Genomic DNA, 144,179 nt, shown 5'->3' with positions numbered 1-144,179 from the left:
GAAGCATCTCAAGGATGATCAATGGAAACAGGATGCACCTGAGCTCAATTTCGAGTTTCATAGCAAAGGGTCTGAATACTTACACTATGAAAATAAGGTAATTTGTAGGAGAACTCCATTTCATTTCCCTGCCTCTGTGTCAATTCCAAGGGTCTGTCACGCCCTGACCTGAGAGAGGGTTTGTTTCTCTATGTGGTTAGGTCAGGGTGTGGGGTGGGCATTCTATGTGTTGTATTTCTTTGTGTTGGGCCGAGTATGGTTCCTAACCAGAGGCAGCTGTCTATCGTTGTCTTTGATTAGGAACCATACTTAGGCAGCCTGTTTTTCCTTTGGGTTTTGTGGGTAGTTGTTTTCTGTTTTGTTCCTTGTAACCTGACGGAACTGTTGACGGTCGTTTTTGTTGTTTTTGATTTAGTGTTTTCATTAAAGTAAAATATGAGCACTTTACACGCCGCGCCTTGGTCCCCTTTGTACGACCCTCATTACAGGGTCTAACAATGATAGTGTGTTAGATACACTTATTTAGGAAAAGTCAAGGACGGTAGGGGACATAACTTTGAAAATGGCAGAGTAATTAAAAAAGTAAATTTGTTTTGAGACTATACGACCCTCTCAGTTCTCCTAGTGTTAAATTATTACTATTGTGGCTGCCTTGCCTAGCCTAGCCTAGCCTAGCCTAGCCTAGCCTAGCCTAGCCTAGCCTAGCCTACTTTACTCTCTCCTGGTCGCTAAGCCAGTGATCTGAGAGGTTGCCAAGCCTATTGTGATTATTACTGTCATATCAGAAGATAAAAATACTTATATTAGCTAAGATGCAGAACTTATTTTGAAGTTAGCATGCCAATAGAACAAACTCAACAACAACTTAACAAAGTTGGCTTGCACTAGTTGGTGAGATAGCAGTGTGTGTGTGTGTGTGTGTGTGTGTGTGTGTGTGTGTGTGTGTGTGTGTGTGTGTGTGTGTGCGCGCACGTGCGTGTGTGTGTGTGCGCGCACGTGCGTGTGTGTGTGTGCGCGCACGTGCGTGTGTGTGTGTGCGTGCGTGCGTGCGTGCGTGGGGAGAACAATCATTCATGATGACTTTTTCTTGGCTACTACTAGCAAGGTAAGCTTGTGTGCGAGTGTAATATGAATACTGGTAGTATGAAAGTGAGTAATACTGTAAATTATTAATAATTACAAGTTGGTTGTGTGATGTCCCTTGTAGAGAAAGATTGCAGAGAGAGGTGGCGAGGTCTGAGGTTCAAATATCAGAGAGAAAAGACAGCAGAAAAAGACAAGAAGAGAAGTGGGGAAGCAGTCTCAAATAGCGTTTCATGGGCATCTTTAGTTCTTTTATAACCATTCGTCAGGGTGCGTGCGCGACTTCGAATTTCCCAGCCACAGCTGAAAGAGAGAGCCAGGGAGAGTCAGGGAGCCAGGGAGAGAGACCAACATGAGGTAGATTAGGAAAACAGAGAAGGAGCGAGAGAGGAGGTAGAAGGACCAAGTGACAAAGGAGAAGAAGAGGTAGATGAGTGAGGGGTCGATGAAGATGAGGTAAAGAGGACACAGGAGCAGGATGGATATGATATGGAGAGAGGAATGGAGACAGATGGCAGGACCAGGCTCAAGCTAACCAATTGGTCTCAGCAAGAGCACGAACTGGAGCCCCACCCGGAGCCCCACCTAGAATCTCACCTGTAGTCCCACCTGTAGTCCCGGTAGGAGGGGTGACCCACAGTTTTACCATTCTATGACTGAATAACTTTATAAGGATATGTCTGCACTCCTACTCTGAGACACTTTGTGTGTGTGTGTGTGTGTGTGTGTGTCTGTCTGTCTGTCTGTCTGTCTGTCTGTCTGTCTGTCTGTCTGTCTGTCTGTCTGTCTGTCTGTCTGTCTGTCTGTCTGTCTGTCTGTCTGTGTGTGTGTGTGTGTGTGTGTGTGTGTGTGTGTCTTTGTGCGTCTCTGTGTGTGTGAGTTCTGAATGTTCCCTCAGGAGAAAAGGACAGTATGGCATCTGAGCTGATCATCATGTAGTTACTTCAGCCAATACATGAAGTTAAAATAAGCCATTTTATTGGTATGGGTATACTTCACCAGCATCCTTTCCTGCTCACTGAAAGGCAAACGTAGGCTATACTCTTTAGTTGTGAACACGACTATTGCTGCAACAATTGGCATACTTCTCTGAATCATCATGTAGTTACCACAGCTGAAAGAGAAAGATGTAGAGGACCTTAATTTGATCACCCTGTTGTTGCAGGAAATGCAAACTTGTAGTGAGTGACGATTTTAGCATGTAGATCTTGGTGTGGCAAAACATATATATATATGGTTTAGATGCATGCCAGCAAAGTCACTACACAACACAACAAAACACTAAACAATACATTAATTGCACTATGACGGTGACAAACAGTGCCCACAAACTGTTAGGAACTACAAAAAGCTGTCCCAACAGCAGAGCTTTCTTTTCAGCACCATGGAGTGAATCCTTACCACTGCTGCACCTGGCTTACCACTGTTCCCAGTTCTCTTGAACTCACTGAAGTCTGAGATTTCACAGTTCCGACTTTCCAGTGGTTTTGAACAAGGCAGAAGTAATGCTGGATTGACAGCATGGACAATGTATTCAAACTTTTCTGGCCCATGGTGTTGAATGTTTATGCTTTTAAGCTTGGAATAGAGAACCTTATATCCAGACTTGGACCACACACCCACTCCACTGAATAACAGGCTAGTGACTGCTTTGCAATGCTTGTTGTTAGCCACTGATTCCTTCCAAACCACTCATTGTTGAATTTGCTATTTCCATCTTGTTGTGTAATGTTTATGTCAATTGGCCGATGAGCACTGATGCATTTTATCTATAATTTCTCTTCATATTTCAAGGATTGAAAAGGATTTGCCAGTACATTGTCGGCGTGATTCATGGTGATGACTGCTTGTCAAACTTGCGAGCTAAGATTTTGAAAGTATGATGTTGACATGATCAGTCCAATCAAAGCTACGGTAGATATAACATGATTTGACATAAATTCATCTGTGGCCAATGACCTTGAGCCTTCATGGATGGGCACTTCTAATGTAACTCTATGGCAGCACCCAAGGGGCTTGAATTTTCTAGCTCTCCCCGGTAGATTTTGCAGTGATGTACTGTCCCCATGAGTGACAGAACAATCCCGGCGCAACTAGAGAACATTACCAACCCCTACACTCTGTAATTTCCGCTGGCTGCCCCACCACCACAGAAAGAACTGAGCTAGGCTGAAACACCTGCATTTTGGAGCTGCCTTACTCAAGAAAGCAAAACAGAGACCATGTTTGTATGCGGCTTTATTAACTCAATTATTATTATTTTTTACATTGTTTGCAAACTGATATGTGACACGTATTAATGCCAAAATAACAGGCAAAACAGGCAACACATTTAAAAAATAAAAATAATAATAATCTTTGCCCCACCTGCCAAGAATGACGGGTCGCCACTGCTTGTAGTGTATTCAAGGTTTAAAATGGCATCTAAAGTTTGCAATTTCTACTTTAAAATGTCAGACTTGATTTGCCCTAACTTAAAATGTCAATTAATTATATTCCACACAATAATTCACATTTTCAGTTGCTGCAGTATTATTTTTCTGCTGTGAGAAAATTATAAAATTATGATTCTACATGTATTTATTTATAGGGGACAATGCACATTAATCAACATCAATATTACAATAGTGCAACATCCATGTAAATGTGCAGGGGTTAGCCAAAAGGGCAGCTCAGGACAATTGCAAGGCAACAATACACATACTCACTGAAACAATACAAAATACAAATACATTACATCCAATAATATATCATTCTAACGACAACAACAACACTGTCATCAACTGTCGTCTTACATATGAGGAACCACAGATAACTCATGTGTACAGGTTTGGATAGATTTTAGCCATGTTTTCAATTCAAATTTAAAAGTACAAAAGTCCATGGACATTACATTCCAGTATATTGTAGCTCTAACAGAGAAGGCCGATTGGCCGATTTTACTGTGTCGAAAAGGGACAACGCAATCCCCTCTAGTTACTGCCGGTGCTATCCTGGGACGGCAGGTAGCCTAGTGGTTAGAGCGTTGGGCCAGTAACCGGAATATTTGTAGATTGAATCCCTGAGCTGACAAGGTATAAACCTGTTGCTCTGCCCCTGAACAAGGCAGTTAACCCACTGTTCCTAGGCTGTCATTGTAAATAAGAATTTGTTCTTAACTGGTTAATTACAAAAATTAATTGGTTAATTACAAATTACAAAAATATCCTGAAGGTGCTTTCCTTGATCATGATATCAGCGTGGAGGGGCAAGACCATGCAGGATCTTAAAGACAAGGCTTGCATCTACATACTGCTTAAAGCTACCCAGACTAAATAAATTATGTTTGTAAATGATATGACAATGGTGGTAACGGTTTGGTTTGTTATCAAAAATCTTAAGTGTTTCTTTGTAGAGTGATTCAATTGGTTTCAGAATAGTAGCTCCTGCTTGTGATCAGCATGTGAGGCAATATCTCAGATGTGAGAAGAACATAGCATGCATATTTAGTTTGGCGGCCTCCAGAGGAAGGAAAGGTCTTATAAAGCTAAAGTTGGATAATCCAAACTTCACCCCCTTCTTCACATGTTTCTTAAATATCAAGTTGGAGTCCAAAATGACACCAAGATACCTGAAGTTAGACACAACTTTCAGATTCTCCCCATTAACTGCTCGTTGAGAAGAATCAATGGATTTCTTAGAGAAGTACATACAAACAGTCTCGTCGATATTTAAATGCAGGCAAGAATTAGTCATCCATTTAGAAACATATACCATAGCTTCAGTTAACTTGTTAACAACCAATTGTCTATTTTTTGAGTGTACATACAGAACTGTATCGTCTACATACATCTGCATGTTAATGTAACAGTATTGCTTCCGTCCCTCTCCTCACCTCGAACCAGGGACCATCTACATACATAAATGAAGCATCGTTACCCATCACTCCACAAAAGCTGCGGCCCTTGCAGAGCAAGAGAAACAACTACTTCAAGTCTCAGAGCAAGTGACGTCACCGATTGAAACGCTATTAGCGTGCAACCCGCTAACTAGCTAGCCATTTCACACCGATTACATTAACTTGTGGGCAAGCAAGTGGGAGATCATTTATATAGATGGTAAACAGAATGGGGTCTAATATTGACCCTTGTGGGACCCCAATGTTATAGTAAAGAGAGTCTGACTGAGTGTTCCCAAACAAAACCTTTGACTTCTGTTTGTCAGATAGGAATACATCCAACTAATGACTTCAGTGGACACATTAAGGGAGGACAGTTTGGAAAGGAGGACCTCATGATTCACAGTGTCAAAGGCCTTTATAAGATCCAAAAAGAATGATTAGATTTAATGCACTCCAGAAAATAGCAATTGTCTGTTTCGGTAGAATGGTTAGTTCTGAATCCAAATGTAATTTGATGTATGGAGTTGCCCTGAATGTGGTGATCAGTCAGATGATCAGCCACCCATCTGTCAGCTACTTTTGACAGCACTGGAAGAATGCCTATAGGTCAGTAATTTTCTGCCAGTGTTGGGGCACCAGATTTTAAAACAGGTATCAGTGCAACAGACTTCCAAGCAACCCATGTGACAACCCGTGTGGCTCAGTTGGTAGAGCATGGTGTTTGCAACGCTAGGGTTGTGGGTTCGATTCCCACGGGGGACCAGTACGGGGAAAAATTTATGAAATGTATGCATTCACTACTGTAAGTTGCTCTGGATAAGAGTGTCTGCTAAATGACTAAACTGTAAAAATGTGATGGATAGATGTACAATAGGGGCAATCAGAGAATATTTGTGTCTCTTCAGGAATACAGTGTCTAGACCAAATACATATTTTGTTCTGGAGCTCCTGAAGAAGCTAATAATACTGTCCACTGCTGATGATGAGATTTCAGGATTTCTGAATATTGGTTTATTATTATCTATGGGAGTGAGAACTGTGGTCTTGGTTGAAAATCTTTGAGCCAGTTCCCTGACAGAGTCAACAAAAAAATTGTTAAAGGTGGTGGATAGGAAATTGGAGTCTTGAATTAGAATCCCATTAACCTTTAATTCAGGATGTTTTTTGGACTTTTCAGCTCCTCTCCCTGTTAGTTTGTTGAGATTTTCCCAAATCACTTTGCCATTTCCTTTTGCTTCATTGATCACTCTAAGAAAGAACTCTGCTTTTGCTTTTTTATATTCCTAACCACCTTATTTCTCAGTGATGCAAATATACGTCTGTCATCATTCTTATCAGACATAGTCAGCATATGTAGGAACTCCTTCAAGACTGTTGGAAAAGCTTTCCAGGTGAAGCTGGTTGAGAGAATGCCAAGAGTGTGCAAAGCTGTCATCAAGGCAAAGGGTGGCTATTTGAAGAATCTCAAATATAAAATCTATTTTGATTTGTTGAACATTATTTGGGTTATTACATGATTGTGTTATTTCATAGTTTTCATATGTGTTATTTCATAGTTTTGATGTCTTCACTATTATTCTACAATGTAGAAAATAGTAAAAATAAAGAAAAACCCTTGAATGAGTAGGTGTTCTAAAACTTTTGACTGGTAGTGTATTTCAATGTTAAAGAAATTAATTTAATCATTAACATTACAATTAAAATGGCTGCTGTAGTTGTTGCTAGTACCAGCAATACAAAAACTGTTGTCAAGGAAAATGAGATCTGGAGCAAGGTTGTGGGTTGAAATGCCCCAAAGGAGACAGTTGATTTTTATCAAAATAGTAAAAATAAAGATACACCTTTGAATGAGTAGGTGTTCTAAAACTTTTGACCGGTAGTGTATACCAACAAAACTAATCAGCATTATACAGTGAGGATACTTACTTACTTAAGAATTGATGGATGGTTGATCCTCAAATAGATATTTGCTGGATTCAGTGTTCTCCAGCTATTGAAGCTTCCCAGCTGGGCTGAATATCCAAACAAAAGGAGATATCAAAACACAACAAAACAAAATATGAATATATCATTCCGGACCTTAGTCCGTCGATAAATCCCAAAAGAATCGAACAAGCATCAGGCCGTCTGACATCTGTACATCATTGATGATCAATGATATGGAACCAGTCTAATATTAATTAATTACTGATTACCCCCCACCCCCCTCCCACACACACTATCTCTCTCTCTCTCTGCTCTCTACCTTCACTCTCCTCTCTCCCTCTCCCCCTCTCTCTCACACACACACACACACACACACACACACACACACACACACACACACACACACACACACACACACACACACACACACACACCGACAGGACCATTCACACAGTTCAGTCACTCAGCCCTATCCTGTTGACATGATGCTCTCAAGGTCCTGCACTACAGCGTCCTACAACACTCGGATAAGAAGCAATAATCTTGGGCCCATGACTGTAAATCTGCATATCTCTCTAACACTGCTGCACCCTACTGTGCTGAGACAATATAGAACAGTTTTACACAATTTGAAATGGAATGTTTAACAGTGATTATATCTCTCTCTCTCAATTAAATCCAAAGGGGCTTTATTAGCAAGGGACACATATGCTAACATTGGCAAAGAAAGTGGAATAAACAGTCACAAATGAACAGTCTGTCTGTCTGTCTGTCTGTTTCTCTTGCTCTCTCTCTCTCTTTCTAATCCTCACAGCTCACTCACAGATGGTATGTAGGTTGGTTGATGGCACCTGCATTTTGAGGGACAACTGGACAGAACATATGAGAATTCTTGAACTTCAGCTGAGACCCTCCTCTTATTCCCCGTCCTTCAAGGAAAGCCCCTTCTTTACACTTCCTGTTTGGCATGATGCTCTCAGGGTGTGTCTCTCCATTTCTCGCATTTCACGTGGTATTACCTGTAGATTACCTCTAGACACTTTCAAATTGTTTGCCTCTGAATGGTTGTTCATACCATCAGGCTATTAACTGTACCTATTACCTGTGTGTTTAAATACTGCATCCCTCTCACAGAATTTGAATGATTCCTCAACTGCCATTAACATTAGGAGAAGTTTTGGTGCTATGGGCACCAATCCAATGCTGCCAGGCTGCCAAGTCAACTTCTTCACACCCCTCATATTAAACTTTGCTCACTCTTGTTCAACTGCCTTTCCAGTATACCACAATCACCTCCTTTGTCTTGCTGACATTGAGGGAGAAGTTGTTGTCTCTGACCTCCTCCTGTCACGGGTGTTGTAGGAGAGAGAGGACCAAGGCGCAGCGGGTTGCATGTTCATCATTATTATTTATTAAATAAATGTGAACACGGAAAAAACAATAAACAAATAGAACGACAGACGACAGTTTCACAGGCTACGACAACTAGCAGTGCGAAATACAACTACCCACAATTAACAACCCCAAACACATACCTATATATAGGACTCTCAATCAGAGGAAAATAGAAACACCTGCCTCCAATTGAGAGTCCACACCCAAACCTAAACATAGAAAAACTAAACTAGACAGAACTACCCACCAAACACGGACCAAGCAGCGGAGGAAGGAGCGACAACAGGTGGAATATCGTGAGTCATGGACTTGGAAGGAGATTCTGGCCGGAGAGGGCCCATGGAGGAAGTCTGGGGAGGACCGGAATCGCTACTGGGGAACACGGCTGGAAAGGAAGCTGGAGAGGCAACCCCAATAATATTTTTTGGGGGGGCACACGGGTAGGTTGGCTGGGCGAGGATTAAGTCCCAAACCAAATCCCCGTGTTTTTTCCAAACAACCATTGACTGGACAGGTCCCGTGCTTTGGGGTGATGGGTGCTGTGACGAGGCCGGGTATTTTCAGGCCGGTATGCGCAGTACCAGCGCCCCGCATGTGCCAGGGGAAAGTGGGCATCCAGCCAGTAGGGGTGATGCCAGTCCTGCGCTCGAGACCGCCAGTGCGCCTCTACGGTCCAGTGTTTCCCGCTACACGCACTAGCCTTGAGGTGCGTGTCTCCAGGCTGGCACGTCCAGTACCAACACCACACATCAGGCTGCCAGTGTGTCAGCCCACTCCAACTCGGCCGGTTCCTGCTCCCCGCATTAGCCCTGAGGTGCGTGTCCCAGGCTGGTACCTCCACTACCAGCCCCACGCATCAGGCTTCCAGTGCGTCAGACCTCGTCCAGAGTGTCCGGCAACAGTGCCTCGTCCAGAGTGTCCGGAACCAAGTGAGACGGCCCACTGTCCGGAACCAGGTGAGACGGCCCACTGTCCGGGAACCAGGTGAAATGGCCCACTGTCCGGAACCAGGTGAGACGGCCCACTGTCCGGAACCAGGGGAGACGGCCCGCAACCCGGAACCGAGTGAGTCTGCCCGCGATCCAGAACCGAGTGAGTCTGCCCGTGACCCGGACCCGAGTGAGTCTGCCCGCGACCCGGAACCGAGTGAGTCTGCCTGTGACCCGGAACCGAGTGAGTCTGCCTGCGACCCGGAACCGAGTGAGTCTGCCTGCGACCCGGAACCGAGTGAGTCTGCCTGCGGTCCGGATCAGAGTGAAGTTTACTATAACTTTGAACTATGTGAGTCTGCCTACAGCTCGGAACCAAATGAGTCTGCCTACAGCTCGGAACCAAATGAGTCTGCCTACGGCCCGGAACCGAGTGAATCTGCCTACGGTCCGGAGTCAAGAAAGCCTGCCTACAGTCTGGAGGACAGTAGGCCAGAACCTGAGCCACCTCCAGTATAGGTGGGTTGGAGAGGGGGGGTGTAGCACAGGTGCCGTCGTTGACGGCAGCCACCCTCCCTTCCCTCCCTTTAGTTAGGGGTTTATTATTATTTTATTTTTTTGTTGAGGTGCATCCGGGGTCTGCACCTTTAGGGGGGGGGGTACTGTCACGTCCTGACCAGTTTAGGTATTATTTGTATTGTAGTTTGGTCAGGACGTGGCAGAGGGTATTTGTTTTGGTTGGTTCGGGGTGGTTGGTTGTGTTTAGGGTGTGTGATTTGTTAGTTCTGGGTGTTCGGTATGTTCTAGGTTGTATTTTCTACGTTCTGTCTAGTTTAGTTTTTCTATGTTTAGGTTTGGGTGTGGACTCTCAATTGGAGGCAGGTGTTTCTATTTTCCTCTGATTGAGAGTCCTATATATAGGTATGTGTTTGGGGTTGTTAATGTTAATTGTGGGTAGTTGTATTTTGCACTGCTAGTTGTCGTAGCCTGTGAAACTGTCGTCTGTCGTTCTCTTTGTTTATTGTTTTTTCCGTGTTCACATTTATTTAATAAATAATAATGATGAACATGCAACCCGCTGCGTCTTGGTCCTCTCTCTCCTACAACACCCGTGACACCTCCATATAGACTGTCTCATCGTGATCAGGCCTACCACCGTTGCGTTGTCTGCAAAATTAATAATAGTGTTGGAGTCGTGCGCAGCCACGCAGTCGTGGGTGAACAGGGAGTACAGGAGAGGCCTAAGCACACACCCCTGAGGGGCCCCTGTCTTGAGGGTCAGTGTGGGGGATGTGTTGGTACTAGGGCTGTTGTGGTGACTGTATTACCACCACACTGGCGGTCACGAGTAATGAAGGCTGTCAAATTCCACGTGACCGTTTAGTCATGTTAATTAGGCTTCTCCAAGCTCTGATGCTGCCGATGGTCATTAGTAACCTACCAAACTTGATAACTGCCTGGTACTCAGCACTCTACTGTCCCTCTAATCACTCTGACATCAATGCAAATGAAATTGAAAATCTAATCAAACACTTCATGAGAGCTCCTGAGCTCATGTTGCGCAACATTTCTATAAGCTATGAAATTGCGTGAGAAAACAGTGTGATGGCCTCTATTAAAAAGAGGAGGATCCCATCAGCTCTACTATATTTATTTCTCAACTTTCCTAATATTAATCAAATATTAAGCACATTGCTTATCTTTACAACAGGAATATAGCCTACCTGGCTGATTGAAAATGAACCCCAGGTAAAGTGTCCTCAGTTCGCTACTTAAGTGCAGAGATTACATTTATTTTTTCTCCTGCCCCTGTTTCGAGACAGGTGCTTGATAATGGTCCATTCTAAATCAAAACAAATTTCACACATATATAATTTAGTATATGTGAAGACAAGATTAAATCAAGAATAGTCTGATGGGTGACAACATTTGTTTATCACTTGTGAATGATATATTACCACTTGTGAATGATGCCCAGTTTAAGGCAAGGAACAATGCCTTTTTTATTTTTACTTTTTCAAATCATAGTCGCACACCTCATGTTGCCTAGCCCATAGGCCTACACTAAAGTGGCCAAATAACTTCTTAAAATTCAGTACATTAATCTGCTATACACGGTGTTTAGAGCCTAACTGGCATACATAAGCATCGTGTGAGTTTCAAGTTTTGGAAAGACAATTTTCACCATAAAAATGCACCTTTTTAATAAAAGCATTACATGCATAATCCATTTGTGGTCAATTTTGATAATGGTGTTTTCCCGCTAGTTGAACATTTGTGCTTATAGCCTACTGCTGTGTCTGTATTGCTGCACTTATAATGTGAAGAAATAGACTAATAATTTATCAACATTTTAAGATAAACGTTCTGATCTGTTGCGTTAGTCTCATTGGGTAAAAAACGTTTTTTTGATGCAAGTGGTAGTAATAATTTGAGATCTATCGCATCCCACAACTGTCCCAGACTATGTTTGGAATATTTATTTCTCAAACAGAATGTAATATGTCAACTTTTGTACTATGGGGGATAGTAGATTGACATAGGCTAGTGCTTTTGCTATTTGTTAGGCCAACTCATCTTGTTGGCTGATGAAAATTAAACATGGACAGTTCTTCCAATATCTTCATTATACACCTCGGAATTGGATAAGCACGCGCGCAGTTGCATCTTCGATGTGTCTGTCTTCCCTTGTAGTCTTAGAGAAAAACCAGATCACCTGATGGAGAGCCGTGTGAGTGAGAAGTGCTTCGGAACAGGCAGCACTCAGGGAGAAGGGCTGCAAAAGGCATGTCTTTTTTTTAGGGTGCGTTATGGCCAAACAAAGGGTATGCCACCAGGAAATTCGAAGCATTATCAAGTGCTTCTCAAATTGTGAATGAGAGACTGATGAAGTGTGTACAGCCTGCGCAAAAAACCCAAACTAAAGCTCATGCCTTTCAAGCAACTCTTTTCAAACCATCATTAGTGTCACATCATGCAGTCTTTCAAGGTATTAAAAATCAAAACATATAGCCCAGCGTTTGTAGAACATCTAAAGTTACATTAATCACTCTAAATTAAGCATATAGGAGTACCTATTTCTTTGTTAACTGCTCAACACAGAATAGCCGCATGTGCGCACTCCATCAAATCGTTTGGAGAAAATATCCTTTCTATTTTATTCAGCTTTGTTCAATTGTATTATTCATACTATAAAATTATATAAAATAATGCCATAGAATTCTAAGCAAATCTTATCTGCTAATTGAACTAGTGTAGCCCACAGCAATATGGCATAGCCAGCTCAGGACCTAACATAAGGACAACTCAGAGTATGCTATTCTGTTCTTCTGAAATAGATTACATTTTCTTCATATCATGTTTCTTTAGACCTGTCTAAAATAAATAATGGATTTGTTGGGAAGGTGTAGGCTATATTACATGGATTTATTAGACTTTTTAAAATGTAGATGTTCCAAAGGACTGCATCAGTGGCTTGTGTGGAAGCCAGGAGATGCTATATGTGTTAATGTTAATTAGCGGTCAATTACACTTAGACCGACAGTTCCTTGCTTGACAATCACCATCTGACAATATTTTGTGACTGCCGCAGACCTAGTTGTTACCGACCCTCACCACCTGGGGGCGGCCCGTCAGGAAGTCCAGGATCCAGTTGCAGAAGGAGGTGTTCAGTCCCAGGGTCCTTAGCTTAGTGATGAGCTTGTAGGGCACTATGGTGTTGAATTCTGAGCTGCAGTCAATGAACAGCATTCTCACATACTGTAGGTGTTCCTCTTGTCCAGGTGGGAAAGGGCAGTGTGGAGTGCAAAAGAGATTGCATCATTGTTGGATCTGTTGGGGCGATATGCGAATTGTAGTGGTTCCAAGATGTATGGGATGAGGGTGTTAATGTGAGCCGTGACCAGCCTTTCAAAATATTTGATGGCTACAGATGTGAGTGCTGAGGGGCAATAGAAATTTGACTTTTTCCACATTTTGTAGTGTTACAGCCTTAATTCAACATCTCACCTATCTACACACAATACCCGATAATGACAAAGCGAAAACATGTTTTTAGACATTATTTTTTACATTTAATGAAAATGAAATACATAAATATCTAATTTATATAAGTATTCACACCCCTGAGTTAATACATGTTAGAATCAACTAATGTAGCGATTACAGCTATGAGTCTTTCTGGGTAACTCTGTAAGAGCTTTGCACACCTGGAGTGTACAATATTTGCACATTATTCCCCCCAAAAAATATTCAATCTCTGTCAAGATGGTTGTTGATCATTGCTAGACAGCCATTTCAAAGTCTTACCATAGATTTTCAAGCCGATTTAAGTCAAAACTGTACCTAGGCCACTCAGGAACATTCAATGTCATTTTGGAAAGCAACTCCAGTGTATATTTGGCCTTGTGTTTTAGTTTATTGTCCTGCTGAAAGGTGAATTTGTCTCCCAGTGTCTGTTGGAAAGCAGACTGAACAAGGTTTTCCTTAAGGGTTTTGCCTGTGCAAAGCTCCATTCCCTTTCTTTTTATCCTAAGGAATGTTACACATGATGGATCATTAGCTTCCCTACATAAAATATATTAACAAGAGTGTCATCAAGGCAATGGGTGGCTACTTTGAATAATCTAAAATCTAAAATATTTTTTGATTTGTTTAACACTTTTTTGGTTACATGATGATTCCATACGTGTTATTTCATAGTTTTGACTACTTCACTGTTATTCTACAATGTAGAACATTTAAAAAATTAAGAAAAACCCTTGAAAGGGTAAGTGTGTTCAAACTTTTGACTGGTACTGTATATATATGGAAAAACTGTGCATATGTTCATTTATTTCCACAATTAACAAATAATATGCGTAATAATGTAGGCATTTCAGTAAGGGGCCAACCATGGCCTAAAAAGAAACACAACTTAAAAAAAAATTAAAAAATAAAGAAAGCCAATAAAATACATTTTTAAAATTATTACCTATAACCAGGATTATTACCTATAACCAGGATTATTACCTATAACCAGGATTATTACCTATAACCAGGATTGGCATTACAAAAATAATATTTTTGGGAAGCAATTATTATTTTGGCAAACAATCATTGTGATTCATCCTGTATTGTCCCTAACATCATTACCTCATAACAACAGATGTAGGATACACACACACACAAACACATTTTATGCAACAATAATTTTCCCCCTCTCTGACTGTCTTAGTGTGAACCCCTCCCCAACAGTTACTGCAGCTAATGTTGCCACTACATTTTTGAAAAGTATTATTATTATTATTTTACTAGGCAAGTCAGTTTAGAACAAGTTGTTATTTACAATGACGGCCTACACCGGCCAAACCCAGACAATGCTGGGCCAATTGTGCACCACCCTAAGGGACTCCCAATCACAGGCAGTTGTGATATAGCTTGGATTTGAACCAGGGTGTCTATAGTGACACCTCAATGCACTAAGATGCAGTGCCTTAGACCGCTGCGCCACTCAGGGTGAATTGTGGTGGGGGCACGCCACCAGAAGTCACCCCAGCTAGGTACAAGGTCATCAAGGTTCTCATTAGCAGCTTTGAGAAATTCTTTGGATATTATGCTCACCCATCTGGGGCTTTGGCTTTGTTTGACCAACCCTGCCAGCCAGGCTCGGACTCTTGAGGTGGCAGTTTTGCTTTAGTGGGTCTCTGACCCATTTATCTTTCTGTCTTGGTTGCGTATTGGATATTTAACAGATAAGGACTTCTGTGTGGGTCGCTCAGGTGGGTTCTAGGGTATAGGTTTGGGGACCATTCCATCATGATATGACAATAAATAAAATATATTTATAATTTATTTTAAAATGTACGGTGCATTCGGAAAGTATTAAGACCCTTGAATTTTCCATATTTTGTTACAGCCTTATTCTAAAATTGATTAAATTGTTTTTTCCCACCTCATAAATCTACACACAATACCCCATAATGACAAAGCAAAAACAGGTTTTTAGATTTTTATGCAAATGTATAACATTTCTTAAATGGAAATATGACATTAATATAAGTATTCAGACCCTTTACTCAGTACTTTGTTGAAGCACCTTCGGCAGTGATTACAGCCTCGAGTCTTCTTGGGTATGATGCTAAAAGCTTGGCACACCTGTATTTGGTGAGTTTCTCCCATTCTTCTCTGCAGATCCTCTCAAGCTCTATCAGGTTGGATGGAGACCGTTGCTGCTCAGCTATTTTCAGGTCTCTCCAGAGATGTTCGATAGAATTCAAGTCCAGGCTCTGGCTTGGCCATTCAAGGACACTCAGGGACTTGTCCCGAAGCCACTCCTGTGTTGTCTTGGCTGTGTGGTTAGAGTCGTTGTCCTGTTGGAAGGTGAACCTTCGCCCCAGTCGTAGGTCCTGAGTGGTCTGGAGAAGGTTTTCATCAAGGATCTCTCTGCACTTTGCTCCGCTCATCTTTGCCTTGATCCTGACTAGTCTCCCAGTCCCTGCTGCTGAAAAACATTCCCACATTATGATGCTGCCACCACCATGCTTCACCGTAGGGATGGTGCCTGGTTTCCTCCAGACGTAACGCTTAGCATTCAAGTCGAAGACTTCAATCTTGGTTTCATCAGACCAGAGAATCTTGTTTCTCATGTCCTATAGGTGCCTTTTGGCAAACTCCAAGCGGGCTGTCATGTGCCTTTTACTCTGTCAGAGTGACCATCAGGTTCTTGGTCACCTCCCTGACCAAGGCCCTTCTCCCCCAATTACTCAGTTTGGCCGGGCGGCCAATTCAAGGAAGAGTCTTGGTGGTTCCAAACTTAATCCATTTAAGAATGATGGAGGCTACTGTGTTCTTGGGGACCTTCAATGCTGCAGAATTGTTTTGGTACCCTTCCCCAGATCTGTGCGTCGACACAATCCTGTCTCGGAGCTCTACGGACAATTCCTTCGGCCCCATGCCTTGGTTTTTGCTCTGACATGCACTGTCAACTGTGGGACCTTATATAGACAGGTGTGTGCCTTTCCAAATCATGTCCAATCAATTGAGTTTACCACAGGTGGACTCCAATCAAGTTGTAGAAACATCTTTAGGATGATCAATGGAAACAGGATGCACCTGAGCTCAATTTCAAGTCTCATAGCAAAGGGTCAGAATACTTATGTAAATACTGTATTTGTGTTTTTTATTTGTAATAAATTTGCAACAATTTCTAAAAACGTATTTTTGCTTTGTTATTCTGGGGCATTGTGTGTAGATATGACGACTCAGAATATGACCCAGATGCAGACACGGGAGGAAGATAGTACAGTTCTCAGATTATTTATTAGAAACACGTGGCAGGTAAAGGGCAGGTCGAGGGCAGGCAGAGGTTCGTAATCAGGTGAGTCAGGCAGGTACAGGACGGCAGCCAGGCTCGGGGTCAGGTCAGGCAGAATGGTCAGAACCTGGAAAAACGAGGAAACAGAACTAGAGAAACTTTTTTATTTATTTAATCCATTTTAGAATAAGGCTTTCAAAATGTGGAAAAAGTCAAGGGGTTTGAATACTTTCCGAAGGCACTGTATATCCCATATCTGCACAAAATTGAAAGCTCTCTCTGTCACAACTCGCAGACTGTAACAGTCTTCGTCGTCTGAAGAGGAGGAATCATCGGACCAAAACACATCGGACCAAAAAACATGCTTTATTTAATAAACTGAACACTAAAAAAATAACAAAGAGAAGAACCGAAACAGTTCCGTAAGGTGCAAAACACTAAACAGAAATGAACTACCCACAAAAACCCTGTGGGAAAAGGCTACCTAAGTATGGTTCCCAATCAGAGACAACGATAGACAGCTGTCCCTGATTGAGAACCATACCCGGCCAAAACAAAGAAATACACAAAACATAGAAAAGGGCACATAGAATGCCCACCCTAGTCACACCCTGGCCTAACCAAAATAGAGAACAAAAACCTCTCTATGGCCAGGGCGTGACACAGACACACATGGGCTCTGGCATTTGCAACCATTTTCCTTTTTCACTCACTTAACTCCACACTTTTCCAAACACAAAACACACATCCCACCTTTCATCACAATACACACGCACATACCCACATACTGTGCATTCTATATGCTCTGTTTTCTGTGTTTTTATTCCTACCATGTTGATTACTACCTCATTTCGGGCTTTTGAGTACTTTTGTGTTTCAGTTCCTTATATTTGAAGATGTATTATTTCAATAATTATCCTTTCTTCTAATGCTGTCTCTTATCTATTCATAAATACCAGAAATAGAAAGTCGATTACTGATTATTTTACAACATTCACTATCTTGAATGGTATAGTGTATTTGTAGTTTATTTCTTTATCAATTGTTGTATTTTATTGTTTTCCTGTTTTTATTACAATCCCTACCATGTCTAGCATTGGGTGTTCCATTAATCAACTCCTCTATGGGAACTTTGTATTATTTTGAATATCCATGGAGTAGTCTTAGTGTCTCGGAACAGTTGGTTATCAAGGTACAGTTCATCAACTACAAGAGCTACAACTACAAGAGCTACAAGTCTATACACCTTAAAGAGTGGGTACAGAACTTTGCGCCGTTCCGCAATTTCCTTCGGGAACCTTTCATTCATGCCTATTTTTGTGCCAGTGAGTCTTTTGCCCAGGCTTTTAACCATTATTTTATCTTTAAAGGATGCAAATTTGGCAATCATTAGGCTCTCGTATCGCTGTCCTCTCTGTCCAAAACAGTGTACACGTTCGAGTTTGATTTTGTTGACAGTATCGCCTGGGATCTGTAGTGCTTTAAGAAGGAATTCTTTCACCTCACTTTCGGGATCTTCACCCTCATTTTCTTTAACCCCTGGTCGGGCTCCAGCGAAAAATCATCCAGCGAAAAATCCTATCGCCATTAGCATAACGAAATTAAAAACATTTTTTTTTTTCAAATATAGGTCTATGTTATATCGTTTTATAGATACACCTCTCCTGAATCGAACCACGTTGTCCAATTTCAAAAAGGCTTTACAGCAAAAGCAAAACATTAGATTATGTTAGAGGAGTATATCGTAAAAGTAGCCACACAGCCATTTTCCGACCAACCACATGCATCACAAATAACCAAAAAACAGCTAAATGCAGCACTAACCTTTGACAATCTTCATCAGATGACACCCCTAGGACATCATGTTACACAATACATGCATTCTTTTGTTCGATAAAGTTCATATTTATATATAAAAACAGCATTTTACATCGGCGCGTAACGTTGACTAACTATTTTCCCTCAAATGCATCCGGTGAAACAGCGCTACAATTTACTAAATTACTATTCGAAAACATTTTTTAAATGTAATATTGTCATTCTAAGATTTATAGATGAATATCTCTTGAAAGCACCTGTAATGCCAGATTTAAAAATAACTTTACTGGGTAATCACACTTTGCGATAAAAGGGGATGCGATACTCAGAAAATAGGCTACTGTTACAGGTCAGCGCCATCTTGGAACAATCGCATATCAAATCTAGTCTTGTATACTATTGTCAATAATCCCTTACCTTTGATTATCTTCATCAGAAAGCACTTCTAGGAATCCCAGGTCCACAACAAATGTATTTTCGTTCGAAAAAGTTAATCCTTTATGTTCCAATAGCTTGTTCTTGTTAGCGCGTTCTGAAGGCTGCACAAAAGTTCCGTCGTGCGCGGGACTCCACTTTCGAAAAAAATGCATTTTTTTTTATTTAGGTTCGTTCAAACATGTCCAACGTTGTATAACATAAATCTTTAGGGCCTTTTTCAACCAGAGCTCCAATAAGATTCAAGGGGGACGATTGCATTGTGTTTCAAAACGTTTCGAAAGGGGAGGGTAGCCAGGGGCGCCGGCGTCATAATGGTGATGGCCCTCTCCGTGTGACCACGTTCCACTGCGTCTCATTCATTCAGTTTTCACAGTAGAAGGCTCAAATCACTTTGTAAAGACTGGGGACATCTAGTGGAAGCAATAGGAAGTGCTCAATGAACCATTGCTCACTGTGTGATTTACAGGCAAACTGATGAAGTTGAGTCCGCAATTCAGAATTCCACTTCCTGTTACGATCGGTCTCGGGGTTTTGACTGCCATATGAGTTCTGTTATACTCACAGACACCATTCAAACAGTTTTAGAAACTTTAGGGTGTTTTCTATCCACAAGTATTAATTATATGCATATCCTAGCTTCTGAGTTTGAGTAGGAGGCCGTTTAAAATGGGCACTCATTTTTTTCAAAAATCGCTGTAGCGCCCCCTATCCTAGGCGAACGACAAGAGGTTAATACCAGTAAGTACCAGATTTTCTCACATAGATCTTGTCTGTTTTCAAAGTAAGGCTTCTCTCAGAGACATGTTCTCCTTTTTCAGTTCTTTAACGTCCGTTTCAATAGTATTGACTCTACCTTTTAGCTTGTTTGTTTCTTTCTCCATTGTCGCAGCTTTTTATGTCACTCATTTCGAGGCTCGCTTTCAACTCCTTTATATCTTTACTGACCAGTTCAAGTATGCCCATTTTTCATTTATTGACTTTAGCAAGTTGGTATCTACACTTAACATTCCTGGTGGTGAAAATATAAATCGTCTGTGTTTGTGATTGGTTCTCCATGCTTACTCTTCGACATGTGTTAGTGTTGATTGTAAAAGTGATATTGGTAGATACATTTCTCTAGCATTATTATTTGTTTTGTGTTGTTATCCGGATTGAAGGTTATTTCCCACAAGAATGTGAAGTGAAGTGCTAATATTTAGTCAAATTTTGAGATGTTGAGTATTACGTTTTTTTCTTGGGGCATTCTTGAGGCATTCTGCGCTTCAGTCTTCAGTCTGCCATTTTTTCAGCCTAGTAGTGGGATTTCTTATAAGTGTCTGGATTAGTGTCCCGCTCCTTGAAAGCAGCAGCTCTAGCCTTTAGATCAGTGCGGATGTTGCCTGTAATCCATGGCTTCTGGTTAGGATATGTACGTACGGTCACTGTGGGTACGACATCGTCAACACACTTGTTAATGAAGGGGGTGATGTGGTATACTCTTCAATGCCATCGGATTCCAGTTTGTGCTAGCAAAACAGCTTCCATATTGAGTGCATCACAGGTACTTCCTGTTTGAGTTTTTGCTCGTAAGCAGGAATCAGGAGGATAGTTATGGTCAGATTTGTCAAATGGAGTGTGAGGAAGAGCTTTGTATGCATTTCTGTGTGGAGTAAAGGTTATCTAGAGTTTTTCCGCCTCTAGCGCAGGTTACAAGCTGGTAGAATTTAACTCAAAAGGATTTCAGTTTCTCCATTCAGTGACTGAGTGACTGAATGGCGTGAATGGTTCTGTCTGTATGTGTGTGTGTGTGAGAGACTAGAGAAACTGTTCTAGAGACATATTGTCTCAGCACAGTAGGGCACAGCAGGGTTAGAGATATGCAGATTTATAGTCATGGGGCCAGGATTAGAGCTGTTACGGTGGCCGTATTACCGCCACATCGGCAGTCACGAGTCATGATGCAATAGGTATGTACAGATGTAGGATCTTAATTTGATAATTTTCTCACAGCAGGAAAATAATCCTACAGCAACAGAACATTTTAATTGTTGTGTGTATTATAATTAATTTACATTTACAAGGGTTGATACATTTTTAGTTAGGGCAAATCAAGTCTGACATTTTAAAGTGGAAATTACAAACTTTAGGAGCCTTTTTAAACGTCAAATACACTACAAGTGTTACATTTCCTCCAACAACAGGGTGCTCAAATTAAGATCATACACCTGTATATGTTCAGAGAAGTAGGTCAATTGTCACAGCAATAGTCGTGTTCACAACTAAGAGTATAGCTTACATTTGCCTTTCAGTGTGCAGGAAATGATGTTGGTGATGTATACACGTACTAAAAAAAGACTTGTTTTAACATGTTTTTTTTGTAAGTTTTTTTTTATTTCACCTTTATTTAACCAGGTAGGCCAGTTGAGAACAAGTTCTCATTTACAACTGTGACCTGGCCAAGATAAAGCAAAGCAGTGTGACACAAAAAACACAGTTACACATGGGATAAACAAACGTACAGTCAATAACACAATAGAAAAATCAATATAAGGGTGATTATGCAACTTCGGGCACTTTAGCCGTGCAAACCTTCAGAAATTAAAACTTATTCAAACACCATTTAACCAGTATTGTACTTGTCTTTCATTTGTATAGAAACTATATCTGATGATGGCTGCGATCGAACTATTCAGGAATTTATATATTTTTGTCATTTTTCCCAGACAGCCATAGACAAATGTCATTTCCATCACGTCATTAAACATCCATTATAGTTGAAAATGAAATATCATACAATTGATTTATAACGAATTTCGTATACATTTGTACATGAACTTGCATTGAAAATTATTTTAAGTGATTTTGAAGTTTTTCCTAGTATTAATAATTCAACACGACGCCTGAATGTATAAACTTGCCTTGGTGACAGCTGAAAACATTTATTTCTCATGAAAAATAAGATATTTCCACCCAACCTTTTTGTGAGATTATGATAACAACCATATGATTTCCATATCTAAACAAATAAATGTATGTAAGTTATACATAATATACTCATTTACCTATGGGTTGTGATGGAAATGACAAGGTGTGGTGGAAATGACAAGGTGTGGTGGAAATGACATCTATGTAAAAAAAAAACGTATGAAAACAATATTTTAATGCAAACATTTTGAACAACAACCATTGTTAAACATTTCATTAATATAAGACAAAGTAAGATTCCAAAACACTGGAACTAGCACTTGAGAACAGTGTGTTACAGATGCTACAAATATACATTCTAGCACATATATAGAGGGAAGAGTTAATTGAGAGCAACACATGTTTTATTTAATGTATGATGTTATGCCCTGCTTTGTATGTACTATAGAGTGAGTTTCCAAGGGAGTCAACGGCTTAGAAAGAGAGCTAAGTTCCTCCCAGACCAAGGCATCCAGCTCCATGTGCCATTTGGTCACTGGATGGGGCTCAGGGACTAGTCCAAGCACATGCTGTGGTCTGTACCATATGTCGTCTCTCATTGGCCCCAAAAAAACGCTTGGGGCCAACGCGACTCATGGTTTTCACAACAGCACTACTCTGCGTGAACATCTTGCACGATACCAGGGTAAACGTCCTGATCATACTCCACCACACACCACTTTCCAATCAATGCTTCACTTAGATCTTCAATGGGCTGGACGGTGCTTTGAGATGAGTTGAATTTTCCATCTTGGTCCACCTTTTCTTTTACTGTCAAATGTACCGTGAACTTCTCCATGTTTCCCTCTTTGTTTTTCTTCTCTCTCTCTTCAGCTTTGTTTTTCCACTCAAACCACCATGTCTGCTCACCAGCATCAAAGTCAGATGTTTTAAGCTCTTTGTCTTGGCAAAGGGAGCACTCTCTATACATGCACTCTTTCTTCAGGTTCTCACAGCACAAAGACTCAAAAACTTTCTCAATGTTGCTGCAGCTGATCACTTTGTGATGCTGTAGTTTGTCTGCCATGAACTGGAGGTTGGCGTGGGTTTTGCAGAGACATGTGTCCCTATCCTGAACCGTTGGCTTGACAACCCAAAAAAGACGTATTTTGCAGAATTCACAGTAGGAAATTTGGATTTCTGAATATTCTCTCTTAAACTTCTGATAAAGGTTCTGAATTGTGCCATTCAAGAAGCACTTCTGCTTTTTCTTCTTGCTCCTTGTTAGTGTGTCCTTTTCCCCTGTTGTTGCTCTACTGTTGTTATCACGTTCATAGAATCTAGAGATTTTCTTCTGTGGCTGTGCTAATTGTTACAATGCTTTTTCCTGGAGACTTCATGGCCTGTTTTCATTTGCCCTCATTGCTTTTGCTGAAAAGCAAAATTCTCTGTTTGCGGCTTTGACCAGGCCATACTTTCTCAGGATGTTGCCTCTGAGCATTTTTGAAGGCACTTGTTTGTCCTTGAAACTGCAAATTGTTTTACAATTTTGTTTTAACTCTGCAATGATGGCATTTTGAAACAATAAAATCCTTCAAGTTCTTTGGAGTTCCCTTCATTTGTTGTTTTGTCTTTGTCTTTGGGGAATCTTGTCCCTCCATTTTGTTCATCAGTCGATCATACCTTTTTTTGTATTTCTCAGCTTTCCATAAAGCATTATCAAGTTCGACATTTGTCATACTAAGATCTCTGTATGCTTTTGAGCGACCTCTTCCAACCTTTTTCCTTCCAGCAAGTATTCGACTTCTCATTCCTGTTGCAGACGATGAGGAAGGGGTATCAGGGTGTGCATCAAGGGCAGGTAAGTTAGGGACAGGTATGTTAGCCTTATGTTCTGGCTGCATCTGGTGACTGAGCTGTTGTGTTGCCTGATAGGTAGGTCTACATTGCAACCGTTCTCTTTAAAGTCTGTCTTCTATTCCGTTGGTTCCATTTCCATTGCCTTCTCTTGTTTTTTTGTTCTCTCTTTGTAAGCTCAGAGATATATTTCTCTTTTTTCTTCCAATATCTCTCCCTGTCTTTTTGCAGATGTTCCTGCTATTGTATAGGATCATTTTTTATTTTGTTTCTAGGTCTGTGACCTCCGTGCTGTTTTATGTGGCATCTTCAAATAATAAAGACAAATACTACTTAGTTTTCAACTTGTGCACACCTTGGAGCATTTTCTAGATTAAATTAATTTAAAACATGATTAAATAAGCCTAAAGTATTTTTTTTTTTTTTTTAAAGTAAAGTAAAAAAACGAATAAGATAATGGGTTGTGTCATTTCCACCACTTTCTGTCATTTCCACCACACTTAAGTTTGTGATGGAAATGACTGTGATGGAAATGACAGTTCTACAGTTTCTGGAGAAAACTGACAGACTGCTTAGCATGCTTTGGTTAGTATTACAGCTAGCATATTGTTTACAGTAAATACAGTAAATATAAAAAAATATATAAAGTTCTACCACAAATTAAAGAAATTATAGCCTGTTTGGAAATGACTGACAATTAAAATATTCTCTACACAAGCAATATTTACCTCGATTTTTCTTCAAGTTCTGGACATCACATCGGGAACAACTGTCCACTGCAGCCATGTACTTCAGTGTCACAATATGTTTCCATGGTAACTAAATTAATATTCTCTTGAAAAAACATTATTAATGAGGAATTGACACCACTCCCAAAGGACAGGTATATTATGTGTAAAAAACAATATAAAGGTCATACTCACAATAAATATTGATATAGATTTTATTTAACTGACTATTTGTCACGTCCTGACCACGGTAAGCTGCTATTTTCTATGGTAGAGTAGGTCAGGGTGTGACAGGGGGGTTTATTCTATGTGTTCTATTTCTATGTTCTTAGGTTCTAGTTTTTGTATTTCTATGTTGGTTTGTATGGGATGATCTCCAATTAGAGGAAGCTGGTCCTTGTTGTCTCTAATTGGAGATCATAGTTAAGTAGGGGTTTTTCTTCCTGGGTTTTGTGGGTGATTATTTTTGAGTAGTGTTTGTTTCTCCTCTGCGTCATGGTTTGTTGTTTATCTGATGTATTGCATAGTTCACAGAGTAAATAAAAATGCGGAACTACACACACGCTGCACCTTGGTCCTCTCCTTTTGACAGCCGTGACACTATTTCTGTAGTACATAAAATTATATAATGTGTAATCATTCATGTTTTCTCATAGAAAAACATAGTAGAAGCTTAAAAGTCTGGGTCAGGGACAAGGGCAAAATAGTGAAATTGAGATATAAAATGCATCTGAAAATTAGCTAAAATACTTGATAGAGAGGTGTTTAAAAAAGTATGGGGTGATTCCAGTATGAACTTAACATGCAAAAATGTGTTTTATTTTTTATAAAATCCCCCAAATTTACCCGAGGACATAGAAGTGCTCGTAGTTGCATAATCACCCAAACAGTGTGTGCAAATGTAGTAAGATTAGGGAGGTAAGGCAATAGATAGGCCATAGTGGCGAAATCATTTCAATTTAGAAATTAAACACTGGAGTGATAGATGTGCAGAAGATGAATGTGCAAGTAGAGATACTGGGGTGCAAAGGAGCAAAAGAACAAATAACAATATGGGGATGAGGTAGTTGGGTGGGCTATTTACAGATGGGCTGTGTACAAGTGCAATGATCAGTAAGCTGCTCTGACAGCTGATGCTTAAAATTAGTGAGAGAGATATAAGACTCCAGCTTCAGTGATTTTTGCAATTTGTTCCAGTCATTGGCAGCAAAGAACTGAAAGGAAAGGCGGCCAAAGGTGCAGTTGGCTTTGGGGATGACCAGTGAAATATATCTGCTGGAGCGCGTGCTGCGGGTGGGTGCTGAGTGAGCTGAGCTGAGTGAGCTGAGATAAGGAGGGGCTTTACCTAGCAACGACTTATAGATGACCTGGAGCCAGTGGGTTTGGCGATGAATATGAAGCGAGGGTCGCAGTGGTGGGTAATATATGGGGCTTTGGTGACAAAACGGATGGCACTGTGATAGACTAAATCCAATTTGCTGAGTAGAGTGTTGGAGGCTATTTTGTAAATGACATCGCCGAAGTCAAGGATTGGTAGGATAGTCCGTTTTAAGAGGGTATGTTTGGCAGCATGAGTGAAGGATGCTTTGTTGCGAAATAGGAAGCCGATTCTAGATTTTATTTTGGATTGGAGATGCTTAATGTGAACCGTCCAGAGTAGTGATGCTAGTCGGGCGGGCGAGTGCAGGCAGCAATCGTTGAAGAGCATGCATTTCGTTTTACTAGCATTTAAGAGCAGTTGGAGGCCACGGAAGGAGTGCTGTATGGCATTAAAGCTCGTTTGGAGGTTTGTTAACACAGTGTCCAAAGAAGGGCCAGATGTATACAGAATGTTGTCTGTAGGACCTGCCTTGTTGATAGTGCTGTTAAGAAGGTACAGCAGCACTTTGTTATGGTCAGTCTTTTCCCCAGACTTATATCTCCCTCACTAACTTCAAGCATCGGCTGTCAGAGCAGCTTACCGATCGCTGCAGCTGTACACAGCCCATCTGTAAATAGCCCATCCAACCAACTACCTACCTCATCCCCATATTTGTTTTGGTTTTTCTGCTCTTTTTCACACCTGTATTCCTACTTGCACATCCTCCTCTGCACATATATCACTCCAGTGTAAATTGCTAAATTGTAATTACTTCACCACTATTGGCCTATTTATTGCCTTACCTCCTTACTTCATTTGCACACACTGTATACAGATTTTTCTATTGTGTTATTGACTGTACGTTTGTTTATCCCATGTGTAACTCTGTGTTGTTTTTGTCGCACTGCTTTGCTTTATCTTGGCCAGGTTGCAGTTGTAAATGAGAACTTGTTCTCAACTGGCCTACCTGGTTAAATAAAGGTGAAATAATTTTTTTAAAAATTAAAAACAGATTTTTTTTTCATTTGTTAAAAATAAAAAACTGAAGTATCACATTTACATTAGTATTCAGACCCTTTACTCAGTACTTTGTTGAAGCACCTTCGGTAGCGATTACAGACTTGAGTCTTCTTGTGTATGACGCTACAAGATTGGCACACCTGTATTTGGGAGAAACAGAAATTATTAGATTTGGTTATGAATATTGAGTTTCTCCCATTCTTCTCTGCAGATCCTCTCAAGTTCTGTCAGGTCTGATGGTGAGCATCGCTGCACAGCTATTTTCAGGTCTCTCCAGAGATGATTGATCAGTTTCAATTCCGGACTCTGGCTGGGCCACTCAATGACATTCAGAGACTTGTCCCGAAGCCACTCCTGCGTTGTCTTGGCTGTGTGCTTAGGGTTGTTGTCCTGTTGGAAGGGGAACCATCGCCCCAGTCTGAGGTCCTGAGTGTTATGGAGCAGGTTTTCATCAATGATCTCTCTGTACTTTGCTCCGTTCATCTTTCCCTCGATCCTGACCAGTCTCCCAGTCCCAGAAAAAACATTCCCACAGCATGATGCTGCCACCACCATGCTTCACTGTAGGGAGGGTGCCTGGTTTCCTCCAGACGTGACGCTTGGCATTCAGGCCAGAGAGATCAATCTTGGTTTCATCAGACCAGAGAGTCTTGTTTGTTATGGTCTGAGAGTCTTTTAGGTGCCTTTTGGCAAACTCCAAGCAGGCTGTCATGTACCTTTTACTGAGGAGTGTCTTCTGTTTGGCCACTCTACTGTAAAGGCATGATTAGTGGAGTGCTGCAGAGATTCTTGTCCTTCTGGAAGGTTATCCCATCTCCACAGAGGAACTTTGAAGCGCTGTCAAAATGACCATTGGGTTCTTGGTCATATCCCTGACCAAGGCCCTTCTCCTCCATTTGCTCAGTTTGACTAGGCAGTCAGCTCTAGGAAGCGGCTTGGTGGTTCCAAACGTCTTCTATTTAAGAATGATGGAGACCACTGTATTCTTGGGGATCTTGAATGCTGCAGACATGTTTTGGTACCCTTCCCCAGATCTGTGCGTCGACACAATCCTGTCTTGGAGCTCTACGGACAATTCCTTCAACCTCATGGCTTGGTTTTTGCTCTGACATGCACTGTCAACTGTGGGACCTTATCTAGACAGGTGTGTGCCTTTCCAAATCATATCCAATCAATTTAATTTAGCACAGGTGGACTCTAATCAAGTTGTAGAAACATTTCAAGGATGATCAATGGAAACAGGATGCACCTGAGCCCAATTCCGAGTCTCATAGCAAAGGGTCTGAATAATTATCTAAATAAGGTAATATCTGTCTTTATTTTTTATAAAATTGCAACAACAACAAAAAATGTTGTTGCTTTGTCATTACGAGGTATTGTGTGTAGATTGATGAGGAAACCATTTATTTAATCCATTTTAGAATAAGGCTGTAACGTAACAAAATGTGGAAAAAGTGAAGGGGTCTGAATACTTTCATAATGCACTGTATGTGTAAGCGATAGCAACGTTAGCTATGCAAAGTACCAGATAGGTAACCATTTACAGTAACTGCTGTTCATTTGTATTCAGTCAATAAGCATCATCAGCTGACAGAAAATCTAGCTAAGTTAGGGACAGAAAAGCAATGGGGAAATCTGACCTTTCTGCAGCAGGTAGCTCTGGCCGGGCAGCTTCATCTTGTATCAGGTTGATGGACTAACTTACTTCCACTAGCTACTACTAGCTAGCATGAATATAGCCAGTAACCAGTTAGGGCTAGCTAGTGCTAGTTAGCCAGCTAGTGCTAGCTAGCTCAGTAGTGCAAGCCAACTTTGTTAAGTTGTTGTTGAGTTTGTTCTATTGGCATGCTAACTTCATATTAAGTTCTGCATCTTAGCTAACATAATTATTTTTATTTTCCTGTCACACTCACACAGTCGAATAATTTCTTTGTGGTGCCAACAAAGGCTGTAAATACACCCTCTAAGCCCATTCATATTCTATGAGTGAGGTGTGCACTTCCGCATATAAAAAAAAAAACGAAAATCCAAAATGTTATAAATGTTATTTGTTTTCCGTTATTCCATGTCCAATTTTGACACAATAAATTAGAAAACAAATCAATTTATGAATTTCTTTTTTCAAATTAAGAAATGAAAAACGTAAACAAGACGTTTTCCATTTCTCCAATCTCCGTTTTGAAATCAAAATAACAAAACGTATAGAGACCAGCCTGCTTTTTGTTTGAGCATTGTTAGTAACATGCTATTGTCACGTGATGGTGTTTTATGGCCAGAATATTCATAGAAATGTTTCCATAGTCACTCTGCATACTGTTTGAAAAGTTCTTGTGTGCCCTGCTTACAGGCCATGACCCTAATCCAGTCTGTTTGAGATGGACCTCGAAGAGTGAGCAAGTTTGCTTTAAGCACCTCTAAAATGCCTGCATTGCCTTCATTGTCAAACAGCGGTTTGCCAATTGTGCCTTGCTTATTAAAACCATCCATGGCTCTGTGGACAATTTCACTTGGAATTGAAAGCAAAAGTACTTGCCATACATCTCACATTTCGAGACCTTACGCATTGTACTGGGTTCCCACCATGGTGTGAATGGAGATTTCACTGGGAATGGTCCAGCAGAGTTGTGGGCACGGTGCTCTTGTGTCTTGACACAATTTTTCTAGCACTTTACATTGCTGCTTCAAAAAGTGTCTCCTTTCGCTCTAAGGAGGCAACATATTCAACATTTTGCTCATGTTCTTTTTCCCAATAAACTTTTTTGGAACGCATCTTGTCAGAGAAGAGTTCCGAAACGGGTATCTTTTTCTTCAATTCCCTGTTTTGGTGTTTGCTAAGCAAATGCACACTAACCTCTAGAATTTGTTTTTCTCCATCTCTTTACGCATGCCAATTGTTTGTCGGTGATCAAGTATTATGAGTTGAGCTGACTAAAATCAAGAAATGGTAATGAGAAGTGAATGCAAAATGCAAGCGTTATTTAATAACTTTGTAAAATGAATGAAATCACACACAAGCCATAAACTTAAGTTACAAAGCATTAACAAGCATTACAAGGGATTATTCTAGGCATACAGATCTTAAGATTAATTTACAAGGCAAAGCATCAACCAGGCCTAATCCGACCTACTCAGGCCATGGGCCTGGTTATCTTAGAAGAGAAGCATTTTCATACAACTTTATTCCATGGGCAGGATACAGGATAAGAGCGATACTTTCAATTCATTTATACCAGATCTGACTTGTTAATTTTCAAAATAAATTGTTGACCAATCCACAGACCAAACTAAAGATAATAAATTAGCTATCCAATCAGATTGAACCAGCCAACATCCTCTAGGAAGAGGATTACATCTATGTGGGATGTCCTGAAGGGTTGAGCCTGGTACAATAGAGATGAGAGAATTCCTGAGAGAACAAAAGAGATCCTTGCATAAAGTGTCATCAGTGTTCACTCTGAACAACTACAAGTAACCACAGAGATCATACATCCATATAGATGGCATCAAAGTTCTCCCCAGACAACAGGTTTTAGATAGATAACAAACATGGATGCAACAGCATCGCTAACACACAAGCATTTCACTACACCCGCAATGACATCTGCTAATCTGTTAATCACGTGTATGTGACCAATACAATTTCATTTGATTTAATTTCAGTAATCAGTCTGCTAGATATTGTAACAGAGAGAGAGTGTATCTCATCACGGCAGGTCAGTAACAAAGAGAAAGAGACAACTAATCTGAGTCCCTTTTAGAACATCTAGGTTGTTTGGATTTAAAATCTGAGTTGTTGACCAATAGCTTTACTTTTAAATTAACTTCCAGTCAGATATCAGACCTACAGGATGTAAAGACAACTGCATCTCCGCTTCAAAGAACTGTGAGACAATGGGGGTTGGAGAGCAGCACAGAGAAGGCTGAATTCCTGAGAAGATAATAACACCTTCAGGATTCAGTTAACAAGAGTCACTTTGGTGGCTGGGCTACCTACCCTACACATGAACATTCACATGTGGATATTAATTTTGACATAAAAATGTTTCACTTGAGATTTCACAGAATACAAACACAAACAGTGCTTTTAACATACAGTGTTTTAAACATACATATTTTACACACTTTGACATACGTGATTACATTGTATGTTTATTATAACAGTAATTACTATTCAACGTCCTCACCTTGGATTTAAACTCACAATCTCTTGCTTCACGGCATTCCGATCTTCCTGCTCCGCCACTAGGTCTGTGTCAATGATTGATTTCACCAGTATTCCTACACTTTAGATTTAAGTAAAGTAAATCTCAGCTTTGTTAAAAATACACAACAAACAAAAAACGATTATATTTATCATAGTGATGCAGGAGCAACATTAAAACAGAATAATATGCCTCACCAACATTAAACAACTTTACAGTCAGATTAAGTGACTAAAATAGCAGTGCAGATGGCACTCTTTTGTGAAGTGCGGACATGTATTATAGGTAATGAATGTGTAGAGAGGAATCCTACAGACTTTGCGTCGCAGCAGAAAGATCAGCGTACCCCAGATGGGGTCATATTGAAAAGTCAGTACAAAGTGATCATGTCAAATGTAATTGTACTGTCATTAATTAAGGAAGTAGATATTTTGCATGTTATCACATTAACTTCACATAAGATCACATGTAAATCTGATTTTCACATGTAAAGGTTTTTCACAGGTGAAAATGCTTTTCCACATGTGAGAGTTCGATTTTCACATGTGAATCTGAAATTCACATGAGGTGAAAACATGTTGTTCTCCTCACATATGAAAAGGCGGTGTTAACATGTGAACCCAAAATGTACTGTAATACAGGTTTCACATGTGAACAACTGACCTCATGTGTCTTTTTTTGACATGTGAAATTTTCAGCTCAACATGTGAAACTGCAAATTTCACGTGTATTTTTTTTGTTCGTGAATAGCATACCACTTACACCCCATATCATTTAATTCACTTACAAACACGTGAAAATCGAACTCTCACATGCGGAATTGCATTTTCGCATGTGAAAAACCTTCATATGTAAAAATCGGATTTGCATGTGATCTTTTTCACAAATACACCACAGGACGCTAGTTTATTGCAGGGCCTTACCCTCAATCCATCTCCTTAATGTTGGGTGCCAAGCAGAGAGGCATTGGGTCCCATTTGGTCTTTGGTATGACTCAACTCTGAATTGTACTCCAAACCTTCCAATGTCAGTGCTGACTAAAAAAACATGTGAAAAACGGTTGTAATGTTGCATACCCGTGTTATATGGGATCATGTTTTCACGTGTGTAGTTTCGTGTTATCACATGTTGCTTTTTGTGATATTACCACATTAACTTCACATAAGATCACAAGGGGGGATAGAAAATAAACGGCACATTGCTGGTTGCTACTCTTTGTTATATCACTTAATCCCATTTATGTATATGAAATATGACTCCATATCATGGGCCGGGGTAGGCCGTCATTGTAAATAAGAATTTGGTCTTATCTGACTTGCCTAGTAAATAAAGGTTAAATAAATAAATAAAATAAATAATTATGTATGATCAATATATCATTTCCTGTCAAACTGTTCCTCTAATGCATATAACACATGTTCACTGTTTCCACCCATCCATCCATCATTCATTCATTCATTCATTAATTTATTCATTTATTAATAAATACAATATATGGACATATGAACAGCCTTCTGTATCTTATGTGCCTTCACCTAAGATTATACTATGTGGTAATTCATGTGGAAAGAATAAATCATACTTAATAAAGAGGTTACCATAACTAAAATGCATAACAAGTTAAAGAGGGATTTCAAAATATGAATTCAGCCTGGTTGGTGGGAACAGTATGGGGAATACATACAGACAACTGCTGGTGCTGCAACCTGGATCTGCCTGCGTTGTTGTTGAATAATGACATCAATTTTCTGAGAGGAAAGGGCTCAGCACCACCAAATACACATCTCTTCATTTATCATACACAAACCTGAATAATGAACAGGAAATGCCACTTTCAATTCCTGTGTAATGTTATTCTCTACAATCCAAAGCTGTCAAACCATCTGTAAGATTTTCAACTACTTAAAGCTACAATATGTAACTTTTTGGGCGACCAGACCAAATTCACAAAGAAATGTTAGTTATAGATATGTCATTCTCATTGAAAGCAAGTGTAAGAAGTAGTAGATCTGTTCTATTTCTATGCTTCACGTGCTAACATTTAATTTTTGCATCTTTTACTTCCGGTTTTGTACACCAGCTTCAAACAGCTGAAAATACAATATTTTTGGTTATGGAAAAGTTATATCACAGCGGTTTAGATGGTACAATGATTCTCTACACTATACTTTTAGCAACCAGGAAATGGAGGAGCGATTTATGCATAGTACATAGTACATAGTCTTTAAAAAGACACCCCTCTTTATTCAGGAAAATCATGTCTGTTAACATCTGCAGTAGGAGGAGTTATCTGGTATCAGATCTTTATTTTTGGGGGCATACAAAATGAAAGGTTTTAAAGTGCCGAAGTGCATGTAGTAGGGTAAAAGAGATATATAGAGTAATATCTGAAGCAATCTATAACATTGTAGTAGTAAGCCTTGTCCAAGCCAGTGGACAAGGGCAGGAGCCTATTTCCTGTGTCTGTAGCATGCGGTAGCTTAATGCACAAATACACCACAGGATGCTAGTTTATTGCAGGGCCTTACCCTCAATCCATCTCCTTAATGTTCGGTGCCAAGCAGAGGCATCAGGTCCTATTTGGTCTTTGGTATGACTCAACCTTGGATTGTACCCCAAACCTTCCAATTTCAGTGCTGACTAAAACATTGTATGTACTAAATATGTCTCATGCCCTGAGTACCATGTTGAGTTGAACCTCATTAACTCCCTCCCTCTTCTCATGTAGTGATCTTTTGTCTTCTTTTATGTGATTAACTTATCAAATGTGACCAGAGGTTTTGGCCAGGAAATTAACAACTATATTTCTCCTAAGCTGTGATGATTTCTTTGGACATCATAAGAGGAGGTAACTAGGCAGAGTGACATATCAATGCAACCTATTTTAACTCTCTTTGATTTCTCCCTCCTACCAGAGAGAGAGAAAAAGAGAGCGAGAGAGAGAGAGAGATAGCCATAATATATATCCATAATATGACATGTGAAATGTCTCTATTCCTTTGGAACTTTTGTGAGTGTAATGTTTACTATTAATTTTTCATTGTTTATATAACTTTTGTTTATTGTCTATTTCACTTGCTTTGGAAATGTAAACATATGTTCTCATGCCAATAAAGCCCTTTAAATTGAATTAAATTGAGAGAGAGAGAGATTAGTCTGAGCACAGCTCTGCACTTGGGTGATTTACATTATTGCTGAAGATAAGGAAGTGGAGCGAGGCAGGCCTGGGAACAGTTTTTCCCCTAAATAAATGGGGAGCCACAAGCTAATGATAACATCTTGCAGGTTTTAAAATAAACAAACTGGTGTAGACTTATATCTTTAAGATCCTTGTTTATCTAAGGAGTCGTTTTTATAAGATTTCATAAGTCTGTAGGAAGATTTGCCTCTTCATAATTGGAATATAACTGTTTCAACAGGAAACAAAACACTACAGACAAGTCTGGAGGATGGAGTCTTACAACGAAAATATTGCTAGAGCTTATCTGTACTATATCAAAACTAAATTCTAATAACACTATTTAGGAACGCACAGATTGTATTAGCTAAAGACATGCTCTGGAAGTTTGGTGACTTCTAAGTATTTTTTTAAACCTCCTGCTTTGGGATGGATGTGTCAATGCGTAGTTCATTCGTGCATAATCTATGAGCAGAATTACTGCTTACCCTCAAGTAGCCATGAAATCCCTAGTTTAAAAGCAACTGTTTTTCTGGAAGCTTTTTTAATTGTTTGTAAATGTTATTTAACCTTAAATTTAACTAGGCAAGTCAGTTAAGAACAAATCCTTACACCAAAAGGCAAAAGGCCTCCTGCGGGGATGGGGGCTGGGATTAAAAATAAAAATAAATTAAATAAAAATATAGGACAAAACACACATCACGACAAGAGAGATACAAAACAACACTACATAAAGAGAGACCTAAGAACAACATAGCATGGCTGCAACACATGACAACACAGCATGGTAGCAACACAACATGACAACAACATGGTAGCAACACAACATAGTAACAGCACAAAACAGGGTACAAACATTGTTGGGCACAGAGAACAGCACAAAGGGCAAGAAGGTAGAGACAACAATACATCACACAAAGCAGCCACAACTGTCAGTAAGTTTATTGAGTTTATTTATTTATTGAGTTTATTTTATTTTTACAGGGACAGTGCACATTAATCAACGTTTCATTAAAAGTGCCGGTTTTATCCAGCCGGCTAATTTTCAACCGCAGTCCCTGGGCAGGTTATTAAAAACAATTACAATACAGACAATCATTGAGCAGTGAGCACACGCAGAGCAACATAGGACAAGCAAGACATAGCATACAGACAGAGCAACATAGAACAAAAAGCAACAAGACAAATTCCATAAAAGCAACAAAGTGTTTCCACACCTCACAAGCTACAGGCAACAGACAACATGGAAAGCGACAATACACAGCTAGGGATTATGTTCACAAATCTGATTGACCTTTAGCCATGTCTTCATGTATTTTGTGAAAGTGTGATAGGTGGTGCAATTATGTGTGTCTGATGGCAGTGTATTCCAGACATGGGAAGCTCTCACAGAGAAAGTGGATTTACAAAAGGTGCTTTTCCTTAAGGGAACTATACAGTCACCTCTCATGGCAGACCTTGTGGATCTGCTGCCATATGTTTGGGTTTTCTGTTTAACAAAAATACTGAGTGGAGGGGGAGCCAGGCCATTTAGGATCTTGAATACAAGACATGCTTCGGTGTATTGCACAACATTTTCCCAACTCAGGAGCTCATGCTTTCTGAGGATGTAACAGTGATGATGGCTATTGGGCTTCCTATCAAGCACTTTGAGAGCCTGTTTGTAGACAGACTGAATGGGTTTTAATGTTGTACAGCAAGCTTGGGCCCAACTAGTCAAGCAGTATGTTAAGTGGGGGAGTATCATAGATTTGAAGTCCAGTTTTGCTACCTCTGTAGTCAAACAATTTCGTATAAATCGTAAATTAGCTAGGTTGAATTTGGTTATTTGAATTACCTTTTTCACCTGCTTTTTAAAAGAGAGGTTGGAATCAAGTATGATGCCAAGGTACTTAAAATCAGATACCACCTGGAGCTTCTCCCCTGACATATAGACATCTGGCTCAGTAGCATCTGTTGCCCTCTTTGTGAAGAACATGCAGACAGTTTTTTTCACATTGAGATGCAAACACGAGTCACTGAGCCACTTTGTAACCTGGATCATTACAGTAGTGAGTTCTTGTGCAGATTGTTGTTTTCTCATTGCATGCACACATATCACTGTATCATCTGCATACATTTGAACTTCAGACCCAGTACAGACAGAAGGCAGATCATTAATGTACAGGCTGAACAGGAGGGGCCCCAGTATTGACCCTTGGGGCACGCCCACATCATAGCTAAGAGTGGGCAACAGCTCATTGCTCACTCTGACACACTGAGTTCTGCCTTCAAGGTATGATTTCATCCATCTCAAGGCATCGGGGAAAAAGTTGAGAGTGTTGAGAGTTAAGAGTGTCCATGATTGAGTCTTTGAATGAAGAGACTGAGATAAAACTGTCCAGTTTGAGTGTTTGTTGCAGCTCGTTCCAGTCTCTAGATGCAGTGAACTGAAAAGACGAGCGACCCAGGGATGTGTGTGCTTTGGGGACCTTTAACAGAATATGACTGGCAGAACGGGTGTTGTATGTGGAGGATGAGGGCTGCAGTAGGTATCTCAGATAGGGGGGGGGCTAAGAGGGTTTAAAAAATAGCAACAACCAGTGGGTCTTGCGACAGGTATACAGAGATGACCAGTTTACAGAAGAGTATAGAGTGCAGTGATGTGTCCTATAAGGAGCATTGGTGGCAAATCTGATGGCCGAATGGTAAAGACATGTAGCCGTTCTGAGAGCACCCTTACTTGCCGATCTATAAATTACGTCTCCATAATCTAGCGTTTTTAGGATGGTCATCTGAATCAGGGTTAGTTTGGCAGCTGGGATGAAAGAGGAATGATTACAATAGAGGAAACCTTTCCCTTTATAGATTTAACTTTAGCCTGCAGGTTTGATATGTGCTGAGAGAAGGACAGTGTACCATCTAGCTATACTCCCAAGTACTTGTATGAGGTGACTACCTCAAGCTCTAAACCCTCTGAGGTAGTAATCACACCTGTGGGGAGATGGGCATTCTTCTTACCAAACCACATGACCTTTGTTTTGGAGGTGTTCAGAATAAGGTTAAGGGCAGAGAAAGCTTGTTGGACACTAAGAAAGCTTTGTTGTAGAGTGTTTAACACAAACTCCAGGGAGGGGCCAATTGAGTATAAGACTGTCTCATCTGCATATAACTGGATGAGAGAGCTTCCTACTGCCTGAGCTATGTTGTTGATGTAAATTGAGAAGAGCGTGGGGCCTAGGATCGAGCCTTGGGGTACACCCTTGGTGACAGGCAGTGGCTGAGACAGCAGATGTTCTGACTTTATACACTACACTCTTTGAGAGAGGTAGTTAGTAAACCAGGCCAATGACCCCTCAGAGACACCAATACTCCTTAGCCTGCCCACAAGAATGAAATGGTCTACCTTATCAAAGGCTTTGGCCAAGTCAATCAAAATAGTAGCATCATTGAGGACTTTTAAGGTTGCAGTGACACATCCATAACCTGAGCGGAAACCAGATTGCATACCAGAGAGAATACTATAGACATCAAGAAAGCCAGTCAGTTGATTATTGACAAGTTTTTCCAACACTTCTGATAAACAGGGCAAAATAGAAATAGGCCTATAACAGTTAGGGTCAGCTTGATCTCACCTTTAAATAACGGACTAAGCGTGGCTGCCTTCCAAGCAATGGGAACCTCCCCAGAGAGGAGAGACAGGTTAATAAGGTCAGAGATAGGCTTGGCGATTATAAGGGAAGCAACCTTAAAGAAGAAAGGGTCTAAACCATCTGAAGCAGATGTTTTTTGTGGGTCAAGTTTAACCTGTTAGGGCTAGGGGGCAGTATTGACACGGCCGGATAAAAAACGTACCCGATTTAATCTGGTTACTACTCCTGCCCAGTAACTAGAATATGCATATAATTATTGGCTTTGGATAGAAAACACCCTTGTATAACATAAATCTTTAGGGCCTTTTTCAATCAGAACTTCAATAATATTCAAGGCGGACGATTGCATTGTCTTACTAAACGTTTCGGAACGAGAGAGTACCCACGGGCATGCGCGTCATAGTAGTAATGGCCCTCCCCCTATGACAAACTTTCCAGGCCTCTCGTTCGGTCCGTTTTTACAGGAGAAGACTCAAACCACTTTGTAAAGACTGTTGACATCTAGTGGAAGCCTTAGGAAGTGCTAAATGAATCCTAACTCACGGTGTGTTTCATAGGCAAAGGCTTGAAAGTGATTCCACAAATCAGATTTCCACTTCCTGTTAGGATTTGTCTCAGGGTTTTGACTGCCATATGAGTTCTCTTATACTCACAGACACCATTCAAACAGTTTTAGAAACGTTAGAGTGTTTTCTATCCAAACCTACTAATTATATGCATATCCTAGCTTTTGAGTTTGAGTAGGAGGCCGTTTAAAATGGGCACGTATTTTTTTCTAAATTCGCAATAGCGCCCCCTGGCCTTAACGTGCGTCAAGAGGTTTTAAGGGACATGGGCAGCTGTGAGGAGGAGGGTTAATTCTCCAGGTCTAACCGTTTTCCAGAACTTCTTGAGGTTAGACCCACAGATAGAGAACTGCTCCTTAAAGTAACTAACTTTGGCCTTCCGGATAGCCTGAGTGCACTTATTTCTCATTTGCCTGAACGACAACCAGTCAGCCTGAGTATGCGTGTGCCAAGCCTTTCTCCAAATGCAATTCTTGAGGTGGAGTAACTCTGCAACATCACGGTCGATCCAGTGGCTGAACCTGTTTTTAATTCTCATTTTCTTTATGGGTGCGTGTTTGTTAACAATATCACTGAAGATATCAAAAAAGAAGGTCCAAGCTTCTTCGACAGAGGGGATCAAGCTGATTCTATACCAATTTACAGAGGCCAGGTCATGAAGGAAGGCTTGCTCATTAAAGTTTTTTAGCCAGCATCTATGACAAATCAGAACAGGACGTTTCACTGAGCAGCCATTTCAAACACAGACTGTAAAACAGTGATCACTAAGGTCATTACAGAAAACACCAGACTGGTTGGTACCTATCAGAATTATTTGTGATGATAACATCGAGGAGAGAACCCTTTTCTGGGTGTTTGGAGTCCTACCTTGTGGGATTGGTCATAATCTGAGAAAGATTTAGGGAGTCCCATTGCTTTAGGACTTGGTCAGGTGGTTTAAGCATGTCCCAGTTTAGATCACCTAGCAGGACAAATTAAGACTTAGTGTAAGGGGCCAGGAGAGAGCATAGGGCAGGTAGGGTACAGGCCAGTGCTAATGGAGGACGATAACACCCAGCAATAGTCAAAGAAAAGCTATTTGAAAGTTTAATGCTTAAAACCAGCAAATCAAATTGTTTGGGGACAGACTTGGTGGAGACAACTGAGCATCCTTGGTAAAGATTGTCACTCCCCCACCTTTGGAAGATCTGTCTTGCCGAAAAGGTTATATCCAGGAAGGTTAACATCAGTATTCAAAACACCCTTTCTTAATACACCAATCCTTCTCCTGGGGACAATGTAGACCAGATGTGGAGGATTACTGCCATTGCTGTGATTCATGCACAGCCAAAAAAGCCCCCCAAGGTCGATTGCAAGCCCCCTTGCAGCAACACGGAGTTGGTGCTCCCATGGACCAGATCGCCGTGGATGTGCTGGGCCCATTCCCGAAAACCACCAATGGTAATTGCTTCATCCTTGTGGCGATTGACTACTTCACAAAGTGGCCAGAGGCCTATGTACTACCAAACCAGGAAGCAGAGACGGTGGCTGACACCTTGGTGGGGGACATATTCAGCCCTCAGTCCTTCATCTGAACCAAGGTCGGAACTTCAAGTCCAAGGTCTTCGCTGAAATGTGTCCGATACTCAGGATTCATAAAATCAGAACCACCCCTATTCACCCACAAAGTGATGGACTGGTAGAGGGATTAATGCGCAACCTGGGTGCACAGCTGGACCTCATTACCGCCTGAGACCAAAAAGACTAGGATGTCCAGCTGTCATTAGTCCTCCTGGCATGTTGTAGCGTGGTGCAAGATTCTACGGGATGCACCCCTGCGCTTCTCATGTTGGGTTAGGAGCTTAGAACCCCTAAAGAACTGGCCTATGGACGAGCCCCTGACCCATTGAACCCCCCAGTCACCAATGTGTCGGAAGGCCTCACCGGCGGTTCCCCGGCAACATCAGAGCCACTTCCGGGGTGAAGTGGTAACCCCGATGGGGGGCACTGGTGCCCCTCTCTCACTCAGAGCTGGGCACCCTTCACCACCTACCCCCATTGCTCCAACCTGGAGGCCACAGCGTTCAAGGAGACCCCTGGTCGGTTCAGAGACTTTATCCTTGGGGACGAGGACTTGAGAGGGGAGCAATGTAATGATCCTCAGGGAGATTTAGGGTGGGCAGACCCTGCCCCAACCTGGCAGCACCAGCCACGTTCATTGTTTATGTGGTTGTCATGGTAACAGAGAGTGGGGGCTACTCATTGGTTTTGTGAGGATATAACTAGTGGGGAGAGCCACATTTTGTCTCTGTCATGTTTATGTCTCGGGGAGATACCTCCTGCTGGACTGTGGATTATGGCTAGCTAGTTCAGGCTAGGTTGGTTGTTTTGTGCAGCTCCCTGTTACCCAGTGCAGTGTAACATTAAAACGCCTGTTGCATTATCTTTATTTCCCTCTCAGTCCGTTTTTTATTTCAGCTATCAAAGTTATAAGATCGTGAAACCAGCAAACGTCACAATATCATAGGCCTGCAGTAGCTAAAGCTTAATAATAACCATACCATACCAAACCTTCACAAACATTTCTAAACTTTATTAGGGTAATATCAAAAGTAAGTCAATCAATTGTATATAAGTAAAATACAAGCATAAGAGCAACTGTAAACCAGGGGAAAAAACGCGCTACCCTCCCCTGTGCCCCCCCCCCCCCAAAAAAAAAAACAACACACAACCCTCCCCATAGCAATTTTGTTTTGAAAGACAACCCTCCCCTATTTTGGATTTTGCTGAGTTACAGTTCATATAAGGACATCAGTCAATTGAAATAAATTCATTAGGCCCTAATATATGGATTTCAAATGACTGGGCAGGGGCGCAGCCATTGGTGGGCCTGGGAGGGCATAGGCCCACCCACTTGGGACAAGGCCGACCCACTGAGGAGCCAGGCCCAACCAATCAGAATGATAAAAGGGCTTTATTACAGACGTAATTACTCCTCCACACCCCCCACACCCCTGACGATTTCGCAGATGAAGAAGCCGGGAGTGGAGGTCCTGGGCTGGCGTGGTTACACTTGGTCTGCGGTTGTGAGGCCGGTTTGACGTACTTCTAAAGCGACGTTGGAGGCGGCTCATGATAGAGAAAGGAACATTAAATTATCTGGCAACAGCTCTGGTGGACATTCCTGCAGTCAGCATGCCAATTGCACGCGTCCTCAAAACTTGAGACATCTGCGGCATTGTGTTATGTTACAAAACTGCATATTTTAGAGTGGCCTTTTATTGTTCCCAGCACAAGGCAGGGTGGCAGGTAGCCTAGTGGTTAGAGTTTTGGACTAGTAACTGGAAGGTTGCAAGATCAAATCTCCGAGCTCACAATGTAAAAATCTGCTGTTCTGCCCCAGAACTGTTCCTAGGCTGGCATTGAAAATAAGAATTTGTTCATAACTTAAAAAAAGGTGCACCTGTGTAATGATCATCTTGTTTAATCAGCTTCTTGATATGCCACACCTGTCAGGTGGATGGATTATCTTGACAAGGGATAAAATGCTCACTACGGGATGTGAACAAATGTGTGCTAAAAATTTGAGAGACCCTTTATTTCAGCTCATGAAGCATGGGACCAGCAATTTACATGTTGTGTTTATATTTTTGTTCAGTGAATATCCAGAATAAAACTGTCTCTGAATATCCTCAGGTGGGTACTTTACTATGATCGCTGAGCCAAGATTTCAGTGTCCAGATGGTCTCTTGCTCTCACTTATGGAAATACGAAGGAGGTGGGCGGATGCGGGAACAAAATTCTGGTTTATAAAGTATTACTTTTGTCTCGAAGAACCAAATAATGTTGACGACGAGACTATATGTCCAAGAGTGAGGAGCGATATTTTGCTGTTTTATGGCGTCGACATTTCTACAGTCTTAATTGATCTAATAACGCTCATTTTTGTTTCTCCCCACATTAAGAATATTTGAGTGGAATCGAAATGAAGCTTGCGATATTATGTATTTGCCTTCTTCAATTTGCAGCTGTCAACTGTAGGCTTGCAGCGCGTGACAAGACACATCTTGTTAAAATTAAAAGGACCGACAATAATTTGTCATCAAATGATCTTACGGCCAAGGAAATGGGTGAGTAGTCTATCCTAGTTTCATTCCCCTTAATTCGTCATCCAAAGGTCGAATAGTTTTTTTTCTCATCAGTTGTACATTTATTGTATTAGCTAAATTATAAATATAGACTGATGATGAGAAAAGCATGTTATCATGCTATGAACTTTCCACAATGTATGGTTCAAGTCATTGCCATACATTGCCACTCTTCTTGTGTACATGCTGTATATATTGTTTTTGTGTGTATGTATTGTCAATTGCACCACCACTGGAAGTCAGGAATCACACTTTGGAGATAATATATAGGAATGGAAAGATAATAATTAATATGCTATTAACCATGCATGTGTGCATTTAGTTGGCTAACATTTTGTTCTTCATATTTGTCTGAACTGGTAAAAAATTATATTTTATCCAAAACATTAGAAATTGTAACCTGAATCAATTACTAAACATTTTTAATTCAGTACACTGTTCAGTAGCCTACCAAATCATCCTGTCAATAATTTACATGCAAGGGATTTTCATTTTGAAAATGAATATTGCTGTTGCTGGAGAGCTACCATACTCTAGGTTTTCACTCCAACCCAAATCTAGCACACCTCTTTCTAATAATTAGCTGGTGGATAAACTGAATCGGGTTAGTTACAACTGGGGTTGGAGGGAAAACCTACAGGAGGAGAGCTCTCCGGGAACAGGTTTGGAGAGCCCTGGACTAGATTTAGATTGCAGTACATTATGTATTTGTAATGTAGACTGTTTTGCACTGGGGTAACAAATGTCATGCTTATTGTAAATGTGACTAATAAAAACCCTTGAACCTTGTATAGCAATACATTCCCCAGAGTCTACACATATCCCTCCTGCTCTGACCAGCTTTGACCTAAGCAGGTTCTTAGGTCACAGCATGTCATGACCATCTTAGTGGCAGGTCGCCTAATCATCCAAAGCCACAATGCACCAGACTTGGCTTCAAATACTATTCGAAATCACATTTAAAAAAAATCAGCTTCTTGACTTTGCCAGGGGTAATAGACCTATAGAATAGTCCCAAATTGTAAAACCAATTTACCACATATGGTAGGCTAAACTCAACATATTTAAATGTTATTTGAACCCAGGTCTGCCACCTCAACACAGAGTTTCCCTCTCAAGCACTTTTTCTCTCTGAGACGCTGCTGCTCACTCACTCCGTTACATTCAGAGATGAGCAAAGATACTATCTTGTTACTATTACAAAATACTTGAAAGACCAATGTATAAAAATAAATACCAAATACTTTTGTAAAGTATTGTATTTAATCAAAATAGTTATTTTAGGTATTTTGTATTTTCAAAATACATTTGCAAGTACACACTTTCACTACAACAACATTCTCAGTAACGGTACAATTCTTTTTTTTACTTGCTATAACTAGGTTTCCATCCAATTGGCGACAGATTTTAATAAAAATATTCTAAAATCTGCATAAAAACAATATGTGCATTTTCCCACCAGAGATGTGTTTCCATCAAATGTACTTGTTGCAGAAAAAGGCTGTGTGATCACGTAGTGCACGCACTATTCACACGGATTTTGTGTTGTAGATATCTGGCAGTGGAGTATGGGCCTGAAGGCACACACTGAGTGTGTTGTGAATTCTATAATGAATGTATTGTAATGTTGTATAATTGCCTTAATTGCTGCCTTGGCAGCAGCTAATGGGGATCCATAATAAATACAAATACGATGTAGAGTTGAAAATGCGATGGAAACTCACTTAACATGTATTTTGTATTTGGTACATGGGAATTTAACCGCAAAAGGTAATTTCATGTTATTGTGTGTGTGTGTGTGTGTGTGTGTGTGTGTGTATGCATGTGTTTGTGTTGCTTCACAGTCCCTGCTGTTCCATAAGGTGTATTTGTATCTGTTTTTTAAATCTGATTCTACTGCTTGCATCAGTTACCTAATGTAGAATAGAGTTCCATGTAGTCATGGCTCTATGTAGTGCTGTGCGCCTCCTCATAGTCTGTTCTGGAATTGGGGACTGTGAAGAGACCTCTGGTGACATGTCTTGTGGGGTATGCATGGGTGTCTGAGCTGTGTGCTAGTCATTTAAACAGACAGCTGGGTGCTTTCAACATGTCAATACCTCTCACAAATACAAGTAGTGATTAAGTCAATCTCTCCTCTACATTGAGCCAGGAGAGATTGACATGCATATTATTAATGTTTGCTCTCTGTGTACATCCAAGGGCCAGCCAATTGCAATTTTCCTAAGTCCCTCTTTGTGGCACCTGACCACATGACTGAACCGTAGTCCAGGTGCGACAAAACTAGAGGGCTGTGAAGAAGGTACCACAGCACTTTGTTATGGTCTGACTTTTCCCCAGACTTATATCTCCCTCACTAACTTCAAGTATCGGCTGTCAGAGCAGCTTACCGATTGCTGCAGTTGTACACAGCCCATCTGTAAATAGCCTATCCAACCAACTACCTACCTCATCCCCATATTTGTTTTCTGCTCTTTTGCACACCTGTATTCCTACTTGCACATCCTCATCTGCACATATATCACTCCAGTGTTAATTGCTAAATTGTAATTACTTTGCCACTATGGCCTATTTATTGCCTTACCTCCTTACTGAATTTGCACACACTGTATACAGATTTTCTATTGTGTTATTGACTGTACGTTTGTTTATCCCATGTGTAAGTCTGTGTTGTTTTTGTCGCACTGCTTTATCTTGGCTAGGTCGCAGTTGTAAATGAGAACTTGTTTTCAACTGGCCTACCTGGTTAAATAAAGGTGAAATAAAAAATCTTAACAATCCAGGGTTATTCCAAGCAGTTTAGTCATCTCAACTTGCTCAATTTACACATTATTTATTACAAGATTTAGTTGAGGTTTAGTGAATGATTTGTCCCAAATACAATGCTTTCAGTTTTTGAAATAGTTAGTCCTAACTTATTCCTTGCCAGCCATTCTGAAACTAAGTGCAGCTCTTTAAGTGTTGCAGTCATTTCAGTTGCTGTAGTAGTTGATGTGTATAGTGTTGAATCATCCACATTCATAGACACACTGGCTTTACATGTCGTTAGTAAAGATTTTAAAAGGTAAGGGGCCTAGACAGCTGCCCTGGGGAATTCCTGATTCTACCTGGATTGTGTTGGAGAAGCTTCCATTTGAGAACACCCTCTGTGTTCTGTTAGACCGGTAACTCTTTATCCACAATATAGCAGGGGGTGTAAGCCATAACACATGTTTTTCTGGCAGCAAACTATGATCGATAATGTTAAAAGCTGCACTGAATTGTAACAAAACAGCCCCCACAATCTTTTTATAATCAATTTCTCTCAGCCAATCATCAGTCATTTGTGTAAGTGCTGTGCTTGTTGAATATCCTTCCCTATAAGCGTGCTGAAAGTCTGTCAATTTGTTTACTGTAAAATAGCATTGGATCGGGTCAAACACAATTTTTTTCCAAAACTTTACTAAGGGTTGGGCAACAGGCTGATAGGTCGGCTATTTGAGCCAGTAAAAGGGGCTTTACTATTCTTATGTAGCGGAATTACTTTAGCTTCCCTCCAGGCCTGAGGGCACACACTTTCTAGTAGGCTTAAATTGAAGATATGGCAAATAGGAGTGGCAATATCGTCCGCTATTATCCTCAGTAATTTTCCATCCAAGTCTTCAGACCATGTTGCCTTGTCGTTGTTGATTAACTGTATATATTTTTTCACCTCTTCCACACTCACTTTATGAAAATTACAATTCTTGTCTTTCATAATTTGGTCAGATATATTTGGATGTGTAGTGTCAGCGTTTGTTGCTGGCATGTCATGCCTAAATTTGCTAATCTTGCCAATGAAAAAATAATTAAAGTAGTTGACAATATCAATTGGTTTTGTGATGAATGAGCCATCTGATTCAATGAATGATGGCGCTGAGTTTGCCTTTTTTCCAAAAATGTAATTGAAGGCGCTCCAAAGCTTCTTTTGTCGTTTATCTTTGTTTCATAGTGTAGTTTCTTCTTTTCATTCAGTTTAGTCACATGATTTCTCAATTTGCAGTAAGTTTGCCAATCGGAAGTGCAGCCAGACTTATTTGCCATTCCTTTTGCCTCATCCCTCTCAACCATACAATTATTCAATTCCTCATCTATCTACTGGGATTTAACAGTTTTTACAGTCATTTTCTTAATGGGTGCATGCTTATTAGTCATTGGAATAAGCAATTTCATAAGTGTGTCAAGTGCAACTGTCACATATACTCCCTCTCCGGCCTCTAGGTCATCAGGCTGCTGATTATCCCGCACACCTGTCACCATCGTCTCGCGCACCTGCACCTCATGACAATCACCTGGACTCCATCACCTCCTTGATTATCTTCCCTATATCTGTCACTCCTCTTGGTTTTTTCCTCAGGTGTTGTTGATTCTGTTTTCATATCGGTGCGTTTGATTCGTGTTCATTGTTTATTTAAACACTCACTCCCTGAACTTGCTTCCCGACTCTCAGCACACTCATTACAGCAACATCTGTTTGCTCCTCATTACACACCATCGAACAACAAATATTTAAATCCCCAACATAGGAATCCCTATAAAATATATTGTATGACCTTTTACACACTATAATAGGCTTAGCCTTTATAACTTTGATTTTCATAGATATGGCTACTGTATTGTGATCACTACATCTGATGGATCTGGATACTGCTTTCACGCACATTCCTGTGTTGTTTGTAACTACACTGCTAGGTTGACTGATAACCTGAACCAGGTTGCAGGCACTGGTTACAGTTTGAAGCTTTTTCTTGAGTGGGCAGCTTGATGAAAGCCAGTCAATATTTAAATCGCACAGAAAATATTCCTCTCTGTTGATATCACGTACATTATCAAGCATTTCACACGTGTTATCCAGATACTGACTATTAGCACTTGGTGGTATATAGCAGCTTCCCACAAGAATGGGCTTTATGTGAGGCAGATGAACCTGTAGCCATATTACTTCAACAGTATTTAACTCTAATCTTTACAGGAATGTGGTTCTGAATATTAATATCAACTCGACTAATGGTTTTCTCACAAAAAATGGCATTATTTAGCAAGTGTGCCCACTCTGGTATTGCCACCTGCACTCTAGCCAACAGCACGTAGATAGCCAGCTAGATTGCTGGAGTGCACGTATATCCTACATGATGAGATGATTATGTGCAAAAGGGCAAGAATATTTTTATTTGTCAAACAGCAGCCAAGCATCAATGATCATGCCATCAGAATAAGACCCTCGATATGTATTGGAAAAGAGCATCAATCTCATCACCTTGCACTTTCACCACTCTTTGAAGTTCATCATAATTTATTTAATCTGTAGCCTAATAAACTGCATGGTTTCCGAAGTCAGTGGGAGGACCACAGACCATATCATTGTGTGACTCAATTTACTTCGATATGATGGTTATTGTATCAATATTTGCGCATAAAGGCATTTCCACCACCATTTCCCGCATAATACATTTTACCGACACAAAAAGATCCCACCATATCGAACAAACAAATTCTGTCTGCATTTATGAAATTACATCGAAACATCGTATTTCCATCACAGCTGTTTTGATTTTTAAAGTTTTTTAAAATCACTTTACTTGCATAAAAACTGTGGATGGAAACAGGGTTTATGACTGTGGTATGTAGTTTATTTAGTTTACTTTTGAAACATATCTTGTTACAAAATACATTGGATTATAGTTCAGGCCAGTGAAATGCAAAATACCCCAAAGTATTTGAAATAGGTATTTCAAATGCATGTAACAGAAATCTCTGGTTACACCCTGCTACATTTAAATGGGCCATGATTTGTGACATGAATGATGAAGATATACAAAAGTTCTGCTAGTTATTGGTGATAGACACACACTACAAAAGCACACAATTTCCATTTGTTAACCTTGCTGCCATGGCTGACAACTTCTATAAGTGAAGTGATCAATAATAACAATAACATCTGTTACCTATTATGCTGTTTGGCGTTTCACTATATTTTTGGACGGTAATTCTTGTTATTCGATTTACTCCAACCCCAGAATGTTGTAATCTCTAATCAGAATTGAGGAGGTTTCTTATGATTATTCCTTTGTTCTTTCCAACAGAGCTGTGGAACCAGGCGAAACCCAGAAGGTTGTTTGCCAGAAGAGGAATCCAGAGATTGCATGTGACGGTAAACTGCTGGGGATTATGTTAGGATCATTTCTGAGTTACAGTACTCTACTGCTTTGTGATAACATCCTATCCCCACCTTGGCCTAGGGACTGCAGCAAGCTTCTAGCCTAGGGTGTTACACTGATACATTTGTGTGTGTGTATATAGTGTATGTGGACACCCCAAATTAGTGGATTTGGCTATTTCAGCCACACCCGTTGCTGATAGGTGTATAAAATCGAGCACTCAGCCATGCAATCTTCATAGACAAACATTGGAAGTAGAATGGCCTTACTGAAAATCTCAGTGACTTTCAATTTTAAAATGTTTTTTTATTTCACCTTTATTTAACCAGGTAGGCTAGTTGAGAACAAGTTCTCATTTACAACTGCGACCTGGCCAAGATAAAGCAAAGCAGTGCGACACAAACAACAACACAGAGTTACACATGGAATAAACAAACACAGAGTCAATAATACAATAGAGAATGTCTATATACAGTGTGTGCAAATGAGGTAGGATCAGGGGGGTGAGGCAATAAATAGGCCATAGTGGCGAAATTATTACAGTATGGCAAATTAAACACTGGGTGATAGATGTGCAGAAGATGAGTGTGCAAGTAGCGGTACTGGGGTGCAAATGAGCAAAATAAATAAAATAAATAACAATATGGTGATGAGGTAGTTGGATGGGCTATTTACAGATTGGCTATGTACAGATGCAGTAATCTGTGAGCTGCTCTGACAGCTGGTACTTAAAGCAAGTGAGGGAGATATGAGTCTCCAGCTTCAGTGATTTTTACAGTTTGTTCCGGTCATTGGCAACAGAGAACTGGATGGAAAGGCGGCCAAAGGAGGAATTGGCTTTGGGGGTGACCAGCGAAATATACCTGCTGGAGCGCGTGCTGCGGGTGGGTGCTGCTATGGTGACCAGTGAGCTGAGATAAGGCGGGGATTTACCTAGCAACGACTTATAGATGACCTGGAGCCAGTGGGTTTGGCGACGAATATGAAGCGAGGGCCAGCCAACGAGAGCATACAGGTCGCAGTGGTGGGTAGTATATGGGGCTTTGGTGACAAAACAGATGGCACTGTGATAGACTGCATCCAGTTTGCTGAGTAGAGTGTTGGAGGCTATTTTGTAAATGACATCGCTGAAGTCAAGGATCGGTAGGAGAGTCAGTTTTACGAGGGTATGTTTGGCAGCATGAGTGAAGGATGCTTTGTTGCGATATAGGAAGCTGATTCTAGATTTTATTTTGGATTGGAGATGCTTAATGTGAGTCTGGAAGGAGAATTTACAGTCTAACCAAACACCTAGGTATTTGTAGTTGTCCACATATTCTAAGTCAGAACCGTCCAGAGTAGTGATGCAGGACGGGTGGTTAGGTGTGGGCAGCGATCGGTTGAAGAGCATGCATATAGTTTTGCTTGCATTTAAGAGCAGTTGGAGGCCACGGAAGGAGAGTTGTATGGCATTGAAGCTCGTCTGGAGGTTAGTTAACAGTGTCCAAAGAAGGTGTCGTCTGCTTTGAGGTGGATCAGAGAATCACCAGCAGCAAGAGCGACATCATTGATGTATACAGAGTAAAGAGTCAGACCAAGGATTGAACCCTGTGGCACCCCCATAGAGACTGTCAAAAGTCCGGACAACAGGCCCTCCGATTTGACACACTGAACTCTGTCAGAGAAGTAGTTGGTGAACCAGGCGAGGCAGTCATTTGAGAAACCAAGGCTGTTGAGTCTGCCGATAAGAATGTGGCGATTGACAGAGAAAGCCTTGGCCAGGTTGATGAATACAGCTGCACAGTATTGTCTCTTATCGATGGCGGTTATGATATCGTTTAGGACCTTGAGCGTGGCTGAGGTGCACCCATGACCAGTTCGGAAACCAGATTGCATAGCGGAGAAGGTACGGTAGGATTCGAAATGTGGCACCATCATATGGTGCCACCTTTCCAAAAAGTAATTGTCAAATTTCTGCCCTACTAGAGCTGCCCCCGTCAACTGTAAGTGCCATTATTGTGAAGTAGAAATGTCTAGGAGCAACAACGTCTCAGCCACGAAGTGGTAGGCCACACAAGCTCACAGAATGGGACCGCCGAGTGCTGAAGCGCGTAAAAATTGTCTGTTCTCAGTTGCAACACTCAGTACCGAGTTCCAAACTACCTCTGGAAGCAACGTCAGCACAATAACTGTTTGTCGGGAGCTTCATGAAATGGGTTTACATGGCCGAGCAGCCGCACACAACAAGCCTAATATCACCAATGCGCAATGCCAAGCGTCGGCTGGAGTGGTGTAAAGCTCGTCGCCATTGGACTCTGGAGCAGTGGAAATGTGTTCTCTGGAGTGATTTGTCCTACGGACGAATCTGGGTTTGGCGGATGCCAGGAGAACGCTACCTGCCCCGAAGCATAGTGGCAGCTGTAAAGTTTGGTGGAGGAGGAATAATGGTCTGTGGCTGTTTTTCATGGTTTGGGCTAGGCCCCTTAGTTCCAGTGAAGGGAAATCTTAACGCTACAGCATACATTGACATTTCTAGATGATTCTGTGCTTCCAACTTTGTGGCAACAGTTTGGGGAAGGCCCTTTTCTGTTCCAGCATGACAATGCCTCCGTGCACAAAGCGAGGTCCATACAGAAATGGTTTGTCGAGATCGGTGTGGAAAAACTTGACTGGCCTGCACAGAGCCCTGCCAACAAACCCATCGAACACCTTTGGGATGAATTGGAACACCAACTGCAAAGACAGGCCTAATCGCCCAACATCAATGCCCGATCTCACTAATGCTCTTGTGGCTGGATGGAATCCATGCAGGAATGTGCCAACATCTAGTGGAAAGCCTTCCCAGAAGAGTGGAGGCTGTTATAGCAGCAAAGGGGGAACCAACTCCATACTAGTGCCCATGATTTTGGAATGAGATGTTTGACGAGCAGGGGTCCACATAAACTCAGCAAAAATTGAAACGTCCCTTTTTCAGGACCCTGTCTTTCAAGATAATTCATAAAAATCCAATTAACTTCACAGATATTCATTGTAAAGGGTATAAACACTGTTTCCCATGCTTGTTCAATGAATCATAAGCAATTAATGAACATCCACCTGTGGAACGGTCGTTAAGACACTAACAGCTTACAGACGGTAGGCAATTAAGGTCACAGTTATGAAAACGTAGGACACTAAAGAAGCCTTTCTACTGACTCTGAAAAACACCAAAAGAAAGATGCCCAGGGTCCCTGCTCATCTGCGTGAACGTGCCTTGGGCATGCTGTAAGGAGGCATGAGGACTGCAGATGTGGCCAGGGCAATAAATTGCAATGTCCGTACTGTGAGATGCCAAGACAGTGCTACAGGGAGACAGGACAGAGCGCCGATCGTCCTCGCAGTGGCAGACCACGTGTAACAACACCTGCACAGGATCGGTACATCCGAACATCACACCTGCGGGACGACAGGTACAGGATGGCAACAACAACTGCCCGAGTTACACCAGGAACGCACAATCCCTCCATCAGTGCTCCGACTGTCTGCAATAGGCTGAGAGAGGCTGGACTGAGGGCTTCTAGTCCTGTTGTAAGGCAGGTCCTCACCAGACATCACCGGCAACAACGTCACCTATGGGCACAAACCCACCGTCGCTGGACCAGACAGGACTGGCAAAAAGTGCTCTTCACTGACGAGTCGCGGTTTTGTCTCACCAGGGGTGATGGTCGGATTTGCGTTTATCATCGAAGAAATGAGCGTTACACCGAGGCCTGTACTCTGGAGCGGGATTGATTTGGAGGTGAAGGGTCCATCATGGTCTGAGGCGGTGTGTCACAGCATCATCGGACTGAGCTTGTTGTCATTGCAGGCAATCTCACGCTGTGCGTTACAGGGACGACCTCCTCCTCCCTCATGTGGTACCCTTCCTGCAGGCTCATCCTGAAATGACCCTCCAGCATGACAATGCCACCAGCCATACTGCTCGTTCTGTGCGTGATTTCCTGCAAGACACTGTTCTGCCATGGTCAGCGAAGAGCCCGGATCTCAATCCCATTGAGCACGTCTGGGACCTGTTGGATCGGAGGGTGAGGGCTAGGGCCATTCCCCCCCAGAAAAGTCAGGGAACTTGCAGGTGCCTTGGTGGAAGAGTGGGGTAACATTTCACAGCAAGAACTGGCAAATCTGGTGTAGTCCATGAGGAGGAGATGCACTGCAGTACTTAATGCAGCTGGTGGCCACACCAGATACTGACTGTAACTTTTGATTTTGACCCCCCCTTTGTTCAGGGACACATTATTCCATGTCTATGGAACTTGTTCTGTTTATGTCTCAGTTGTTGAATCTTATGTTCATTCAAATATTTACGCATGTTAAGTTTGCTGAAAATAAATGTAGTTGACAGTGAGAAGACGTTTCTTTTTTTTCTGAGTGTACCTTTAGTCATGTAGTGTACTTCACTTCAAAATCAATGTTGGCCAGACCTTTTCAGTGTAATGTCGATATGATTCCACATCCCACGCAACCTGTTCTCTATATCCATATGTGCCTCAAACCCATGTGATCGGCACCGTTTTCTTTCCAATCTGTCCCACACAACAGATGGCATGGGATGTGTACTCGAAAACAAGGGAAAGTCGCACACTCTAAGAGCTCAGATGCAAAAATGTAATAACCAACGTTTCGACAGCAAAGCTGTCTTCATCAGGGTATCATCACAAACACTGCGAGATGAGTCATTTATATAGTGTCAAGAGACACACAGGTGTTTGTAATCATGGCCAAGTGTGGCCTAATATCATTGGTTAACTCAAATGTTCTATGGAGGGGTGATGCAGAACTGCTCCAGGCATTCAATGCTTTTCTTAACTCCTGTTCTGAACATTTGAGATTTACTATGCAATCTGATACACGTCAAATCAGTTTTCTTGATCTTCTGATCTTGTGTGAAGATAATGTTCTATACACTGATCTTTACAGGAAACCTACTGATCGTAACAGTTTGTTGAGGGCTGATAGCTGTCACCCACTTCCCTTGAAAAATAGTTTGCCCTACAGACAATTCTGTCGAATCAAAAGAATTTGTATAAAACAATCAGATTTCGACAGAAATATGGCTGAGACGCAGGATAAGTTCAAGGAGAGGGGGTACAACAAGGATCAGATTAATATTGCCATTGAGAAAATTCAAAACAAAACGAGACATGACCTTTTTCAAGGTCAGTCTCGCAAAAAGGCGCATTCTTGCGTTCTCACTACCCGCTATTCAAAGTGCTCTGAACAAATTAAAGGAATCGTTCACAAACATTGGCACATTCTGAAATATGATGATAGTCTCGGTAATGTGTTTTCTGACCTTCCCCTGGTCGTATTCTCGCGGGGCAGAAATCTCAGAGACCAATTGGTACACTCTGATTTACCACCCCAAGATATTCCTGAACAACGCCTATTTGCGCCCATACTGGATGGAAATTACAAGTGTAATGGCTGTGCTCAATGCAATGGCACTTATAAATGTAGATCCTTCAAACACCCCCAAACAGGGAAATCTATCCCAATTAAAGGTGTTATTACGTGTTCCACTAAGGCAGTTATTTATCTTATAACTTGTCCTTGTGGTAAAAATTATGTGGGTAAAACAAAGCGTGAATTAAAAGTACGTATCTCAGAGCATCGTAGCACCATTATGTGCAAAAACTTGACTTACCCAGTTGCGGCCCACTTTTTGGAAGCAAACCATTCGATTTCGTCTCTGCGTTATATTGGCATCGAACATGTCACCCTCCCGAGGAGAGGGGGTGACCTTGATAATTAATTGTTAAAACGAGAGGCTGCCTGGATCTTTAATTTAAAGACCCTTGCTCCTTTCGGTCTCAACATAGACTTTGATCTGAAGCCATTCTTGTGATTATTGTGATTTTGCCATTGTAATTGTTTGTTAGATACATTTTAGACTACAAATGCTATGATCGTATGCTATCCATTTGTTTGTCTTTTTGTATGTTCTTTGTATGCCATTTTTTGTTTTTATATTTGAGTTAACCAATGATATTAGGCCACACTTGGCCATGATTACAAACACCTGTGTGTCTCTTGACACTATATAAATGACTCATCTCGCAGTGTTTGTGATGATACCCTGATGAAGACAGCTTTGCTGTCGAAACGTTGGTTATTACATTTTTGCATCTGAGCTCTTAGAGTGTGCGGCTTTCCCTTGTTTTCTAGTTTTCTACTCCGCTAGCCAGCACCTCGCCTTTATAGGTGTGCGTTTCTTTTTTCTAGGTGGGATGTGTACTCGTCTGCTAAATGGCATTTATTATTATTATCTTTCTAGACATTAGACCACAAATATCCCATTGACATCAATGCAAGATGAATGTGTTAGATTTGTCTGCAAACCCGTATTGGGTAGTAAGACCTCAACGATTTTGAATCATATCTAATTATATTCATATTTTTCATACAGTATGATGATTACTAGCTTACAGAACATCAACAAAATGGCTTTTGCACAGCTGGAGGTGAGGCTGCTGGGGAAATGGAGTGTACTTAGTTCTGAGTGGTTGACAGTACAAGATAGTCTTGGCTTTAATGTGTTGGCATTGTGATTGCATGTCTGCATCCCAAATGGAACTCTATTCTGTATATAGTGCACTGACTTTTGACCAGGGCCCATAGGGCACCCTATTTCTATATAGAGAATAGGGTGCCATTTCGAACGCAGTTGCATGAGTGCTCAGTTAGGTCATAAATCTTGAAACAGTCAGAGGGTAAGGGCTTGTCAGTTAATCACTTTTTCATTTGTGTGTGTGTGTGTGTGTGTGCAAGGTGAAGCCTGCCCCCCCAACCCCTAATTGTTCCAAGGTGATGGAGAGCTGTATTCCCCACTCTCGCTGCTGTGATCCCTGTGCCTCCTGTCACTGTCGCTTCTTCAATTCCATCTGCCACTGCTGGAAACTGGGATGCCACTTCCAGAAGAAATCTTAAACATACACACACACACACACACACACACACACACACACACACACACACACACACACACACACACACACACACACACACACACACACACACACACACACACAACATTCCACTGTACTGCTGGGCACTGGGCTGTCATATCTGAAGACATACATTTACATACACTCACACACCATGGGACACACAATCCTCTAGTGCTGCCTGGAGGTAGCCCACCTACCTCCCCTTCAGCACCTGTACCACCTTATACACTCATCATGTGCTACAATATTATACAATATTTGTAGACTACATTATGTTTACATGTATTTACTGTATATGTCAACACTATCTACATGTAAAGTCAGATATATTTGTGGGGTATAATATAATTAGGATATACCTGACTGTGAAACTGCAATTAAGCTAGTTTTGGACTGCCCAAATGTCTTAATAAGCAGTAGTGTTTATAAGGGCTAAGGATATACTTTCCATGTATTTTCTCTCCACTGTGCATTTGGTTTTAATTGGTTTTTACTGTAGGTTTGAGAGCAGACAAAAACCCACAAGTGGAATAATGGTGGCATAGTTATACATGATGTATGCTAATGAATGGTAGTAAACATTTTATATTCATGATAAGCTAAAATTACTCAACATTTATTTAGGTAGGTGTAAAGATATAATGCATTATGTTGCAGGCTTCAAGCAAAGAGTTGCAGAAAATAGCACATGTTATGTTGATGTTAGGTGACTTAGTGACAAGCTCCAGCCTTACTAGTGAGAAACCAGCAAATGTAGGGTAGCCTGAGTGCCAGTTCGTTTTTGCTATCATGCCAACTCCTTCTCACTCTGTGCGTTTGGCTGGATAGAGAGCTCAAAAATATCTAGGTTAAGGGTGGTACAGTAGTTTGCTTCTGGTACCGCCAATGTTGTAGACAATTTTACCTCTTCTTTTCAAAAAAAGGACTGCTTGTCAGCGCAAACTTTACCCAATACAAACCAATACTGCCTTACAAAGGCAAAACACAGTAACTACACTTTTGGTCAAAATTGAGTTAAGACTGAAATCAGGCTTTGTAGTATCTGTTTTATCTTGTGACAAAGTTTCCTGGTTCAATTATGTTCCGTTTCAGAGAAAATGGAGTGTGAAATTTGCATTAACTGCAGAATCCAAGTAAAATCAAGGGAAAACCTGGTGATCTGAAAATAATATTTGAGTTCCAGAAAATCGTTAGCAATAGAGAGAAGTGTAAGGAACTGGTACCACCGTGTTTTGACTGCAGTAACCCGCTCTGCCATACAAAGGCAAAGAGCAGTAATTACAAAAACAGTGAAACTGAGAAAAATGGCTTTAAAGTTGATTTGCTTTCCAGACAAATATGTTGTGGGTAGATAAGTGAAGTAATTTTTTACGCATATCAACCATGACCACTGATTTAACCTATGGACCTTAAGGACCCTACAACGTCAAACAGGAAAAACAACAAGAAAGTTGGATAAACACATTTAGATAGTATATACTGCACAAAGTCAAAACATTTTTAAAGTATAAACATTCTGCGTGATGAAATAGTCCTTACCTTATGGTGAAAAAATGCTTGAGGGTTGCTACAATACAATATTCAAAAGATGAAAGCATAACTACATAACACCATTAAATACAGTTGGAATGTAGTTAGAACTATCAAACTGTTTCCATCAAACATAAAAACAACAAGAAAGTTGGATGAAAACATTTAGATTGTAGATACTGCACTTTGCCTTCGCATTACCCATATAGTTGTTTAAAGTCATACAAAGGCAGAGTGCAGTATCTGCATAGGTAAAATCAGTGGTCATGGTTGATATGCATAACAATTACTTCATAATAAAATGATACATTGTCACTTATCTACCTACAACATATTTGGCTGGTTATCCCAAAAACTTTAACGCCATTTTTCTCAGTTTCACTGTTTCCATAGTTAATGCGTTTTGCCTTTGTAGGGCAGAATACATCTGTACTCTTTTGGCTCATATTGATCCCACACTCGTACAATCCAATTGATGATAATCAATGTCCCTTTGCCATTAAAGGAATGGTGTGTTATACAGGTACTTTTTATAAAAACAGAATCTTACTGTTGTAAAAGTAAGCGAGATCTTACTATTTTTGATAACCAAACACTGAATTACAATGTTTTTAACCAAGCTGCATGGTCTAAATAAAGCTTTATAATAAAACAAACTTCATGATTAACTCATTGTACTTTGTTCATTTTCAACAACTGTGTAAAATGATTTCAACAAGAAAAGTTCAAAAACAGATGGAGTGAGACTTTAAATACAGTGCATTGTCCGTTTAAGAATGTTGCAGTTAACTTGCCATAAGTTACATATGTGAGGGGAAAATATGCAGAGTGGGAAGGAGGCTGTGCAAAGACTGAAATGAATGAGGCTGTATTTTAAAAACAATACATATGGTTGAACTGATAAATTCAAAAGGAATATCTTAAGTGTACTTAATCAAAACTGAGACATGCGAGCAACCATATTTTAACAATGTTTGCCAGGCGTGTAGCGCTGTTTAACATTATGTAAATGTTTTTTCCGTTTTGTGTGTCACAGCAGCGTGAAAAAGTTTTCCATACTGCGTGCATTTCACCAAGACCAAAACATCAGTACAAACATGAACAAATCACACATCTCTGAGAGAGAATATTATCTATCTTACTCTACACATTTAAAGATGAACCTGTGTTTAAAGAAGAATCTGGAGAGCTATGGGTTTGAGTTCCTTACAATGAGTGCATTATGGTTTTATTATGTGATCCCAGCTAGAATTGAACCCACAACTCACAATTGAACCCACAACCAATTGAACCACACAGGACCACACAAATCAATTCTATATAGCATTTCACAGAACATATTCATGCAAAATAACTGAAAGGCACATCTAAAGGCATGCAGGTTCCAGTGACCCTTGAACATACCTCATTGGGCACACACTGGTTAAATCGACGTTGTTTCCACGTCATTTCATTGAAATGACATTGAAAACGTGGAATAGACATTGAATTACGTCTGTGCCCAGTGGAACAGTACATTCAACTCCACTGAGACCTCAGACAATCTCTCCCATTGTGGTTTCTTTTTTTCTGGACCATATGTTTTAGATCTGTTCCATGCAGAGACGGGTAATACTGTAACGCAGCGGGACAGAAAATAATATTTTGGGCGACACAGATAAATGTGTTAAACTAAATTCCACGAAATGTGTTATTTTTCTTGGAAAACTACTACTGCCTGCTATAGATGTCTCCTGTAGTACACGATGACAAGGATGAAAATGAATCAATGCAAAGGTGAAATATGGTCATCTTATGTAACAGCATGTTTGGAGTGAGTTGGTGGGTTCCCCCACTCTTCACCATTACAAGCGCTCTCAGTCAGTTGGATCACTATCTACAATCTAGCCCTAGTTCCACATGTACATAACTGCCATAGAGAGCTTTTTTTTTTTTAAATCTGTTGGGCAGCAACTCACTGCCTTCCTGAAGACAATGTATATGAAACAGTTCAGCCTGGTTTTAGACCCCATCATAGCACTGAGACGGCACTTGTGAAGGGGGCAAATTACCTTTTAATGACGTCAGTCCAAGGTTCTGCATCTGTCCTCGTGCTCCTAGACCTTAGTGCTGCTTTTGATACCATCGATCACCACATTCCTTTGAAGAGATTGGAAACCCAAATTGGTCTACACGGACAAGTTCTGGCCTGGTTTAGATCTTATCTGTCGGAAAGATATCAGCTTGTCTCTGTGGATGGTTTGTCCTCTGACAAATCAACTGTAAATTTCGGTGTTCCTCAAGGCTCCGTTTTAGGACCACAATTGTTTTCACTATATATTTTACCTCTTGGTGATGTCATTCAGAAACGTAATGTTAACTTTCACTGCTATGTGGACGACACACAGCTGTACATTTCGATGAAACATGGTGAAACACCAAAATTGCCCTCCCTGGAAGCCTGTGTTTCAGCCATAAGGAAGTGGATGGCGGCAAATGTTCTACTTTTAAACTCAGACAAAACAGAGATGCTAGTTCTAGGTCCCAAGAAACAAAGAGATTTTCTGTTGAATTTTACAATTAATCTTGATGGTTGTACAGTCGTCTCAAAGAAAGCTGTGAAGGACCTTGGCGTTACTCTGGACCCTGATCTCTTTTTTGACGAAAATATCAAGACTGTTTCAAGGACAGCTTTTTTTAGATCTACGTGACATGACAAAAATCAGAATCTTTCTGTCCAAAAATGATGCAGAAAAATGTATCCATGCTTTTGTCACTTCTAGGTTAGACTACTGTAATGCTCTACTTTTCGGCTACCCGGATAAAACACTAAATAAACTTCAGTTAGTGCTAAACACTGCTGCTAGAATCTTGAATAATACCCCAAAATGTGATTATATTACTCCAGTGTTAGCCTCTCTCCACTGGCTTCCTGTTAAGGCAAGGGCTAATTTCAAGGTTTTACTGCTAACCTACAAAGCATTACATGGGCTTGCTCCTACCTATCTTTCCGATTTGGTTCTGCCGTACATACCTACACGTACGCTACGGTCACAAGACGCAGGCCTCCTTACTGTCCCTAGAATTTCTAAGCAAACAGCTGGAGGCAGGGCTTTCTCCTATAGAGCTCCATTTTTATGGAATGGTCTGCCTATCCATATGAGAGACGCAGACTCGGTCTCGATCTTCACGTTTTTTTTGAAGACTCATCTCTCCAGTATGTCCTTTGTTTGAGTGTAGTCTGGCCCAGGAGTGTGAAGGTGAATGGAAAGGCACTGGTGCAACGAACCGCCCTTGCTGTCTCTACCTGGCCAGTTCCCCTCTCTCCACTGGGATTCTCTGCCTCAAAACCAATTACAGGGGCTGAGTCACTGGCTTACTGGTGCCCTTCCATGCCGTCCATAGGAGGGGTGCGTCACTTGAGTGGGTTGAGTCACTGACGTGATCTTCGCCCCCCCTTGGGTTCGTGCCATGGGGGAGATCTTCGTGGGTTATACTCGGCCTTGTCTCAGGATAGTAAGTTGGTGGTTGAAGATATCCATCTAGTGGTGTGGGGGCTGTACTTTGGAAAAGTGGGTGGGGTTATGTCCTGCCTGTTTGGCCCTGTATCGTCAGACGGGGCCACAGTGTCTCCCGACCCCTCCTGTCTCAGCCTCCAGTATTTATGCTGCAATAGTTTATGTGTCGGGGGCTAGGGTCAGTCTGTTATATCTGGAGTATTTCTCCTGTCTTATCTGGTGTCCTGTGTGAATTTAAATATGCTCTCTATAATTCTCTCTCTCTCTCTCTCTCTCTCTCTCTCTCTCTCTCTCTCTCTCGCTCTCTCTCTCTCTCTCTCTCTCTCTCTCTCTCTCTCTCTCGGAGGACCTGAGCCCTAGGACCATGCCTCAGGACTATCTGACCTGATGACTCCTTGCAGTCCCCAGTCCACCTCGTCGTGCTGCTCCAGTTTCAAATGTTCTGCCTGTGGCTATGGAACCCTGACCTGTTCACTGGACGTGCTACCTTGTCCAAGACCTGCTGTTTTCAACTCTCTAGAGACAGAAGGAGCAGTAGAGATACTCTGAATGATCGGCTATGAAAAGCCAACTGACATTTACTCCTGAGGTGCTGACCTGTTGCACCCTCAACAACCACTGTGATTTTTATTATTTGACCCTGCTTGTCATCTATGAACATTTGAACATCTTGGCCATGTTCTGTAATAATCTCCATCTGGCACAGCCAGAAGAGGACTGGCCACCCCTCATAGCCTGGTTCCTCTCTAGGTTTCTTCCTAGGTTCCAGCCTTTCTAGGGAGTTTTTCCTAGCCACCGTGCTTCTACACCTGCATTGCTTGCTGTTTGGGGTTTTAGGCTGGGTTTCTGTACAACACTTTGTGACATCAGCTGATTATAAATACATTTGATTGATTGATTGACCAAGAGAGAGAGCTTGCGTTAAATGCAATAAGACAACATTTACATTTTTACCGTTTCAGGGACTTACAGTTGAAGTCGGAAGTTTACATACACCTTAGCCAAATACATTTAAACTCAGTTTTTCACAATTCCTGACATTTAATCCTAGTAAAAATGCCTTGTCTTAGGTCAGTTAGGATCACCACTTTATTTTTAGAATGTGAAATGTCAGAATAATATTAGAGAGTGATTTATTTCAGCTTTTATTTCAGCCAGTGGGTCAGAAGTTTACATACACTCAATTAGTATTTGGTAGCATTGCCTTTAAATTGTTTAACTTGGGTCAAACATTTTGGCTAGCCTTCCACAAGCTTCCCACAATAAGTTGTGTGAATTGTGGCCCATTCCTCCTGACAGAGCTGGTGTAACTGAGTCAGGTTTGTAGGCCTCCTTGCTCGCACATGCTTTTTCAGTTCTGCCCACAAATGTTCCATAGGATTGAGGTCAGGGCTTTGTGATGGCCACTCCAATAGCTTGACTTTGTTGTCCTTAAGCCACTTTGCCACAACTTTGGAAGTATGCTTGGGGTTATTGTCCATTTGGAAGACCCATTTGCGACCAAGCTTTAACTTCCTGACTGATGTCTTGAGATGTTGCTTCAATATATCCACATCATTTTCATTCCTCATGATGCCATCTATTTTGTGAAGTGCACCAGTCCCTCCTGCAGCAAAGCACCCCCTGCCACCCCTGTGCTTCACGGTTGGGATGGTGTTCTTCGGCTTGCAAGCCTCCCCCTTTTTCCTCCAAACACAACGATGGTCATTATGGCCAAACAGTTCTATTTTTGTTTCATCAGACCAGAGGACATTTCTCCAAAAAAGTACGATCTTTGTCCCCATGTGCAGTTGCAAACCGTAGTCTGCCTTTTTTATGGTGGTTTTGGAGCAGTGGCTTCTTCCTTGCTGAGCGGCCTTTCAGGTCATGTCGATATAGGACTCATTTTACTGTGGATAAAGATACTTTTGTACCTGTTTCCTCCAGCATCTTCGCAATGTCCTTTGCTGTTGTTCTGGGATTGAGTTGCACTTTTCACACCAAAGTACTATCCTCTCTAGGAGACAGAACTCGTCTCCTTCTTGAGCAATATGACGGCTCCTTGGTCCAATGGTGTTTATACTTGCGTACTATTGTTTGTACAAATGAACGTGGTACCTTCAGGCGTTTGGAAATTGCTTCCAAGGATGAACCAGACTTGTGGAGGTCTACAATTTTTTTTTCTGAGGTCTTGGCTGATTTCTTTTGATTTTCCCATGATGTCAAGCAAAGAGGCACTGAGTTTGAAGGTAGGCCTTGAAATACATCCATAGGTACACCTCCTATTGACTGAAATTATGTCAATTAGCCTATCAGAAGCTTCTAAAGCCATGACATAATTTTCTGGAATTTTCCAAGCTTTTTAAAGGCACAGTCAATTTAGTGTATGTAAACCTCTGACCCTCTGGAATTGTGATACAGTAAATTATAAGTGAAATATTCTGTCTGTAAACAATTGTTGGAAAAATTACTTGTGTCATGCACAAAGTAGATGTCCTAACCGACTTGCCAAAACTATAGTTTGTTAACAAGACATTTGTGGAACGGTTGGAAAACAAGTTTTAATCACTCCAACCAAAGTGTATGTAAACTTCCGACGTCAACTGTACATAAGAGTTGGGGGGAACACCCTATAAGTTCCAGTACTAACAAATCAGGGAGCGGACCCCAACACCCATAGGGTGAGCTCAAATTCCTTGACTTTCGTCTCAAGCCTCCTGGTCATAGAATCTTGGGGGGCCTTGAGTGCACACTGCAGAAGGAAAAAAGAATAGCCTGTTCAGTAACCTAGGCATGCTATTCTGTAGTCTTCATGGTGGCAAGGCATATTCCCTCACGGCACGTTGGACTTTCCCCATATGAAATATATGTTCTCAAATCAGCGCGTGTGATCTTTCTATAGAAAGGTTTTAAAAAACAGGAAAACCTTTGCCTGTCACCTTTAACATCTGGGGACATTAATCAAGATGCTGTCAAACCAACACTGAACCCAGAAAGATGATGAGTGGGAAGTTTTGTGACAGGCAGACAAGCAGCTAGCCTAAAAATTGTTTTCTGATAACATTCCATGTGGTTTGAATTTATTTAAGGTAGAGGATTGACTCCTTACTGACACGGAATGTAACTTTGATTGAGATAGAAAACGGGAGGCAGAAGCAGAAAAAGGGAGGAAAAAGTCTCTCACACCATTGAAGCATTTGGAACCCCTCCCCTATTTTGTACCTCTCTATGATGTTAGCTCTCATCCCCATCCCCATCCCCAGGGCTTCATTCCTCACAGAGCTCAGGTTGAATTCTGAGGACAAAGCTGCTACATGCTTCTGAATTTTCTGGATACTGTAAACCATAGTTGAATGAAAACAGACAAGAGGAATTGGACGTACCACAGCTGTGTGCCTAGGCCAATATAGCAAACTATTGATGCTTGACAAAAGTAAGTTATATGTTTGTGAGTGTGAAAATGTGTGTGAAAATGTCAAGTCTCATATTAAACTAGTTGTGGAGTTCACAAAGGAAATTCTCAGTATTTCTGCTCCCGAAGTGATGGAAACTCACCCTTGTTATGCAAACAACTTTAACACCCACATCTCCCCTATAAATAAACCATAAGACCATGTTGGTCAATTGTTGTTTGTCTATTCAGAGCAGTAGAAAGTGAGCAGACGTTTACCTTTAGATGTAACAAAATATGGACATAGCCTGTGCCTCATGTGGATGAGTTTCAACACTCTCTTTCATTCTTATATTACAGGGCTGGTTTTGTGGAGTTGTGCTAACTGAGTAATCTTACACAGTCTTCTTTAGATGTTACTTCAAAGTCAGCATACAGTTACAGTTCATATAAGGAAAGACATCTGTTGAAATAAATTCATTAGGCCCCAATCTATGGATTTCACATGACTGGGAATACACATATGCATCTGTTAGTCAAAGATATGTAAAAAAAAAAATGTTTTTTTTAAAGTAGGGGCGTGAATCAGAAAACCAGTCAGTATCTGGTGTGACCACCATTTGTCTCACGCAGTGCGACAAATCTCCTTTGCATAGAGTTGATCAGGCTGTTGATTGTGGTCTGTGGAATGTTGTCCCACTCCTCTTCAATGGCAGAGCAAAGTTTCTGGATATTGGCAGGACCTGGAACACGGTGTTGTACACGTCGATGCAGAGCATCCCAAACATGCTCAAATGGTGACATGTCTGGTGCATATGCAGGCAATACAAGAACTGGGACATTTTCATTTTCCAGAGATTGTGTACAGATCCTTGCGACATGGGGGTGTGTATCATCATACTAAAACATGGGGTGATGGCAGCGGATGAAGGACAAATCAATGGGCCTCAGTGTAACCGATGTGAAATGGCTAGTTAGTTAGCGGTGGTGCGCGCTAATAGCATTTCAATCAGTGACGTCACTCGCTCTGAGACTTGAAGTAGGGTTTCCCCTTGCGTTGCAAGGGCTGCGGCTTTTGTGGCGCGATGGGTAACGATGCTTCGTGGGGTGTCAGTTGTTGATGTGTGCAAGGGTCCCTGGTTGGGGCGAAGAGAGGGACGGAACCTACACTGTTACATCAGGATCTTGTCACGGTATCTCTGTGCATTCAAATTTCCATCAATTAAATGCAATTGTGTTCGTTGTCCTGTCCGTAGCTTATGCCACCATGGGGCACCCCGATTCATAACATTGACATCAGCAAACCGCTCGCCCACACAACACTGTCTGCCATCTGCCCGGTACAGTTGAATCCGGGATTCATCCATGAAGAGCACACTTCTCAGTAAGAGGATGTAAACAATTTAGGGCTGTCAGTGTTAATCAGTCAAGTTAACTTTTTGAAATTGGGTCGTTCCACCAATTCGGTGCCTTTTGGGGAGTGTTACTTGATCAAAAATTACTTTACATTTGACCTAGTTTTAACATTCTGTCATAAAGAGCACACATTCAACTTCAGAAAGAACATGTTTTCCCATTTCAAGAGGTTAAACTTTTAACTTTTCAATTCTTTTCAAGTTTTTGGAAATTGCAGACCTCTAGCAGGCAGGTGAGAAGTCAAAAGAGGGCAATACCAGCAATACCACATTAGAATGGCAATTTGCATAGCAAATCTCAACAATATTACATAATTTGCTTTATGTCTGCTTCAATGGCTTTTACATATAACTAGGCTGTCACGTCCTGACCATAGAAAGATGTTATTTTCTATGGTCAGGGCGTGACATTTTTTTTTTCTAGTTTAGTTTTTCTATGTTGTCATGTTCTAGTTTTGTATTTCTATGTTGGTTTTGTTTGGGATGATCTCCAATTAGAGGCAGCTGGTCCTCGTTGTCTCTAATTGGAGATCATACTTAAGTAGGGTTTTTTCCACCTGGGTTTGTGGGAGATTGTTTTTGAGTATGTGTATGTTAACGCTGCCTCACAGTTTGTTGTTATTGTTATTCAGTTTATTTATATGTATGGCATAGTTTCACAGTGTAAATAAAATGTGGAACGAGACACACGTTGCACTTTGGTCCGCTCCTCCTTTCGACAACCGTGACATAGGCATTGTTAAATGAGGACTGATGTCAAATTTGAACAAATTATGGTAATGTTGTGTGTCCAAACATGAATATTAATGTACAAATTTAAAATTATCTAGGTTCTTCCACCATGTTTCCCATATATTCAGACTACATATTGAGATAATAAATGACAAAGTACAGTTTCTTATTACTAATATGGATATTATTTTAAAGGCGACCTTTATTCCAAGTGTTTATTAATTGCCCCATGGGGATGAAATGTGGTTTAACCCATTTATGTTGCATAACATAGTGTGTTGTCAACAATTCAATCATATTTTTCAGCAAAATAAATACTGTTAATTTAAAAAAAAAGTGGTCTTCAGCTCGTGGTCTTCAGCTCTCTGTCGGTTTCCACTGTTTGGAGTTTGCTAGCTGAACTGTCGAGTGACCTAGCTAGTTGGTGAAGGGCACCACTCATGGTCATAGATAGCAACCTAAGCCCCCATTCAGTTTGTTTGGCTAACACGAGCAGTGCTGTTTCTTCAAAGTGTGTTACCCCACCATTGAAGCAATATCTCCTTTTACATTCCCCTGTAAAAGATAAACAGTGTGTTTTTACCTTTAGCTACTTGATTTATACACAGTCAGCACATGTTATTAAAACATTATTAAAGTTGTTGCAAACATCTCCAAAAGCTAATTGGAGTCAGGAGACAGCTAACCTGGAGTCCAATCAATGAGACGAGATTGGAGATGTTGGTTAGAGCTGCCTTGCCCTATAAAAAACACTCACAAAATTGGAGTTTGCTATTCACAAGAAGCATTGCCTGATGTGAACCAGGCCTCGAACAAAAGAGATCTCAGAAGACCTAAGATTAAGAATTGTTGACTTGTATTAAGCTGGAAAGGGTTACAGATGTATCTCTAAAAGCCTTGATGTTCATCAGTTCACGGTAAGACAAATTGTCTGTAAATAGAGAAAGTTGAGTATTGTTGCTACTCTCCCTAGGAGTGGCCGTCCTGCAAAGATGACTGCAAGAGCACAGTGCTGAATGCTCAATGAGGTTAAGAAGAATCTTAGTGTCAGCTAAAGACTTACAGAAATCTCTATAACATGCTAACATCTCTGTTGACGAGTCTACGATATGTAAAACACTACACAAGAATGGTGTTCATGGGAGGACACCACGGAAGAAGCCACTGCTGTCAAAAAAAACATTGCTGCACGTCTGAAGTTTGGAAAAGTGCACCTGGATGTTCTACAGCGCTACTGGCAAAGTATTCCGTGGACAGATGAAACTACGGTTGAGTTGTTTGGAAGGAACACACAACCCTGTGTGGAGAAAAAAAGGCACAGCACACCAACATCAAAACCTCATCCCAACTGTAAGGTATGGTGGAGGGAACATCATGGTTTGGCGCTGCTTTGCTGCATCAGGGCCTGGACTGTTATCATTGCTATCATTGACGGAAAAATGTATTCCCAAGTTTATCAAGACATTTTGCAGAAGAATGTTAGGCTATCTGTCTGCCAATTGAAGCTCAACAGAAGTTGGGTGATGCAACAGGACAATGACCCAAAACCCAGAAGTAAATCATCAACAGAATTGCATCAACAGAAGAAAATATGGCTTCTGGAGTGGCCCAGTCAGACTCCTGACCTCAACCCGATTTGAGATGCTGTGGCATGACCTCAAGAGAACAGTTCACACCAGACATCCCAAGAATATTGCTGAACTGAAACAGTTTTGTGAAGAGGAATAGTCCAAAATTCCTCCTGACCGTTGTGCAGGTCTGATCCGCAACTACAGAAAACGTAAGGTTGAGGTTATTGCTGCCAAAGGAGGGTCAACCAGTTATTAAATCCAAGGGTTCACATTCTTTTTCCACCCTGCACTGTGAATGTTTACACGGTGTGTTCAATAAATACAAGAAAACATATCATTGTTTGTGTGTTGTTAGTTTAAGCAGACTGTGTTTGTCTATTGTTGTGACCTAGATGAAGATCAAATTGTATGACCAATTTATGCAGAAATCCAGGTATTTCCAAAGGGTTCACATACTTTTTCTTGCCACTGTAAATATTCTGTGCATGTCAACAAACAACTCAATTCCCCCCAGGGAACAGGTGGGATCCCTTGCTCCTCACAGGGAGCAGAGGTGTAGTCTCCCCCTTGGTCCTATGTACCGTAGGCCAGGGTTAAATACTATAATGTTTGGGGGTCCCGCTGCGTTTAATGGGAATAGTTCAATCCACTGCACAGGGGGAAGCAGCCCGAGTCCTCAGAGATGAGATACAGTCTCTGTTGGCCAAGGGAGCCTTACATGTGGTGCCATTGGGAGGAAGCTATTTCTCGCCCCCCACCCCCCAAAAAAGGGGGGGACTATCCTGGTTTACTGCACCTTAACAAGCAGCTGAGGAAGTTGGAAGAAGTTAAGCTACAGTAAAACTACCCATAAGAAAAATATAGTTTACTCAACTCAAGTTACTTTGAAAAAGTAGTTCACTCACTACATCTAAACTATTTTGTGATAAATGATCATATCTGAAATGTTGTAGACTACATATTGCAAGAACATATCACTCTGGAGTTAGATGTTAACATAAGGTGTAACTTTGCCTATTAAACACAAAAACTAGGTTTCAAGTGAATTTGGCAGGTCTGGTGCTGAAAAAGAAAGGAAATTATTGCCTATTTCACCCATTCCCATTTTTTCCGGATGCCCCGAACAATCGGAAAGGGGATTCATCAGAGGAAATGACTTTACCCCAGTCCTCAGCAGTCCAATCCCTGTACCTTTTGCAGAATATCAGTCTGTCCCTGATGTTTTTCCTGGAGAGAAGTGGCTTCTTTGCTGCCCTTCTTGACACCAGGCCAACCTCCAAAGGTCTTCGCCTCACTGTGCGTGCAGATGCACTCACACCTGCCTGCTGCCATTCCTGAGCAATCTCTGTACTGGTGGTGCCCCGATCCCGCAGCTGAATCAACTTTAGGAGACAGTCCTGGCGCTTGCTGGACTTTCTTGGGTGCCCTGAAAACTTCTTCACAACAATTGAACCGCTCTCCTTGAAGTTCGTGATGATCTGATAAATGGTGGATTTAGGTGCAATCTTACTGGAAGCAATATCCTTGCCTGTGAAGCCCTTTTTGTGCAAAGCAATGATGACGGCACATGTTTCCTTGCAGGTAACTATGATTGACAGAAGAAGAACAATGATTCCAAGCACCACCCTCCTTTTGAAGCTTCCAGTCTGTTATTCAAACTCAATCAGCATGACAGAGCGATCTCCAGCCTTGTCCTCATCAACACTCACACCTGTGTTAAGGAGAGAATCACTGACATGATGTCAGCTGGTCCTTTTGTGGCAGGGCTGAAATGGAGCGGAAATGTTTTTGGGGGATTCAGTTCATTTGCATGGCAAAGAGGGACTTGGCAATTAATTGCAGTTCATCTGATCACTCTTCATAACATTCTGGAGTATATGCAAATTGGCATCATACAAACTGAGGCAGCAGACTTTGTGAAAATTAATATTTGTGTCATTCTCAACTTTTGGCCACGACTGTAGCTGATACCCAAAACCGTTTTTTTTTTTTACATTTAGTTTCATTAAAGAAAATTAGTAAACACATTTTTCTGAGTAATCGCTTGTCACTAAATACAATGCATTATGCTCATGTGTCTCAAGCATGTTATAGAATGTTACAAAACACTCCTAACCAAATCATGTTACATCAGAATCCCATTCTGAATGATGTGTCTGCTCTAATTTTTTTATTGCACTGTCCCATATTTGCATAGTTTTGTTGTTGTTGTGTACAGCATCAGTCAAACATGGATTTATATTCATACATAAACAACACAAGCAAGATCACTGAATAATTTTATCAATGGCCCATGTTTATATGCATACACACATCAGCTACTCACAAAGAGGTTGGTTATTTGACTACTTGTACTATAACTTGTGCCTTCCTGTATTATACTTATGCTACATGATTTATTCTATTCTACTGAGCCATTTACTTTATGTTTTATTCTTATCTTTTTAATTATTACTATTCTGTGGCATTGAGAAGGAACCTGCAAGTAAGCATTTGTTGGACGGTGTATACCATGTGTATCCTGTACGACTAATAAAACTTGAAAGTTGTTTACTTTCAACGAGGAGGTTTTATAAACCGCTCACATGTGCACTGCACCTGTAAATGGTGAGGTTCAGAGAGAGCAGCAGCACCCACATACTGTAGCCAAAGGCCCTTCCAAGACTTCATCCAACTCTTAGAACCAAGCTTAACTTATCACAAAAGAATTTACGAAACACATCCATGAATGATATACTGCAGAATACCAAGGCACATTTTTGGAACACCCAACAACTTTTTTTTTTTTGCCTGGATGAAAAGGTATTTTTGTTTCTGCTGTCTAAATTTAGATCAAGGTCTAATTGGAATGATGAAGTAACTGTGAGAAACTTAGAGGTTCCTGGGAGAATTCAATCTGGATATAATTACACAGAATTAGGTCACCTTCATTAATCAAATCTATAGTCTGTGTATTCTTAAGTAATGAATGAGAATATTGGTGTATGGTAAAGTAATGGCGCTTTGTTTCATAGATGTGATTGAATCTCTCTCTCTCTTCTCTTCTCTTCTCTTCTCTTCTCTTCTCTTCTCTTCTCTTCTCTTCTCTTCTCTTCTCTTCTCTTCTCTTCTCTTCTCTTCTCTCTAGAGTCCACACACAGCTTTCATGGGAAAGATTGTGAACATTATGGCTTGAGTCAACACTAAAAGAAAGACTTTGGTGTCCTCTGCTGGCCCGGACACACACACACTTTCAAGGAAACAATGATATTTACATTTTAGTCATTTAGCAGACACTCTTATCCAGAGCGACTTACAGTAAGTAGTGAGTGCATACATTTCATTTTTTAATAAAAAATAAATAAAAATTAAATAAAAATTCCATACTGTTCCCCCGTGGGAATCGAACCCACAACACCATGCTCTACCAACTGAGCCACACAGGATATTATTGAAGTTGTAGTTCAAATTACAGTATACACACTGTCTTATTGTCAGTTATTCACTGATTGCATTACACAACCTCAGATCTTTGTCTCAAAATGCTTTCAATAGTTTGTCACAACAGGTGTAGACCTTACAGTGAAATTCTTACTTACAAGCCCTTAACCAACAATGCAGTTAAGAAAAATAAGTGTTAAGAAAGTATTTACTAAAATAAAATTAAAATAGAAAAACAACAAATAATTAAAGAGCAACAATAAAATAACAGTAGCGAGGCTATATACAGGGGGTACCGGTACAGAGTCAATGTGCGGGGGTACAGGTTAGCTGAGGTAATTGAGGTATTATGCACATGTAGGTAGAGGTAAAGTGACTATGTATAGATAATAAACATAGTAGCAGCAGCTTAATTGATTGTTCATTGATTGGAGAATGAGGCCTTGGCCTCTTGAATAAGCAACACAGTGGCTGAATGGCCCAATAATATTTATCTCTGGGGGGTTGGGTGCAGGGAGCCAATGACTCCTGACTGCTTGTTTTTGTCAATTCTGCTGGGGGTGGCCACAAGCAGGCCATCGTACACCTGCCAAAAAACAGAAAAATGCTTAGAGACATAAGACTTATACAGTGACTTTACATAGACTATAGCCACTACATAGCCTATGTCTGTCTGGAGCCAAAGGGGAGGCATCAATAATCTTGGTGCATGTAACAATAAGATTATATACGCATAGTACCTATTTGTTGTCTCAGGAACAAACAACCTCATTTTCAGGTGTTTCAGTGATATATGAAGTTTGTTTGAATAGTGTTAAAATTATTATTATTATTTTTTTAACAGACTGAGATAATCCAGCAAGCATTATTTTATTTTTACAAATTCTTCTTATTATGGTCACTGGTTGAAATGTACATTTATTTTCGTAGCCATCAAAGTATTCATTCGGTCCAGGCCAGCTACGAGCCTGCGTTTCTACAGGAAGCCCAAATCTGATCTTTTTTTCACGAATTGGTCTTTTGACCAATCAGATGAGATCTGAAAAAGATCAGAAGTGAAAAGACATGAAAAAAGACGTGATTGGTCAAAAGACCAATTAGTGGGGAAAAAAATATCAGAATTGTGCTACCTGTGTAGACGCAGACGTAGTGACATAGTTGGGGCGGCGTCAGACGTCGCCGTCTGCTTTTGCTGCAGGGTGTCGTGCAACCAGAGAGGGAGAGGCAAAGCGAGAGGATTTACTCTGCCCAAAATCTGTTTACGTGAGATAAGCCCCTTTTTGTATGGATGTCTATCAGAAAGTGTCGAATTACTTGAGGCTTATTTGATTTAATATACGTTTAGTCATGTATAAGCTGTTACAAATGTACTGTTATAAGTGGATTCACGCGGCATTCCGTCAACGTTGAGAAAAACGACGTATTGTGCCTGTTGTTTATGCGGGTATCTGCCCTCCATTGGCTAGAACGGTCCCATCTGCTCTCTTCTGCCTTCAATCATTGAGGACATATATTTTCCATTGTTAGAGCGGTCACGCTGTTATCTTGTCAATATAATGCATGAATCATCTACTAGATTCAGCCACTGCCCGATTTTTTTTTCATGGTGCCGGAACCTAATTACTAATACTTCGTAGACTGGAAATTGACCACAAGAAGCACATAAATATATGACATTTGACTAAAGCATAATCACTTCAAACCTTGCTTACATTTGTATACGATCATATATATACTATATTATGCGTGGTAATACTTTGGAACAGATTTCGAAAATACATATGTTTTACAGTTTATGTCCAACAATAAAACATGTTGAGCGATGACTCGTGTGGACGGACTGGAGCTCCGACATCACATAAAATGACGTTTTTATTCAAAACGACTAATTTCAGGACCAAAGAATAGCCCGAAATTACACATTCGTTGGTTGCGGAAATCAGTCGTTATGGATAAAAACGTCCTTTTTATTAAAATAAAATATGTGTATGTGACGTTGGAGCTTCTTCAGTCCGCATACACAAATTGTCGCACAACTCCTTCATAAATCCTGGAGTTATCTACTACGGTGTATGCGAGAACCTGTCTGTGGCGAGAACCTGTCTGTGACGATAGACGGCAATCGTAGCTGGACGCTCAGCCTGAGAGGTTAATGCCTGGCTGTTTATCGAGAGAACATAGCTACAGGGAGTTTATAACACCGGGTTGGAGCTACAGGCACGGTAAGCCACCCAAACTTAGAGACGTTTGATGTCTGTCCTCTACAATTGTACATTTCTGCTTCAAGTTGAGCCTGCTTGTATTTCAGCTATCTAACATTAGCTAGGCTAGCTACGTTCCTCCAACTCAACTGACTTGAGATCTTTGCTTGAGGTAGTATAGGATCTTGTTTAGCGAACTAGATAGTAGCTAGCTAATTAACTGAGATACCAGATGAAGTAGTTTAACTAGATACCAAGTGATTGGTTACTACTAGCGAGCTGATACTAACGTTAGCTAGCTACAATATATTTGTTTAAAATGGCTAGCTAACTTTAGCTAACGTTAACTGGTAATGGACCGTGCTATCATCATCAGTAAGTAATGCCAGCAAAAGATGGCGGACACCTAACCAAGCTACGAGCTAGCTATCCGACTGCTGCTATGGCCTCGCTAAGTAGTTAGCTAGCTAGCTAACTTAACTGTGTCTGACCACTCGATTGTTTGTTTTTGTCCGTTGTGATCAGTGTGCCCGGTCTAATACACTCCCAAATAATTGCGAGACATGTAATGTTAACTAACTTAGCTAGCTGGTTAGCTAAAATACACGGAATCACCCAATATTACTCATGGTGATAAATGCCAACGTCCTTGCAATTTTACTAAAGATTAGCTAACGTTCATTTATCCCCAATTTATCTAGCTAACGTTTGCTAATTAACACCTTTACCATTTCATAAAACGAGTTACACTTGACTTGTAGCTAATAATGTTGTCGGTATTTTGTGTACTCTGGGTAACTTTTCATCGTTATTGCCCTAGATAACTCCATCTAGGGTTAAAGAAATAAAGCTAGCTAACGCTAGTTCCACGGTTGTTTTGTTGCAACACGAATTGAACTATTGATGTAATGTTATAGCTAACGTTACGTTTAACTCTGGCTAGTGTCCGTGATGATGTGGTTCTGCCAATGTGGCCTCGAAATTGCCATGGTACTTTACAGAGACTAACAACTAATCTGTTTGGACACTATTCTGAGAAAATATGATGATTTTCTAATAACATAGACACTTCCCTCATACGCCAATTTTTAGATCCTATAGATTTGTCTGCCTTCATTATTCTCTCATGTGTGTCTGTAGCCCTATTGAGGCCTAGGCTATTTGGAGACCAAGCCTGTGACTTGGGAGAGAATGAAACAAATAAGGCCTCCAGTTTTTTTTCTAAGTGCTCTTCCACACATATTGGTCTTTTGTGATTGCAGGCCTGAGGGTAGCATCCTCCCATTGACAGTAGTATTGTATGCTTTGGCTGTCGGTGTGAAGGCGTTAGTTACATGATGCTGTCACTTGAGCAGCGCCTTTGGCAGGGTCTATCCATAATGCTTATTTTGCCTCTGTTTCCCCCTCTGTTGTTGACCTTTCACAAGGAAACAGCTATGTGTGGGAATTCTTGAGTTGTCTCTTGCACCTGACTGTGTGAGGCTAGTGGCTCATGCCAAGGTAAATGAATGTTGCAAGTGTAAAAAGGCAATGCCCCTGTTTTTGGTAGATAAGTCTGGGTGGGTGTTGTAACGTCAGTTTGTCAATCATTCCTGTGTTTTAAAAATATCTATTTGTATAAGCTGAATGCAATCAGTGGAAATCTTGGTAAAATGGTTCATTGTTTTAGAGTGAAGTCAGTGTTTTGTGCTGGTGTGGTTGCAGGCGTCTAGCTAGCCTAATCTGTCTATTTGAAATGAAGACACCTCTAATGCATAAAGTCTGCCGCTCCTTGTAGGTCAATCACTTTAAATATGAATAAGATTTCAATTCCTTAGTGTTGGCTGTAAGTTTAGGCCTGCACAGTGCATGGAGCGAGGCTACTAGGCCTAGATCAGATATCTATATTCAGCCGCGGGCCAACTTTTTTTTCTTGAGTGGATTGTCGGGGGCCACCTAATTGGAATACTTGACCAGATTTCTAAAATTAAATTAACTTGAAACTGAGTTCCTGGTGTTTTTACAGCCTTATGTCCAACAATGAAAATTCATCAACAACAAAAAAATAAACATATACAGTTCCAGTCATTCCAGGGTTTTTCTTTTCTTTTTACTATTTTCTACCATTGTAGAATAATGACGACGTCAACTTTTGAATAACAATCATGTAGAAACCAAAAAAAAGTGTTGAACAAATCAAAATATATATTTGAGATTTTTCAAAGTAAATCAAATCAAATTTATTTATATAGCCCTTCGTACATCAGCTGATATCTCAAAGTGCTGTACAGAAACCCAGCCTAAAACCCCAAACAGCAAGCAATGCATGTGAAAGAAGCACGGTGGCTAGGAAAAACTCCCTAGGAAAAACTCCCTAGAAAGGCCAAAAACCTAGGAAGAAACCTAGAGAGGAACCAGGCTATGAGGGGTGGCCAGTCCTCTTCTGGCTATGCAGGGTGGATATTATAACAGAACATGGTCAAGATGTTAAAATGTTCATAAATGACCAGCATTGTCAAATAATAATAATCATAGTAGTTGTCGAGGGTGCAACAAGCACGTCCGGTGAACAGGTCAGGGTTCCATAGCCGCAGGCAGAACAGTTGAAACTGGAGCAGCGACACGGCCAGGTGGACTGGGGACAGCAAGGAGTCATCATGCCAGGTAGTCCTGAGGCATGGTCCTAGGGCTCAGGTCCTCCGAGAGAAAGAGAGAATTAGAGAGAGCATATTTAAATTCACACAGGACACCGGATAAGACAAGAGAAATACTCCAGATGTAACAGACTGACCCTAGCCCCCCCGACACATAAACTACTGCAGCATAAATACTGGAGGCTGAGACAGGAGGGATCAGAAGACACTGTGGCCCCATCCGATGATACCCCCGGACAGGGCCAAACAGGCAGGATATAACCCCACCCACTTTGCCAAAGCACAGCCCCCACACCACTAGAGGGATGTCTCCAACCACCAACTTACCGTCCTAAGACAAGGCCGAGTATAGCCCACAGCGATCTCCGCCATGGCACAACCCAAGGGGGGGCGCCAACCCAGACAGGAAGACCACGTCAGTGACGCACCCCTCCCATGGACGGCATGGAAGAACACCAGTAAGCCAGTGACTCAGCCCCTGTAAAAGGGTTAGAGGCAGAGAATCCCAGTGGAAAGAGGGGAACCGGCAAGGCAGAGACAGCAAGGGCGGTTCGTTGCTCCAGCCTTTCCGTTCACCTTCACACTCCTGGGCCAGACTATACTTAATCATAGGACCTACTGAAGAGATAAGTCTTCAGTAAAGACTTAAAGGTTGAGACTGAGTCTGCGTCTCTCACATTGGTAGGCAGACCATTCCATAAAAATGGAGCTCTATAGGAGAAAGCCCTACCTCCAGCCGTTTGCTTAGAAATTCTAGGGACAATTAGGAGGCCTGCGTCTTGTGACCGTAGCGTACGTGTAGGTATGTACGGCAGGACCAAATCGGAAAGATGGGTAGGAGCAAGCCCATGTAATGCGTTGTAGGTTAGCAGTAAAACCTTGAAATCAGCCCTTGCCTTAACAGGAAGCCAGTGTAGGGAGGCTAGCACTGGCGTAATATGATCAATTTTTTTTGGTCTAGTCAGGATTCTAGCAGCCGTATTTAGCACTAACTGAAGTTTGTTTAGTGCTTTATCCGGGTAGCCGGAAAGTAGAGCATTGCAGTAGTCCAGCCTAGAAGTAACAAAAGCATGGAATAATTTTTCTGCGTCATTTTTGGACAGAAAGTTTCTGATTTTTGCAATGTTACGTAGATGGGGAAAAAAAGCTGTCCTTGAAACAGTCTTGATATGTTCTTCAAAAGAGAGATCAGGGTCCAGAGTAACGCCGAGGTCCTTCACAGTTTTATTTGAGACGACTGTACAACCATCCAGATTAATTGTCAGATTCAACAGAAGATCTTTTTGTTTCTTGGGACCTAGAACAAGCATCTCTGTTTTGTCCGAGTTTAACCTCTCTGGGCTAGGCGGGACGAATTCGTCCCACCTACGTAACAGCCAGTTGAAGCCTGTGGCGCGATTTTCAAAACCTTAAAAATCCTATTACTTCAATTTCTCAAACATATGACTATTTTACAGCTATTTAAAGACAAGACTCTCGTTAATCTAACCACACTGTCCGATTTCAAAAAGGCTTTACAACGAAAGCAAAACATTAGATTATGTCAGCAGAGTACCAAGCCAGAAATAATCAGACACCCATTTTTCAAGCTAGCATATAATGTCACAAAAACCCAGAAGACAGCTAAATGCAGCACTAACCTTTGATGATCTTCATCAGATGACAACCCTAGGACATTATGTTATACAATACATGCATGTTTTGTTCAAGTTCATATTTATATCAAAAACCAGCTTTTTACATTAGCATGTGACGTTCAGAACTAGCATACTTCCGGGGAATTCGCTAACATTTTACTAAATTACTCACGATAAACGTTCACAAAAAGCATAACAATTATTTTAAGAATTATAGATACAGACCTCCTCTATGCACTCGATATGTCCGCTTTTAAAATAGCTTTTTGGTGAAAGCACATTTTGCAATATTCTAAGTACATAGCCCAGGCATCACGGGCTAGCTATTTAGACACCCGGCAAGTTTAGCACTCACCATAATCATATTTACTATTATAAAAGTTTGATTACCTTTTGTTGTCTTCGTCAGAATACACACCCAGGACTGCTACTTCAATAACAAATGTTGGTTTGGTCCAAAATAATCCATCGTTATATCCGAATAGCGGCGTTTTGTTCGTGCGTCCCAGACACTATCTGAAATGGTAAATCAGGGTCGTGCGCATGGCGCAATTCGTGACAAAAAAAATCTAAATATTCCATTACCGTACTTCGAAGCATGTCAACTGCTGTTTTAAAATCCATTTTTATGCCATTTTTCTCGTAAAAAAGCGATAATATTCCGACCGGGAATGTCCATTTAGCTAAACAGAGGAAAGTAAACAAAGCTTTCGGTCGACGCGGGCACGAGCCTGAGTCTCACAGTACTGTAACCAGCCACTACCCAAACGCGCTACTTTTTTTCAGCCAGAGCCTGCAAAGCCACGATTCAGCTTTTTACCGCCTTCTGAGACCCTATGGCAGCCGTAGGAAGTGTCACGGGAGAGCTAAGATCCTCACTCTTCAATAAACAGAGACAAGAAGAACGACACCTTGTCAGACAGGCCACTTCCTGAATGAAACCTTCTCACATTTTTGCCTGCCAAATGAGTTCTGTTATACTCACAGACACCATTCAAACAGTTTTAGAAACTTTAGGGTGTTTTCTATCCATATGTAATAAGTATATGCATATTCTAGTTACTGGGTAGGAGTGGTAACCAGATTAAGTCGGGTACATTTTTTATCCGGCGGTGTAAATACTGCCCCCTAGCCCTAACAGGTTAAAAGTAGAACGTTTGCAGCTATCCACTTCTTTATGTCTGCAACACAGGCTTCTAGCGAGGGCAATTTTGGGGCTTCACCATGTTTCATTGAAATGTACAGCTGTGTGTCGTCCGCATAGCAGTGAAATTTAACATGTTTTCGAATGACATCCCCAAGAGGTAAAATATATAGTGAAAACAATAGTGGTCCTAAAACGGAACCTTGAGGAACACCGAAATTTACAATTTGTTTGTCAGAGGACAAACCATTCACAGAGACAAACTGATATCTTTCCGACAGATAAGATCTAAACCAGGCCAGAACTTGTCCATGTAAACCAATTTGGGTTTCCAATCTCTCCAAAAGAATGTGGTGATCGATGGTATCAAAAGCGGCACTAAGATCTAGGAGCACAAGGACAGATGCAGAGCCTCGGTCTGACGTCATTAAAAGGTCATTTACCACCTTCACAAGTGCAGTCTCAGTGCTATGATGGGGTCTAAAACCAGACTGAAGCGTTTCGTCTACATTGTTTGTCTTCAGGAAGGCAGTGAGTTGCTGTGCAACAGCTTTTTCTAAAATTTGAGAGGAATGGAAGATTCGATATAGGCCGATAGTTTTTTATAATTTCTGGGTCAAGATTCTGCTTTTTCAAGAGAGGCTTTATTACTGCCACTTTTAGTGAGCTTGGTACACATCCGGTGGATAGAGAGCCGTTTATTATGTTCAACATAGGAGGGCCAAGCACAGGAAGCAGCTCTTTCAGTAGTTTAGTTGGAATAGGGTCCAGTATGCAGCTTGAGGGTTTGGAGGCCATGATTATTTTCATCATTGTGTCAAGAGATATAGTACTAAAACACTTTAGTATCTCCCTTGATCCTAGGTCCTGGCAGAGTTGTGTAGACTCAGGACAATGGAGCTTTGGAGGAATACCCAGATTTAAAGAGGAGTCCGTAATTTGCTTTCTAATGATCATGATCTTTTCCTCAAAGAAGTTCATAAATTTATTACTGCTGAAGTGAAAGCCATCCTCCATTTGCGAAGGCTGCTTTTTAGTTAGCTTTGCGACAGTATCAAAAAGAAATTTCGGATTGTTCTTATTTTCCTCAATTAAGTTGGAAAAATAGGATGATCGAGCAGCAGTGAGGGCTCTTCGATACTGCACGGTACTGTCTTTCCAAGCTAGTCGGAAGACTTCCAGTTTGGTGTGGCGCCATTTCCATTCCAATTTTCTGGAAGCTTGCTTCAGAGCTCGTGTATTTTCTGTATACCAGGGAGCTAGTTTCTTATGACAGATGTTTTTAATTTTTAGGGGTGCAACTGCATCTAGGGTATTGCGCAAGGTTAAGTTGAGTTCCTCGGTTAGGTGGTTAACTGATTTTTGTCCTCTGACGTCCTTGGGTAGGCAGAGGGAGTCTGGAAGGGCATCAAGGAATCTTTGGGTTGTCTGAGAATTTATAGCACGACTTTTAATGCTCCTTGGTTGGGGTCTGAGCAGATTATTTGTTGCGATTGCAAACGCATTATAATGGTGGTCCGATAATCCAGGATTATGAGGAAAAACATTAAGATCCACAACATTTATTCCATGGGACAAAACTAGGTCCATAGTATGACTGTGGCAGTGAGTAGGTCCAGAGACATGTTGGACAAAACCCACTGAGTCGATGATGGCTCCGAAAGCCTTTTGGAGTGGGTCTGTGGACTTTTCCATGTGAATGTTAAAGTCACCAAAAATTTGAATATTATCTGCTATGACTACAAGATCCGATAGGAACTCAGTGAGGAACACTGCATATGGCCCAGGAGGCCTGTAAACAGTAGCTATATAAAAAGTGAGTGAGTAGGCTGCATAGATTTCATGACTAGAAGCTCAAAAGACGAAAACGTCTTTTTTTTTGTATTTTGTATTTTTTTTTTGTATTTTTTTTTTTTTTTGTAAATTGAAATTTGCTATCGTAAATGTTAGCAACACCTCCGCCTTTGCCGGATGCACGGGGGGTATGGTCACTAGTGTAACCAGGGGGGTGAGGCCTCATTTAACACAGTAAATTCATCAGGCTTAAGCCATGTTTCAGTCAGGCCAATCACATCAAGATTATGATCAGTGATTAGTTCATTGACTATAACTGCCTTGGAAGTGAGGGATCTAACATTAAGTAACCCAATTTTGAGATGTGAGGTATCACAATCTCTTTCAATAATGGCAGGAATGGAGGAGGTCTTTATACTAGTGAGATTGCTAAAGCGAACACCGCCATTTTTAATTTTGCCCAACCTAGATCGAGGCACAGACACGGTCTCAATGGGGAAAGCTGAGCTGACTACGCTGACTGTGCTAGTGGCAGACTCCACTAAGCTTCATTGTGGAGCTAGAGGAGTTAGAGCCCTATCTATGTTCGTAGATAAGATGAGAGCACCCCTCCAGCTAGGATGGAGTCCGTCACTCCTCAACAGGCCAGGCTTGGTCCTGTTTGTGGGTGAGTCCCAGAAAGAGGGCCAATTATCTACAAATTCTATCTTTTGGGAGGGGCAGAAAACAGTTTTCAACCAGCGATTGCGTTGTGAGACTCTGCTGTAGAGCTCATCACTCCCCCTAACTGGGAGGGGGCAAGAGACAATTAATCGATGCCGACACATCTTTCTAGCTGATTTACACGCTGAAGCTATGTTGCGCTTGGTGACCTCTGACTGTTTCATCCTAACATCCACGTCGGCACCAACGATAACAATATCTCTATACTCTCTACACTCGCCAGTTTTAGCTTTAGCCAGCACCGTCTTTAGATTAGCCTTAACGCCGGTAGCCCTGCCCCCTGGTAAACAGTGTATGATCGCTGGATGATTCGTTTTAAGTCTAATACTGCGGGTAATGGAGTCGCCAATGACTAGGGTTTTCAATTTGTCAGAGCTAATGGTGGGAGCCGTCGGTGTCTCAGACCCCACAACGGGAGGAGTAGAGACCAGAGAAGTCTCGGCCTCCGACTCGCTTAATGGGGAGAACCGGTTGAAAGTTTCTGTCGGCTGAATAAGCGACACCGGTTGAGCATTCCTACAGCGTTTCCCTCCAGAAGCCATGAGAAAGTTGTCCGGCTGCGGGGACCGTGCGAGGGGGGTTTATACTAACGTTACTATCTGTGCTTACTGGTGGCACAGACGCTGTTTCATCCTTTCCTACACTGAAATTGCCCTTGCCTAACGATTGCGTCTGAAGCTGGGCTTGCAGCACAGCTATCCTTGCCGTAAGGCGATCGTTCTCCTGTATATTATAAGTACAACGACTGCAATTAGAAGGCATCATGTTAATGTTACTTAGCTTCGGATGTTTGAAGTCCTGACGAACCATGTCCAGATAAAACCTCCGGGGTGAAAAAGTTGAATGAAAAAAGTAAAAACCGTCAGGTAGCAAAGTAAGATCGGCAACAAAACGCACAGCAGCGTAAACAAGTCTGCAAGTTGTGACCGGAAACCGAGTAACCACCCTTTGCCCTGACAGCTTTGCACACTCTTGGCATTCTCTCAACCAGCTTCATGAGGTAGTCACCTGGAATGCATTTCAATTAATAGGTATGCCTTGTTAATTTGTGATATTTCTTTCCTTAATGCGTTTGAGCCTATCAGTTGTGTTGTGACATGGTAGGGGTGGTATACAGAAGGTTGCCCTATTTGGTTAAAGACCAAGTCCATAGTATGGCAAGTAGAGGTCGACCGATTACTCGGAATGGCCGATTAATTGGGGCCGCTTTTCAAGTTTTCGTAATCTGTATTTTTGGCCACCGATTTGCCTATTTTTATTTGTTTTTTTTTTATTTATTTTTAAAATTATTTGTAAATTATTTTGAAAAACGTATTTTGTTTTTTTACACCTTTTTATTTAACTAGGCAAGTCAGATTAACCTGTTAGGGCTAGGGGGCAGTATTGACACGGCTGGATAAAAAACATACCCGATTTAATCTGGTTACCACTCCTACCCAGTAACTAGAATATGCATATACTTATTACATATGGATAGAAAACACCCTACATTTTCTAAAACTGTTTGAATGGTGTCTGTGAGTATAACAGAACTCAAATGGCAGGTCAAAACCTGAGAGATTCCTTTACAGGAAGTGGCCTGTCTGACCATTTCTTGAACTTGTTTTCCATCTCTATCATTTACTAAGGATCTCTGCTCTAACGTGACACTTCCAACGTCGTCCATAGGCGCTCAGAGCCCGGGAAAAAACAGAATGTCGTCATTCCAGCCCCAGGCTGAAACACATTATCGCCTTTCTCAAGTGGCCGATCAAGGGACACTGGCTTTATGCGGGTGACCCCGACCGCCCCCGCCTTTGGGATTTTTTCCTCTGTTTGCCGAAAAGGAGATTCCCTGTCGGAATATTATCGCTTTTCTACGAGAAAAATGTCGTAAAAATTGATTTTAAACAGCGGTTGACATGCTTCGAGGTACGGTAATGGAATACTTAGAATTTTATTGTCACGAATTGCGCCATGCGCGTGACACTTCTTTACTATTTCGGTTAGTGTCTGGAACGCACGAACAAAACGCCGCTATTCGGATATAACGATGGATTATTTTGGACCAAACCAACATTTTGTTATTGAAGTAGCAGTCCTGGGTGTGTATTCTGACGAAGACAACAAAAGGTAATCAAACTTTTATAATAGTAAATATGATTATGGTGAGTGCTAAACTTGCCGGGTGTCTAAATAGCTAGCCCGTGATGCCTGGGCTATGTACTTAGAATATTGCAAAATGTGCTTTCACCAAAAAGCTATTTTAAAAGCGGACATATCGAGTGCATAGAGGAGGTCTGTATCTATAATTCTTAAAATAATTGTTATGCTTTTTGTGAACGTTTATCGTGAGTAATTTAGTAAAATGTTAGCGAATTCCCCGGAAGTTAGTTTGCTAGTTCTGAACGTCACATGCTAATGTAAAAAGCTGGTTTTTGATATAAATATGAACTTGATTGAACAAAACATGCATGTATTGTATAACATAATGTCCTAGGGTTGTCATCTGATGAAGATCATCAAAGGTGAGTGCTGCATTTAGCTGTCTTCTGGGTTTTGGTGACATTATATGCTGGCTTGAAAAATGGGTGTCTGATTATTTCTGGCTTGGTACTCTGCTGACATAATCTAATGTTTTGCTTTCGTTGTAAAGCCTTTTTGAAATCGGACAGTGTGGTTAGATTAACGAGAGTCTTGTCTTTAAATGGCTGTAAAATAGTCATATGTTTGAGAAATTGAAGTAATAGGATTTTTAAGGTTTTGAAAATCGCGCCACAGGATAGCAGTGGCTGTTACGTAGGTGGGACGAATTCGTCCCGCCTAGCCTAGAGAGGTTAAGAACACATTCTTATTTTCAATGACGGCGTAGGAACGGGGGTTAACTGCCTTGTTCAGGGGGGATTCGTTTTTGCAACCTTCCGGTTACATTTACATTTAAGTCATTTAGCAGACGCTCTTATCCAGAGCGACTTTCAAATTATTCCAACGCTCTAACCACCTGCCTTACATTGCACTCCACGAGGAGCCTGCATGGCAGGCTGACTACCTGTTACAAGAGGGCAGCAAGAAGCCAAGGTAAGTTGCTAGCTAGCATTAAACTTATAAAAATCAATCAAGCTTCACATAATCACTAGTTAACTACACATGGTTGATGATATTACTAGTTTATCTAGCGTGTCCTGCGTTGCATATAATCAATGTGGTGTCTGTTAATTTCTCATCGAATCACAGCCTACTTCGACAAACGGTGATTTAGCAAGCGCATTTGCACCAATGTACCTAATCATAAACATCAATGCTTTTCTTAAAATCAATACACAAGTATATATTTTTAAACCTGCATATTTAGTTACTATTGCCTGCAAACATGAAATTGTGTCACTGCTCTTGCGTTCATTGCCTGGCTCGTTGCAAACTAATTTGCCAGAATTTTACGCAATTATGACATAACATTGAAGGTTGTGCAATGTAACAGGAATATTTAGACTTAGGGATGCCACCCGTTAGATAAAATACGGACCGGTTCCGTATTTCACTGAAAGAAAAAAATGTTTTGTTTTTGAGATTATAGTTTCCGGATTCGACCATATTAATGACCTAAGGCTCGTATTTGTGTGTTTTATATTATAATTACGTCTATGATTTGATAGCGCAGTCTGCCTGAGCGGTGGTAGGCACCAGCAGGCTCGTAAGCATTCATTCAAACAGCACTTTACTTCATTTTGCCAGCAGCCCTTTGCAATGCATTGCGCTGTTTATGACTTCAAGCCTGTCAACTCCCAAGATTAGGCTGGTGTAACCGATGTGAAATGGCTAGCTAGTTAGCGGGTGTGCGCTAATAGCGTTTCAAACGTCACTCGCTCTGAGACTTGGAGTAGTTTTTCCCCTTGCTCTGCATGGGTAACGCTGCTTCGAGGGTGGCTGTTATTGATGTGTTCCTGGTTTGAGCCCAGGTAAGAGCGAGGAGAGGGACGGAAGCTATACTGTTACACTGGCAATACTAAAGTGCCTATAAGAACATCCAATAGTCAAAGGTATATGAAATACAAATGGTATAGAGAAATAGTCCTATAATAACCTCAACCTAAAACGTCTTACCTGGGAATATTGAAGACTCATGTTAAAAGGAACCACCAGCTTTCATATGTTCTCCTGTTCTGAGCAAGGCACTTAAACGTTAGCTTTCTTACATGGCACATATAGCACTTTTACTTTCTTCTCCAACACTTTGTTTTTGCATTATTTAAACCAAATTGAACATGTTTCATTATTTATTTGCGGCTAAATTGATTTTATTGATGTATTATATTAAGATAAATTAAGTGTTCATTCAGTATTGTTGTAATTGTCATTATTACAAAAAAAAAAAAAAACGGCAGATTTAATCGGTATCGGCTTTTTTGGTCCTCCAATAATCGGTATTGGCGTTGAAAAATCATAATCGGTCGACCTCTAATGGCAAGAACAGCTCAAATAAGAAAAGAGAAACGACAGTCCATTACTTTCAGACATGAAGGTCAGTCAATCTGGAAAATGTCTTGAACTTTGTGCAGTTGCAAAAACCATCAAGCGCAATGATGAAACTGGCTCTCTTGATCACCACCACAGGAAAGGAAGAACCAGAGTTACCTCTGCTGCAGAGGATACGCTCATTGGAGTTATCAGCCTCAGAAATTGCATCCCAAATAAATCTCTCTTACTTGACCTCTGAAACATCTCAACATCAACTGTTCAGAGGAGGCTGTGTGATTCAGGCCTTCATGTTCGAATTGCTGCAAAGAAACCACTTCTACAGGACGCCAATAAGAAGACTTGCTTGAGCCAAGAAACATGAGCAATAGACATTAGACCGGTGGAAATCTGTCCTTTGGTCTGATGAGTCCAAATTCCAACCATCTTGTCTTTTTGAGACGCAGAGTAGGTGAACGGATGATATCCGCATGTGTGGTTCCCACTGTGAAGCATGGAGGAGGTGTGAGGGTTCTTTGCTGGTGACACTGTTGGTGATATATTTAGAATTCAAGGCACACTTAACCAGCATGGCTACCACAGCATTCTGCTGTGATACGCCATCCCATATGATTTGCGCTTGGTGGGACTATCATTTGTTTTTCAACAAGACAATGACCCAACATACCTTCAGGCTGTGTAAGGGCTATTTGACCAAGGAGAGGGATGGAGTGCTGCATCAGAAGGCTTGGCCTCCACAATCACTCGACTTCAACCCAATTGAGATGGTTTGGGATGAGTTGGACAGCAGAGTGAAGGAAAAAGCAGCCAACAAGTGCTCAGCATATGTGGAACTCCTTAACCTCTGGGCTAGGTGGGACGCTTGCGTCCCACCTACTCAACAGCCAGTTGAATCCTGTGGCGCGTTATTCAAATCCTTAGATATGCTATTACTTCAATTTTTCAAAAATATGACTATTTTACACCATTTTAAAGACAAGACTCTCGTTAATCTAACCACACTGTCCGATTTCAAAAAGGCTTTACAACGAAAGAAAAACATTAGATTATGTCAGCAGAGTACCCAGCCAGAAATAATCAGACACCCATTTTTCAAGCTAGCATATAATGTCACATAAACCCAAACCACAGCTAAATGTAGCACTAACCTTTGATCTTCATCAGATGACAACCCTAGGACATTGTTATACAATACATGCATGTTTTGTTCAATCAAGTTTGTATTTATATCAAAACCAGCTTTTTACATTAGCATGTGACTAGCATTCCCACCGAACACTGCCGGTGAATTTACTAAATTACTCACGATAAACGTTCACAAAAATAATGACAATTATTTTAAGAATTATAGATACAGAACTCCTCTATGCACTCGCTATGTCCGATTTTAAAATAGCTTTTCGGTGAAAGCACATTTTGCAATATTCTCAGTAGATAGCCCGGCATCACAGGGTATGTGTGCAGTTTGTCCATGTGTTGTTTTCCCAAGCAGCTGTACAGAGATGTGGGCGTGTCTTTCTAAATATAAAAAAAAATACCGACACATACTTTTAGTGATTTTTTTTATATTTTTTAATGTAAAAAAAATTTTTGGGGGGGGGTTCCAATTCCAACCATGCTTTTTACTTGTTTACACCAGGGATAGTGTTGTCATGATAGCAGAATTTTGACTATGATTCCAAAACGATACAACTGCAAAAAAAGGCGTATTAGCCAAAGTCACAGAATAGAACTGGATCCAGACGGCTCTCTTGAGTTCAATATCATTTATAATAGAAATGTTTGATTTTTGGATCTATGCATTAATTAATCAATTATACAATTCATTTGACTTTGGTAAACTGACTAACTACATAAAGGTAATTTATTTGAATGGTAAATCTGTAGTCTATTGATAAACTAGGTAAATCAAGTACAGGTGACTGCCTATTCAATAGGAGAGTGCACATTCATTGCGTTACTGAGCTTGTTTTGGCTGATTTCATGGGGCTACAGATGATAAACAATCAGTCTTCCATTTATTTATTGTCCTGATAAACATTTGTGTAGAAGAAGCAACCACGTCTTTTTATAAGTGTGCGCTGTCTCTTTAAGACCCATGACCTCATTCAGTCAGCTCCAGCAAAGATGATATTGATGGGGAGCTATGTGAGGCGGGGAGAGGAATTGAATGAATACATTTTTTGGTGACAATCTTTGAAATCAGCAATATTTTGCGTTATGGTTTGAATACCACAAAGTACTAGGGTAGTTAATTAATGTTAGGTTCAGCTGTAAGCTAGCAAGGAAAGTTGGCCTACAAAGCTGAATGCTACCAGTATCGTATTGTGCAGTGTGCTAGCCTGTAATGGACATTGTTTTGCGAACAGTAAATAAATCAACATTTCTACATGCTGTGTTGCATTATTCGAGTGTGTTAACTTCTGTGCAGCGTAAGTTGTGATGCAACCAGACTCCCAGTGGGTGCAGTGGTTCCTCAGGACAGGCTAGACTGGAGATGGCAGTGAGGAAGTGGAGCAGGCCCTGTGCTCTCGCACTATAAAGGAGACCGGCTGCGCTGCTAGACTTGATCCTCTCTGTCGATGCCGTGTGACACATTTGACAGAAGTACAGAAAGTTCTAGTATCGGAAAGGTACTAAAGTTTTGGTATACCGTGCAACACTACAAGAGTATTGAGCACATAGTCTTCCTTTTACTGTGTAGCCTAGTTCTAGCCTAGGCCTATATGGTAGCACTGGAAAGCTACTCACACGCACTATGAATACCAAATATCACACAACCCTTGCCTGACTGACTGGCCCTTAGTCAGGCTTTGTCAACCAGCCTAAATGACTAAACACACACACACACACACACACACACACACACAACACCTCATCCTCTCGCTCTGTCTGTCCTTAGGTGACAGGGAAACAGAGGGAAAACTAAGGACAAGAGAAATAACGAACTGTACGAGGCTATAAACTAGCAGGAAACCTTGCACCCGCAAGCTGCTTTTCTTATTGCCAGCGATTTTTAATTCTGCGTCTTTAAGACACGTGATGCCCAACTTCCATCTACACGTCTCCCTCGCCACTAAGGGCGATAAAGTCCTAGACTGTTGTATGCTTGATTCTGGGTAGAGTAACAAGGCCCACCCTCGTCCCCCATTCGGCAAATCAGATCATGACTCCATACTCCTGCTTCCTGTATACAAGCAGAAGCTCAAACAAGAAGTACTTGTGACTTGCTCAGTTGCGAAATGGTCCTCAGAAATTATGCTACAGGACTGCTTTGCTAATGCTGACTGGAACATGTCCCAGACTCCGCCGATAGCATCGACGAGCTAACCACCTCCGTCACCGGCTTCGTTAGGAAATGGTTCAGAGACGTTGTTGTCCCCCCCCAGTGACCGTTTGCTGTTTTCCCAATCAAAAGCCCTTTATTAACAGAGGTTGGTGTTCAGTGAAAGGACAGGGCTACCGCACACAGCAGGGCTATCGCAGCCAAACCTGAGGCTAAGGCTGAGGAAAGGAACAAGTACCAGAAGTCCCGCTACGACCTCCGCAGAGCCATTTAACAAGAAAAATAACCATATAGGAACAATGGGGCCCTATGAAATCCATTTTTTTATTATTCCTTTTTTAGAGTTATTTTTATTTTTCTGAACTTTTTTCTGATTTAAGCAAATTTTATCATAAAGTGTCTAATGTGAATGAATAAAACAACAATTTAATAAGAAATGTAAAATTTGTAATGATGCAACACATTGCACTATTTTCTTTTTTTCTTTTTTTTTATAATCAAGGCAAGTGCTTCAATACAGAGTTCTACTGAGTGTTTCATTATAAGAAAAAGTAATGCAAGAATATAGGCAACAATGCAATTGGGAAAAACCTAGTTATACTTGTGTAACAACTTTGCATTCATAGTTTTTTTTTTGTAAAATGAAGTGTTTCACAAGTGTATCATTTATAAATAAAATAAAGATTCATGCAATAGGCAAAACCTATGGAACTACCTTATGAGCTCCTATGTCTGTCCATTGTAAGTTTTCCATCTATCACAGACATCTCCATTTGAAGTACATGATTGTCAGCTTCTTTGTGTTGAGCTCGGTGAGTACCTCTCGCTTGGCTGTGAGTAGAGTCTTGTATTTGCTGAAACTCCTCTGTCGACTGGGAAGTAGATGTAGGGCACTGCCACTTCTGCAACTCTTGGGAATCTCGCACTCAGGCCCCTCCAGTAATCAGCAAGCTCCAAAGCAGGTGAGGGCTTCCTGGACACACAGTGCTGGTAGGCAATCCATTCTTCACTGAGCTCTGTTGATGGGGTTCAGTTTGTGTGTGTGGTCACTGAGCTCTGTTGATGGGGTTCAGTTTGTGTGTGGGCTTCAATCTGATTTTCCATGGCTGGAGCCTGCCTAGGGTTGAACACCCTAGCCAGCCTGTAGACCTCTGGCTGGATGTGTCCCAGTGCTTTGACAATTTTGAAGTCCAAGTGGAATGCATCATGGAGATGGTCAAGCACCTCCCTTCTCTCTCCAATCGCCATCTTTCTCAATAGCTCATCTGTCTTGGCACTATACCCGCATGTTTTTGCTGTTCCATTCATTAGGTAAGAGCACAGATCTTCCATGACATTGTATGCAGACATTGCTGTGGGACGGTGGGTTCCTTTCAGGATTGACAGAGCTGTCATCAGTTTGGAGCAGCCCTCCAAGATTGTTATCATCATTGTACTTCACTGCCTCAAACCAGCTATTGATGGAATAGCTGGTTTGAGGCAGTGAAGTACAATGCAGAGCATGTTCATCTGTACAGAGTTTTTGTTGGCAGAAAAGCCACCATCCCAAGCAGTCAAACATCCTCAGCCAGCTGGAAACAGAAGGTGCAGGCCATCACTGTCAGGCTAACAATCTCGGAGGGCTGCTCCAAACTGATGACAGCTTTGAGCTCACTGCTTCAGGAGGTGCCTTGGCCTGCACGAACTCCTTCATAATGAGGAAGCTCCCCCATCTTCTCTTTCTTGAAGAAGACAGATCTCATCCATGTTACAAGTGATGCAACTTCAGAGAAGTATTTGTAGTATTGCCAGGTCTCACCCACCAGATTGATGACATGGCAGAGACGGGTTACACGGACACTGTATCACTCCTTTCAGAACCTCCTTGTATGCATTCAAGCAGTAGGAGGCATTATCTGTGACCACTGCCCAGGCACCGTTCAGTTTGTTGTTGTGGAGGGAGGCTAGTATAACTTGGGAAATTGTTGAGTAGTTGCATCTGTCTGTGAAAATGACATCCACCAGAAAGTACTGGTTTTCAATACCTGCAATGAAAGTTGAGGAAATGTTTTAATTATGTTTTAAAATAAATAAAAAATAATATTGTGATAAGTGTAAACAATATAGATACAGAGATAGTTAGCTAGAGGCAGACAGCTACTGACATTATGCATCGCTATATTTCACCACGATAGCTCATTGTTTGGAATATCACAATTTGCATGCGGACAAGTCACACTGCGGAATTTAAATGTAGCCGATTGCAACGGTATATTAATAGGCTTAACTCACCAATGATTGGAATGCTGCAGTCCCTTGCATCTGTCTCGTCAACAACCACCGCAACCCTCTTCCAACGGATCTTCTGTAGAACGGCAGTCATATGTTGGTCGAACACACGGGGCAGGTGAGATTGACAGAGGCTGCTCTCATTTTCGGGCAATGCTTCACTGGAAACGGCCATAGCTTTCTTAGCTTTTCTAAGGGGATGTCAGACTCGGCGCACACAGCCACAAAGTCCTGAATAAATTCTCGTCTTGAATCTGCTGATGCGCTTGCACTAGTAATGGTTGTTTGAAGAGGCATGCTCTGGCTAACACGGTGCTTTCCTTGTTTTTCACATGGGATTTAGACTAAGTGGTAATCACACATTTTTACGGGTCTAATCAATAGTAAGTTGACAGAATTTGCAAAACAGCTTATCGCCTGACTCATAATAGTCCTTTTGGCTATTGCTCTGAATTTAGGGTTGAATTTGTACTTTTAGTTTTTTTGACGACTTGGTTGACATGTTACTCAAAGTATATGCCAAACAAACAAACAAAGAAGATAACTACAATTTTATGAAAAATAGTTATCTTAGCAAGCTGCAATTCAGCTTGCTAAGCAGTTGCTAGGGACTCTTTTGGAAGAAGCTAGCTAGCTAACGAAGAACAACAAAGAATATCTAGTTAACAGAAGAAGAGAAAATCAGGACAGAAAAAAGGATATCAAAGTGAAACAGTTCTCTAAAGACACAGGAGACAATAATACAAGAAACAACACTTCTGTAGCTTGTCAACTATGTGTCTGTCTATCCCTGTTCTCTCCTCTCTGCACAGGCCATACAAACGCTTCACACCGCGTGGCCGCTGCCACTCTAACCTGGTGGTCCCAGCGCCGCACGACCCACGTGGAGTTCCAGGTCTCCGGCAGCCTCTGGAACTGCCGGTCTGCAGCCAACAAGGCTGAGTTCATCTCAGCCTATGCTACCCTCCAGTCCCTAGACTTCCTGGCGCTGACGGAAACATGGATTACCACAGATAACACTGCTACTCCTACTGCTCTCTCTTCGTCTGCCCACGTGTTCTCGCATACCCCTAGAGCATCGAGCCAGCGGGGTGGTGGCACTGGAATCCTCATCTCTCCCAAGTGGACATTCTCTCTTTCTCCCCTGACCCATCTGTCTATCTCCTCATTTGAATTCCATGCTGTCACAGTTACCAGCCCTTTCAAGCTTAACATCTTTATCATTTATCGCCCTCCAGGTTCCCTTGGAGAGTTCATCAATGAGCTTGACGCCTTGATAAGTTCCTTTCCTGAGGATGGCTCACCTCTCACAGTTCTGGGTGACTTTAACCTCCCCACGTCTACCTTTGACTCATTCCTCTCTGCCTCCTTCTTTCCACTCCTCTCCTCTTTTGCCCTCACCCTCTCACCTTCCCCCCCTACTCACAAGGCAGGCAATACGCTTGACCTCATCTTTACTAGATGCTGTTCTTCCACTAATCTCATTGCAACTCCCCTCCAAATCTCCGACCACTACCTTGTATCCTTTTCCCTCTTGCTCTCATCCAACACTTCTCACTCTGCCCCTACTCGGATGGTATTGCGCCGTCCCAACCTTCGCTCTCTCTCTCCCGCTACTCTCTCCTCTTCCATCCTATCATCTCTTCCCTCTGCTCAAACCTTCTCCAACCTATCTCCTGATTCTGCCTCCTCAACCCTCCTCTCCTCCCTTTCTGCATCCTTTGATTTTCTCTGTCCCCTATCCTCCAGGCCGGCTCGGTCCTCCCCTCCTACTCCGTGGCTCGACGACTCACTACGAGCTCACAGAACAAGGCTCCGGGCAGCCGAGCGGAAATGGAGGAAAACTCGCCTCCCCTGCGGACCTGGCATCCTTTCACTCACTCCTCTCTACATTCTCCTCTTCTGTCTCTGCTGCTAAAGCCACTTTCTACCACTCTAAATTCCAAGCATCTGCCTCTAACCCTAGGAAGCTCTTTGCTACCTTCTCCTCCCTCCTGAATCCTCCTCCCCCCCCCCTCCTCCCTCTCTGCGGATGACTTCGTCAACCATTTTGAAAAGAAGGTTGACGATATCCGATCCTCGTTTGCTAAGTCAAACGACACCGCTGGTCCTGCTCACACTGCCCTACCCTGTGCTTTGACCTCTTTCTCCCCTCTCTCTCCAGATGAAATCTCGCGTCTTGTGACGGCCGGCCGCCCAACAACCTGCCCACTTGACCCTATCCCCTCCTCTCTTCTCCAGACCATTTCCGGAGACCTTCTCCCTCTACCTCGCTCATCAACTCATCCTTGACCGCTGGCTACGTCCCTTCCGTCTTCAAGAGAGCGAGAGTTGCACCCCTTCTGAAAAATCTACACTCGATCCCTCCGATGTCAACAACTACAGACCAGTATCCCTTCTTTCTTTTCTCTCCAAAACTCTTGAACGTGCCGTCCTTGGCCAGCTCTCCTGCTATCTCTCTCAGAATGACCTTCTTGATCCTAATCAGTCAGGTTTCAAGACTGGGCATTCAACTGAGACTGCTCTTCTCTGTGTCACGGAGGCTCTCCGCACTGCTAAAGCTAACTCTCTCTCCTCTGCTCTCATCCTTCTAGACCTATCTGCTGCCTTTGATACTGTGAACCATCAGATCCTCCTCTCCACCCTCTCCGAGTTGGGCATCTCCGGCGCGGCCCACGCTTGGATTGCGTCCTACCTGACAGGTCGCTCCTACCAGGTGGCGTGGCGAGAATCTGTCTCCGCACCATGCGCTCTCACCACTGGTGTCCCCCAGGGCTCTGTTCTAGGCCCTCTCCTATTCTCGCTATACACCAAGTCACTTGGCTCTGTCATATCCTCACATGGTCTCTCCTATCATTGCTATGCAGACGACACAGAATTAATCTTCTCCTTTCCCCCTTCTGATAACCAGGCGGCGAATCGCATCTCTGCATGTCTGTCAGACATATCAGTGTGGATGACGGATCACCAGCTCAAGCTGAACCTCGGCAAGACGGAGCTGCTCTTCCTCCCGGGGAAGGACTGCCCGTTCCATGATCTCGCCATCACGGTTGACAACTCCCTTGTGTCCTCCTCCCAGAGTGCTAAGAACCTTGGCGTGATCCTGGACAACACCCTGTCGTTCTCCACTAACATCAAGGCGGTGACCCGATCCTGTAGGTTCATGCTCTACAACATTCGCAGAGTACGACCCTGCCTCACACAGGAAGCGGCGCAGGTCCTATTCCAGGCACTTGTCATCTCCCGTCTGGATTACTGCAACTCGCTGTTGGCTGGGCTCCCTGCCTGTGCCATTAAACCCCTACAACTCATCCAGAATGCCGCAGCCCGTCTGGTGTTCAACCTTCCCAAGTTCTCTCACGTCACCCCGCTCCTCCGCTCTCTCCACTGGCTTCCAGTTGAAGCTCGCATCCGCTACAAGACCATGGTGATTGCCTACGGAGCTGTGAAGGGAACGGCACCTCCATACCTTCAGGCTCTGATCAGGCCCTACACCCAAACAAGGGCACTGCGTTCATCCACCACTGGCCTGCTGGCCCCCCTACCTCTGAGGAAGCACAGTTCCCGCTCAGCCCAGTCAAAACTGTTCGCTGCTCTGGCACCCCAATGGTGGAACAAGCTCCCTCACAATGCCAGGACAGCGGAGTCAATCACCACCTTCCGGAGACACCTGAAACCCCACCTCTTTAAGGAATACCTAGGATAGGATAAAGTAATCCTTCTAACCCCCCCCCCTTAAAAGATTTAGATGCACTATTGTAAAGTGGTTGTTCCACTGGATATCATAAGGTGAATGCACCATTTTGTAAGTCGCTCTGGATAAGAGCGTCTGCTAAATGACTTAAATGTAATGTAATATATATATGCCAAGTTGTTAGGTGACGTAAGGGTCCCCCCCCTCTCAAAACACCCCAATCGAAAACATAATTATTTCTTTAGGCCTACTAGGTTACTACAATTAAGCATATATTTTAAAAATCGATTTCAGCCAATTATGGAAAATGCTGCATATTCCATTTTTATGACCAAATTCTGTGATTCAGTCTGCATTTTCTACATCGTGGAAATCATAGGGCCCTAGAACAAGGTGGAATCCTATTGCACAGGCCCTGCCGCATGTGGCAGGGCCATTACGGATTACAAAGGAAGACCCAGCCGTGATCTGCGCAACAATGCCTCTACCAGACTAACTCAATGCATTTTATGCACACCTCAACAAAAACATCGCCGTGCGTGATGGCTCCCACTGACAGAGGACTGGCTGATCTCGCTCTCCTTGGCCGACGTAAGCTTTTTTTAATCAGGTCAACAATCGCAAGGTTCGCGGAGCCAGACGGTATTCCAGGGCGTGTTCCTAGAGCATCTGCTGGACAACAGGCATGTTCACTGTAATTTTCAACTTCTCCTTATCCCGGTCTGTAATCCCCATATGTCCCAAGCTGACCACCAATCAGTCCTGTTCCCAAGAACTCTAAGGCTACATGCCACAATGACTGCTGCCCTGTAGCACTCAACTGGAAGCATGAAGTGCTTTGAAAGGCTGCTTATGGCACACATCCATCATCCCAGACACCCTAGACCCACTCCAATTTTTATACTGCCCCAACAGATCCATAGACGACGCAATCTCAATTGCACTCCACACTGCCCTCATCCACCTAGATAAGAGGAATATCTATGTGAGATTGCTGTTAATTGACTATAGACCAGCATTCAACACCATAGTCCCCCCTCAAGCTCATCACTAAACTTAGGACCCTGCGACTGAACACCTCCGCCTGAAACTGGATCATAGACTTCCTTACGTTCCGACCCCAGGTGGTGAGGGTAGGTAACATCAGCACAGGGACGCTGACCCTCAACACGGGGGCCCCACAGGGCTGTGTTCTTAATCCCCTCCCGTACTCCCTGTTCACCCATGACTGTGGCTACGCACAACTCCAACACCAAGTTAGCGGACGACAGCTGCACCATTGAGAGCATCTTAACTGGCTGCATCATTGCTTGGTTTGGCAACTGCACCTCCTTTGATCGCATGGTTCTAAAGAGGGTGGTCCGGACAGCCCATTACATCACTGGGGCTGAGCTCCCTGCCATCCGGGACCACTATATCAGGCGGTGTGAAAGGAAGGCCTGGCAAATGCAGTATGCCAACACATTTCATCTGCATGAGTCTCCTGTTCTGTCCAAATTAGGTCCATCTGCTTTACAATGCCAACACAAAGGTCCAGTTTGTCTCCATATGTGATATGTAGGCTAGAAAGAGGAAGAAAGGAATAATCAAGCCACTGACTGTCACCCTCAAACATATTGATAGCTTGCAAATTTATTGTGGACAGATGCACGTAACATAAATGGTAGCGGTCGAGACTTAGGGATGCGGTGACTAATGAGGAACTTTGTTTCCGGTACGCTGATGATCTTTCGTCACTAGCAATATGGTTTCGTCACTAGCAATATGGGGGGGGAATCAATAGTTCAATATCGGGATATTATTACTGACTATATATATCGTATCCCTTTTGTCAATATCGCAATATAATTGTTTTGCCTATTGGCTGTACCTGCACCAAAACTTTTGTATTATCTTCATAGCTTGTTCTCCAGCTTTTTATATTGGGAGCCAATTAGACTTTTTATTTGCATGACTGATCAAAACTCGTTTTCTCATGGCTCTCGTCCCTCTGCATCAGACTTATGGTGAGCAATATGTTTGAAACATCAAATCGCAATAAATCACTATCAAATCGCAGTACATATGGTATCAGCTTGTAAGTAGCGTGATGGTATTGTGAGGTCCCTGGCAGTGTACCTGCACTATTAGTGCTCATAATTAAAATAATTTTTTAAAATTACGGTTAAATTCCCATGTACCAAATTAAAAAAAACAAGTTCAATGGGGTTAAACTCTTTTGATTGTTATGTCACAACTGTTGTTTATAGAGCAAATTTGCCCATTCTAGTCTTGCCCCCCCCCCCAAAAAAAACAAAAAACATTTTCCTAAATGCTAGGGTTGGCTCTGACCGTATGGATGCCAGCACAGAGACCTGCGATCCATTATTTATATATATATATATATATATATATATTAAAAAAATTCATGCATCAGTTGAGTAAATGATTTGTCAATACATTTTTGCGGACCTCACAATCAATCCAATGTCTATGTGCCAGGAGTTTCTCCCGGTCTTTCTGTATTGGCTAACTAAGGTCAAGTTTTCCACGTTAGTCCACCAGTCTCTGTGCATTTTGGGGGGTGTGTGTCTGGGAATGAGATTACCTGTGCTCTTGCCCTCCAACCCCAGACAGACTTCCAGGGCTGATGGGATTATAAACTGTTCCCTGGCCTGTCTGGCTGGCAGTATCCCTTTTTCATTAGTCAGCCTTCTTAATTAGAGACTGATGGCAGCTTACTGTTGGTCTCTGCTCTGCCCCAGTCCTATGTCTGTCACTCTACTCCTATTCTGTCTCTCTCTACTCCTAGTCTGAGATGCCAGAGTACTTTTGAGGAGATATTGCTATAGGTCTCTGTGCTGTGCTAGCGGATTAACTCTTTCTATCCACTGAGGAAAAAATGAAATTTCCTTTGCAATCTGCACCTTTAGGATGGACAGCTATGATGCAGCCTGTTCATTCAGCTCCAGACCGACTGAGCACTTCTGTCTTTGAGGCACGACCTCACTGTAATGGTCATGACACTTTTGCTGACCATAATTGGCTAGCCAAATGACCGCGGTCACCTTAACTGTTGAAAGCAATATTTGACGAACATTTTCTCCTCCACTTCTGACGCATGTGCTGCCATAGAAATATAATTGGCTTCTCCATTTAAGTTAATGATGGCGTAATGTGTGGACTGGCGGACATTGCGAGTGTACCCATAGGAGCAAAGCGGGAAGTAAACGTGTTTTTATTTTTTAAAATTACGGTTATTTCACTTTTCATGACAGTCTTCATCCATAACCATCGGTTATACAGTAATTGTGCCAGCCCTAGATGTCACGCTGGTTCACCTTTTGAGGTTATGCCAGCTATCTGTTCCCCTGTCATGTTGCTGTTACAGCTGGAGGCATAATGAGCGGAGTGGTGCTGCGAGTTGCTTGGTTGTTCGTTCAGATGGACAGAGGTTGTTAATCTCAGACATTGGTTGGTTTCCATGCCAGACGCACTCCGTAATGCTGTGTCATTGGTTCTGATGCCAACATCCCCACTCTCCCCTGTACTTCCCTTCCCACATCCTCCCCTACTCAACTATCCTCCTCTGGTTGGGCTGCTCTGTGTCTCCAGACGGAGGGGATCAGGGAAAGGTTTTATCTTGCCTGCCTGCCGGTAGTCTGGAGCTAATGCAAGGCAGACGCATACCGTCCGTCCCCATATGCCAGCCAGACGGGTACAGGAGAGCAGTGGAGTGAGATGTGAAGGAGAGGACAGGAGATAAAAGGTGAGTAAAGGACTGAGGTGTTTTGCAGAGGAGAGGATTGATAGAAGTGCCGTGTAGAAGTGAGGAAGGGGACGAGTGCAGTGTGTCGGAGTAGGGTGAAGTGCCCTTCAAGGTCTTCTGGATTCTGCACCCTCTCTAATGACTTCTGCTGTGTTCCATGAGATGTTTGGATGAGGATGAAGCCCCGGGGCCATCTATATCAAGCATCTCACAGTAGGAGTGCTGATCTCGGATTAGTTTGGGCCTGAAGATCATAATGCATAGCCTATTGATTATATGGAAAAGCGGGACCTGATCCCCCTGGTCTAAAGACAATGGAGGCTTTCTCCTGTCCTGATGAACAGCACTTCACCCTTAGTCAGCTGGGAGTCCTCTGGCTCCACTCATCTCAGCCTTTAATGCTCTGAGATGATGGCCTTGTTTGCCCTGTTTACTTGTGAGAGTATGTTACACTTTGAGGCAGTCTGTTGAGACAATTTGTGGCAATTGGTGTGCATATCTGCACTTTAATAATAATGGTTTGTGGCTGTTTTCATGTCGCTTTGCCAGTGAGTAACATGATTTTCCTCTGTTTTTGTTTGTGTAGCAATATCAGATGGCTATGTTTGTTTGTGTGGTGTTATGCCCTCAGAATTGAGTGGTGGTGGTGGTGTATGTATGCTGACAATGGCTCATTTTCTTAGCCCACTCTCTCTCTCTCGCCTCCATCTGCACAGTTATCAGTTTGAAGCTCCCTGGGTCTGTGGCTCTCAGCTTCTGAGTACACGACTCCTAGCACCCCATCTGTGTTTCGACAGGAAGGGAAGGGATCTTGTGGTAACCGTTTTATCTTGGCAGTTTAAGGACATTCATATGTCATCACTCCTCTTCACCAAACAAACCATACATCAGCACTTTGTTCAGATAAAGAAAGTTCCCCCTTTTCTCTTTTCACTGTGACTGGTTCTGTTAGGTTAAAGCCTTCTTTGCGCAACCCAGATCAGTGTTAGTATAACAGCTGACAGTGCATGACTAACTACTCCCGGTCTCCTGTTACAGGGCAATCATGGGCCACGGAGTCGGCTGAGGATCCGGAGGGTTCTGCAAAACGCACCAATCGTGAGTAGGGATGTATATTTGCTATTCTAGTACTTTTTTTCCCCCCTGGATGTGAGCTCGAGCGAATGTTTGCCAAGGATACGAAAGGTACTGTGCCTTCCGAAAGTACCCACACCCCTTGAATTTTTCCACATTTTGTTACAAAAGTGGGATTAAAATGGATTTAATTGTCTTTTTTTTTTTTTACTCAAAATACCCTGTCAAAGTGGAAGAAACATTCCAACATTTGTAAATGTATAAAAAAATATGAAAGTTAAAAATATATATTTTATTAGATAAGTGTTCAACTCCCCCTGAGTCGATACGTTTTCGAATCACCGTTGCCAGCGATTACAGCTGTGAGTCTTTCTGGCTAAGTCTTTAAGAGCTTTGCACACTTGGATTGTACAATATTTGTACATTATTCTTTTAAAAATTCCTCAAGCTCTGTCAAGTTGGTTGTTGATCATTGCTAGACAGCCATTTTCAAGTCTGGCCATAGATTTTCAAGCTCAATTTAAGTCAAATCTGTGACTTGGCCACTCGGTAACATTTCAGTGTCGTCTTGGTAACCAACTCCAGTGTACATTTGGCCTTGTGTTTTAGGTTATTGTCCTGCTGAAAGGTTCATTTGTCTCCCAGTGTCTGTTGGAAAGCAGACGAAACAAGGTTTTCCTCAAGGATTTTGCCTGTGCTTTGTGCTTTTTATCCCCCCCACAAAAAAAAAATTCCCTAGTCCTTGCCGATGACAGTCATACCTATAACCAATGTTCCCTCAAATTGTTTTAGAGGTAATTTCTGGTCTGCTGAGCGCAAGCTTGAATGTTGTGAAAATTCGGTGCAATTCTTTAAGCGCACGTTTACTGTGAACAGAGGCTGTACCCTCTTTTTAAGTTAGCCACAGTAGCCTACTTGGACACTTAAAACTATTTGATCGTAATGTAGTCCTAGCCGATTGGCCTACCCGTCAAAAACAATGAAAATGAATCCCATAACATTTTAACATGTTAAAATAGCTGTTCTATCATTCAGCCTACAATACATTCCGTGAGATTTAAAAAAAAAGTCATGCCCTGCATGATTTTAAAAATGCATTATTATTCTCATACCATTATTACAGAGAATCTGACAGATTATGCCACCCACCATCTGAAGTGTAATTAGTAACTTCACCATGCTCTTTTTTAATTTTTTTTTTTTTTAACCCATCTACCAACAGGTGCCCTTCGTTGCGAGGCATTGGGAAACCTCTCTGGTCTTTGTGGCTGAATCTGTGTTTGAAATTCACTGCTCGACTGAGGGACCTTACAGATAATTGTGTGTGTTGGGGTACAGAAATATGAGTCAATCAAAAGTCATGTTAAAACACTATTATTGAAACTTATGTGACTTGTTAAGCACAATTTTACTCCTGAACTTATTTAGGTTTGCATAACAAAATGGTTGAATACTTATTGACTGAAGACATTTCAGCTTTTAATTTTGTATAAATTTGTAAAAAATGTAGAAAACAACATAATTCCACTTTGACATTATTGGGTATTTCTTTTGTGTGTGGTAAGCCAGTGACGACAACCTCAATTTTAATATTATTTTTTGTACAGTGGGGGGAAAAAAGTATTTGATCCCCTGCTGATTTTGTACGTTTGCCCACTTACAAAGAAATGATCAGTCTATAATTTTAATAGTAGGTTTAGTTGAATAGTGATGGACAGAATAACAACAACAAAATCCAGAAAAACGCGTGTCAAAAATCTTAATGATTTGCATTTTAATGAGGGAAATTAGTATTTGACCCCTCTGCAAAGCATGACTTAGTACTTGTTGGCAATCACAGAGGTCAGACGTTTCTTGTAGTTGGCCACCAGGTTTGCACACATCTCAGGAGGGATTTTGTCCCACTCCTCTTTGCAGATCTTCTCCAAGTCATTAAGGTTTCGAGGCTGACGTTTGGCAACTCGAACCTTCAGCTCCCTCCACAGATTTTCTATGGGATTAAGTCTGGAGACTGGCTAGGCCACTCCATAACCTTAATATGCTTCTTCTTGAGCCACTCCTTTGTTGCCTTGGCCGTGTGTTTTGGGTCATTGTCATGCTGGAATACCCATCCACGACCCATTTTCAATTCCCTGGCTGAGGGAAGGAGGTTCTCATCCAAGATTCGACGGTACATGGCCCCGTCCATCGTCCCTTTGATGCGGTGAAGTTGTCCTGTCCCGTTAGCAGAAACACCCCCAAAGCATAATGTTTCCACCTCCATGTTTGACGGTGGGGATGGTGTTCTTGTGGTCATAGGCAGCATTCCTCCTCCTCCAAACACGGTGAGTTGAGTTGATGCCAAAGAGCTCCATTTTGGTCTCATCTGACCACAACATTTTCACCAGTTGTCCTCTGAATCATTCAGATGTTCATTGGCAAACTTTAGACGGGCATGTATATGTATTCTTGAGCAGGGGGACCTTGCGGGCGCTGCAGTATTTCAGTCCTTCCCGGCGTAGTGTGTTACCAATTGTTTTCTTGGTAACTATGGTCCCAGCTGCCTTGAGATCATTGACAAGATCCTAACGTGTAGTTCTGGGCTGATTCCTCACCGTTCTCATGATCATTGCAACTCCATGAGATGAGATCTTGCATGGAGCCCCAGGCTGAGCAATATTGACAGTTCTTTTGTGTTTCTTCCATTTGCAAATAATCACACCAAATGTTGTCACCTTCTCACCAAGCTGCTTTACGTTGGTCTTGTAGCCCATTCCAGCCTTGTGTAGGTCTACAATCTTGTCCCTGACATCCTTGGAGAGCTCTTTGGTCTTGGCCATGGTGGAGAGTATGGAATCTTGATTGCTTCTGTGGACAGGTGTCTTTTTTTATAGGTAACAAGCTGCGGTTAGGAGCACTCCCTTTAAGGGTGTGCTCCTAATCTCAGCTCATTACCTGTATAAAAGACACCTGGGAGCCAGAAATCTTTCTGATTGAGAAGGGGTCAAATATTTATTTCCCTCATTAAAATACAAATTAATTTAACATTTTTGATGTGTTTTTCTTTATTTTGATTTTTTTTGTTATTCTGTCTCTCACTGTTCAAATAAACCTACCATTAAAATTATAGACTGATCCTTTCTTTGTCAGTGGGCAAACGTACAAAATCACTATTGTTCCGCGGGTCGCCATTTCTGTCAAATGTCTCACGGATCAACTCTGTATATCAGCGCAGCCGATGTCCCCCTGATGATTATATTGCCCAGAGATTTGGCTAATAAATCTTCATTTTTTTGCTGTGGTATCGTGATACTCAGTATGGAAGTCAAAAGTTATTGCAGGGAAAGTCATTAATGCATAAGGAGTTCAATGTTCCAATACAGTTCATATTCGTGCGTTCGGAAATATTCAGACCCCTTGACTTTTCCACATTTTATGTTACAGCCTTATTCTAAAATTGATGAGGGGGGAAAAAAAACAATTGAATCTACACACAATATCCCATAATGATTTTTTTTTTTATGTTTGCAAATTTATTAAATATATAACACTATTACATTTTCATAAGTATTCAGACCCTTTTCAGTACTTTGAAGCACCTTTGGCAGAGATTACAGGCTCAAGTCTTCTTGGGTATGATGCTACAAGCTTGGCAGACCTGTATTTGGGGCGTTTCACCCATTCTTCTCTGCAGATCCTCTCAAGCTCTCAGGTTGGATGGGCAGCGTCATTGCAAAGCTGTTTTCAAGTCTCTCCAGAGATGTTTGAGTCCTGGCTCTGGCTGGGCCACTCAAGGACATTAAGAGACTTGTCCCGATGCCAGTCTGCGTTATCTTGGCTGTGTGCTTAGGGTCGTTGTCCTGTTGGAAGCTGAACCTTCGCCCCAGTCTGAGGTCCTGAGCGGGTTTTCATCAAGGATCGCTCTGTTCATCTTTTGCCTTGATCTTGAGCAGTCTCCCAGTCCCTGCTGCTGAAAAACATCCCCACAGCATAATGCTGCCACCACCATGCGGTGACCCATAGGGATGGTGCCAGGTTTCCTCCAGACTTGGCATTCAGGCCAAAGAGTTAAATCGTGGTTTCGTCAAACCAGAGATTCTTGTTTCGGCGAACTCCAAGCGGGCTGTCATGTGCCTTTTACTGAGGAGTGGCTTCCGTCTGGCCACTACTGTAAATGCCAGATTGGTGGAATGATGCAGAGATGGTTGTCCTTCTGGAAGGTTCTCCCACTTTCACAGAGGATCTCTGGAGCTCGGTCAGTGACCATCGGGTTCTTGGTCACCTCCCTGACCAAGGCCCTTCTCCCCCGATTGCTTTGTTTGGCCGGGCGGCCAGCTCTAGGAAGAGTCTTGGTGGTTCCAAACTTCTTCCATTTAGGAATGATGGAGGCCGTTGTGTTCTCGGGGACCTTCAATGCTGCTGAATATTTTTGGTACCCTTCCCCAGATCTGTGCCTCGACACAGTCCTGTCTCGGAGCTCTATGGACAATTCCTTCGACCTCATGGCTTGGTTTTTGCTCTGACATGCACTGTCAACAGTGGCACGTTATCTAGAGGTGTGTGCCATTCCAAGTCATGGCCAATCAATTGAGTTTACCACAAGTGGATTCCAATTAAGTTGTACAAACATCTTAAGGATGATCAATGGAAACAGGATGCACCTGAGCTCAATTTCAAGTCTCATAGTAAAGGGTCTGAATACTTAAGGTATTTCTGTTATGTTCAATTTTGCAAAAATGTCTAAACCTATTCTCATTGTGGGGTATTGTGTGTAGATTGAAGAGAAATGTTGTATTTAATTAATTTTACAATAAGCCTGTAACGTAACAAAGGGGATAAAGTCAAGGGGGCTGAATACTTTCCGAAGGCACTGTATATCACATTGTTTTAGATTGCTGGTGACTTTTCTTGAGGTTGTCCTTGTTTTGACCACCTTTGTTTTGTGTGTGTCTTCAGGCTTCCACTGCGGTGTATGACATGGCCACGGCCTCTTCCAGAACGGAGTGTAGCTATAACCACGGGCCGACGTCGCAGCTACATGCCGTCGTTGCCTGTGCCAAACTCAAGCGGAAGAAGAGCTTGTTTGGGACGTCCATCTATGTGGAGGTGACAGCGGAAGGGGAGTCGCGCCGCACGGCAAAGTCCCACAGCTCCTCCAACCCCAAGTGGGATGAGCGGCTCACTCTGTAAGGAACCCTACCTTCTGTGTGTGTTCTTAATGTGTGTCGTGAGTAGCCCATTTAATTCGCTCACCACCTTAATCACCTACTGTGGTCTGTTTTTGGTATGCTCTAGTAACGTTGTATTCCTTGCTGAATCAAGTCCCACTCTTTTTAGAGTTAGACCAATTCAGTATGAATTGTTTTCTGTAGTGCTGCTTCAATCTAAAGGTATCAGTGTTGTTTCATGACAGTTGCTGGTTGAAAATACAATCTAGCATTAGAATGTACCAGAGGCCACCATAATAGAGCTTGTTTTAGAACCAGTGGTCTATGACTTGCAGGCCACGGCTGAGCTTCAGACAGCTAGCTAGCTACTCCTATAACATGTAGCATACACAAAAACAAACAGAGCCCTGGCTGTTGTCCGAGGATAATTACCCCATCAAGGCAATTAGTGGCCTGGTTAAGGAGTTTCTGAGGGCAAGTTTTTGAAATGGCACCCTTTTGCCTTAATAGTGCTCTACTTTTGAGCAGGCCCATAGGGCTCTGGTCAAAACTAGTGCACTATTCATACAGGATAAGGTGTCATTTGGAACACAGCCTGACATTTGGCTTTGACTCATTAAAACAAGAGAACCATAAAAGCTGCTAGGTTACAGGCAGTTCCTGATAGAGTTGCAACTGAACAGATACAGAAGGGTCTTTTCAGCACAGTTCAAACCTCCGCACCAACAAGGGAAATAAAACAATAAAGCCAACAGGCTCTTTTTGGGAACAGAGTGTTCAGAGGAAAGATACAGTATGTCTGCTTTGGTTTTTCAATCATCGTCATTTCCTTGTGCTGTAGGCCATCTGCCCAGATTGGATGACTAAGTATTAAAGATATTCAGACTGCTCAGACTTCTAGTCGTTAGTCCGCTCTTCCACAAGCTCACTATGTGTTCCAATGAATCCACACTGTTCCCATCTCAGCACCACCCCCAGGTTCCCACAGATAAATAAGACCTTTGAGAAAACTCATCTTCTTTGTGTTTTACCACAAATGCTCAGACATCTCATGAGTAGCCTGGTTCCTGCAGGGGGAAAAAATGGTCTAGATTCCTTCTCCCTCTAGTTTTCCTATTCCAGTACAGAACAGGTTAGCTTCTTATGGATCAAATCCCGTTAACAGGATCGATTTGACAACATCCGGTGGCATGGCAGAGCGCCAAATTAAATTATTAGAAATATTTAACTTTCATAAAATCACAAGTGCAATACACCAGAATAAAGCTTCACTTCTTGTTAATCCAGCCACCGTGTCAGATTTCAAAAAGGCTTTACGGCAAAAGCAAACCATGCTATTATCTGAGGACAGCACCCCATCAAACACAGACAATCGTATTTCATCCCGCCAGACGTGACACAAAACTCAGAAATAACGATATAATTCATGCCTTACCTTTGACGAGCTTCTTCTGTTGGCACTCCAATATGTCCCATAAACATCACAAATGGTCCTTATTGTTCGATTTAATTCCGTCGTTTTATGTCCATTTACTTGGTGCGTTTGATCCAGAAAAACACCGGTTCCAACTTGCGCAACATGACTACAAAATATCTAATAAGTTACCAGTAGTCTTTGTACAAACATTTCAATCAACTTTCCTAATACAACTTTAGGTATTTTTTTAACGTAAATAATCAACATTTTAGGTGGGATAAACTGTGTTCAATACAGGACGAAAACAAAGTGGAGCTAGCTTTCAGGTCGTGCGCCTCTAACAGTACACTTAACTCGACCCTCGTTCTGAACTGCCCTACTTCTTCATTACTGAAAGGAAAAACATCAATCAATGTCTAAAGACTGTTGACATCCAGTGGAAGCGATAGGAACTGCAAGTGCCTTAATCTATATCCCCATTGAAAAGTGACCTCAAATATTATTTTTTTTCCTGGATGGTTTGTCCTTGGCGTTTTCGCCTGCCAAATAAGTTGTTATACTCACAGACATCATTCAGAGTTTTCTATCCAAATCTACTAATAATATGCATATCCTAGCTTCTGGGCCTGAGTAGCAGGCAGTTTACTTTGGGCACGCTTTTCATCCGGACGTGAAAATACTGCCCCCTAGCCTAGAGGTTAAGTGTTGGTTTCATCAGCTGTTGTACGATATGATCTGAAACACAGGTCAAAAATAAGTTTGATTGCAAAGGGCCTTTAAAGAATCCTGTAATAGTCTCCTGACCTTAATTTAACAGCAGGCAATTAGCAAAAAAGGCTACCAGTATGCAAATTATGGAGCCTAATGAAAAGCTCTCTTAACGATGCAATTCGATAGGCTACTGACGAGTCACTCACTTTAGTGTCTCGCAAGTCCTTCATATGCGACTTCATATCGAAAATACAAACGGGATCTTTAGTTTACTTGTCCTGAATTGATACCATGGAGATATAACTACGTTGTATGATTTATGAATGGTAAGGATTTATGAGATGGACTTTATTCAGTCATTTCAACTTTTAATTATTATTTTTTTTAACTAGTCCAGCTTGCTGTTCGTCAATCAAAGCACAGTCAGGATATGCGCCACCACTCCGTGGCTGCCTATGGAACACCATGGTCCAACGTTGACTTTTTTTCTCACTGGCCCGGTCGAGCCATTTGGCCAAAAATCTACTGGTCCGAACAGAATTGTTGCTGGCCCTGGCATGGTGTAGTTAAATGCATTGGGGTCATGCGGTGCCTATAGGTTTGTATGCTCTCGCTCTAACATATGGAATTGTTTTAAGATGGTCGTACCATGGATCATTTAGCTTTTTGATATAGAATTTTAGGACCCCTGTAGGTTATTTTTTATTTATTTTAAAAGTGTGTGTGTGTGTGGACACCTTCAAATTCGGCTGTTTCAGCCACACCCGTTGCTGACGTGTGTGTGTGTGTGTGTGTGTGTGTGTGTGTGTGTGTGTGTGTGTGTGTATATAATTGAGCGCACAGCCATGCAGCCTCCATGTACAAACATTGGCAGTAGAATGGCCTTACTGAGCTCAGTTACTTTCAACATGGCACAGTCTTAGTATCCCACCTTTCCAACAAGTCAGTTTGTCAAATTTCTCCCCTGCTAGAGCTACCCCGGTCAACTGTAAGTGCTGTTATTGTGAAGTGGAAATGTCTAGGAGCAACGATGGTCACACAAGCTCACAAAACAGCACCGCCAAGTGCTGAAGCGCGTAGTGCTTAAAAATAGTCTGCCCTCGGTTGCAACACTCATTACCAAGTTTCAAACTGCCTCTGGTTGAAACGTCAGCACAAGAACTGTTCATCGGGAGCTTCACGAACAGTTATTTTGCTGACATTTCTTCCAGAGGCAGTTTGAAACTTGGTAGTGAGTGTTGCAACCGAGAGCAGATTATTTTTAAGCGCTTCAGCACTCGGCGGTGCCGTTCTGTGAGCTTGTGTGACCTACCACTTTGCGGCTGAGCGATTGTTGCTCCTAGACGTTTCCACTTCACAATAGCAGCACAAGCTAAGATCACCATGCACAATGCCAAGCGTCGGCTGGAGTGGTGTAAGCTCACCACCATTGGACTTCTCTGGAGTGATGAATCACGCTTCGCCATCTGGCAGTCCGACGGCCGAATTTGGGTTTGGCGGATGCCAGGAGAACGCTACATGCCCGCATACATAGTGCCAACTGTAAAGTTTGGTGTAGGAGGAGTAATGGTCTGGTTTGGGCTAGGCCCCTTAATTCCAGTGAAGGGAAATTGTAACGCTACATCATACAATGACATTCTAGACGATTCTGTGCTTCCAACTTTGTGGCAACAGTTTGGGGCTAGGCCCTTTCCTGTTTCAGCATGACAATGCCCCTGTCCACAAAGTGAGGTCCATCCAGAAATGGTTTGTCGAGATTGGTGTTGAAGAACTTGACTGGTGCCCAACCTCACTAATGTGATTGCTGGGGGGGGGACTTACTTCCATTCAGGCACAATGTTCCAACATCTATTGGAAAGCCTTACCAGAAGAGTGGAGGCTGTTACAGCAGCAAATGGGGGACCAACTCCATATTAATGCCGATGATGTTTGATGAGCAGGTGTCCACATACTTTTGGTCATGTAATGTATGTATACTTTAACATTGCAAGTCAATACTCTATTCTTTGTGGTATTAATTGCATTCATTTTAGTTTCTAAATTAGTATGTGATTTGAGAATAGGATGCTGCCCCTTTAAGACAGACGTTCCAAAAAGAGATATTGGCATGGCTATAGTCGGCTAGCCTAAAAGAATGCTAGGCAGGGTTGCCATGTCCTTGATTTTTCCCACCAAATTAGGCTAGTTTTTTTTTTTAAACAATGTTGCGGGTGATGATGTATAGGTTGCAGGTTTTTGGGCTACTTCTAAGTTGCACGGTGAACGCCATGACATTTCTCTTAAAAAAATATATTTCACGATCCGGTAGTGAGTGCAGGAGTGTTTGTTGAGAGTGCTGCAGTCGGCAGCTGACTCCACTTTTGGCTGAGTCACGTGAGAGGAGACGGAGCAGACAGGACTTTTTACCCGTTGTAGATTGTCATTATGGAGACTATTACCTATTACTTTCCAACCCTTTTTCCATAAAACATTAACACGCTAAAACTGATACGCATCAAGACATAACGGTGAGATTGTACTGGAAAACTACTAGGGGTGCACTAGAGCACATTAGAAAAAGCCGCTTGGAGGTGGTTTAAATGGCATTTTAATGTCTACTTTGCTCATGGAAAGCCGCATCAAGCGAAGTGTTTATTGTGGGAGTCCTCAATGAAAATGCCATTAAACATGGACAATAATACATTTGCATCTGTTGGCCATCCAAGTATCCTATTAAATGATATGCCATTGTAGCCTACCATTTGATAAATATGTTAAAATGGCAATATCACTGGAGTCATTGCAAATCAATTTGTGCCACTTGTGTAGCCTAACTGGAGCTGGTAAACAGATTTAATAAATAGCCTATAACTATATTATGTATATTAATGGACATGTTTAGTTAACTTACAATTTAATTATCACTGATCAGTTGTTAGGACAAATTCGATTGATGTTAAGTCAGTCAGAATAGCCTACAGAAGAAGAAACACTGGCTGTTGTTGACAAACACATTCAGTTCATATTATTTGATTTGAAATTACAACCGCATCCTCTGTAGCCTATTCCAGCAGGCAATTGGGCAACGCATCCTCTAACCTATTCCAGCAGGCTATTGGGCAACACAATCACTTCTTACTTAGAAATTGCCTCACTATTCATGTTGAATGAATTAGTTTGTCAATTTGAATTAAGCAAGCTGCTAAATCGTTTAGCCTTCGCAACATGTAGGGAATCTGAAATGAGATGTAGGTCTATCAGGGGCTATAGGCTACCTGCATCTAGCTAAGAAAACCATGGCAAAGTTGAATTGCAGGCATTTTAGTCTGTATTCCAGCATTTCCCAAGCGCTATCATCAGGACCTCAAGGTGTGCACGTTTTTGTCTTAATTTGAAATCCGCTGTGTAGTGTTATGACAAAGACCAAAACGTGAACCCCTTGGGTTACTGAGTTTGGGAAACCCTGCTGTAGCCTATGCCAATAGAGCCCCACAGTGGAGATGTCATAAAACCTACCGGTCAAACACGGAAATGGTTACATTCATTTTTCCTGTAGGGGATTTTAAAAACACTTAAAATAAGGGTTGTGTTTTGTGTAGGATTGATAATCATGTAAATCTCTCGGACAAGCTGACTTTTATCAATATTTTTGTGTCTTTACTCTGATTCGAAAATGCTAATTGGTGTCAATGTAGACATCACGCAAGACTACAATTTCCTGCAAGCTCTTGCACATCTCTAGCTGGCACCTTTGCTAACATGTAAATGTAAATACATTTTGCCAATTTATTAATTATTATATTTAGCTAACATTTGATAGATAATCCAGAGATGTTTTTAATTAATTTTTTTTACTTTTTACCCTTTTTTCTCCCCAATTGTCTCATCGCTGCAACTCCCGTACAGATTCGGGAGAGGTGAGGGTCGAGAGCCATGCGTCCTCCAAAACCCAACCAAGCTGCATTGCTTCTTGACACAATGCCCGCTTAAGCCAGCCACACCAATGTGTCAGAGGAAACACTGTACACCGGTGACTGTGTCGGCGTGCATTGCGCCCGGCCCGTCACAGGAGTCGCTAGAGCATTGTCCTAATCCGAACGATGCTGGGCCAATTGTGCTCCGCCCCATGAGTCTCCCAGTCGCGGCCTGCTGCGACAGAGCCTGGACTCGAACCAGGATCTCAATTGGCACAGCTAGCGGTGCAGTGCCTTAGACCACTGCGCCACTTGGGAGGCCAATCCAAAGATTCTTACCTTTGCCTTGATTCGGTAGTCTCATCCAGATCATCATTGCATTTGTATTTCTTTATGATAGCCACATTAGCAGCTAATTAGCATTTCATTTGTTGGGGTAAATACAGGTGGACATATTGATTTAAAGTCACCTTGTCTAAGAGGGAGTACTCATACTGTCGTGCTCTGACTTGTAATTTTTATAATCTCATAAATGGGCCATTTTATAATGGTTTGTTGTCTTAATATCTGGCACATAGTAACGGCACAATTGCCAGAAAATAGCATACTTAAATTATTAATATTTAAAAAATGTTTTTAAGCTGGTCCAAGTGTTTCTTCCGCAGAGATTGAGATCCTCTGTCTAACTTTTATCACTCAAATTCTCCTGTTGGATTTATCTGTAGTTTATCAGGTTTGCAGACGACACAACAGTAGTTGGCCTGATTACCAACAATGACGAGATGGCCTACAGGGAGGAGGTGAGGGTCCTGAGAGAGTGGCGCCAGGAAAATAACATCTCACTCAACTTCAGGAAACGGCAGAGGGAGCATGCCCTAATCCACAACAACGGGACCGCAGTGGAGAAGGTGAAAAGCTTCAAGTTCCTCGGCTTTCACATCACTGACGATCTGAAATGGTCCGCCCAAACAGACAGTGTGGTGAAGAAGGCGCAACAGTGCCTCTTCAACCTCTGGAGGCTGAAGAAATTTGTCTTAGCCCCTAAAACCCTCAGTTTTACAGATGCACAATTTGAGCGAATCCTGTCAGGATGTATCACTGCCTGGTACGGCAACTGCACCGCCCGCAAACACAGGGCTCTCCAGAGGGTGGCTCGGTTCTTTCCAATGCATCACTGGGGGCAAACTACCCGCCCTCCAGGACACCTACAGCACCTGATGTCACAGTAAGGCCAAAAAGAAGATCAAGGACCTCAACCACCTGAGCCACGGCCTGTTCACCTCGCTAGCATCCAGAAGATGAGGTCAGTACAGGTGCATCAAAGCTGGGACAGAGACTGGAAAAACAGCTTCTATCTCAAGGCCATCAGACTGTTAAATAGCCATCACTAGCCGGCTTCCACCCGGTTACTCAACCCTGCTGCTGCCCCATATACATAGACTTGGAATCACTGGCCACTTTAATGGAACACTAGTCACTTTAATAATGTTTACATACTGCTTTTCTCATCTCATATGTATATACTGTATTCTACTGTATTTTAGTCAATACCACTCCAACATTGCTCAATTTAATATTTCTTAATTCCATTCTTTAGTTTTAGATTTGTGTATATTATTGTGAATTGTTAGATACTACTGCACTGTTGGAGCTAGGAACGCAAGCATTTCGCTACTCCCACAATAATCTGCTAAATATGTGTATGTGACCAATAAGATTTGATTAGATTTTTATGCAGGAAATTGATTTATTTACCGGGTTTGAGCTCTGAATGCTCATTGGCTGAAACCCGGGGTATTTCGGACTGTATACCACGGGTATGACAAACCTTTTACTGTTTTATTACGTTAGTAACCAGTTTTATAATAGCAATAAGGCATGTTGGGGGTGTGGCATATGGCCAATATACCACGGCTAAAGGCTGTATCCAGGCGTTCTTTCAACATTCAAATTCCTTTATTACGTCTCGTCATGGCTCGCAAACATGTACATATTGCTAGTATGTTCATTATTGAAGGTTTGGTTTTGCAAATCCCTTTCCCTTAAAGAAGCTCAGCGAGTAGATTGATGGGTGCTTCTTTTTGCTCAGGACAGCTCGCATGTGCTGTGTGAAATGATCAACTGATGTACTGCTCGAAGTTGTGACTCGTGGGACAGAACGTGGTGGTGCTTGAATGAACGGCCAATCCTATTGCTCAATGGTAGACGCGAGGTCGCCAATGGTAGTCCGCGACAGAGCAGGTAGATGTTGAACTGGAATGAAAAAATGTGCTGAAAAGTTATTTGCCCAGTCGTGCCAGTGACTAACGAGATCCACTGGCCCCCTGGGCCATTGTTAATGTCGGACCGTGCACAGGAAAATTTATAAATTAATGTGCCAGAAAACAATGGGTTAAGTGGATTTTGACTCGTCGTTGCCACACCATGTAAAGAAATTCCGATGCAACCAGCCCCAGCGCACACAACACACACACCCATGTACAAGAGGCGGGGCAGACTGTTAAACCAGGAGTGTTTTTCTTCATTGCCTGTTCTATCAATAGGTACTTTAAGTGGAAAAAGTACCTGGCTGAAAGTGAGTTTGTAGACAGCTGACACTAGTGCAAAACACTGCTGGTATATTGCACTGTATTTTTTTTTGAATGCAGGATGAGGGCCACCATTTGCATTGGGGTTAAACACACTTGGTTAGCTATCAGTTTTTCCATTTATCAAACAGCTCATAGAAGGATTTACTGGAGATGTGTCCCAAATGGCACTCTATTCCCTATATAGCGCATTACTTTTGACCTAAACGACTAGGCCAGGGGTTGCCATTTGGGGCACAATCTGGATGTTTACTACCTTATTTGTCTTTTTTATTTTTTTGTTTACTTCCGTCATCTGCCTCTGTACGCTTTCTGGTCGTCTCTGTTTTCTTATCTCTCGTTCTTGCACTCTCTCTTCTTGGTTGCCTGTGACTGCAGAATAAAGAACTACCCTGGTCTATAGAAACACAGGCAGCCCTCGGTCTCTCTGAGGGGGAGGGGACCCGTGTGAGGAATACTAACCGGTCTGATCTGCAGAGGGGAAAAGAGGGAAGTCTGGGAGAGGGAGTGTGACCAAAAACAAGCGTTTGCCAAAGGCTTAAGAAATTGTAATTGGCAAGGGAAAAGGCCAATGCGTTAGTCCTAGTATCATAGCATGGAGGTGTGATTTAAAATCAATAACTAAACACAACTCTTTCAAGTCTTAACAGGGTAACGACAAGGCGGACTCCTGAGTCTCCCTTCCCTTCAGATGTTGTGTATGCCACAGACAGACCGCTGAGACCTCTCCCTGTTAAAGCGTGTCCTGTGTATAGAGTTGGTTGTATTAGAGCGCTGTCAGTGGCTGTGCCCAGACGACGGGAGACATGCTCAGATTGATGAGGGAGCCCTTCTAAGGATTGCTGAAAAACATGAACTATTATTATTATTATTATTATTATTATTATTATTATTATTATTATCAAATGCTGCATATCACCCCAGGTTGTGACACCTTGCTAGGAGACACAAGATCCTTCCTGTCTGGTTGGCTGTCTGTAGCTAGGTTTTCATCCAATTGGTGACAGGTTTTCAAGCGACTATTCAGAAATCTGGGTAAAGCTATGCACATTTTCCCACCAGACATGTTTCCATCTAACTGATTTTATTGGGATTAAAGTGTGTGTGTGTGTGTTGACGTAGTGCACATTAAAAATAATGAATAATTAATTTTACAGACACCAAAAAATCCCTCCATGTCGAATGATTAAATTGTCTGTCGACATTTTATAAAATTGTTCCGGCATTCCCTGTTTCCTTAAGCCTAGTCGTGACTTTCTTTCCTGTCGGGAAATTAATCTGCATGAAATGGTTGGATGGAAACCTTTTTTTTTTTCTGTCTGCCCATTGACTTCAGTGGTGCCACTTATAGAATAATCAGTGGGGTAACAGGCCCTACAGTCATTGCATTGAGTCATGGTGATATTGACTGTTTGTAATGTATGCTGTGCATCCTGAAAAGCATATCAGCACTGAATGCGCTGTAATAGTGCTGGTAGTTTATTTCTATAGCAGAAGAATTGGATAAAGAAGGCACCGGTTAGTTGGTGTAAGACACGATAAGGAAAAACATGATTGCTACCGAGGGGAAAATTTGTCTTGGACGCACCGTACTGCTTTATAAGAAATGAACACTGTTGTGTAGTCTGACAGGTGTCCAAGTCACTTTCTGTGCGTGTGCATGCGGTGTAGTTGATGTGGAGTCTGTCCTCTGTCGCAGAAATGTCAGGCCACACACGCAGCTGGACTTTAAGGTGTGGAGTCACCACACCCTGAAGGCTGACGCTCTGCTGGGGAAAGCCACTCTGGACCTCCTCCAGGCCTTGGAGCAGCACGACAGGAAATGTACGTAGTTGGCAGCCCGCCTCAACTCTTTTTCCTCCTTTTTTATGTTCTAACCTTGACAAGAACAATGTCAATTGGCAACAAGCTGAACAGGATATCAGCTCTGATTATTGCCCCAGAAAGAATTTGTTCTTACTCTTCAGGATGAACTGCAGTATGCCTTTCTGCTGTTGGGCACAGTATTCCACAGTAAATGGTTTAGTAAGAATGCTGTTACAGTATTTGGGGCCCTAGTTGAAAGTATCAGACATTGTCTCGTTAATGAGTGTTACTAATACCTGTGTTCTCTTTCCATCCTGTCTCTGCCATGCCCTGTCCCCGTCTCCTCCTTTTCTCCCCTGTCTCCTGTCTCTGCCATGCCCTGTCCCCGTCTCCTCCTTTCTCTCCTGTCTCTGCCATGCCCTGTCCCCGTCTCCTCCTTTCTCCCCTGTCTCCTGTCTCTGCCATGCCCTGTCCCCGTCTCCTCCTTTTCTCCCTGTCTCCTGTCTCTGCCATGCCCTGTCCCCGTCTCCTCCTTTCTCTCCTGTCTCCTGTCTCTGCCATGCCCTGTCCCCGTCTCCTCCTTTCTCTCCTGTCTCTGCCATGCCCTGTCCCCGTCTCCTCCTTTCTCTCCTGTCTCTGCCATGCCCTGTCCCCGTCTCCTCCTTTTCTCCCCTGTCTCCTGTCTCTGCCATGCCCTGTCCCCGTCTCCTCCTTTCTCTCCTGTCTCTGCCATGCCCTGTCCCCGTCTCCTCCTTTCTCTCCTGTCTCTGCCATGCCCTGTCCCCGTCTCCTCCTTTCTCTCCTGTCTCTGCCATGCCCTGTCCCCGTCTCCTCCTTTCTCTCCTGTCTCTGCCATGCCCTGTCCCCCGTCTCCTCCTTTCTCCCCTGTCTCCTGTCTCTGCCATGCCCTGTCCCCGTCTCCTCCTTTCTCTCCTGTCTCCTTCTGCCATGCCCTGTCCCCGTCTCCTCCTTTCTCCCCTGTCTCCTGTCTCTGCCATGCCCCTGTCCCCGTCTCCTCCTTTCTCTCCTGTCTCTGCCATGCCCTGTCCCCGTCTCCTCCTTTCTCTCCTGTCTCTGCCATGCCCTGTCCCCGTCTCCTCCTTTCTCTCCTGTCTCTGCCATGCCCTGTCCCCGTCTCCTCCTTTCTCCTCTGTCTCCTGTCTCTGCCATGCCCTGTCCCCGTCTCCTCCTTTCTCTCCTGTCTCTGCCATGCCCTGTCCCCGTCTCCTCCTTTCTCCCCTGTCTCCTGTCTCTGCCATGCCATGTCTCCTCCTGTCTCCCCTCCCTCCCTCAGTGGAGAACGTGAAGGAGGTGTTGAAGCTGGTGCTGGACAATAAGGGGGCTGTTATTGCTACGGGAGAGCTGACCGTGTTCCTAGACGGTCTGACCGTCAACCAGGAACAACTGCTCAACGGCAACGCTGCCACCTCTACCAGTGAGTACTGCTGTGTGTGTCTGTCTGTTTTACTATGCGTGTGGCTTGTCGTCATATCTTTGTGGATTTATTTGTAGTATGTATGCATGCATGTTTTGTTTAGTTGTAGAATATTGTTTAGGATAACAGTGCCTTCGCCTCTCTTTCAGAAGTCCAGCAGAACGGCGACGCCATTCATGAAAATGGAGGGGACACTCCAAGGGCTCCCAACAGGTAAGAGAAGAACTCCTGGCAGAAAACCATGTTGTGAATGAAGGGGCACTGAGTCAGCAGAAACATTTGGTTTAGATGGCTGCGGAAAGAATTTTATCAGCAGAAAATGTGGTGCCGCTTATATTGGAGGCAACCATAAACCAATGCTGAAAGGCAATGCGGTCTTAACACACACACACACACACACACACACACACACACGATAGAGCCCAGTTTTCCTGCCTTACATCATTGTGGTAGGGACTATATTTGTCCGGCTCTTGGAGCGTTCTCAGAAGCCTGGGATATTAGAACTCTCACCTTGTAATTTATCAGAGCTCCGACTGCACATGTTCTGTCCCTCTCTCTCCCTCTGTCCCTAAATCAGGACTGCTTGCATGCAGGCCTAGCCACACAACCCTGATCTTTATTATCTCACTCACACTGTACAAGTGTAGGGCTAATATGGGTTTTATTAGAATCCTCAAGAAGTTGATGTTGGCCATTTTATTCAGACCGAGAGGTGAAGGAGATGGCAGACAGACTTCATCTGCATTGCAGTTACTGCTGCGTCCAGCCTGTGACGACTGCATACACTGCCTTTGCACTTGCTTTGTCCCTCTCTCCGTCTCCCCCCTTTCGCCCTCTCTCCTACACTTCCTATAGCCCCTGTGCCCCTTCTCCCAGCTGTTAAACTAGGCTTGACTGTCACAGTATACACAACCTACTGTGGATGGTGTGCGTGAATCCACCCACCTCCAGCAAAAACACTGCCCAGACTCTGATTGTGTTAGTGGTGTGTTTGGGTTGTCCACATTGTGGCGCAATGTGCTGTGCCTGCCTCATGTAGGCTAGTTACGTCTGTCCTGTCTGTGTCTGTCAGTGAGTGCAGAGACGAAACCTTGTTAACCAACACAAAGGCTCTCCTTCAGTCTTGCCTGTTTCATCACCATAGCACCCTGCCCCCTTCCTCTCTCCCTTGTCCTCTGCCCTGCATGACAATAGTCTCAATGTCACAAAGCGTTGCCTCTTCTCAGAACAAGGACTGCGTCACTAGTGCCCCGTACAGAACAGGACATACGCAGGGCGGAGCGCCCAGGCTCCCTTTACTCCCACTCTGAAAGACTGGCATCATAAGTCCTTCCCTCACACACACAGATGCACTCACATACCCTCTGTACTCTGTATCAATGCTTCTGTGGCACTTCACAGAGGAAGTGGAGTTGGCGGCATGTGCGTGGCCTGCCTGAAAAACAGGAAGCGGGTTAGTGTAGGTAATAACGTTTCTGCTTGCCATTCTGAGGGACTGTGGTGATGCTGTTATCCTGGCCAGAAAACAGATATGGACATTTTTAGAACAGACTCAAAATAACATATACACACACACACACACACACACACACACTAGTCTACATAGAGAGTGCTGTCAGGCACACTCCATCATTAGTAGTGCTTTCAGACAGTGATTCGTCACCCCCATTGTGTTGTGGGAAGACGTGTTGTCTCAAGGTGGTTTGTCTAAAAGAGAGGCCTCCTTCTGACACATGATGTCTAGCCTACTGCCCCCATGTTTAACCCCACCATCACATAGGTCATAGGATCTGTCTCTGCACACGTGGATGATGAACTCGGCATTACATCCTTATTTGCCGTGTCCTATTTGTAGGGCTGGGCAATATGGACAAATTATTATTATTATTATTTAAAAAAAATTACGGTATTTTATGTTTCAAATAAAAGTTGGGAAAATGCTTTGAGTAGTTCATGATCCTAGGGTTGCAACACATGCATAGCTGATTTTCAATGGGGCTTTCTCCATTTTATACTGTTCAATTCAACTCCAAACACAGTCAGCATTTTCATACATTTCTGCATTTCCTGCACTTTTATTATCAATTAGACTCTGCCACGCAGTATGATACGGGCAAAACATCTAGGCCTAGTTAATTGAACTATTGGAATCATGAAAATATAATGATTATTCTAATCCTCTAATAGGAATATAGTGGCAGCACCTTGCTAAGAAAAGACAAACTAGCAGACAGTAGTTTGCTGACAGGAAGATACACTATTAGTTTGTGTAATTATTGAACGCTTGTTGAAAGCAGCATGTCAGTAACATGGTTGCATTCATCTGACCATGCTGAGTGAATGGCAGTGCCCGTGGCTCTGTGGTCGAGCAACTGCTCTCTCCTTGAGTAACGGGGTACGGCTTGGTGTGTTTAGCGGCATGCAGGAGGAGAGGGATGACTCCAGTATCAAATGGCGTAAACTGTAAGGGCTGGAGTTGTGTATTACATATAACAAACCAAACATGGAAATTACATTTTAAAGGTTAAGTAAAAACTCAAACTGGTCCATTCATCAATACTGGTATACAGTATAGTAAAATACAGTATACTGCCCAGCCCTAACTATTTGTACTGATATTTTAATTGATATTTCTTTGAAGGTTTATTGAAAAAAATCTCTGTTCTGTTTTTTTCCTGAAGTCTTTGTACCTTCAGTGCATTCGGAAAGTATTCAGACCCCTTGACTTTCTCCACATTTTTGTTTTGTTACAGCCTTATTCTAAAATTGATTAGTATTTTTTTTTATCTATCTACGCACAATACCCTATAATGACAAAGCACAAACTGGTTTTTAAGAAACTTTTTTGCAAAAAATGTAAACAGAAATACCTTATTTTTACATAAGTATTCAGAAACGTTGCTATGAGACTCGAAATTGAGCTCCGGTGTATCCTGTTTCCATAGATCATCCTTAAGATGTTTCCACATCTTGATTGGAGTCCACCTGTGGTACATTCAATTTATTGGACATGATTTGGAAAGGTGTGTGGATAAGGTCCCAGAGGTGACAGTACATGTCAGAGCAAAATTCAAAGGAATTGTCCGTAGAGCTCCGAGATGGGATTGTGTCGATGTACAGATCTGGGGAAGGGTACCAAAACGTTTCTGCAGCATTGAAGGTCCCCAAGAACAGTGGCCTCCTTCCATTTAAGAATGATGAAGTTTGGAACCACCAACATTCTTCCTAGAGCTGAGCAAACTGAGCAATCTGGGGGAGAAGGGAGGTGACCAAGAACCCAATGGTCACTCTGACAGAGCTCCTGAGTTCCTCTGTTGAGATGGGAGAATCTTCCGGAAGGACAACCATCTCTGCAGCACTCCACCAATCAGGCCCTTATGGTAGTGGCCAGACGGAAGCCACTCCTCAGTAAAAGGCACATGACAGCCCGCTTGGAATTTGCCAAAGGGCACCTAAAGGACACTCAGACCATGAGGAACAAGAGGCTCTAGTCTGATGAATACCAAGCATCGCGTCTGGAGGAAACCAGGCACCATCCCTACGGTGAAGCATAATGGTCGCAGCATCATGCTGTGGGGATGTTTTTCAGCGGCAGTGACTGGGAGACTAGTCAGGATTGAGGAAAAGTTGAACGGAGCCAAGTACAGAGATCCTTGATGAAAACCTGCTCCAGACCGCTTAGGACCTCAGACTGGGGCGAAGGTTCACCTTCCAACAGGACAACTACCATTGGCACACAGACAAGACAATGCAGGAGTGGCTTCAGGACAAGTCCTTGAGTGGCCCAGCCAGAGCCCGGACTTGAACCTGACCGAACATCTCTGGAGAGACCTGAAAATAGCTGTGCAGCGACTCTTCCCTTCCAACTTGACGGAGCTTGAGAGGATCTGCAGAGAAGAATGGGAGTAACTCCCCAAATACAGGTGTATCAAGCTAGTATATATCAAGCATACCAAAGTCTGTAACTGAGTAAAGGATCTGAATACTTACATGATATTTCCATTTATTTTTTTTGCAAAAATGTCTAAACCTGATTTTTCTTTGTCATTATGGGGTATTGTGTTTAGATTGAGGGAAAAATAATAATTCTGTTACGTAAAACAAGTGGAAAAACTCAAGGGGTCTGAATACTTTCCGAATGCACTGTATACAATACATTACCTTCATATCAAATATTTTATTCACATACAGAGATTACAATTGTAAACTTCTCCTACAGCTCAGTGAATGGTACAGGATGTGCTCCCACCTATAACGGGGTGGACAGTGAGGGTCCCTCCACCTCCTCTGCCCACAGCGACTCCAGCCCCGGCCCCGCCCCTGTTGTCAACGGCGACACAGCATCCTCCCCGACCCACCAGACGGCCAGCCCCAAGCCCACGCCCAACCTCGCCCCCACCGACAGTGACGTAGCCAATAGTACTGGTGAGAGAAACACCTCATTTGAAATTCTGGTTCTAGAGTTATCAATCATTTTTATACCTATGGGTTAGGTTCACTCACCCACATGTCATGCTGAGAAACGAGTGTTGTCACTGTTGTAGTAACACTAAAAATAAAGCATGCTTAATAGAGATTCTCCCATTGAAAGTGACTTTTCGTTTAAGACTTGGCTTAATCTTTGTCCGGGAAACTGCCCCAAAAAATCCAAACGTCTCTATATGGGTTGGTCCACAAAATGAGTTCTGTTTGGGTAGTGTAACTTTGTAAAAATTCTGTGAAATACAGTTAATTTTCACATTCATAAGGCGCACATCTCCAACTTAATAGGTACTTACTATACCAATTTTTTTTTTATTCGGTGCCAAATAAAGTAGTCTGTCTGCAGATCTTACTTTTTTAGTAAGCTCCTGCGCATGTGCAGATCACCTTCTGCGAATGTGTATATGCTCTACGTTACACGTGGAGAACAGGCTACTCTGCAATGTCTGCATGATCTCACATAATGATCCCAGTATGCTACATTACAGAACCGAATATAATAGTATAATGTTACTGTAAGACAAATGCACAAAGTTTTACAGGTGAAATGTCCATGCGGTATATGCATACCAACCATTTGCTCTCAATCAGTTTTCATGGGAATATGCTGTTCACCAGCTGTTCCGGATGACTGATCACGCTCTCCGTAGCCGATGTGAGGAAGACCTTTAAAACCTGTTACGGCTAGCGGAACGTTTCGACAACATCCGGTGAAATTGCAGAGTGCGAAATTCAAATTAAATTATTAGAAATATTTAACTTTCATAAAATCACAAGTGCAATACACCAAAATAAAGCTTCACTTCTTGTTAATCCAGCCACCGTGTCAGATTTCAAAAAGGCTTTACGGCAAAAGCAAACCATGCTATTATCTGAGGACAGCACCCCACCATACAAACACATGAAAATCATATTTCAACCAAGCAGGTGCGACACGAAAGTCAGAAATAACGATATAATTCATGCCTTACCTTTGAAGATCTTCTTCTGTTGGCACTCCAATATGTCCCAGAAACATCACAAATGGTCCTTTTGTTCAGTAAACTCCTTTTTTATGTCCCCAAAATGTCCATTTATTTGCCGCGTTTGATTCAGAAAAACACTGGTTCCAACTCGCCCAACATGACTACAAATTATCTAATAAGTTACCTGTAAACTTTGTCCAAACATTTCAAACAACTTTCCTAATCCATCCTTAGGTATCCTAAAATGTAAATAATCGGTAAAATTTAAGACGGAATTTACTGTGTTCAATAGCGGATAAAATCAAAGTGGAGTGAGCTCCAGGTCGCGCGCCCCAAACGAGTCCACTTTGCTTGACACTCATTCTGAATAGCTGTACTTCTTCATTTCTCAAAGGAAAAGCATCAACCAATTGCTAAAGACTGTTGACATCTAGTGGAAGCCATAGGAACTGCAACCAGGTGCCTCATAAATCCAGTTTCCCATAGAAAACTCAGTGAACTCAAATAAATAAATAAATCCTGGATGGTTTGTCCTCGGGGTAACAGTTTTAGAAACTTTAGTGTTCTATCCAAATCTACCAATTATATGCATATCCTAGCTTCTGGGCCTGAGTAGCAGGCAGTTTACTTTGGGCATGCTTTTCATCCGGAAGTGAAAATACCGCCCCCTATCCCAAAGAGGTTAAACAGGTCAGCAATCACAAAGCTGCAGGGCCATTGACTACAGCTCAGCGTTCAACACCATAGTGCCCACAAAGATCATCACTAAGCTAAGGACCCTGGTACTAAACACCTCCCTCTGCAACTGGATCCCTGACAGGCTGCCTCCAGGTGGTAAGGGTAGGCAACAACACATCTGCCACGCTGATCCTCAACACAGGGGCCCCTCGGGTCCTTTCTTAATCCCCTCCTGTACTCCCTGTTCACCTACGACTACGTGGCCAAGCACGACTCAACACCATCATTAAGTTTGCTGACGGCACAACGGTGGTAGGCCTGATCACTGACAATGATGAGACAGCCTACAGGGAGAAGGTGAGGGCCCTGGCAGAGTAATGCCAGGAAAATAATCTCAACGTCAACAAAACAAAGGAGCTGATTGTGGACTTTAAGAAACCGCAGAGGGCGCACACCCCCATCCACATCAACGGGACCTCAGTGGGAAGGTGAAAAGCTTCAAGATCCTCGGCGTACACATCACTGACGCTCTGAAATGATCTAACCAAACAGACCGTGTGGTGAAGGCGCCTCTTCAACCTCAGGAGGCTGAAGAAATTTGGCTTGGCCTCCAAGACCCTCACAAAGTTTTAGACGCACAATTGAGAGCATCCTGTTGTCCTGTATCACTGCCTGGTATGGCAACTGCACTGCCCGCAACCACAGGGCTCTCCAGAGGGTGGCTCGGGTGGCGCAGGCAGTGTGCCCAACGCATCACCGGGGGTACACTGCCTGCCTTCCCAGGACACCTACAGCACCCGATGTCACAGTAAGGCCAAAAAGAAGATCAAGGACATCAACCACCCGAGCCACGGCCTGTTCACCTCGCTAGCATCCAGAAGATGAGGTCAGTACAGGTGCATCAAAGCTGGGACAGAGACTGGAAAAACAGCTTCTTTCTCAAGGCCATCAGACTGTTAAATAGCCATCACTAGCCGGCTACCATCCGGTTACTCAACCCTGCACCATAGACATGGAATCACTGGTCATGTTAATGTTTACATACTGCTTTACTAATTTCATGTGTCTACTGTATTCTTTTTAGTGCCACTCTGGCATAGCTTGTCCTAATATTTGTTTCTTAATTCCATTCTTTGACTTTTAGATTTGTGTGTTGTGAATTGTTAGATACTACTGCGCTGTTGGAACTAGGAACGCAAGCGTTTCGTTACACCCGCAATATCTGCTAAATATGTGTGAAATTTTAGATTTTTCGTTTGTTTTGCCGTGTTATGCTCAACCCGTTCAGTTTTCCTCCACGAAAGACCAGAAAATTGCCAAAAACTGAACGATCTCGCCTGTTTTTACACTGATTTTATTATTAGATGTTCAATGTTTCTTTAGGAAAAGATATTCAAAACCATATTAAAGCGAGGTTTCAGTTCACGTAACTGAGTTGAGTTTTTTTACATTAATTAATCACGTTTAAGTAAATATTAATCTCTAGAAATGAGTAAATAAGGCTTTACGATGGTGGAAACTTACTCTTCCTAGAAGTCACAGAGGGTGCACAGTGGGACATAGCAAAATGCAGAATTCTTGCACTTTAGCAAGTCTTTATTTATATTAAATATCCTGACGTTTGCAGTGTACATAGCGGGGCTGCTGCAGAGTTAATTTCCCTACTGTTTTATTCTAGCCTGGTCATGGTTGAGTTGATCCAAGGGAACAGAATGGATTCATTTAGATCAGCCTGTAATCCTTCTCTGCTGCTATCCTGTCAGCACCTCTGGCTCTAAGAAAGCCCCTAGGAGGGATCAGCCAGACACCGAGGAGAGCAGTGATTAAGCTTACATATTTCGGCAAGCCACAGTGGAGAGGGGGAATATGGTTAGCTAGGCTCTGACAATGGTTGGAGTAAGGTAGGTCATTGGAATCTTTGTTTAACCCCTTAGAGTCGATGTCCACGCCCCGATGTCCTTCAGTTTAAGCTAGAAATGTTTTTTTTTTGCATGGGCTGCGTCTCAATCACTGCATCCGCCAATGTCGCCCTTCCACATCTGCAGTGAATGGTGTCTTTAGCGGCCGAACGGTTTGTTCTACAAACATCACTGAAAATAAATATCATCTCAACATGTAAAGTGCTGGTTTCATGAGCTGAAATAAAATATCCCAGAAATTGTTCCATACACACTAAAATCTTATTTCTATCACATTTTGTGCCAAATTTGTTTACACCCCTATTAGTGAGCATTTATTATTTTGCCAAGATAATCCATCCACCTGACAGGTGTGGCATTTACAGAAGCTGATTAAAGAGCATGATCATTACACAGGTGCACCTTCTGCTGGGGACAATAAAAGGCCACTCTGAATTTGCAGTTTTGTCACACAATGCAACAGAAGTTTTGAGGGAGCGTGTATTTGGCATGTTGACTGCAGGAATGTACCCCGGAGCTGTTACCAGAATTGAATGTTAATTTCTCTGCCTTCAACGTCGTTTTAGAGAATTTGGCAGTAGGTCAAACCGGCCTCAACCGCAGACCACGTGTATGGCGTTATGTGGGCGAGCGGTTTTCTTATGTCAACAGAGTGCCCCGTGGTGGGGTTATGTTATGGGCAGGAATAGTCCACAAACCCAATTTGCATTTTATCGATGGCAATTTGAATGCACAAAAATACCGTGAAGAGATTGAGGCCCTTTTTTTTTTTTTTTTAAGGTATCTGTGACCAACAGATGCATATATCTATATTCCAGTTGTGAAATCCATAGATTAGGGCCTAATGCATGTATTTAAATTGACAGATTTCCTCATGAACTTTAACTCCGTAAAATCAATGACATTTTTGCATGTTGTGTTTTTTATATTTTTTTGTTTTATTATAGTTGAGACTCATGAAAACGATGGGGTTCTCCGCTTTGCTCTATGACCCCACAAGCATTACGGGACTCGTCTGAAGTCGGTACAGCACACTAATAAGACTCTCACGAGCATGTACATATCGGTTGTTTTGTTCAAGGACGCCCACAAGACTAATCTGAAGGTAGCCGGGTACCAGTTAAAAAAAATAAAAAATGAATGGAAATATATTATTGCTTAAAATAAAGGGTTAAATAAATCTAAAAAATAAAATACAAACTGCAGTAGTTTCCTGGTCTTTATTTTATTTCAGGAGGTAGATCAGCTTTAATATTGTAGCTTCCATCAATCTAATTGTCTGCATCACTTCCAATCCCCCATATTGTTTTTTTCTCTCCATGTATTTCCTTTATTACCCTACCACCCCTCCCCCAATTGGCGCAAACTAGGGGTTTGGTCTTTTTTATCTCTCTCAGATATAGGACAGAGACTTCAAAACAAACTTCAATTCATTTTTTTTACTATGTTTGTCTGTGTATGAAGCTCTTATTCAATGCATTTCTATGGGCTAATAGCCATAAGGCCAAATTCAATGTTTCATCAAAACAAATGTTTATATTCTTTTTGATACTTTTAACACTGTTGTCGAATCCCTTTTCTTCACCGATTTGTTGTCCTTTCCCCTTGCTCTTTTTCACACTCCTTTTCAATTGTCCTTTCCCTCTGTACCTGTAGTTAAAGGTGAGGCCGCTGCTCCTGCCCCCTCCACAGACGAGACCCTGCCCCCTGCAGACGGCCCTGAGGACTGCAGCGAAGCCACCTCTGACCCTGCCCCAGCCACCAACCCAGCCTCCACTTCCACAACTGGTCCCTCTCCCCCTCAACCCACCACAGAGGCTCCCTCCACTGAGCATGACAGTGCTTCTTCTCCCCCCTTCTCCTCCTCTTCAGCCTCGGGCCAGGCAGCCCCAGCCTCCTCCACCCCCAGCTCCACTGTGGAGGCAGCAGGGGGCTCCAGTGGGGCAGAAGCAGATGAGGCCAAGCCCAGGCAACAGGCCCCCAACGCAGGCACTTCAGACCCCCTCCCCCCTGGGTAAGTGAATTCTCACTGGATTTTTAACTGTGTTTCTGCTGTACCTGTCACTCGTGTTTAATATCTGTGTTGAGTGTTTGTCATCCTGTCTTGTGACCATGTGTATTGCTCTGCAGTTGGGAACAGAGGAAAGATCCCCATGGAAGAACCTACTATGTGGATCACAACACTAAAACCACAACATGGGAGAGACCACAGCCCCTCCCGCCAGGGTCAGTAACATGGCTATTTGCACTGTGCTGAGTAACACAATGTCAGCATGTTACCAGGATCTGCCATCTGTTATTGTCGATCCCTTATAGTAGAACATATTGCATATTGGTCTCCATCCGTGAAAAATGTATGTACGCATGACTAAGTCGCTGCTAAATGGCATATAATAATAAATATACTTTCTCTCGCTCTCTCAGTTGGGAAAGGCGTGTGGACGACAGAGGCAGGATCTACTATGTGGACCACAACACCAGAACCACCACGTGGCAGAGGCCCACCATGGAGTCAGTGCGTAATTTTGAGGCATGGCAGTCCCAGCGCAGCCAGCTCCAGGGGGCAATGCACCAGTTCAACCAGAGATACCTCTACTCGGTAGGGACCTCGTCTTCCTCCTGCCCCCAGCAACCAATCGTTGGCTATGTCCGAGAACGTGGCGGATAGGAAATATTACAGTGCTTTCAGAAAGTATTCAAACTTCTTTTTACTTTTCCCACATTTTGTTGTTACAAAGTGGGATTAAACGTAGGTGGAAGAACAATTCTAACATTTGTAAAAAAAAATGTATGAAAATTAAACCCTAATAGATCTTGATTTAGATAAGTACTCAAACCCCAGAGTCAATATATGTGGTTACAGCTATGAGTCTTTCTGGGTAGTTCTTCAAGCTCTGTCAAGTTGGTTGTTGGTCATTGCTAGACAGCCATTTTTAAAGTCTTGCCGTAGATTTTAGAGCCACATTTAAGTCAAGTGTAAATAGGCCACTCAGGAACATGCAATGTAGTCTTCGTAAGCAACTTCCGCGTACACTGAGTGTACAAAACATTAGGAACACAGGTTGTACACTCAGTGGCCTATGTTGACTCCAATGCTTCACACAGTTATGTCAAGTTGGGTGGTGGACCATTCTTGAGACACACAGGAAATGGTTGAGTGTGAAAAACCCAGCAGCGTGGCAGTTCTTGACACACTCAAACTGGTGCGCCCGGCACCTACTACCATACCCTTTTCAAAGGCACTTAAATATTTTGTCTTGCCTATTCGCAGTCTGAATGGCACACATACAATCCATGTCAGAGTTGTCTCAAGGCTTAAGAATCCTTATTTAACCTGAGTGATACTCATTGATGTGTTGGTGGATTTGCCCCAAACTTAATGCTTTGTATTCAGGATATAAAGTTAATTTATTTGCCACATTTTTTTGCAGTTTTAATTTACTGCATTATTGCAAAAAGAATGCATGTTTTGGAATATTTTTTTATTCTATACAGGGGTTCCTTCTTTTTACTCTGTCAATTAGTTTAATATTGTGGCGTAACTACAATGTTGATCCATCCTCAGTTTTCTCCTATCACAGCCATTAAACTCTAACTGTATTTAAGTCACCATTGGCCTCATGGTGAAATCCCTGAGGGGTTTCCTTCCTCTCCGGATACTGAGGTGGGAAGGACACCTTGCTCTATCTTTGTAGTGACTGGGTGTATTGATACACCATCCAAAGTGTAATTAATAACTTCACCATGCTCAAAGAGATATTCTATGTCTTACATTTGTTTTAACCCATCTATCAATGGTTGCCCTTCTTTGCAAGGCTTTGGAAAACCTTCTTGGTCTTTGTGGGGTTACAGAGATGAGGTAGTCATTCAAAAATCATGTTAAATACTATTATTGCACACAGTGAGTCCATGCAACTTATGTGACTTTTTAAGCACATTGTTACTCCTGAACATATTTAGTCTTGCCATAATACTTACTTCCTCAAGACATTTCAGTTTTCATTTTTAATTAATTTGTAAACTATTCTAAAAAAAAAAACATAACACTTTGACATTGAGGTATTGCATCTAGGCCAGTGACGACAAATCTCAATTTAATTCATTTTTAATTCCGGCTGTAACACAACCAAAAAGTGTGAATACTTAATGTACTGTATATTAGCTACATTAAAGATACCTTTGTATTTTGAGAGGAAATCAAATTCTCAGTTGTAAGCAACCGATATACTTTTCTGTTTTGTGAGGAGCAAATGTCAGTTCAGTGTAACATGTTGCATATTCATTTTGACCTATCTGACCCATCGAATAAACCCAGGGTCCCTGCCAACAGCTAAACGCTAATCGGCCAGTCAAATTATAGAATGTGTTTTCACAGTTTATTCTCAGAATGATCATCAACCAATTACTCAGCAGCATAAACAAACCAGATAGGCCTCTGGTCTGAAGCTACAGGAGAACTCCTGGCTTTTATGTAAAACAAATCTAGTAGATTTCACTTTTTGTATGCATATCCATGTGTTCATTTTAATCAGCCTTTTAAAATAAATTCTATCATTGATTGCTTGTTTGTAAAGGCACAGACATGAGTTTATCTTACCGATAGACATGTCTGTCTGTAGTCTCACCCCATGTCCTCACATCACTCAGTTTTAGTGATCACTCAGTCCTGGTCCCTATTGCCAACATTGACACCTCTGTAGTGCTTTGAGAGGTTTCACTGGGCTCCCCTAACCCTTTGAAGTCTCCTGTAATCTCATCTGCTCTGACGATGATTAGCACACTACACTGACTGACTACCATGGAGGGATCTGATGTAGTCAGCATTTTGCTGATGGCTGGCTAGCTAGCTAGCTAGCTGCTCAGTCACTCACTAACGCAGTTATTCACTTTAGTTGGAAAATCATCTCATTTGGACTATTTTCCCTTTGTTCCTTCTCTTCCCTATCGATGCTTTATGGACGTGTATGTGATCTCCATTCCACGGTTCATCCAGGCTTCCATGATGTCGGCAGAAAACGACCCTCTGGGACCGCTGCCTCCTGGTTGGGGTAAGTTCAGTTCTGAATTTGTGCTGATGTTCTGACTGTGTTCTCAAGTCAGGACCCACTGTGTTTACTATTTGATCTGTAGTGAGGGTGTTCCATAGTTGGCTCACTGTCTATCACCTTTTGGATTTCATCATGGTTTGTCTTGGCTTGGTTCGTGGCCAGATGTACAAGATTGATACTAAAATGATATTGTGTGTTTTTTTTTCATGCATATTCGGATTCTTTCTGTCATACCAATCCTTTTTGAACATTCACCTCTTGTAGTCTATTTGCAGTCTTGTCTGTTGTAGTTCCTCCTGTTCTCTGTCTGTTTCTCTCAATTCAATTTAAGGGCTTTATTGGCATGGGAAACATATGTTTACATTGCCAAAGCAAGTGAAATAGATAATAAACATGACACTTACAAAAGTTTGAAAAGAATAAAGACACTTCAGATGTCATTGTGTGTGTTGTAGTAATGTGAAAATAGTTGAAGTACAAAAGGGAAAATAAATGGTTTCTTTAATTACATTGAGCTGATTTTCTGATGTGCTGTTCTTTTCCCCGTGGTGTGTTTCTGTATTGTTTTAGTGATTCACCATAGTGAAGCTGTAGGCTCAGGTTTTCTGGGTCTCTGTTTTTGGTTGGATCAGTTTCTCTATTTCCTTCTTAGGTTTTTGCATTCTTCATCTAACCATTTGTCATTGTTAATTTTCTTAGGTTGTCTTCTTGACATTTTTTAGATTTGATAGGGAAGCTGGGAGGTCAAATACTGTTTAGGTTTACTGCCAAGTTACACCTTCACTATTACAGTAAATAATTTTGTCCAGGAAATTGTCTGAAGGGATTGAGTTTGCTGTTGCCTAATTGTTTTTTCATAGATTTCCTCACTACTCTCCTATCTATAGCATTGTTTTTATATTATTTAGCTCCTTTGGCTTTGATGCCTCATGTTTGAGAAAAGCTCTGTTCAAGTAGTGTGATTTTGCTCTGATCAGGTGGGGGTGTCAGTGGACTGACTGAATGCTCTATTTATTTAACTAGTGAAGTCAGTTTAGAACAAATTCTTATTTAAAATTACGGCCTACCAAAAGGCCTCCTGCGGGGACACGGGGGCTGGGATTAAAAATAAAAAATAAATATAGGACAAAACACACATCACGACAAGCGAGACAACACTGTTGGATAGGGCTTGTAAGTAAGGAAGGGCTTGTAAGTAAGGAAGGGCTTGTAAGTAAGCATTGGGGGAGTGAGGACTAAGAGGGTTTTATAAATAAGCAACAACCAGTGGGTCTTGCGACGGATATACAGAGATTACCAATTTACAGAAGAGTATAGAGTGCAGTGATGTGTCCTATAAGGAGCATTGGTGGTAAATCTGATGGCCGAATGGTAAAGAACATCTATCCGCTCAAGAGCACTCTTAATTCATAGATCAGCAAGTATGTCTCCGTAATCTAGCATGGGTAGGATGGTCATCTGAATCGGGGTTAGTTTGGCAGCTGGTGTGAAAGAGGAGCGATTACAATAGAGGAAACCAAGTTTAACTTTAGCCTGCAGCTTTGATATGTGCTGAGAGAAGGACAGTGTACCGTCTAGCCATACTCCCAAGTAATTGTATGAGGTGACTACCTCAAGCTCTAAACCCACTGCGGTAGTAATCACACCTGTGGGGAGAGGGGCGTTCTTCTTGCCAAACCACATCAAAACAAAAGGTAGAGGTGTTCAAAACAAGGTTAAGGGCAGAGAAAGCTTGTTGGACACAAAGAAAGCTATTGTTGTAGAGCGTTTAACATAAAATCCGGGGAGGCGTCAGTTGCGTATGAGACTATCATCCGCATATAAATGGATGAGATGGCTTTCTACTGCCTGAGCTATGTTGTTGATGTAAATTGAGAAGCGTGTGGGGCCTAGGATCGAGCCTTGGGGTACACTCTAGGTGACAGGCAGTGGCTCAGACAGCAGATGTTCTGACTTTATACACTGCACTCTTTGAGAGAGGTAGTTAGCAAACCAGGCCAAAGGCTCTAATAGACTCTGGGTTGAGGTTAGTGATAAAGTAGTCTACAGTATTACTGCCAAGAGATGAGCTATATGTGTACCTACCATAGGAGTCCCCTCGACGCCTACCGTTGACTATGTACATACCCAGCGTCCGACAGAACTGCAGGAGTTGTGACCCGTTTTTGTTGGTAATGTTGTGTCTAGGGAGGCATGTGTGGGAGGGAATGCTGTCACCTCCAGGTAGGTGTTTGTCCCCCCGTGTGCCGAGGTTGTCAGGTTCTTCTGGCTTTTCTTCTGGCTTTTATGTCGCCACAGACTAGTACATGTCCCTGGGCCTGGAAATTGTTGATCTCCCCCTCTAGGATGAAGAAACTGTCATTGTTAAAGTATGGGGATTCGATTGGGGGGATATACAGTGAGGGGGAAAAAGTATTTGATCCCCTGCTGATTTTGTACATTTGCCCACTGACAGAAATGATAAGTCTATCATTTTAATGGTAGGTTTTATTTGAACAGTGAGAGACAGAATAACAACATTAAAAAAATCCAGAAAACCTAATGTCAAAAATGTTATAAATTGATTTGCATTTTAATGAGGGAAATAAGTATTTGACCCCCCTCTCAATCAGAAAGATTTCTGGCTCCCAGGTGTCTTTTTTATACAGGTAACGAGCTGAGATTAGGCGCACACTCTTAAAGGGAGTGCTCCTAATCTCATCTTGTTACTTGTATAAAAGACACCTGTCCACAGAAGCAATCAATCAATCAGATTCCAAACTCTCCACCATGGCCAAGACCAAAGAGCTCTCCAAGGATGTCAGGGACAAGATTGTAGACCTACACAAGGCTGGAATGGGCTACAAGACCATCGCCAAGCAGCTTGGTGAGAAGGTGACAACAGTTGGTGCGATTTATTCGCAAATGGAAGAAACACAAAAGAACTGTCAATATCCCTCGGCCTGGGGCTCCATGCAAGATCTCACCTCGTGGAGTTGCAATGATCATGAGAACGGTGAGGAATCAGACCAGAACTACACGGGAGGATCTTGTCAATGATCTCAAGGCAGCTGGGACCATAGTCACCAAGAAAACAATTGGTAACACACTACGCCGTGAAGGACTGAAATCCTGCAGCGCCCACAAGGTCCCCCTGCTCAAGAAAGCACATATACATGCCCGTCTGAAGTTTGCCAATGAACATCTGAATGATTCAGAGGACAACTGGGTGAAAATGTTGTGGTCAGATGAGACCAAAATGGAGCTCTTTGGCATCAACTCAACTCGCCGTGTTTGGAGGAGGAGGAATGCTGCTATGACCACAAGAACACCATCCCCACCATCAAACATGGAGGTGGAAACATTATGCTTTGGGTGTTTTTCTGCTAAGGGGACAGGACAACTTCACCGCATCAAAGGGACGATGGACGGGGCCATGTACCGTCAAATCTTGGGTGAGAACCTCCTTCCCTCAGCCAGGGCATTGAAAATGGGTTGTGGATGGGTATTCCAGCATGACAATGACTCAAAACACACGGCCAAGGCAACAAAGGAGTGGCTCAAGAAGAAGCACATTAAGGTCCTGGAGTGGCCTAGCCAGTCTCCAGACCTTAATCCCATAGAAAATCTGTGGAGGGAGCTGAAGGTTCGAGTTGCCAAACGTGAGCCTCGAAACCTTAATGGCTTGGAGAAGATCTGCAAAGAGGAGTGGGACAAAATCCCTCCTGAGATGTGTGCAAACCTGGTGGCCAACTACAAGAAACGTCTGACCTCTGTGATTGCCAACAAGGTTTTTGCCACCAAGTACTAAGTCATGTTTTGCAGAGGGGTCAAATACTTATTTCCCTCATTAAAATGCAAATCAATTTATAACACTTTTGACATGCGTTTTTCTGTAATTTTTTTGTTATTCTGTCTCTCACTGTTCAAATAACCTACTATTAAAATTATAGACTGAACATGTCTTTGTCAGTGGGCAAACGTACAAAATCAGCAGGGGATCAAATACTTTTTTTCCCTCACTGTAGGTAGCACACATGAGGACATTTTTCTCTTAGATCATTTCCTTTTTTAATTAGCCAGATGTAAAATGTTCCTGTTTTGACTAATTTAATATTGGGTTAGGTCTGCTCTATACCAAATTAGCATACCCCCAGAGTCTCTTTCCTGTTTCACACCTGGTAGTTTGGTGGATGGAACTACCAGCTCTCTGTCTCTGTCTCTCTGTCTCTCTGTCTCTCTGTCTCTGTCTCTCTGTCTCTCTGTCTCTCTCTGTCTCTCTCTGTCTCTCTCTCTCTGTCTCTGTCTGTCTCTCTCTGTCTGTCTCTCTCTGTCTGTCTCTCTCTGTCTGTCTCTCTCTCTCTGTCTCTCTCTCTCTGTCTCTCTGTGTGTGCATGTTGCTGTGTGAGCTAAACCGTTCTCTCCTGTGTTTTTCCCCCCCAGAGCGACGTGTGGACTCCAACGACCGGGTGTACTTTGTCAACCACAGCACCAAGACAACACAGTGGGAAGATCCCCGCACACAAGGGTGAGCCCAGCTAGCTCTGTGGCAACATCATGCCATATTGATCTGATAGTATCTAACAAAATCAGAATTTAGTAGTGTCTCTCTTCTTTAATATTCTCTCTCTCACGCTCTGTCTCTCACCCCCCTCTCTCCAGGCTCCAGAATGAGGACCCGCTTCCTCAGGGTTGGGAGATCCGGTACACGCGGGAGGGCGTCCGCTACTTCGTAGATCACAACACCCGGACCACCACCTTCAGTGATCCGCGCACAGGGAAGTCCTCTGTGTAAGTAGTGGACTGAACTCTTGATTTTTTGGGGGGGGGCTGTACGTATGACAGACTGGGCCTGTTTTAAGAGCAGCTGCTCTTAAACAGTAATTAGTTAGTGTCTTGTGACGCAATGAGCAGCAAACCTCTTTTCTTGTTTAATTTACATATTCAAGGAAACCACCAACATCTCTGGATCTTTTTGGATATTTTTCCAGTTCATTATGGCTTCATCAAACAGTTCTTCTGGCCACATGACGATGATTAGTTATATCCTGTTACTGTGCCCCTTGACCCTGACCTCTAACCTCTGCCACTCCCTCCTCAGCACCAAAGGCCCACAGATAGCGTACGAGCGCAGCTTCAGGTGGAAACTAGCACACTTCCGCTACCTCTGTCAGGTAATATTACTCTCCCTATGTTTTCTTCTGTTTGGACTGTTTTAGTTTGGATGAAGGAATGGTTGTTTTGCACATTCCAGTCACGTTTTGATTTCACAGCCACTTTTTCTTTCTTTCTCCAGTCCAACGCACTCCCCAGCCATGTTAAGATCACGGTGTCTAGGCAGACGTTGTTCGAAGACTCTTTCCAACAAGTAAGAGTTGGTCTCCGTCTGTGTGGAACCGGTTGTAAGATCATAATATACAGGAGACTGACAGCAACACACGTACAGTTCCTTATGGCATGTCACATTGTTCCTCACTGACTGTATATCATTTGTGCAACTCAAAGTAAGACAATTGTATTATTACATGTGATAAGTTGCAGGATGATGGTGATTGTGTTTTATATTATGGACAATGTTACCCCTGCCTGCAAACCGCATTTCACTCTGGGTAAAATGTTTTTACAGTGGCCGGTTCTCTTGTGGCTAATGCTAGTATTTGTGTTTCCAGATTATGGCCCTGAAACCTTACGACTTGAGGAGGAGACTGTACGTCATCTTCAGAGGAGAAGAGGGACTGGACTACGGTGGCCTAGCCAGGTCTGTCTCAACCACTCACGTCGCATTTGCACACAATGATGATCATCCCTTTAGTCTTTTAGGCCATTTCTGCAACCATACGCTTGTCAGTAAGATTATTCCAGACTTGTTGTTTGAAAGAAACATGCATAGTAAAATGACATGTTACAGATCTTTTTTTTTCATTGCCAGTTTTCACTTCTGACTCCGTCACTCTCTCTCGTCCCCACAGAGAGTGGTTCTTCCTGTTATCCCACGAGGTGCTTAACCCCATGTACTGCCTCTTTGAGTACGCTGGCAAGAGTAACTACTGTCTGCAGATAAACCCAGCCTCCACCATCAACCCTGACCACCTCTCCTACTTCTGCTTTATAGGACGATTCATAGCCATGGTACACCACACACACACACACACACGTTCCAATACACTCACTGAGATCATGTACATAGACTTGCGTAAACAAACACTCCTTCAGCAGAATCATGTGAACATTCCTGGTCTCTCTCTCCTGTCCACAGGCCCTCTTCCACGGGAAGTTCATCGACACGGGCTTCTCTCTGCCGTTCTATAAACGCATGTTGAACAAGAAGCTCATCATCAAAGATCTGGAGTCCATCGACCCTGAGTTCTACAACTCTCTGATCTGGATCAGGTAGGCAGACCTAGCGCTCTCTTGACCCGTCCTGGCCAGGAACCACAAGGATGTGGGTTCCATTTGCACAGGGATAAAAGCATCTGCTAACTGGCATATACAGTGCATTCGTAAAGTATACAGACCTTGACTTTTTCCACATTTTGTTACGTTATAGCCTTATTCTAAAATTGATTAAATCATTTTTTCCACCTCATCAATCTATACACAATACTCCATAATGAAATATCACATTTACATAATTATTCAGACCCTTTATACAGTACTTTGTTGAAGCACCTTTGGCAGTGATTGCATCCCTACTGCATGATGCTGCCACCACCATGCTTCACCGTAGGGATGGTGCCAGGTTTCCTCCAGATATGAAGCTTGGCGTTCAGGCCAAAGAGTTCAATCTGGGTTTCATCAGACCAGAGAATCTTGTTTCTCGTGGTCTGAGTGTCTTTAGGTGCCTTTTGGCAAACTCCAAGCGGGCTGTCATGTGCCTTTTACTGAGGAGTGGCCACTCTACCATAAAGGCCTGATTGTGGTGGAGTGCTGCAGAAATGGTTGTCCTTCTGGAAGGTTATCCCATCTCCACAGAGGAACTCCAGAGCTCTGCCAGAGTGACCATCGGGTTCTTGGTCACCTCCCTGACCAAGGCCCTTCTCACCCGATTGCTCAGTTTGGCCGGCGGCCAGCTCTAGGAAGAGTCTTGGTAATTCCAAACTTCTATTTAAGAATGATGGAGGCCACTGTGTTCTTGGGGATTTAAATGCTGCAGAAATGTTTTAATAACCTTCCCCGGATCTGTGCCTCGACACAATCCTGTCTAGGAGCTCTATGGACAATTCCTTCGACCTCATGGCTTGGTTTATGCTCTGAAATGCACTGTCAACTGTGGGACCTTATATAGACTTGTGTGTGCCTTTCCAAATCATGTCCAATCAATTGAATGTACCACAGATGGACTCCCATCAAGTTGTAGAAACATCTCAAGGATGATCAATGGAAACAGGATGCACCTGAGCTCAATTTCGAGTCTCATAGGAAAGGGTCTGAATACTTATGCAAATAAGGCATTTCTGTTTTTATTATTTAATCAATTTGCTAAAATTTCGAAACCTGTTTTCACTTTGTCATTATGGGGCATTGTGTGTGGTGAATGCTGAGTATTGTTTTTTTTTTTATTTAATACGTTTTAGAATAAGGCTGTAACGTAACAAAATGTGGAAAAAGTCAAGGGTTCTGAATACTTTCCGAATGCACTGTACCATGAGTGTACAAAACATAAGAATCTGCTCTTTCCATGACATGGACTGAACAGGTGAATCCAGGAGAAAGCTATGATCCCGCACTTGTTAAATCCATTTCAAATCGGTGTAGATGAAGGGGAGGAGACGGGTTAAAGAAGGATTTTTAAGCCAAGACATGGGTTGTGGATGTAACAACAGTGTGGTCTAAAGATGTACTTCGGTTGTTCCTGAGCCACCCTTAGCGGGTCAGAAGAAACCGTAAAACATCCAGTGTTCAGGGATACAGCATCACCTAGATTGTATTTTTCCCTGAAAACCAGATGTGGGGCCCCAGGTCAGGCGTTTTCTTTTACGCCTGCTACTACATTATGTTAGTCCATAGCTTTCTCCCTGTCTCTCCAAGGACAACAACATCGAGGAAATCAGTATTGGTCCTGTGCTAGCCATCGTACACTATGGTGCTCTCTCCTCATCTCCAGGGATAACAACATAGACAAGTGTGGGGCTAGAGATGTCTTTCTCTCTTAACATTGGACCTGAGCTTAGCCTTGATTGTGGTCCTTCGCTTCAGGGATAATATTTTCCCGCTGTGTGGTCTAGAGATGTACTATATATAATGGTGCTTGTCCTTCATGACAGGGATAACAACATCGAGGAGTGTAGTCTAGAGATGTACTTCTCTGTGGACATGGAGATCCTGGGGAAGCTCACGTCACATGACCTGAAGCCTGACGGCAGCGACCTCCTGGTGACGGAGGAGAACAAAGAGGAGTACATCGGGTAAGGAAGGAGGTGCCACCCGAGTGATGGACCGATCACAGAGCAGCTTGTTCACGGAGACGCAGAGGCATCCGATGATATGCGATGAGCGATTGTGCCCATGTATTATAGTATCATGTTAACATGGTGATAATAGTGCGCCGCTTAGTGACGTACATCCTCATTTTGCTAATCTTACTGCTGTGTTATAATGGATGTTTTTGCTTAAAGGTACTTGCAATAGAGATTCTCCATTGAACAAGGTTTGAATCTAGGACTGGGCTAAATCTGTGTCCTAAACTGGCCCGATAACAACAAGCTAAATATTTGTCATCTTTGCATTCCTTACATTGATCAAACCTGAGGCTGTTTATGATTTATAAAGCTGAGACCCTAACTGTCACCACATTATGTTTCCTACAGGTTGATGGCTGAGTGGCGGTTCTCCCGCGGCGTGGAGGGCCAGACCAAAGCTTTTCTGGATGGCTTCAACGAGGTGGTGCCTCTGCAGTGGCTCCAGTACTTTGATGAGAAGGAGCTTGAGGTGATGCTGTGTGGCATGCAGGAGGTGGACCTACAGGATTGGCAGAGAAACACTGTGTATCGCCACTACACCAGGAACAGTAAGCAGATCATCTGGTTCTGGCAGGTAGGTACATCCGAGCCCCCAAGGTCATGGGTTCAATCTCCGCGACTGCCTTTCCTTTCAGTGAAATGCCTTTCTTGCGAGCTCTAAACCCAACAATGCAGTAATCAATAACAATGTCATGCAAAAAAATAACAAGGTTATACAAAAACGGAAGATGTATAAAAATAAGAACATGAGAGAGTAAGCAAGCATACTATTTACAATGAGCAGGGATACTGGAGTGCTAGAGGTAGATATGTATTGAGGTAAGGTGACCAGGCATCAGGATATATGATAAACAGAGTAGCAGCAGCATATGTGTAGTGTCAGTATAAATGTGTGTAAGCAAATTATGGATTGTGTGTGCTGGAGTGTCATTGTGCATGTGTCGGGCCCTGTATGTTTACAGTCTAAAAATAAAATACAAGGGTCAACTCAAATAATCCGTGTAGCCATTTTGTTAGCTATTTAGCAGGCTTATGGCTTGGGGATAGAAACTGTTCAGGAGCCTGTCGGTGTCAGACTGTCACGCCTTCTTCACGACTGTGTGTGTGGAGCATTTTAAGTCCTTAGTGATTTGGACACCATCTGCCCTGAATTCACATATGTTTCTGCACAGGTGGGGTACAGGTATGTTGGTAAGGATGTGTTAATGTTGTCGCAGTGTTAATCGTCTGTGTGTCTGTACAGCTGGTGAAGGAGGTGGACAACGAGGTGCGTCTGAGACTCATGCAATTTGTTACGGGGACCTGCAGACTGCCTCTAGGGGGCTTCGCTGAGCTCATGGGTTAGTGACACACACACACGACTAACCTCCATGTCTACTGATATGGGGTTGAACAATTAGTCAGGATTTATCTATGTGCCGTTCTGACTCGGAGAAGGCTTGCTTGTCCTAGACTTAATTACCCTCTTCTGTGGAGAACGTAGGTAGTACTGGGGTAAAGGGCCATTTTGTTGTCAAATATTTGCAGTGATTTATTTTGTTCACCTCATCTTTCTCTCTGTCTCTGTAGGTAGTAACGGACCCCAGAAGTTCTGCATTGAGAAGGTCGGAAAAGACACTTGGCTCCCTCGGAGTCACACTTGGTGAGTGGTCCGTCTCCACGGCAACATCCTGCTTGTAAATCAAATCAATGAATTTCAATGTCAAATAATAATGTGTTGGGTGTAAATCATGTCATACTTTAATACAATGACTGTTTCTTGTTTTGCTTTCAAACTCAAGTACTGGATTTTTGCTTATTTTCTTTAGCTTTAACAGGCTGGACTTGCCCCCGTACAAAAGCTTTGAACAGCTGAAGGAGAAGCTGCTCTTTGCCATTGAGGAAACAGAAGGATTTGGCCAAGAGTAGAGAAAGATGTCTCTCTCTCTCTACCACAGTGTATCCAGCCATGTAAAACAACAACAAATGAAACATTGCACAGATAACTACCAATGTACATAAGCTATTTTGTCATTTTAAAAACCAAATCTTGATTCACAACCTCATTTTAGCAATCCCCCTTATATTATCCCCCATAAAATATGCAAGAATTTCAGCTTTTCCTCCGCTTTTAAAAACTGAAAAATCTGTATGATTAATTCCCCCCCCTTTTTGGCTGGTTTTTAAAAGGAGACTGAAAACGTAGAGAGGATTTTATAGTTGAACCATAACTTATGGCTCTAGTTTTATAGAGCTTTTAAGGGTGATTGTAGTGTTTGGTCCGGTGCCTGGGTTTTTTGGACCTGTAGTTGTGATTATGCTGCGCTTGCATGGCTGCCTCCAGAAAAGAGGAAGACTGCCTCCAACCCCAACTGCACATCCACTCCTATCAACTTAAGCCAGCTACCCATCAGCCTGTCAGTATTGTCATTGAATAAAAAACAGTATTCAGTAGCCCTGACTCGAGTCCCCTCCAACTCTGCACCAAGATAAGAGTATGATGATTAAAGGTTCAATGCAGCTGTTTTTATCTCTATATCAAATAATTTCTGGGTAACAATTAGGTACCTTACTGTGATATTTTTTTTTAATAATTTAAAATTTAAAACAAACATAGCTTCTTAGCAAAGAGCAATTTTGCAAGGAAGAATTTAGCTAGGACTGTCTGGGTGTGGTTTGAGATGGGAGGGGAAAACTATAAATTAGCAGAGGGGTTTGGAACTTATTGGTCTATTAACCAATCTACAGCAGGGTGATGTCACCATGGAATGCCAAAACCCTCCCACCAAAACAGGCAGAAATTTCAGGCCGTCCTTTCAAACAGCCCTTACACTAAAAGGGCATTATACTTTTCACAATATTATTCCAACCTCATAGTGTGGAGATGTATATTCATACAAACAAGAATCACATTTTTGACTGCACTGGGCCTTTAAAGTCTGGATGAGTGGATGGTACCTTCACATGAGATTATCCAGTCTTGTTGTACTTTGGATTATGTGTAAACCTGGAGCTGTCGACTAAAAGGAAATGCTTACTTTTTTTCTGGGCTCGAGTCAAGAACCGACAGCCTTTACTGTTGAGATTTGTGAGAACATGACTCAAGGACGATCATCAGTTTTTACTCTTTGGTTGTGTGTAGCCTACACAGGTTTGTTGCTTCAGAAGAGGACATGGATCAAATAAGTGGTTCCGTTTTATGAATGAGTTAATGGGACCCCCCCCCCTCCCCTTTTTTTTAGTTTTTTGTTTGTTGTAGTTGCCTGATAGAATGGTACTTGCATAGAGATCCTATAATTTTGAATTCTAGGACCTCTGGGTGCTTGTTACTGGCTGTTTGTGTACACCAGCTCTGAGAGATGTGTTGTGACTGACTGGTAGCAGTGGTTTGGGGTTGGGGGCTTCTAGGGCTCTGCTGCAGTGGCAGGTTTATCACTGGCACTCAACGCTTTGCTCTCAAGCCATGGCACTGCACCTTGCTACTCTTCTTATATCATTTACCTGCCTATTTAATTTATTAAGTAATGTTCTTTTTTCTTGTCTTTTGAGAGAGATTATATAGCCTTCGTCTCAAATGCTGCATGTTCACCTGAAGCAAGGCAGTTGCTACTCATGGAGGGAAATAAACACGAAATGAAAATACTTAGTTATGGATGTATCTATCTCCCGTGGCAATTCTTTTTATTTTTGCAAGTGTGGTGCACGAACTCCCTTTCTGGGATAGCAAATTGATTAGTTACTTGACTTTCCCTGCTAAGAATGTTGATCTGTATGTCACATGCATACAACAGAAATGTCAGTACCAGAAGTGCTTCCTAGTGTTAGTTGCTACCCACTAAATGAATGCTCATGTATTCAGCAAAAGATGTCCAAAAATGCAGTAAAATCACAATGTTTCCTTGCCATGAAATGAATGAAAATCTCGAGTGACCTTTTTTCTTACTCATAGACTTCGTAGCTAAGTAACTGAGGAGCCTTCTGAAGGGACAATGATTGTTAGTGTTACGCAGTGTATATCCCACCTTGAAACCCTACAAGGTCATATGCATCATCTCTGTGCAAGGATACATAGGTGTTCCAGCTCCCTTGAGCTATAGTGTGGTATTGTGCCATCGCCGGTCAAATAGAATAACCTGAAATAACCTTCTGCAGTGCAAACCCCCTAAACCCCACCTCAGTGCAAGTTCTTCCATTGGTAGCAAACCCCACACCATGCCAGTCCACATTCTCCTATAGGTAGTAAACCCCACACCACACCATGCCAGTCCAAGTTCTATTAGTATGTCAGCAACACATTACCTGCCATGCCAACCTTGATGCTCTAGGCTATCCTTTTCTTATTCTGCAGATGTTTATTTTTTTGTCGACATTTTTCTCTCTTGAAATGTGAAATCTCTACCAACACCTCTGGTGCTTCTTTTGTTTTGATTGTCTGGTGAGGGAGGGACAAGCCCCAGCCCATCAGCTGCGACAAAGCAGTCTGCGTTAATCTGTTCTGACCACTGCAAACCATCATTTAGATTATAGTTACAACTTCACCATGAACCTATGTCATGTGTATATAACATCTATTCACTTCCTATTGGTGAGAGGGATGTCGGAGGAAAAGGAGCATTTGTGTAACTACCCTTGTATGAATGAAATGTATGAATGAAATGAATGAATGAATGAAAGAAGGAAATCAACCCGCCATGTAATGACATGCTTCCTTCTGAAAGAATCAAAGAAATCAATTGTAAATGAACAATGTAAAAAAGTAAAGTACTTAATAATTATTCTTCAGAGCCTCACCAACATCGACAGACGGGCTCTGTGACGCCTCACTCATATCAGAGAAGAACTGTAACATATCGACGTAGATGCACACTGTAAAACACCTAATACTACACTGTACAGAGCCCCCCCACCGGAGACTATAGAAAATGCATTTTTGGTCTGCTTTAACCCATCTTAATGAATGACTAGAAGATGGATTTATGAGACAAAGAAATAAACCCATACCCCTCATGCTTTTCTGTTTTGAGAGATGTGGGGGTGTCTGAGGCCTTCTGCTCAGGATTCACAAACCTGTCACCTATTTTTGTTCTTAAAAACATGTATTTTTTGGGGGGGGGTTGGGTCTTGCCTATGGAAAGAACCATATTTAATAAATATATCTGACCATCTTTACAACTGGGTTTGAGTTCATTCAAATAATTGTGAGTGAAACTGCATAGATTTAAGGCCATGGTTGGTACTGAATACCATTTCAACAATGAATTAATCACAACTGACTGTTAGTTTTCCACAATTGTTTACACACGTTTGCTGAATCTTTAGGCTATTTTCCCAAAAACACAAAATTCAAAACTCTACAAATCTCTAGCAAAAGCAAACATTGCATTCAAAAAACTATACGAATACAGTTGAAGTCGGAAGTTTACATATGCTTAGGTTGGTGTCATTAAACGCGTTTTTTTTTTCAACCTCTAAATTCTTGTTAACTATAGTTTTGGCAAGTCGGTTAGGACATCTACTTTGTGCAGGACACAAGTACTTTTTCCAACAGTTGTTTAGACAGATTATTTCACTTATAATTCACTGTATCACAATACCGCTCAGGAATGAGACGCGTTCTGTCTCCTAGAGATGAATGTACTTTGTTGTGAAATGTGCAAATCAATCCCAGAACAGCAAAGGACCTTGTGAAGATGCTGGAGGAAACCGGTACAAAAGTATCTTTATCCACGAGTCCTATATTGACATAACCTGAAAGGCCGCTCAGCAAGGGAGAAGCCACTGCTCCAAAACCGCCATAAAATAGCCAGACTATGGTTTGCAACTGCGGCAGGGTAGCCTAGTGGTTAGAGCGTTGGGCTAGTAACCGAAAGGTTGCAAGTTCAAATCCCTGAGCTGACAAGGTACAAAGCTGTTGTTCTGCCCCTGAACAAGGAAGTTAACCCACTTCCTAGGCCGTCATTGAAAATAAGAATTTGTTCTTAACTGACTTGCCTAGTTAAATAAACATGGGAACAAAGATTGTAC

General features: G+C 42.2%; 1 protein-coding gene and 1 long non-coding RNA gene across 7 annotated transcripts; both read left to right on the top strand.

The window, feature by feature from the left end:
• The first annotated feature begins 41,912 nt into the window (after nt 1-41,912).
• Nucleotides 41,913-55,432, top strand: LOC123728992 (uncharacterized). The gene is made up of 3 exons (XR_006760693.1): nt 41,913-42,298; nt 48,418-48,485; nt 55,279-55,432. It is a non-coding gene; the product is annotated as an uncharacterized lncRNA (long non-coding RNA).
• A 16,800-nt stretch (nt 55,433-72,232) lies between these two features.
• On the top strand, nt 72,233-143,320 carry LOC106578528 (NEDD4-like E3 ubiquitin-protein ligase WWP1). Of its 6 annotated transcripts, XM_014157442.2 has the most exons (24): nt 98,628-99,388; nt 99,611-99,670; nt 104,582-104,811; nt 115,102-115,226; nt 116,503-116,643; nt 116,793-116,856; nt 120,866-121,071; nt 126,347-126,704; nt 126,821-126,916; nt 127,115-127,289; nt 129,684-129,738; nt 134,161-134,245; nt 134,380-134,508; nt 134,819-134,891; nt 135,014-135,085; nt 135,387-135,475; nt 135,687-135,846; nt 135,974-136,107; nt 137,982-138,122; nt 138,525-138,750; nt 139,420-139,516; nt 139,746-139,818; nt 139,985-140,114; nt 142,939-143,320. In XM_014157442.2, the coding sequence occupies exons 1-23, from the start codon at nt 99,194-99,196 to the stop codon at nt 140,082-140,084; spliced, it is 3,084 nt and encodes a 1,027-aa protein (XP_014012917.2). In that variant the 5' UTR covers nt 98,628-99,193; the 3' UTR covers nt 140,085-140,114; nt 142,939-143,320. The 6 variants fall into 6 exon arrangements, with proteins under 6 accessions (XP_014012920.1, XP_014012918.1, XP_014012919.1 ...); XM_014157445.2 differs by lacking the exon at nt 98,628-99,388 and adding an exon at nt 72,233-72,255 and having other exon boundaries at nt 139,985-143,320; XM_014157443.2 differs by lacking the exon at nt 98,628-99,388 and adding an exon at nt 72,952-73,214 and having other exon boundaries at nt 139,985-143,320.
• Nucleotides 143,321-144,179: the final 859 nt, after the last annotated feature.

This window comes from Salmo salar, chromosome ssa19 (assembly GCF_905237065.1).
Source record: "Salmo salar chromosome ssa19, Ssal_v3.1, whole genome shotgun sequence".
NCBI lineage: Eukaryota > Metazoa > Chordata > Actinopteri > Salmoniformes > Salmonidae > Salmo > Salmo salar.
Note: the sequence above shows the minus strand (reverse complement) of the source record. Positions and strands in the feature narration are given on the sequence as shown.

What these genes read in the sequence shown, in the direction of transcription:
- LOC106578528 (XM_014157442.2), top strand. Translation starts at nt 99,194, where the DNA reads ATGCCCTCAGAATTGAGTGGTGGTGGTGGTGTATGTATGCTGACAATG. An exon ending in TGGGATGAGCGGCTCACTCT is followed by an intron (nt 104,812 to 115,101) that starts GTAAGGAACCCT and finishes CCTCTGTCGCAG; the next exon opens with AAATGTCAGGCCACACACGC. An exon ending in CAACGCTGCCACCTCTACCA is followed by an intron (nt 116,644 to 116,792) that starts GTGAGTACTGCT and finishes CCTCTCTTTCAG; the next exon opens with AAGTCCAGCAGAACGGCGAC.